This window comes from Liolophura sinensis, chromosome 10, assembly GCF_032854445.1.
Source record: "Liolophura sinensis isolate JHLJ2023 chromosome 10, CUHK_Ljap_v2, whole genome shotgun sequence".
Lineage (NCBI taxonomy): Eukaryota > Metazoa > Mollusca > Polyplacophora > Chitonida > Chitonidae > Liolophura > Liolophura sinensis.
This window is the reverse complement of record NC_088304.1, coordinates 15,548,376-15,681,963: the sequence shown is the minus strand read 5'-3', so window position 1 is coordinate 15,681,963 and position 133,588 is coordinate 15,548,376. Positions and strand designations below refer to the sequence as shown.

Sequence of the window (133,588 nt, the reverse complement as noted above, 5' to 3'; positions counted from 1 at the left end):
TTTTGACTGGTGTTTTACGTCATAGTCGAGATTTTTATTTTTTTTTTTTCGTTACACAGGGCTGAACCAGATACCACTAAGCAAAGAAATACGACATTAACAGGTAACTACCGCTTACTGGTGTTTACGATTGCAGGAGAGGATGTAATAGCGTTTGGCCGAGCAAGGCTTCAAGACAATCCAAGGATATCACTGTTCCAAAATACGCGCTTATCAGTCTTATTTTACTGGTTTTGAACGCCTTACCCTAGACTGTTTTTCACCCAATACGGTGATAATGTTTGCATCAGGAGAAATACAGATGCATAATCTTCTCTGTTGGTTATACAGTAATATTTGATTGATGTCTTAAATAATCAAGAATATTTCACTTATGCCACGACGGGCAGAATGATGGTGGGAGGAAACCAGCCAGAGCCCGGGGAGAAACCCACAACCATCCGCAGATCGCTGGAAGATAATTTTTTGCTTGTGCGCTCTTTCTTCCAATATTGTTACATTTGGTGGTCTGTGTAGCACATACTCATTAAAGGGAGCTAATGTGGCAGTATCATTTACTCTAGGTTTCATCTGAACGCCCATTACTTCACTATATGCAGGCATCAGAGATGGGAAGAGTGTATTTTGTTTAAAAAATGCAAAACTTTCGAATTCTTCGTCTACCTGTCTGAAAGGAATATATAGACATAGAAATGTAGCAAAACGTATTTTTAAAAATCGTTACATTAAATACTAGAAGCCCTATGCATACTAAAATACTAACATCAGCGGTTGATTTGTTTCATGTATTGTAAACCTACACTGGATAATATGTATAGGCCTATATAAGATCGATTCTAACATAACATGTAATTCCGGGATAAGGAAGGAAAACGCTCCGTTGTGCTTAATTTGAGGGGAGGAAGAGATTTTAATTATCTGTATGATGAACGAACGAAGACGTTTACAATTACAAGAGCAATCAGAATCCTTGCAAATGTTGTAGACATTTCACTACCATTTTCGTACTGGTTGAATGAAACTAAAGTATTGCAAGCTGCCCACTAACCTCTTCCAAAAGATAAACTATAACCTGTGTTTAAAAAAGTAGTTAGAATATAGGTATTGAAGTTATGTTAAACCCACCCAAGACGTGTGGCTGGCGTTAACTGTGCCTAAGTGTGTAGTTTACGGGGAGGTGCAACTGCCAGAGTCGTCCATTACGCATCGCTTCTTCGTGACTCACCGGTCCGCAAAAAAACTCCAGGGCCAATTACGCTGTTAGGGGTACATTGAAGATTGGCTTGCCTCCATGGCTTACTTCTGGCAATATGACATGGTCATGATAGGCAGAGCAAACGTCGACATGACAGGTGGCGTCTTGGTGGTAAACGGTTTCGTGAAGACAGATGGTGCTCCCTACGCTGACAAACAGTTCTCGTTATGTCACGAGGCTGAAGACACGCTCTGACATAATATAACTCCCTGGGACTTATGTGCAATTCTAAGAGAAAAAAATTATTTCATTATATGATATTTTTTTCATATAGGCAGTGAAACATTTTTTTACAATCATATTTAGAAATCTTCTCTTTTTTCTGTGGAAAGTCATGGACGTTTGTGACATGAAAAAGCATCATAGAACTCTTTGCTTTTGAACTATAGTTTATTAAGCTGGCATGTAAAACCAAATGACATCATTTCCTTTGAAACTTTATTGTTTTCATCATCCAATTAGGAATTTTTCATATTACAGTTGCAAAGTTTATAATCCTTGTAGTTTACTTTATTTCGTGTTTTTCTAAAACGGCTGAATACATTACAGGCTTTTTGCAGACAATGTTCTAGACTCGAAGGCCAACGCTTATGTAAAAAAAAATTTGTGGCCATAAACACTATAAAGCAGCCAGTAATTCAGTAACTACTCCAGCCATAAAACTATGCCCTTAGTGCTGTAATCTCTTAGTTGAAGACGAAGGATATGAAACCAGGAGGTACATGTACGAGTGGGGGGAAAGCGTAGGTGTGGAGGTCGAAGTGGAGTTGAATCTAAACATGCAGGAAACAGACATTAAGAGTTAAGTCAAGCGAAACACTGTATTTCACCACCATTCCCGCCAGTTGTTTATACGTATCCGTCAATCAGGCTTGCATGAGACGCCATAATCGTAACCAAACACATACTTGCACACACCTTTAACCCAGGCTGCTCTGCGCCACTGTGATTGGCCAGGACTTGATCGTGCAATGGGACAACTCGGCATGCGCCTTTATAGTTAAATATACTGACGATGGTTAATGAAGATCTGACGCGATGACCTATTTTTAAATAGCATACATCTAACGTGGATCACAATGGCACACTCATCAACTTCCAAATAAAGTCGGCCAGTTTTCGTAAATGGGCGTGTTTTGGGGGTGAAATGCACCATACACGAGCTCGTACCCTCTGGTTTCTTGTAGACAGCTAACTCTCCATTCACACACCCAGTCTGGTTTGGTTTACCAGAGACATTGTAGGTAATTCAATTATAGCGACATGGGAAAACTCCGATATGACGTATGATTAAGGGCGTGGAGACTAAGCCGTATAATTTTTTCACCATAGTTTCTCTTACACTTTTGTCCTCAGTAACAAACATATGGGTTTTTTTTTTCAAGCACATATAGTCTGTAATTGGGAGTTATCCTGACCAGCCCCAGTTTTTGCTTTGTATAATTTGGATAATGCTAAAAACACACAGCAGTAACTGTATACTGTTCTTTCTTATGATTCAAATTGATTTAACCGTTATCAGGCTCCTTTTTCCTTCTGCGTTTTTAGGCAGGTCGTTGTAAGCTTAAGAAGCATCTACGTTCACCGTCAGCTTTTATATTTATTTATAACCAAAATGTCACGAAAGTTTATTGTATGTCATTTTTATATAACTAACTTATAATTTTGTTTTTGTTGTTGTGTTAAACCACACTCCAAACTCCGCGCTTAAAACCTCACTGGGACAAAAAGTTAGATTAATAAGCTATATTTCTTTTCTTTTTCATGAGTAAATTCATTGGGCAACTCTCGGGCCTATAGTTTATTTTCCGAAATTTAAAACGATTTACAAGCAGTTTTCAACTGTGAGCATATATATAGGGTAAGCTGACTTACTGATGTAACCAATGAGTGACGTAGATTTTTAACAATTTAAAAAATCACACACAGGCGAACATCAAGTCTTTTTTATGGACAACACAGTGAGCTTGGATTAACAGGAACACGAAAACACAAGCAATACATGAATCGGTCTGCTTACTATACATCTGTGATATCACTACAGTCGCTCAAGCTGAACACGTTCTGAGCTGAATATTTTGTTTGCATAAATGTGTTCATGCCAAATTCGATTCAGTGAACTTAATTGAGCATATATCCAGTTTGATTTTTGGCGGGACGTCGTACATTGAGAGAAAAGTTTGTGTCCGCTGACTCAAACGTCTGAGTTATACAGTTGAGGCAAGTCACATGACTAGATCAGCGGAGACATAAAAGACTCCTGTGAGTTTTCCGATTAACTGAGTCAACAGTATAACCAGATGAGTTTCATGACTCTGATCTCATCTGACCTAATGACTCAGTTTTCTGAGTTGAATTAGCCAATATATGTATAACTCAGACGTTTTTAGTCAGGTAAACCAAACTTTTCTCTCAGTGTAAAATATTAATGCCAACCGTGTTGAATGAATGTAGGAAAATGAATCGTATACCAGCAACCCATCCCTCTTTTTATTCGTATAAATTTTTAAAGAAGAAAAGAAAAAACGTCAACAACTTTCGTGACAAGTATTTCGCGATCGATCTCTACTCATTTGTTTGGTTTTTTTGTAGCCTTTACATACTCTACACATTATATATAAGAAATATGTTTGTCAGTATACATTTATCTCTCTTGCTCTTGTTCTTAGAATTGTGCAAAGGGGAATTTTATGCAATAACGTTAACATTTAGACATCTTCTCATTAATCCCTACCGTTTCTACATTCTATGAATCATTATTTAGGCATTTTTATGCAATTTACATCTTTCCTGTGCAGAATTACAATTATCGAAATTATTTTCAAGCCATTAAGGGGACTTAATTTGTAAAACTTGGATATACCTAAACTAAATAAACAAATTCATTGAACTTAACTGTGTACATCAATCAAACTATAAGAAAGAACTAAACAAATCTGCATATTCATAACTCCCCATCAGTATATAAAACCAATATTTACGTATTTAACTTGTTTGTAATCTGTGCATTGTTTTGGAATATTTCATATATCCGATATTTTGGGTGGTATGGCATAAACTCTGGTTTTCTTAATGTTTTAACATTCTCCTTAAAGCAATAAGACCGATCGTTCAAATTATATAAAGCCTGTGGCTCTGTGTAGCAAAACTCACATGTAGTGGTGCAGTCGTGTGGTTGGCTTCTTTCCTTGCACGTTCACATCTATTCCAACACTACTTGGTATAAAATACAGTATGGAGAGTAAAACAAGAGTAGCGACGGCCGTGTTGGCAAATGGTCACACGAAACCGGTGAAATACGACCTCTTGCCAATTTATCTCCTTGAGGGTTTTTTTTTTATAGCCGATCTTGTAAAGGATTAATCAGTTGCAAATTACTCACCACTCCAACCAGGCAAAGGGACAAGGTTTCGGGGAGGATTCTCGGTTTATGGTTTATGTGTGACATTTTACAGCAGTGCTCGATTAGAGGAGACCAGTCCCAGTACCAGTATATCTGATTCGCTGCCTCACGAAATATCCAACCCAGACACTAGACTTCAAGTCTTTTCCAGTCACCGTATATTCTGAAAACAGTACTAATATTATTAGGGTCAATTTTCACTCTGTGCATTTTCTTCAAAGTAGCATAGTTCCACTGACAACTTTAACACAATGCACAAGTAAAGTAACTAGAAAAAGAAAACTTCAATATGATTCAGTGTTTCGGATTTTTCTTTAACCGGAGTTATGTGATGTAGACGATGGCAAAATGAAAGCGGAAATATAGAGTCATAATAACGGTTTCAGTTTTCGGCGTCCTATTATTTCTGTATTGAATTTCCTTAAGCTCTTGTCACGTATATCCTTTTGTTTGTCTTATTCATTTCCTTGTCGTTTAATGTCACACTTAATGATGTTTTACTAATACGATAGGGGTAAAACATTTTTAATCAAGGCACGAAAATTACCTGTCCAGTGAAAACTTTTATCACGGCCTGTAAGTCGGGTTCATCTAATACGAGCTTGCGGTTTCCTGCATGATGGATTAACGGCTCACCTCGATCTGGAAACGAAGCTACACATAACGAACTTCACACAGGTATGTAAGCAGGTGGAAACTCATTCATTTTCCTTCGCAGTTTAAAAAGTCCGATAAAAAAAAACGAGATTTCATTAGTACAATCGCTAACAGCAATTTCGAAATAAAAATGCCGTACAAAAACATACGACGGTTTTAGAATTCTGTTTTCCTGTGTGAATGTTCCGGCTGGTTTATACCGGAAAAAAAGAATGTAGTTTATTCTCTGTTAAATGTCTCATTGCCGACATGTCACGAGGATGTGGATATAGACGTGGGCAAAAACATTCACATACCAGCCGTCAGCCATAACGTATATGTACGCTCCAAAACAATCGTAAGATCCAAGAAAGTGCACAAAGTAAAAAAAAAAAAACACAATATATGACGCATCCATGTTAAATAGAAGCAGCCAATGTAGCTTTCAATGCTGATGGAAACGTGCGAGAAATGTTCTAGACGAACGAATGAAACCAAGTATATTATCCAAGTCCTGTATCATGGTGGTGTGTCAGTAGTCGTTATTCCGAATATATATCTGAGGTCCGCTTTTTCTTGTATTTCGCTTAGCAGGATTAAGCCAAATTATGAGTCAAACATAAGTCTGTACATCCCATCAAAATTCACTTACAATAAAACTGTACTCGGAAAATTTTTCAAACTTTAAATAAAGCCATTTGTTGGAAAACTTTGTCGACATCTTTTATAAGCGTCATGTTAAAGGTGAACTCCACTCCGATTTTAGGTGTTCAGGAATCTCCAGATCACTAACGTCTAATGTGCAACAGTTAACAGCACTGTATTTTTAACCCAATTCTGCAGAAGCCAGCATTTCAGTGTGTTGTTATAAGCCCTTTCTGATGTATGGTGACAAGAGCCGGATTTTACCGGTATTGTGTGTGACCATTTACCAACTGTGAAACTGTTGTCAGCACTGTGGTTTACTCCATGCGCTGCAGTCTTTTATATCTGTGACAAAAAACACCGAACATTGCCAGGTACCCAACAAAAGAGGGATGGGGGCGTATAAAGCTCCCCGTTGTGATACTGCTGCTTTAAGTCAGTGGCTGATGAACACTAATGGTTTATTCCGGACTATCCTTGACTTTCTTGGCTTTAAAAGACAATTAAACACAAATTTTTTTTAAAAGGCACAGGCCACTTAAAATAAAATCTGCATCGTTTATATGGCTATTTCTAGCTGATTCGAGATATTGTCATAGGATTTTTAAAATTTTTACCGTGATTTAAATGGGAATAATAGCTAAGGTTATATATATACTTGTTGAAGAAGCTAAAGCAAATGACTTCAACGATTCTTTTTAGGCTTCAAAACACCCTGTGATTGGTAAATGTCTACTTTCAGTTATATTCATGTTGGATTATTATGTACATTTGCATGTTGAAATATACAAGCTAGTCTGCTTCTCCCTGTTTAATATTGTTCAAATATTCCATTTTAAAAAAAACAACACTTTTTTGCATTTTATTTATTAAAATAAAAATCTGAAAGAAAATCACAAAAAAACATATTTAGAATCTGCATAATATTGTCTTCGAGATGATGCGTTCTTTATTGAAAGGTGGCGTTTGCCTATTGATCACAGATAACAGAGTGTGCATGTGTGTTTAGATTCTCCCGATATGTTGACCACAATAAACACAAACACTGAGTGCTTGTGTACCCCTGGGACCAATTCCCGTTAGCGTAGCGCTAACAGGTTCTCACTGCTGAAGTCCTTCTCCCTCCTGTCACGTGAAGAGTGAATGTTTTACCAGCAGTGCTGTTACATCAGGACGAGGAATGAGTGATGGATAAAGTTATGTTAAAAAACAGTCAACAGTTAAACTGCAATTCTCTTCAACGGTTAACATAACATTCACGGCAAATACAACTGCGTCTGTATCATGCCAGAAAATATGCTAGAAAGCTTTTTTTTTTGTATTTTGTTAATATCCTGTGGAATTTTGGAAGCTGTTCTGATCGGACCATTAGTCGCGTGGGTGGGTCGTAATTAGGCGTGGGTCAGGAAGTCAGTTTACCTCACGTAAGGAAGATGTTAGGCTGTGTGAGTTTAAGTACAGAACCAGTCTTCAGTATGCGTGTTCTTGATTGCATAAATTACGAGTTGGTTTAAACATGGTTCGAGTATAAGGCAACGAACAAATAAACTCCGTTAGATAGAAATATAACAGAATGAAGAATAGATTTATATATGAATTCAAAGATCATTGCTAGTTATCACATTGGTAAAATGGCCTCCAATGGTTTTTTTTTTAACTAAGTCTGCTACCACATTATTCTCGGACATTCTAGAAGAGCATATTTACACTAACAAGTAAGTTTTACCTAATTCACTTGTGGTGTATCTCCGAAAAAGGAAACACAATTCAATCATTTTTCTCTTGATGACGACAAAATTAAATGCCAAAATATGGAGCCCAGGTAAAGTCTTCGTTTTTCGGAAGTACACTAATTCTGAACTGTTCTGAACTAAATAGGTGAATAGTAATATAAGTCAAAGGGATATAGGTTCGATTATCCTTACTTGGACAGCAATATACCAAAGCGTTCTGTATATGAGGTTTAATATTTTGTTTGCCGTCAATGTTATGTTAACCGTTGAAGAAAATCGCAGTTTAAAAGGTTGGCTGTTTTTTAACATAACTTTATCCATCATTCATTTCTTAGCATTTGTTAGATCTGTGTGCTTGTTTTGTGTGATTTCACTCAAAATAACAAGTTAATACGGTCAAAATCGGTGTGCCAATGGCGTGCCATCAAACACCTTTAACTCTTTTTCTTAAGTTCTAAAATAAGTACAGTTCTCTTGTTAGTAAATATGGACGGAGTGTACAGAATCTTGGACATTCTCCTCCATAACTGCGTATAATTTCGCTTAACCCGGGGCGATCAGATCCATATATTTATCATATGAACATGAACGCTCGATATACATTATGAAAACTTGCAGCTGAAATACATATCTTGATTATAACTACAACTTCGGATTCGGTTTGCAATCTGATTGAATTTTACTTCCCTAGAGCATTCTTTTTGCCTTTACATCGGTGTAATGAAAACTGTTGACTTCATGCTTCGGTTTGTATGAATTTATCCAAATGCCTTACCTTATATAGTTTCTTAATCTCTGGAGATTTTTTTTTATTGCGGCCTGGTGATTATTCACCCAGAATGTCCATTATGGTTGACTGTTGGTACACTAATGTCTATTACGACGCCAACATTCAAACCCAAACCATCCACGAATTTTTTTGAATTTTACACTGTACTGTATTTTTGTATTTGAGGTGGAGTGCATCTGTTTAGTATTCCTCGTCATAATGGTATTTATTCTAACTGTACAAACCCACTGCTCTCTCTAAGTATATGTATGTATTCGGTATGTCCTTGTCAACGAATTGAAGTAAAACGTAATAAGCAAAAAACGTAGATGAATTATGGCATTCCAGTTTTAGAAAAAGTCTAACAGAAGATGAGGTGGGCGGTTTGCGCAAAGACAAGGCTGGCCCTGCCAAAGAAAATATTATATCGAGACTTCACGCATGAAAAAAGCAGTTAGCAGGTTTCAAAAACCTGGTTAAAACAAAGCCGATGCTCTGGGTGTGTAATAGACATTTTCAGTACAGATTCTTGACAACTGTGTCCATCTTGCTTAATGTGGAAACCAAGTGCTGAAATGCTTCTCGAACACTGAAAGAAATGAACCGATAATGTGCAAGACAAAATTTACTTTAAAAGCATAAAGAAGGGGTACATCAACATTGTCATCATCAGCCGGTTTTTCCATGACGTAGCCGATTTCTGTCGGGCCTATGTACCGCCCACGCAGACCAAGGCGACATTCCTTAAAACAGGTTCTCCTCCTTGAAACAATCGAACCATTTTATACAAAAAAAATCCCCTGATATTCCAATACAGCCACTGACACTATTTTCCACAGATGTCTACTTTTGACTCAGAGGGGGGATAAACATTGAGTACAACTGACGCTTGTACAGCTGTTGTTTTTGCCAGGAAGTTCGTGTTTGTCGAGCATTTGGCGAAGTGTGGTAAATTTACAACAGAAGACTTACATTCCGTATCAACTCAACCGTATCAAGTACACCACCAATCATGAAACTAAATAAAATTTAAATAAACGTATATTAAGACTGAAAGAAAATCACGTTTTAAATATATTGAATTGCGGCATCTTTGCAATTATTGACCTGGAACGTCCATATTGGTTGACGACTGGTATACGAATGTTTGCCTCGATGCATAGATTTGATGAAAGGTAATCTAACTCTTTTGCAAAGTAAAATACGATAAATAAATTCTGCTGTTTCTTTTCTGCCTGTCTTTCGTGTCGATTTGATAAGCATGTGATAACATATGGGATGACTTAAAATTAAGAAAAATGTATGGAAAATTAATCGTCTTTGGGTACTGCCGTATAAGTTCATGCATGCCAGTATTCTATTTTTACAGGCCTTCTTCAACTACAGTAGTTATCACACCTTTTAATTCGACATGATTTTGAAACTGTTTAACCCGGCCACGATAACCTAAACTACAACGTCCGACAACGTGCTTATTAATTCTCCATATATAAGCCAATCGCTTTCTTTCTCCAGTATTTACCATTTTTGGTGATTTGATATTAACCTGTGTTGTGGCTGGATGGTGATATTTATAGATAAGTGTTCAGACGTGTTTGAGCTGTTCACGATAGTCACAACTGCAACTTCTGACAATAGCATTAATGGTCAATGCCGCAGAATTTATCATTTTTGTTATTTAACGTAAGTGTTAATGTCGTTTTTAAGCAATTACAATGAAACTGCAAATATAAAGATAATATTGTTAGAAAGACACGTAAAATATATGACCCAAGGGGCAAGAACTTCTGAGCAGATTATCCTGTTTACCTTAATATGAACAATATCGAGGGTATTTATTTATTTATTCATTGATTTGATTGGTGTTTTACGCCGAGCTGAAAACAATTTCACTTATATGGCGGCGGCCAGCATTATGGCGGGGGTAAACCGGGCAAATCCCGAGGAAAACCCATGACCATCCGCATATTGCGAGCAAAACTTCCGACGTCCGGCCAGAGAGGAAGCCAACATGAGGTATTACATAACAGATATAGGTTTCTGTACTCACACTGGGGTGTAATGAGAAATGGGATGTTACAAAGTGTAACCTTTTGATATGTTAAGTAAATCCTGATATTCCGCGTTCATATATATGAAAAAAGATTTTGATTTTAAGCTTGTTCATTCATAGCTGTGTTCATAAATCTCATGTGATGCTGATTTATATACTATCTGCTGTTATCTGTCGTTTGTGTGGTAACTTCCTTGCTTGGCATTCTGCATGAAGGGGATAGTACAACGACTGAAGTGAAGCAGCACTAGATAAAAGAGTGGTGGAAGTCCGTCCGGCAACAAGGAAGCACATTACACGCACTCCCTCGACCCCTTCGTAAATTGTTAAGTACAACGTTAAACCTCAAGCACTTACTCACTCACTCGTTTGCGTGTTAATCTTAATAAAGAAAAATCACACATCAGGTCAGGTTTTTGCATTATGGGTAACAGTGCTCGAAGGTCATGTAATAAATTGTGACCTTGTCATAAATCTTATAGTGTATAAAAAGCCACAGCACAGCAACTATAACCAGACGAGAGTGTTATAGCTCGGAAATGGTCACACGTAACTTAAAAATTCGAAAACAACAATTTTTAATAAAAAAAATTACCCAACTCATTTTAAGGTGTGACATTTTCAAGTTAAGATTCTACTGTAACTGTTCGTGTACATGCGCACACGTATGTCATGGTTTGATTGGACAGGTATAGTTGAAGTTTTCAGTTGTACAGTTTACAGTATGTAAATACGTGTATCGTAACCATAATAACACAGAAGCCTGCGCGTCCCTAACCCTAGATGGGTGCTAACCGATAGAGTTATGGGAATGTTCGTGTATATGGGTGGTAGCTTGGGATTCAATATCGTTTTTACAATTTCATAGAGGATACCATCAGATATCTCCGTTACGAATATTCAAAACACAGTCGCCACAGGATTTAAAATATGCGACTTAAAAAATTCTTGTCATTCATGAAGAAGAAGTTTATGGTGTCTATTGACCCAGATGTGTTGGAATGTCCCAAAGCAAAACCTTGCAAAATTGTCGTCATGGCCCGCCTTAGTTGAGATTTGAAACCTAACCAGTGACGTCATTAACCACAAAACACCCGCACGAAGTTAAAAGAAAAAAAGAAAAATCCATACATTGAAGGACTAAACGAAGATGTCTGGAAGATATTTTTTAGAAGAAAAAAAAAACAGTATTTCTTTCTTCTCCGACAAGAAGTTCTCTATATTCGCCTGGTTACTCATAATTTATCTGCTTGAATGTTATTTAAATATGGTCGGTTGTGGCTTTAAAGCAAAGTAAGCTGAGTCGTATTTTTCTCTTAAAGTAATTTGATAAAGTCATGATGTGCTCAATTAGAAACACGTGAAAGACAGAACGCATAATCTAAACGTCTGAGGAATGTATGACAGGGTTAACAGAGAGCAGGAACGTAAAGCACGCATTCAAGCGGCTTTAGCGTCATGTTATCTAGAAGGAGTGTTGATGTAATTCTTTCGACGGACTGTGATAAACACAGGCGAGGATAAAACACTATCAAATCCATGTTTTCCTAAGCCGTTCTTTGTTCTAGCATGGCAACTGCCTTAATCATTTATTAACAACCCTAGGTTATCGGCTTGGGCGGACAATACTTAAATATTTACTCTCGTTTTCCTGTCTTTGATTTCCGGCTTCAAATATTCGTTATAGTGAAAGAAACCTTAGCAAAGAGACAAGACTTATCAGATGGATAGCTGAAAACTATGTGTAAAGATATTCATTGAGTTTTTAGGCTTTTTTTTAAAAAAAAGAGCTAAATGCACTCAAATGCGTGAACTTTTTGGTGTTTTGGTACAATCTCGGAAGTTTATCTTACCCGAAACAGAGCTGATGATGTTGGAATAGGTTTCATTGCCCACGATTTAGATATTCGCTGGTAGGTGTATAGAAGGGGGGAAAATTATTTAATACTTGGATACCTTGCCATTGCCAATCCACAAAGCACACCTAAGAATTGTAACAATTTATGAAATATTAAAAAACTAAACATTCTTACAGACAGTTTTTAATGTTATTTCTCCTGATGCTTGATTCGTTTTCGATTGACGTAAGATGTTCTGGGGGAGGGGTGGAAACAATGGGGGGCGGGATAATTTTGTAACTGTAACAGCTTAGACGAGTGTTCAGATTGTAAGGGGAGTTTTATGGGTATCGCCTTAGTGTAATACTTTCCATCACCGCGAGCGAAAGGTCCAAAATAAACAGTGCATCAAAAGTAAGATCCACCCAAAACTGTATTTGGCATTTACCAAGACATTTGCCCAATCGTTGTGAAATTTTGCACACTGTATTTCAGTAATCAAGTCAACACACTGTTGCAAAGATTACCCTGAAGATACAGATGTGTTCCAATTAGCATGCGCAAATGCGTTATCTGTCGGATTTTGAACATTTTACAACAGATTCAAGACGGCAATGGATTTCTTTTTATGGACAACAATGCTCGTCCACATCGTGCCTGAGTGATAAATGTCTTCTTCGAGCATTGAGAACAGGCAATGGACCGCCAATTTCTATGATCTCAATCCCATTGAACATTTGTGAGGACAGTTGAAACAAGCGGTGTATCGCCATGCTACCATGGTGTCCGATCTTGATGACGTTAGACATCTGCTTCAGGAAGAGTGGTTAGTCATCCCTTAAATGCGGACCACACGCCTCACTGACAAGATGTGAGCTCGATGTCTCAGTGTGATATAAAGCGTGATGATTACAACAGATTTTAACATTATCTGGTCGTACAGGTAGTCAAAATTATCTTCAACCTGTTTGTAAAATTTTCGAAATCCGACAGATAATGCGCTTGCGCATGTTTATTAAAACATATCTGTAGCTATAGGGTAATCCTTGCTACAGTGTGTTCACTTGATTACTGAGACGCTGTGTGCAAAATTTCACAACGATTGGACAAATATCTTGGTAATTGTCAAACATTGTGGTTTTTTTTTTGGGGGGGGGGGGGACTTGCTTTTGGGGTGAACTGCACTGTTTATGTTTGGAATTAATGCGAAACTTTTGCAATTCGCCTAATCTGTTGCTCATCATTATTTTGTGTAATTAAAAAAAGTAATGACAATTATTTTGCGTTTTCAAAAAGTATTCTTCTTGTATCGAAAGAAATGTATGTGTTGTAAAGTGCTTAATTTACCTCAGTTAGGGTTTTATTCCGACCGTCCATGTACATGCTTAAATCGCACCAGAGTACACATACCCCGGCACCATGGCTTAAGCAGAATTATCTTTAAAAAATATGCAGCGATGTTACCTACAACTTATTACACGCCACTGGTCAAAAATAACTTGAACTACTATGTTGCCATCATAATTAACACACAATGACAATGTAGTGAGACCAGGCCTCGGGGATGCTTAGTCAACCAGCAGAATCCTGGTTTATACAGGAATACAGTATCAAATGCAACAGCATAGAGAGTAAAATCAGAGCAGCGAAGATAGTGTGATAGTCGGCAACTGGTCGCACATGTCTAGCAAGTGCTTGCCCTAGTACAATCACAGTGAGTCACAGGAAAGCAAGTCGGTTTGTACTGAATATTTAGCCGGTTATCTAGCGCAAATCATATTTACACATCGGTTTTGTTATCCCCTTCCACAGTGATGTATGGGTAAAGATCTGTTTCCTAACGCATAAGGTCGTACACCTGCATTGTACGGGTAGAATGTAAGCTGCCTTATCTGAGGGTTGCGGGGCGCAACTCTTGTGTGCACACAGATCATATGGAGATAACATACGTATTTACCCCATAAATAAGTTTTATACTTTCCTTACTAAATAAACATAATTGCTCAAGTGATACGCGAAATGATAAGCCCAAATCGTTTAAGCCGTTAGCGGAAGTTGTGCTAAAAACAGGAATGTGAGTCAGGGTTATGACGGAATTCCACCTAAACAGCAGGTCCTGTTTTTCGACTTGTCATCAAGGAGGCTTAGACTTCAGTATGGTCATTGTAAACCAGACCGATCAGTTTACAGATGTTTGCGCGTACGTGCTGGCCAAAGAAAAGGAAACAATTCAGCAATATTTGCATTGTACATTTTGCTGTGTAAGTACATGTGTCTGTTGATGTGTCTGGCTTTAACACCGTACGCATGAATATTTTGTGAATGACCTCAGTTCGGTTTATGGGTCCCTTCCAACCCTCTACCTCTTTAGCCAAGGCGGATCTGTAACAATCGGACTGAACTGCTGTTTTCACGTGAGAAGTTTGGATGTGACTAGGCATTTATAAATGACTGAGTATTCAATAAACGGAGAACAGGAAATACTCATGACTACATGATTATATCTTCAGATATGGTATTATGTGTATGTAATATATTTTTGTAGCGGCTTTTTTTAGTGTATTTCCAACGCCATGTCTCTGCCTGAATCATACACCTGCACATCTCATTTTCCTGATGGAATCTGAGCCTTGGATGATTAAGTGGGGGTGCCCTCCCCTGTGCATATACAATTACTAAACAGCATCTAGGCTATGTAGCGGCTACGCCATGGAATGTACCCAGAAGGAAAAACGATGTAGCACCAGCGGGTCTTGTTATTTTACATTATGCATTTATCAGACTTTATGTATTCATTCCTCACGTCCACGAAGAACTGAAAGGGTAGTAGAACTGAGATCTTTACCTACATTTTTTCGTAACTTCCGTGTTAACCGTGTCAGATTTAGCATCAACTCGTAAGTTGCGTGTTAATATAGTTTGTACTTCTATCAGAATATTTTCGCTCTACTGTCTCATAAAACTTCGCTGACAACAATTTGCAACTGGTACATGTAAACTATACAAAAGTCAGCACATATTGACTGTTTTATGTACACTTGTTCAATTCCCCTTGTTTCGAGTCTAGGGAAGCTTAAGCGCCGACGTCATCGTGCCCAATGGCTAATTCCTTGTGCGACCTACCAGGTACTTCATTGGCCAGTTGTAGCGAAAAAATACAACTAGTATGAGATACAGGTGTTGAGGATTCTGAATTTGAGGGCGGTTTAGCAGTTATTGCTTCTATACCGTTGGGGTAATGACATTGCCATCTACTTCTCTTTCATATAATAATAATAATAATATGCAAAGTCTTGTTATATAGGCCTACATCTTTTGTCTACGGGAATTAGTGTTGGTAATGTTTGCTTCTTTCCGTGATTATCTAATTTTAACGCCTTTCTGAAAGGATTTCGAATGGTGTAACAATTCGAAATTTCAGCGTTGATTACTTGCCGGCGTAAGCGCATAGTTCAAATTTTTACGTTGGTTTGTTCTTGTCCGGCGTTCTCGTGCAGCCGTAAATGAATGCTCCATGTTGTACCTTGCATTTAGGCGACACTATTTCAGATGGAGCCATTCTAATATAAGATACCGGCCCCAATACCACAGCTGGTAGAGCGTCCGCTTCGGGGGCGGTAGATCCAAGGCCAATCCTGGGTCGGGTCACACCTAAGACCTTAATAGAGGAAGTTGTAATTTCATCACTTGGCGTTCGGCATTCAGGGCAACGACTGCTTGACCCGTATCAATATAATGGCTCGGCCGGGGCGGTTTACTTGCCTTCGGTAATTCGTCTCAGTGAAGCAGCACCAGATAAAAGAGCGGTGAAAATGTCCTGTAATAAGGAGGCACATTACGTAAACTCGAAGGCCTCCTTCGTCACATGACTGAACAATTGTGTAGCACGACGTTAAACCTCAAGCACTCACTCACTCACTCATTGTATTTATTTATTTGATTGGTGTTTTACGCCGTACTGAAGAATATTTCATTTATACGACGGCGGCCATCATTATGGTGGGAGGAAACCTGGCAGAGCCCAGGGGAAACCCATGACCATCCGCAGGTTGCCAACAGACCTTCCCACCTACGGCCGGAGAGGAACTCATTCATTGTAATATAAGACTACAGCATGGAGGGTAAAACCTGAACACCTCTCATACATCAATTTGTCGATTAGGTTGGGTGGCTGTTTGCTGTTGTTCAGAGTTGTACGCTGGATGGTAATTGACCGGCGTTTTCATTTAACACAGGGTCAAGGTTATTGCTGTTATTGAAATCTCTCTCGTGGAAAGGCCTGCAGCATCCTGCGAATGATCGTGCATACCTCCGACCTCTGTCCGGTATCCTTCCACCATAAAGCTGCCCAATGTCGTTTAAGTGAAATATTTTTGAGTGCGGTTTAAAACACCAATTAAATATATAAATATATCACGTTATCCGAGACTGAGCTAAAGGGTTATTTTTCCATGATTATACTGGCTTGGGTGGGGATGGGGTGGGGGTGGGGGAACGGGCATGTGTGGGTGCAGTGTTGGGACACTAACGTGCTTTGTCAACTAATAAGTGTGGCTAGACCTGGGCGATAACGCCGCACACGGCTATGTGACATTGTACCATCCGCTCATACAGCAACTACAATCAATACTGACATGTTCCAGGTCATTCAGTACAGTTTACCAAGGCTTTTGCTGGACTGCTTATCTCCTGGGTATCCATTTCAACCTCAAGCGATGTTATCTTCAGGATTATAGTTCACAAACGGGTATTTTTCACTTTCCTTGTAACGTCTATGACAGCTATACATTAAAAGAGCGTATAAACTTTTTTGCTCTTAAGTTTTATGTAATTTTTACATGAATCCAAACAGCGTGATGGTGGCATTTTGGCTGTTTACAGAAAAACTCCGTTAAAAGGGGATATAAATAAATAAAGACTACGCAACCATAACAAGGTGTCTTATAACTTCAAGTAAATAAAGTGAATTTGAGACAGGACAAAGTAGACCGTCAAAGGGCAACTCAGATAACTTATTTTTTTTCAATTGATTTCAATTTATCCCGAGTTGATAGCAACATATCATGACAATGCACTAATCAATGCCATTCCATGTGTTCATGAACTACTGTTCATGGGCCATGAGGCATGAAATACACGTATACATGCTCCTGTATGTCTACAACACAATGCGCCCTTGATAGTTTCTTACTTTTGTCCTGGCTTGCTAACTCAGTGAGAATGAAATCGCTAAGTACTAATTAAATCAAATATTCTTGATTTTTGCTATATGGCCATATGACTCAACTTGTACACTTAGAGATAGTACTAAATTCGCCAATGCCCAGTGTATAGCATTATATGACTCAACTTGTGCACTTAGAGATAGTATTAAATTCGCCAAGGGGGCCTCCGTGGCTCAGTCGGTTAGCGCACTAGCGCAGCGCAGTGACCCAGAAGTCTCTAACCAATGCGGTCGCTGTGAGTTCAAGACCAGCCTATGCTGGCTTCCTCTCCGGCCATACGTGGGAAGGTCTGTCAGCAACTTGCGGATGGTCGTGGGTTCCCCCCGGGCTCTGCCATATTGCTGGCCGCCGTCGTATTAGTGAAATATTCTTGAGCATGGCGTAAAACACCACTCAAAAAAAAAATCGCCAATGCCCAATGTACGGTATTATATGACAGTAAAGTAGCGACATTTCATGGACATAAAACCAATACATGAGCTTTCCGAGGCCTAATATAAACATTAACTTGACAGGGCCTATGGAGATTGAAGTCATTTTCCGTGAGGGGTTTCAACTTGCTTTGTTTTTTCTACATGTCTGGGTGGGGGCTTTAATTTTTTTTTAGTATGTGTAAGCTGCCGACGTGTCCACATATTAAAAAATAAGCCAACAATTACACTTTTTGAACGAAGCAAAGTTTCTACGGTTTTGACTTGTTCTTAAGAGCAAGAATACTGAGATATTCACGAAAGGGCCATGACTCTGTACTCTTCGGTACAGCCTTTTAAATGGAAAAGATTACGTGAATTGAACTTACAGTTATCATAGCACAACGCTGAAAAAAACTGAACTGTATCTAAAATACCGTAGTTTTTTCAAAATTTTGTGTAACGGAATCAGTTTGGAAATGTTATAATACACAATGTTTATGCACTATACTGACAGTTCTGTGTACCGATGAAAACGATGTCAACTGTACAATATATCACTGTAAGAGTAGCTTTGTGTATTTATCAGTGCACCTTGTTTAATGTACTTCACAAAAGTTTTGTGGAAATGGGCCATTCAGCGCCGGAGTTTCCTCCCCTTGTCATGCTGACCGGCATCGTATAAATGAAATATTCTTGAGTACGGCGTAGATCACCAAACACAGAAATAAATCAAACAAATCAACAAATCATTGGACAGGAATTTTACAGTCCTCCCGCCCAACCCCAGCTCTCACAAATCATGGACGTAAAACAGCAAACATACATGCATACATACATACATACACAGTTCATGGAGCCAATAAGTGGTCAGAGATGTTCGTCCGGCCGTTTGCTCGGTCTACGTTCGCAGAATACCTACTTGTTTCCCACGAGTGTGGTTTGCTTATTTGTAAATCACATGACAAAAAGTTCATCAGTAACATGCCCACGGCCGCTCATACACCGAGCTCCGGTTTATTCCACGCATAAAACCGACCGCAGTTATGTAAGTGAAAAACATTTTAAACAAGAAATGGGTAATATATGTAAATAAACAAATAAACAAACAGAAGAGGTTTGCAAATAGCCAAATATAAAATACAGAAAGTTTTTGTAACGTCATCGCTCACCGATATTATACGTGTACTCATAAAGTTCACTAAGAAGTCAAACGTATCAAAAGTGTTTAGTTGTAGTCAAGACAGTTTATAGATAAATACGTGATGGTATTATTATACGTGTACTCATAAACTTCACTAAGAAGTCAAACGTATCAAAAGTGTTCAGTTGTAGTCAAGACATTTTTTAGATAAATATGTGATGGTATTATTTATACGTGTACTCATAAAGTTCACTAAGAAGTTAAACGTATCAAAAGTGTTTAGTTGTAGTCAAGACAGTTTTTAGATAAATACGTGATGGTATTATTATACGTGTACTCATAAACTTCACTAAGAAGTCAAACATATCAAAAGTGTTTAGTTGTAGTCAAGACAGTTTTTAGATAAATACGTGATGGTATTATTTATACGTGTACTCATAAAGTTCACTAAGAAGCTAAACGTATCAAAAGTGTTTAGTTGTAGTCAAGACAGTTTTTAGATAAATACGTGATGGTATTATTTATACGTGTACTCATAAAGTTCACTAAGAAGTCAAACGTATCAAAATTGTTTAGTTGTAGTCAAGACAGTTTTTAGATAAATACGTGATAGTATTATTATACGTGTACTCATAAAGGTCACTAAGAAGTTAAACGTATCAAAAGTGTTTAGTTGTAGTCAAGACAGTTTTTAGATAAATACGTGATGGTATTATTTATACGTGTACTCATAAAGTTCACTAAGAAGTCAAACGTATCAAAATTGTTTAGTTGTAGTCAAGACAGTTTTTAGATAAATACGTGATAGTATTATTATACGTGTACTCATAAAGTTCACTAAGAAGTTAAACGTATCAAAAGTGTTTAGTTGTAGTCAAGACAGGTTTTAGATAAATACGTGATGGTATTCTAGATGCCTTGAAAAGCATCATGCTGCTCGTCTTCATACTCAAGCTTTAGCGAGCTGTTTGAAACACTTCACCTGGGGTCTTGATGCGTATATATAATATAAACTCAGAGTTCCTTGAGATTTTTATACTTTGAGGAATGTTGTCAGCGAGTCTGATTCAAGACCATTTCTAACACCCAAATTTGCCAGTATGCCTATAAAAGATGTATACATACATACATATAAAAGAGAGTAAAACCAGAATAGTGACGACAATGTGATGGTAAATAGTCACACAAATACAATCTCTTGTCATTTCCCATCAGTTAGGGTTTTATTCTACCTGTTCATGAAAATACCTAAATAATACACACCCCCTTGCACCGTGGCTTAAGCAGTATGTGGTAAAAATAAATTGAATTTGATGTTAGCTGCAGTTTTCTAAATGTCACCCGTCCAGAATTACTCACAAATACCCTCGCGCCTTTCGTTAAGGTTTTGCCTATAATCTCAGAGATTTCCATATTTTTACACCCAGCGGCAATAAGTTCCAACTAATCAGAAATCAATAAAAGTCTTCCAATTACGTTAAGTATTTTTACTTGTTCCATTCTTTCTTCATTTGTGAGGAGTGTATTGTTTAATAGGTAAATACCAGGAAAATAGTCGTATGAATAATAATTCGAGGGGTAGTCTACATGTAGGGTGCACTGCTTCTTTTACACACAGTATTTGGTAGAAAATGTGAACGGTTGAATTGTCTTCTTTCTTGTGAACAACACTGGTTAAAAGATCTACCAATTTCAAGGGAGACCACTCTAAGGAGATATATGCATTTGCCTGCTCCTTTTCCCAATCACTTGCCGTGTGACTAAATTGACTTTGCCAGTAGCCTTCCTGACACTGAATACTTTTGAATCCCGCTCTCTCTCGTTCCACTGTCGCTCTACAATAGAATGTTTGTCAGTTGACTAGCACAAATTGGTGGTTTCCTCTTAGTCGTACCAAGTTTCCTCTGCCCATAAACCAGATGAATGAATGAATGAATGATTATGGCTTTATGCCACATCTGCAATATTTCAGCCACATGGTAGGGAGTATCAAATTGATATACACAACAGAATCAATATCAATGAAATATTTTTTGTGCAGCATCAATCCCGAATCCAGAAAAATAACATCATAATTACCTTGATAACATGAAAGCAATAAAGAATGGACCATAATGGTCTATTGGTTTCATTTTGTTTATCTAACCGTTTATCTTGTTTAAACAACGGACCCGTTTGTTTAAAGTGTATTTCACGCCGCCTTTACGACAAAAGGGATAATTTCAAATTTGATACTGTAAATTATCCTTATTTAGATAGCAATGTACCAAGGGGTCCTGCATATGGCGTATACATATCTCGCCTTGTAGCATTTGTCAGATCTTGCGTTAATTGTGATGACTTTAATCTGCGACACAAGTTGTTAGTTCAAAATCTAGTTTGTCAAGGATGCTCCATCAAACGCCTTCCTTCTATCTTTCTCAAATTTTACAATGAGTATAACACTCTCGTTGGCAGGTATGGACAGAGCGTTCATAATCTCTAGCGATCTGCATTGTAACCAACCACATAGACGGCGCTGTTATCCCTATGTACATATCTATCACGTACATGGTATTTAACAACATAGATGGCGCTGGTTGCCCAGTGTAACCGTCTATCTTGTATGTCACATGTAACATCATAGATGGCGCCTCTTGTTGCATGAGATCTTTACATATTAACGGGAAGGACGTAATCGTCCGTTACTTTTGAATCACAATCTGATCGGTTAGGGCCTGTAACGCTCGTCATTTTCAAACTGTATCTAATACCGCTTAACCTGGGGCTAGGGGCCGTAAAGGTAGCCATGCTCATTACATCAGCATGATGCCTTTATGAACAGTTGCAATTAAAGCGCGACTGAGATACCTGTTTAATTGCTATTTGACATGGAACTCATTCACGGACTACGAATTTGAACTTTGATATGGAATTCATGCCTGGAATATTCATTGTCTGCCCGGCATCATTGAAAACTGATGACCGCTTCTCTCTTGTGTGTTACCGGATTTATTTCTTATTTGTATAATTTCTTACATACCTTTGTCTTTGGGATTTAGTGTTAAACGTTGTTTTGGAAAAGGATCTTGCGATTATCGACTTGGAACGGCCTTTATGGACTACGAATGGTATATGAATATCGGACTTGGCGCTTATATTTAAATTTAAAAGCCAGGCTTAAATCTTCATTCCAGTCTCATCCTAATACAAAGTGAATGGCATTTTATAGTCTCAACTAAAGTTAATATATGACTTAAATCCTAATACACTTTTGAACAACTGGGCCAGGGCATTTCTAAAAGTGACCGCGGCATGAACATTTTACATGACCACGACACACCAATGAGCCAAGCCTTTCTCCGCAATGGCGACAAGGTACCACGCTGAATTGATTGTTATTCTCTTGTTATTTGCATACTAAACATCATTGCAAAGGTAGGAATGGACATACATTACGCTCGAATGGCTTTCGTTAGAAAAGGGTCCCCATTAAATATTAAATTGCTCTAGTTTATTTCAGACTTTTGGATCATATGCTTTTCGCTTCCTTTTCTTTTCTTTTTTTTGTTTGATAGACTCTGAAGGCAGACAGTAATAAGCGATATTCGACATCCGCAGAAATCTCGAGAGAGCCACGAGATTTGCGAGTAGGAATAAGGGACAGCAGTAAGGTATGTCACATGACACAAGATTTCTCTGTTTGACACGCGTGTGCTCTTCAGTAATGAATTGATTTAGGAGGATAAATCATTCATACCGTATACATGTGTGTCTACAAAATGCCCGGCGAATTTATCCGTTGGAATACGCTGGTAGACATGCGGCAAAGTAAACAATTATCAAACGGCTAGTGCAAATCCAGTGGCTCTCGCGAGATTCCCGCTGAAGTCAAATAGCCCGTATTGTTACAGCAATGTATTATCGATTTAGCCAGTCAGTAGTTTACATTGTGAAACAATATATGGTGAAATTCTCATGTTCTGACCATTTGTTTTCCCATTTGTGCCTGCAGTACGGATGGAGCGACATCATCTTTCTGGTTTTTCTAGCATGATATATCCCATGGCCTCGTGAGACCTCCAGAGTTACCAAGCATATCAGAACAAAGTTCTTGCGACCGTGAAGGCCTGTTTTCAGCCCTCTTCTAACATGATTCAGGTTATAATATTTGTATACTTTGCCTTTAAAATGTTTATGGAAGCTACGGATTGTGTTCGTCAGATTCTTACCATCACCTCCATACAGGGAATGTTTCTTCACCGTGTGGTAATCTCCAGGAACGTTCAAACAAGATACGGCTCTATTACACATATTACACATAAAAATACAGCACGAAGAGTAAAAACACAGCAGTCGCGACTGTGTGATAGTTAACGCATGCGTTGACACCTGGTCTTGTCATTTTACCTGAGTTAGGGTTTTATTCTAATTATTGATGAAATTACTTAGAAAGTAGCAACTTATACCTCCCTCAACACATATGCGTGAGCACTATGCAGTTGGGAGCGTAACAGTCAAAATACCATATCCGTAAACTGAAACCAACTGGTGGGGTTTAAGGAGCTATATACTTATAGCTCACATGTAGTATTATACCATTACGAACACTGCGGTACAAGTACAAGCTACAGAAGTATCCACACAGCACAAGAATATACCACTGAACAGTGTGTCTTTGGAGTTACACAGTGCTGTGTTCAGTGATTTGTCAATATCGTCCGGGTTTTTTTTTTTGCAACAGGACAAAGGTTTAATACCCATGTGAGAAGAACTCTTTGTTCAGTATTTTATAGTTATGTGTGGCTATCCAGATGAACAGTCTATTTAGTTGGGATCAAACCAACGCGATTTTGTATTCCTGTATTATTTAAAACACTTTCCATTAATAACTAGCACATTGGTAAATTCGGATTTTAAACAACGGAATACTGTTGCAGATCGACAGCATTTTGTGGGAGTCAAACCAACACGATATAAACACATGTAGTTTATACAACAACTTCCAAAAATAACTAGCCCCTGGGTTAATTCTAATCATACAGAGGCACTTTAAAACCAGTCTCTTTTCGACTGGTTTTAATAAGTGACAAACATGGTTCACGATATGTGTGCTAAGCACTCATCGACTGACAGCTTTCACGGATTAATTTCAAGAATAAGGTAGACGTTTTGGGTAACCCTCGATTATTTGATAGAAAAAATGTCTCTGGTAACAATATCCCGAGGGATCGGGATTCGTGAGGGCCGTGACTGCTTCAGTCACTTTAGCCAGAGACAACCTCCTTAATCCACCAGCCTTGTGGGGTGATGCCTGTAACACAATAGTCGCCCCATCCGTATGGGAGAACGGATATGGACCTACATGACGACGGACAAGGTCAAATCAATGCGGGTGTGAATATCTACAGAAAATCATGTCCCTTAAATTTAGAAAACGTCAATTTATCAACTGAAAGTATTTCCTGGGTTTATCTGTTCCCTGAGTACATGACAGTTCAATGATGGTCAGGCTAATCGATCTGTAGGGTTTTTTTCACCAAGGCGGTCGAGTCCGTAGATGCTCACTGTTACAGAGTCAGGTCAGTGTGTTACGGATACTGTAACAAGGTTGCCTTAGCCAGAGGGTTATTGTGCCACTTCACAGAAACTGATGATAAGGCACATTCCGCTTTTTTTTCTTTTACATAACACTTGACAGAGCTAATTACCGGTTGACGGCGCTATTTGATGTCTTAAGCCTCTTGGTTGAGGATATTTACCGGAATCGAAAAGAAAGGTCGTGATGTTACATGTACAACACGCTTTTATTGAGAACTTCGTCTTTGAATATTTATAACATGTCTGAGTCGCTGATCGTACTCTGTCCTTAGGAACAGGAAGTAACGAATTAAGAAATACTACAGCTTACACATTTTACCAAAATGCTAATAATTTCCTCTTATTCATACACTTGAGCATTATTTATCCGGACAGTTACTATACTCTATAACCTTTATAGAAAGACTTGTACAACGAGTTATATCATGCTTCCCTCAGTCCCAGCACAATCTTAGTGTTACCTTACCTGTATAGTGACACCTGTTCAACGAGTATTTGTCCTCTCCGCTAGGCTGAACGTAAAGGAAGGATATGCGATGATTATCTTTTTGTTAAATCTATGAAGATATTAAGATTTTTTGATACTGGGAGGAAAGAGGATTTTTTGTCAGAGGAACTGACTGGATATTATCGGCTGGATGATTATGCTTGTTTTGTACATTTGTGCTTTGTACATTTTCACGCTATCTTGGGACCGAACATGCATTCCTAATTTTTAGCGAGTTAAAACTTTAAATTGCATGGCATGTCTAGAATTATAGAATATCTATATACTGTCCCTCCCATACTAATTTTTTTCAGAAAATGTGTCTTGCCATTATCGACAAGGAACGCTCCTTGATGCTTTACCAGTGACATACAATTGCCGAACTTGTCGCTTAGATTTAACTCTGGGTGTCGTGTTTGTAGGACGAGGTGTTTACTTTGTCATGGTAAAGCCGCAACGAAAAGGTGGACTACAAGAGAACATTGTTGACTAAAATAAATACGTGGGTGTCAATGGCCAGAGCAGCATATTTTAAATGCGTTATCTTAATCCATTGAAACCAGAAGTATGCCCTTCAAAGAAGTGGCTTGGGGCAATGGAAATCTCCTTCTCATGGAATTAGGCTGTAATGGGTTTTCTCTTTAAATTTCGCTTAAAGCGACGTATTTAAAAGTAAGCCGCTTTTCAAAAGTCAAAAGTTCCTCTGTTCCTGGAAATCTTGGAACTCCCCACGTGTATAATGACTTAATGACGAAAGATTATCAATGGTGGTTCTTCTTCGATATGTGGCAAGATGAAATAAAACATCGAAACTTTATATGACTTGAGAACAAGACAAATTATAACGTAGATTCAACTTAACTGCATTTTATTTAATAAGTAATTTATTTAAATAATTGTGGTAGTCAATTTATTTATTTATTTGATTGCATGTTAACGTCATATGCATGAAAGGCTCTAACCTGATCCTCCATCGGAATAAAGTGTTCATTTGAATATTTGTATCTCAGATGATATAATTCTGAGAAAAGATTACAGTCTTCCACCGTGCGCCAATTTCATCACATCTCAGAAAAAGTTATTAGCTATTCTTGGAGTAATTTAATGTACCGTATTTCTCAAATAAATTATACCATTTATCAATCATAAAAACTGCTATATTTTTATGGCGCACGTTTTTCATGTCAGTTGTCCAATTACCTGTAGATACTTGACTGATGTACTTGTATTGATGGCGGCCTTGTGTGTCACCATTATAACGTCAAGATTTTTACACCAAAGATACATGAAACTCTGTATGCCATCTTTTGATGAACTCCTCTGAAAAAGAAAGGCAATGGTTTATCATTATTATCTTTTTTTTTTCTTTGGCAATCCTCTTTCAGTTACGGAATTTCAGTTATGGAACAGACGTTGTTATGAAGTATTGTCGTCAATACTAAAAATGTCACGACAGAGCGTGCACTAACATCGACGATTTCAGTCCAATTAATTGCTGAAACTGCTGGGGATTTAATTACGGCTATTGTTTTAACGCATGACTTCGCGCACGATGCTAAATAATAAAATTGAAATCAAAGAATTTTTTAATCTAACTGAACTATGGTTTGAGATATGCTTTCAAAATATGCGTGGTCGTAGGTTCCCCCGGATTATGCTCGATTTCCTCACACCATAATGCTGGCCGCTCTCGTATAAGTGAAATATTCTTAAGTACGGCGTAAAACACTAATTAATACATCAATAAATCAATCAAAATATGCGGGATATATCACATTTTGTCGGTTAAATGTAAGGAATAATCACCAATGGATTCCTTATCTGTACCAGATGTGACCCTATGCTATGACGTAGACCCAAGCAGATCATTTCTGAGTTCTGAAACATTCAACTGAGGTAATTTTAGCTAGAATTCCGTCGAAGTTAAACAATACATTAAATCATTTGTGGTAAAAAAAAAGTCAGTAGTGAGCCTTAATTTGTTCTGTGGTTGCCTTGACGTCACAAAAAGGACAGAATAATACTGAGGGTCACTTTTTGAAATGATCTCGTTCATGGTTGAATCTCTTTCAGTTTAGGATGCACACACTATAAATGGAGTCCAGCAAGTGCTTTGAATGACAATACTTTCTGGAGCGTCCTTTTATTAAACTGCATAGGTCGGATTGCAAGCCGTTTTCCAAAGCGTGGCACAGACAATTTAGGTGAAGTCATTGCCAACCATGGAGTCCTACCTTCATACCTAGTGCCAAAACGCTATTCACAATGTTTCTACGTGTATTTACATGAACGCAAATTTATGTCAATAGGTGCTGTAGTATAATTTTAGCACCGTTTCAAAGGAAAGAGCGTCCGTTTCTATTCTGACTGACTCACATTTAGACTACCAGGCATAATCATGCAATTCTTTACAAGTTAGTGGCTGAATTGATACTACGACAAGACCGTCATGAGAATAAAATGATAAAATTTCTAATATTATCAGTAAATCTGAATTTCTAAAGTTAGACCAATAACTCGATATTCATCGATGAAGGAAGTTGAAAACCAAAACCCACGGAGTGATGTTCGCAGTGAGTAAGACTTATAATATGTTGTGGGGCCTCCGTGGCTCAGTTGGTTAGCGCGCTAGCACAGCGTAATGACCCAGGACTCTCTCGACAATGCGGTCGCTGTGAGTTCAAGTCCAACTCATGCTGGCTTTCTCTCCGGTTGTAAGTGAGAAGGTCTGTCATCAACCTGTGGATGGTCTTGAGTTTCTCCCCGGCTTCCTCCAACCATGATGCTTTCCGCCGTTGTATATGTGAAATATTCTTGAGTACAGCGTAAAACACCAATCAAATAAGTAAATTTAATATGTTGTACCGTACTGAAAGTTAACTATAAAATCTTGGAAATGTCCACCTCTGTTATGGACCTCTGTTGCACGTGGTGTGAGTACAATAATTTTATAACCTTCCAAAACCTCAATGAAATAAACTATGGTGGGGTCGGATTGTGTAAGCAACGTGGGTTTTAACACTGAAGAGCTGATCAGAAATCATAATCTGTTCTGTTTGCGGAGTGAACACCTATGGACGAATGAACTTGCTCTGTTGGCTTAATTATTGTTACACCTGTGTTATAAACACCCCACCGGGTAACAGATGTCAATTAGAAAGCATTCCAGAACAGCATTGTCATTATAAGTATTATATTATTAGACTCAATAAATAAAGGTGTAGATGTAAGTCTGGGTTCAACGCCGGTGGGCAGTACACCTATATACGACGGTGGGCAGATTAATGGACAGGGGAAACCTATGCACCCGAAGTTAAGAAAGCCCGTTCAGCGAATTCGAACCTGTGGCCTCTCTTCGCAGGAGTTAATTGGTTCGATTGAGTGCGGCGAGTAAATATGGTTTACACGACAGAAATACAAAAGTTATGTTACCATGACAACCGACGCTTGCTGTTCATGTGTCTGCTAACAGCAGAGTGCTTGAGTCCTTCACAACCTGTGAGCAGAAGGAACATTTGCTGAAACAAACGGTACGAAAACGAACACGTAATCTGGGTGATTGTGTTCTCTTAATTGTTTCAAAAGATCAAAACCATTGTTTTAAGTTCTAAGGAAATGTTGTTAAAGCCAAGTTTTGATATTCACAAAGAAAATGTAAATACTGCAGCATGTTAGCGTAAGTTTGATTGTCCGGTTTGATTCCCCGATTGTCTCTTACAGTCTCTTCGTACATTTTAAGCGTTTACAAAATCCAATATGGTGATTATGGTTCCTTTGAAAGTCTTATATAACGCATTTATGAATTTATGTGCCTAGTATAATAAACTCTGGTTTTCTGCACCTGGTCAAATCAAGTTTTTCAATTAAGCTTTTCAGAGGTTCTTGGATTTCCATCTGCAGCTGCTTAGAATTTTTCCACGAAGAACCTCCTGGGCAGGTCCGTCAGGAACATTCAAGATTCCTTTGATTTTAAAATTTCGCTTAGCCTCAAGGAACGAATTTGAAGTGTAGACATCGCCTATTAACCCAACACGCAACACGCCAAGGCATCGGCTAGTTCTAAACCACTACAGAATCATTCAAAAGGAAACGAACCATGAAAAGTGCAACATTTAACTGACGTAAATACAGGCCTTTCCCCAAATTTGGCTTTTACAACAGCTTTTATAATGTTTGTACTGTCCAAAGCGTTTCAGTTTTAATGAATCACTGATAATTGGTATTCAGTGTCTACACTCAGTAAGTTTCATCTGCCCGGAATGACCGGCTTTTTGCTGAGTACAGCCCAAGACAGAATGATCAATCAGGATTAATCTCAGCCGTGACCTATAGAGCTGTTGGAAAGCCTATGCATATGTTTATGATCTCGGGTGACTGAGACACACTGCTGCAGTCCCCTGACAGTTAGTCGATATCACACTGATTAATTACACTAACTACACCACTGGTGAACGTCAAAAACATATGCTTCAGGAGAGACTTCTGAAAGATTTGGGTCAGACAGCACGGGGTAAAGGCACAAGATGACGTCATTGGAAGTGTATGTGTTGCTATCCGAGCTGATAGACACACGAACGCTCTTGCCTTGCACACGTTAGTCTTTTGTAAATGACAGCTGGCTTTAAGGCGATCGAGCGGTATTACGTAGACTGAGATGATGGTTACCTGACATGAATGAAGGGATTAAGACGAGTCATGGACACCAGCAGACCACATCAGGGTTTATCCGGAGTTTACCCAGCGGATTTTGAATCCAGCAAGCTTATGCCTGGAGATGCCATAGTTCTCGGCAACTCGTTTTAGAAGTCACCGCAGGGCAAGTGCCCGTAGATGCGTACCGAACAAGTACAATCACAGTCAAACCCCTGACTATACTCGCAGATCTGTGCAGTTCCGAAAGATTATGAACCTGATGTTATTCATTTCGATGAACAAGTGAATATGTTATGACTCTCTTTTAGTTTATTATTGTCAGGGTTAAATGATACAAGGTCTGGCTAAGGATGATCGGGGGTTTCCCTCGGGCTCTGCGGAGTTTCCTCCCACCATAATGCTCGCCGCCGTCGCTTAATGAAATATTTTTGAGCATCGCGTAAAACAGCAATCAAATAAATAAATAAATGATACAAAAAAAAGTTGAACGAAACTGGCCCAGTTTCCCCTGGGAGAATGTTCGCTACATGGGAAAAGTTAAACATAGCTGGATTTGGGGATTAGAACCAATTACATTATCAGACTTCAGTTTATACAAACGCCAACTCGCCTCTATTCTGATGAGGTGCTTTTCATGTCAGGAGAATATAGCGAGTTTTTGTTTAAATACATTCACGGATAGCTAAAACAGTTTTGTAAAAGGCAACGTCACATTAACGCCACTTTGTTAAGTAGCGCACAACATTATCTCGCCATTCAAACCTATCTTCAGTAAACCACTTCTTTTGCTGGGGCAAAGGATCAAACCCTAGTTTTTCTATAGATGTTTTTCAAATTTCTAAAATGGCATTGACGTTGGGATGTAATTTAGTTACCCTTGTTACGAGCTATGTGGACACCTTTGGAATAGGCCAGGAGAAAAGACAAGAGACAACCCTTTCAAAATGTGTGCTTTCCATCAATTAATGACAACTTTTGTCTCGGTAAACCAGTTTGCGCCGATCATCTGACCCACATTCCGCTGGGAATGACGTCAGCGACGGCGTATAAAGAGCGCAAGTGAAACTGCGCAATCAGACATGTCTGCAATAAATCACGTGAACTCCATCACCGTCACTTAACTGATGCAGATATCGCTCGGGAAAATCACTTTTTATTTCATTTTGCTTCATTACAAACATGCTCCTCAGACACGTATTTACGTAGTTATAGGTTAGTCGAGATGCATTATCTGCCTCAAAGTTACGTCTTGCCTATGTTTAATCATCCTGAACACCTTTGGGCAGATCGTGTTCCCGCGTGAACGAAGCATAATTGTGGTCTTCCGAAGTTAAGGCAGTGTTGCAGACACCACTGTAATCGCCGAGATTTTATGCCGTCTCAGTAAACGGAAGTTTCGGCTTCAACCCAGGGTCCATTCAAACCTGAAAATTATATCTCAGATGTTGCTAGTTTCTGTCATTGTGTCATACACTGGCTGACTGGGAGAGAATGTTATTATTTAGGAGCATTTAGGTGTCTGTGCATATACTGTGTTTTCTTGTGGCCTGTCACCACTGAAGTACCATGCCTAAAACACTATGCATAACGCCCCACCCAGCCACATTATACTGACACCGCACCAATCAGACCTGTTTCCTTGATGTAACCTACCAGTGTTGAACGCCAGGCGAGGCAGCTGCAGGTACCATTTTTAAAATCTTTGGTATGACCTCACCCGGTAGTGAAATGGCTAGGAATTTTTTTTTCACACTTCTAAAGTTATATCTCCCACACTACTAAAGGTAGAAAAACCAAACCTAACAATACTGAACGCCTGAGAAAACTTTGGCTGTTTTGCAGTTTTTGATTAGTCTCATGGTGATAATATCTGTCACTTTAAACTTGCGGCGGGTCACGCCTATACACTCAGCAAATGAAAAATGTGAAATATTCAACAATAGAGCAGCACTTTACGGAAAACCCCGTCGAGGCAGCGTTGCTTCTTTCTTATAATACAAAATAAACTAGTGAGTCATATCGAGTATTTCTTGTATTTCTAGTTACGCTGATCATTACCTTGAAATGCTGATTATTTATGCATTTGATCATTAAACCTTCCACGTGAAAACCTTGGAAAGCCTATTGTGCAGATCAATTAAACTGGAAACTCGGAATATTTTTATACTATCATTCTTTTCAGAAGTGTGTGAGATTTTTTGGACGTAACTGCAACGCTGAACAAGTGATAGTTGGATCGAAGCAGGTTACCTAACTATAGTCTCTTTCCTTTAGCCACTCGCCTATATTCAGCTATCTGTAAAATCAATCATACTTGATATTCAACTTGCCCTTTGTTAGTGACACGTAAACACCACAAGCTCTGCCCATTGATATACTGAGCGTCCCAATTATTACAAAGAAAATGCAGTTCGAGTAACTTTTCTAATTCATAATGTTAAATCTCCATGAGCTTTCTTTTGTCAACAATGGATCATTCCCTCCGGTGACGTCATAATTATTCAAAATCAGGCGACATGATGGACAATGGACTTGGAGAGCAACTTCTTTTACAATGGCCGCAACAACAAGCGGTTACAACAAACCCCACACACTGACACAGCATACCCCACTGTGAATAGACTACATTGTTTTTATAACAGAATTTCCAAACATCCAACTCTAAAATCATACTGCCGTGAGGTCATAAACTACACGAGATAAAATAAAATTCATTTATGTAGGTTATATTACACTAAAACGTGTAAATAATTTCAAATATGGGAGTGTCAGAAACGAGATTTACAGTAAAGTCGATAACCGTTAAGGTATCGAGTGTCGCCCTCTGTCAGAACATGTTGAAGTCCGCTGAAAATCCAGCATGTCACTGTTTTTTTTAAGAATTATGACATCACGCGAGGCAATGATTTCTTGCCGTCGAAAATGAGCTGGTGGAATTTAACATTATGAATTAGAAAAAAAGTTGTGTTTTCATGTATCACCGACTAAAGGCAATTTTGGTAGCGAGTGTGCCTGATTTTACAGTCAGTTGAATATAGGCAACTGACTATCAGAAATAAATTATAGTCAAAACCCTATCATATGCAGTAGAAGTCTGAATCCAACCCCACTGCATTACAGTTCGCCTGTTGCGATGTGATTGATGGGTTAAACTTCGCATCGCCATGAGTCAGGAAAGATAGGATTGAGGAATCGAAGAAGACCTTCTAGAGAAACTCTTCACAGAGTAATGCATCAGGAATACGTGGACATTGCCGTGTGTCATGGTCATATTCGTCAAATTGGCTAATAGTCAATTGTAGAACTTTCCTTGATAAATAACCAGTTAAGTGCAATGATGTCGGCCAAAAGGTTTTATTGGAAATGGAGAGAGGAGGAAGCGAAAGCAAACTCTCGCTGGGCGAGTGGCAGACACGTGGTTCTGATAAGGAAGACTTACGCTATATTTAGCACACATGTGATTTCCAAAGTTCTACACCAACATCATCCCACCAACAACTTATAATTTGCACAGTATGTTTTTTTTTTTGTTTTTACCTCTCGGTAAAGCAACGCTTAGGGCTGTGTTATAAACTAGTCATACCTATGGCACTTATCCAATTACCAACAGGGTTTGCATTTCCGCAACATTTTGGCATTTCATCGGTGATGTTGAAAGATATTAAAATGATAAATAGGGTCGTTTTGATAAGAAAGAATCGACAGTTCCCTAGGATTCATTGTTATAAACACGTTATTTCAGTGAAATGTCTACCCATAACATTTTAAGTCTGTCGTTGTATTTTGCCCTTCATTAGAGACCTGCAGTCAGAAGTTACAAGTTATAACTTCAAATTACAATCCTAGTTTAAAGTTACAAATTACAAGTAACTCCCAACCAAAGGTCTTTATTATTCCTTTGTAGGTGATAAAAGTGTAAATATGTTTATGCCAAATGTATAGAATACAGATTATTGCAAAAGATATGTAAATCCGTACATTTCGATGTGGATTAACAAAGTTTCTGTATAAACGACTCCAGCATAGCGATAAAATCCAGTACAGCGAGGATAGTGTGTTAGCTGGAGTTTTCAGGTAGCTCGTGCAGACTATTGCGCACTAGTGTTTTGGCACGTCACCACTCTCATCGGTCTCTTGGCAGACCCACGATAGCGATAGGTGTTATACCAATGTTTACACAGTTTGACATGTTATGTCAACGGCCCTTAATTTCTTTTTCTGTACAACACAAATGTCTTTATCTCTGACACTAATGCTAAAACCAGATCCCGTTACTGATCAGCCCGCAGATACAAGATAATTTACTAGGGAATAAGTCAGCATAAACTGGCTTCCTCCCTGGTCGTACATGAGAAGCAACGTAACCGCAGCAACCTGCGGATGGTCGTTGTTACCCAGGGGCTCTGCCCGGTTTCCTACCACCATAATACTGACCGCCGTCGTAATATTCTAGAATACGGCGTAAAGCACCGATCAAATAAATAAATTAAAAAAACTTGGGAATAAATTAATACATTAGTCGACAGAAGAAACCGTTGTTGCAGGGATAAACCACCAATCTTTGGCAAGTAACAAACTCGCCCATATGTCAGGCACATATTATAGTTCGAGCTCAAAAAGTGCATGCCATTTTCGTAGGCTGCAAGCGCAGGATCTTCAGCTGACTTCATGCAACGCGAACTAATGGCCTAGAGAGCTGTCGAACCTTGAGAACAAGACTCCGCAAAAAAGCAGTTAGGGAAATCTGGATAATTCCTTGTTCGTGGCTAAGATTTGAATGACACTTCATGTGTATATGGATTCATGAACAAGCGTCCCAGCCTTATGAGCATGATGTCAAACAAGCGCAGTTGTACCCATACTCCACGGGAATGAACAAAGTATACGGTTACAATAATATACACGTACAGAGAAGGGGAACATATAGGACCACGTGGTCTACAATGTCTCGATTCTGCCCAGCACCTATAAGGTCGAGTGTTCGAATCCAGATCCGGGTGCTCTGACTTTAAGTTTAGCTGGCTAAAAGCAGTGCTTTTCCACATCTACATAACCATAAAACCATCCCGTGTGGAAGGATTTATTTATTTATTTGTTTATTTCATTGGTGTTTTACGCCATACTCACCTGCTAGAATATTTCACTTACAGAATGGCGACCAGCATTACGGTTGGAGAAAGTCGGGGAACCCACGACTATCCGCATGCTGGTTGATGCCAGACTTTCACTCATACTAAGAAAGAAGACGCCAGGATGAGCAGCACTTTAACTCTGGTTAGAAGTGCTGTGCTAGCATGCTAAATTCCAGATCACGGAGCAACCCCACCCCTTCTCACCCCTCCCCCTTCCACCCTTCCTGACTTCAATGGACCATTCAAATGGAGTCAAGAAATAGAACCACAACTACAAGTCAGATTGTGAGAAACTTTGATAAATCTTTATTTTAGAGGAGAATACTCGCAAAATGAAATCGTCATACACATATACAGTAAATGTAAAGCTTGCTTTCATGAGAACCATTGCTAAATGTGAATTATGTGTCTTACCATTAAGTATTTATATACAAAATACGAGTTTGATCTGGATGGGCGATCCTACTTGTTTGGAACTCTTTCGAGCTGCACATTCGGAAACGTTGTATTGGCCAAACAATTCCAAAGAGTTCCAAACGACGAATTAGCCCCGTTTCCTGAATAGAACATGTTTATGCGAGGATAGCAAGTGATAATTATTCAGACTTTTAAACACGTCGTGACACCAAACAACAAAATGAGGATTAAATAACAGCTCTTTCACAAATGACTAAAATCATTACAATAAAACAAACAGAACAACGCCTCAACTTTATCACATATTATCACAATGTTGCTTGTGGTTGTTAGCATTTTAACATTTGTACCCTTAAATAAAAGGCAATTTTTACAAAGATAAGTCAAATTTGATTATATAGATCTGGAGAATTAATTAGCAACCTTGCCCAAATTACAATGACTATAGATTGCAGCTGATAGTGACGGTATCGTACCTACACCATAATTCAATGACCTTCCGAATACTGAGTGTAACAGCCATGGGTACACATAGAACGCCTGACAGAGTAAATATACAGCATATATGTGTGCAATTTTGTAAATTATAAACCTGAATCTGAAAACTTTACTCCTCAGATTTTTCTTACCTTTGTCACCAAGTACAGACCCTGAGTGGGTAGCTTTGTATCGGCAATGTTCTAATCTGAGTTCCGAATGAGATAATTTCCGTACGCCTTCCGTGCGACCCTTACCAGAAATCAATTCTTTGTACATTACGAATAAAACTGTGATGAATAAAATCTTTGGTGGACTCGTGATTCCATTTGATTAAACCTGAAACAGCTTTTGGACCTAAGTTGCGTTAGGGAGCACATCTTAATAGGCGCGGTATATATAAATGGAGGCTTACACTGACGTCGGTCTATGTTATACTCGCTCAATACTGGCCGCCGTCGTATAAGTGAAATATTCTTGAGTACGGCGTAAAACACCAATAAAAAAAAATCAATTGGAATTGCCAGTAATTGATATTTTTTAGCTCCGTTAACAGTAGCATGCAGGACAGAATCGTTTAGCTCTTTCAGGTCACGACTTTTTCCGTGGATCTAGTTCCTCAAAGAGTAGAAATAAGACGATAACATGTAGCGGCAGTGATGTTTTTGTGAATAGTGTAAGGACGAGTTAGCCAAGTGAGTTACTAAGAAATCATTCGAGCACAGCACTGACAAGTAATCGATCGAGTGGACGGGTCAGTGTTGTGATTATCACCCACAAAACGATAGCAGATCGTTACTAAGGAATAAACGTACAGGCGCATAGAAGTTCTTTTCATAAACACTTAAAAGGTACCGTAAAGAAGGCATGATTTGGGCAAGATTTAGCCAAGTTAAACTGACCCAAGAAAGTAATACTACTAGACCATTTATCGAAGAAACCATCCTTCTTTTTGTTCCTGCACAATCTCCTGTTCTTCGTACATGAACAAGTGCGAAAAGTCCATTACAGAGTTTGTAAACCCGAATACCATAATTTATAACCGTGCCGTGTTTATACATATTAAACAATGCAAATCACTGATAGTGCTTCATACACAGTAATAGAAATACCGACATGTGTAAAATAAATCATGGGTTCTTGTTTTACTTGAACGTAAGCTTTCTTTCCTTCCTCCCTTTTCTCTTTCCCAATAAACTGATCCGAGCAAAAAGTACTTTACATTAAATAAGCTGTCTTTGCCATTACCTTTCGCCATGTATGGTGAAAAACTCTAACACGGCGGACAAGTACTCAAGAGCGAGTTTGTTCGCCCATGGCTTTGGTGGCGTCCCTTCCAGGAAACCGCAATGGCCTCCTTTCTCAGTGGCCACGAGGAAAAAGTTCGGGTAATATTTAAATAATTCAAATGGAATATTCCCTTTTACACAGACAGGGTCGTCTAGGCTGTTGATACACAACACAGGGACGGCAATATCGTCCACGTCCCGCATGGGATTATTTTTCTCCCAGTATTCCTGAAGGGAGTTACAGCCGTACAGTTTACAGTACACCAGCCTATCGAACTCGCACAACGTTTTGCTCTGCATTGCCGCAGGGACGTCCACGACTTTAGACAGGGCACTAGAATGTGTGCTGAGGAGCCGTTTTAGGCTGAACAAGAGACAAAAGTCGTAAAAGGCAAAGACGTGTTTGGTAAACAGTTCCCAGGCGTCGTAGCCTGGAGATATGCACACGGCGGCGCTGAGGTAAGATGAGGAGCCGAACTCGCCCAAGTAAGACACTAGAAGGCCCGAACCGGCGCTGATCCCCGCAGCCGTCAGTTTGGCTTTAGGATAGCGCCCGCGAATGTACTTCACAACTTGTCGGAGGTCCGAAGGGTCTCCGAAACTCTGCAGCATGGCCGTAGTCAAGACACTGCCACCGTGGCCCCGTTTGTTGAACACTACAACGCGGTAGCCCTTCTTAGCGCCGTCGTAACACAGACCAGCTACACTTACGGCATCTCCAGTCATCCCGGGCAGGACTATGAGCACAGGATTCGTCTTCTTTGGGTTACTTTTATGGTTTTCCGGTATTACCCAATCAAGGGCGACAACTCCCCTGTCCTTCATTTGAAGATACTCCCGGTCGAACTCCACGCGTGGTCCAGGTAAAAATGCTGCCATGAAAGTTTGAACGTGGGCATTCTGTGCCCATAAGGGCGGGCGGAAGGGTCGGGTTAAACCACGACATCGTTTCAGAAGGTGTTTTGTCAAAGCAGATTCCTTGTAGAAAAGTTTGGGCAAGTAATCCCTTGGCTTCAGCATTGATTTTAAATACACAAACGCCGTTAGAACCATGGTGCCGACGACGGTGATAACAAACGGTAGAGGTATCGACAACATTGTCCACCAGAATATCATTGTGACGACCGAGAGTCAGACTGTTCGGGAAATTCAGGCTAGTAATGTACCCAGTGAAGTGGCAGCCTGGACATATATACTCACAGCGGGTAACTCGGCGGAGGCATAATCACTCATGACGTCAGCTGAGTGGATAACGTCAGGCGGATTAACACACTGTGGTCTTTTGTGTTCCGATTACAGGCTACTACAACACAGATTCTCCAGAGCGTGCAGTTGTCTTCCGTGCAAAAAAGTCACAAATATGATTTCACTCTATTTGCTGCAAAACGGTGCAAATGTCTCCCGTACACTTCACTCAGCACATCTTCCCACAACTCCAGTCTTCCACAATGCCACTTTATGTTTATCCTCAGGGTAATCTTGATTTCATATCGCTTGCCGGACGCGGACAGATGCCACCGCTTCACGGCACAACTGTCTTGGAATATGCACCGAGTATTGGATCGGGAAAGAATTTTAACTGTTATCTTTTTTTTGGAACAGGCCTAAGTTCGTCTCGCCAGTGACTCGCTCCAGGGAGAGAAACAGTGCAGTGTATTGCTGCAATAAGGGTTAAAGGTCTTTCTATCTCACTGGGGCATTCTGTTGTAGCAGGTGTTTGACTGCGAATTCCTTCACACCAAGGCCGTCTTAGATACCGGTCATCTGAACCCGGGCAGAAGGGGTCAATGGCGAAACCTCTTCTTTGCTCCCTCTTTTCTCACGTCCACTGAAAGAGGGACGGTTTATCGGGGAATTCCTCACGCGTCAAGAACCGAATAGCTCTTGATTAACTCCGCAGCCGGATGACTTCCTGTTTGCCGAATTCAAGTCATGTTGCCTGCGATTTGCGGAAACCTGTAAAGAAACCGAAATAATTATATTACAAGACTGGTTAATAGCCTAATAGAGAGGCGAATAACGTAAACACAAGGCAGCCGTCTACTTCGCAACTGTTTTCCGCCATACCACGAAAGCATAACATGACGAAAGCATATGCAACATTTCTTCGGTTGTTTCCACATCATTTTGTGCCACGGTTATCTAGTATTTGTCAATAAATGTGAAGAGTGCATTATCCGCGAGAAAAGCCAGGTTTGCTAGTACTAGCTTCCCTGCAAAATATATGCCAGTTAAAGAAATTATTCTATCTGACGATGTTCTGGAATATCTGCTAATGGATAAATCCATCTTAGACTTTTATTTTTGAAACAGAAGGTTTTAAGGCTTGCTAATATTTTCTAAATTATTGAAAGAAACAAGCCCTCGCTCATATGCAGTTAAACAACCCTCCTAGCAATGCTACACCTTATAAATTTAAGTTCACATTGTATTGTACCTTTTGGATATTGTTTAGCTCCACCACATGCAGACTGTGTGACTATAACTGCTCGCCCAATGTGTGTAAATTCATTATCATATCTGAAAGCACGATAAACGTCCCAAAGGAAAGAGCTACTTTGGGACAGTGCAACTGAACTGGTTCTGCTTGCAAACATTATCGTGTTGTTCATCTATGTAGTTAATGTGCTCTCTAACTGAACACGGGCTTTACAAAATCCAACATACAGCTTCACAGTGCAGGGCTAACAGTCTGGATAGCATGACGAGTGACATCAACTGGCTACCTATTTTCCGCTAAAGGAAATTTCGAATGGAAGCCTTTCCCGTTTGCTGAGACACTTGCCAGGTTTTGATGTTTACGACAAAATGTGTTTGTTGACAAACCATTAGCGGTGAAGATGAGATGCTTTACAGACGGTTTATTCAGGACAATGGTTATTCCCACACAACATAAGTCAATCACTGTCACCGACAGTCGTAAACAGGTTTAGTGTTTATGAGCTGCATTGCATGGAAATGAGTCCAATTCTGTTGTAATGAGTCGTATATGTTTCTACTCCAATCAGCCGTACTTATTCCAGTGTAATGAGTCATCTGTTGTTATAATCACGTCGACAAACAGGACTGTAATGAATCGCTCACTCATCCGAACACAGGATAGCTTATGACATTTTCTGTATTTTACTGCTAATTTTATTTCATTGCTTTGCTAAAAACTCGACCGGAAAACCATACAAGGAAATATGGCGCATCATCGTCTCTATATCTCCAAATCCTCCGCTGTCGTTTTCAAAGTCCCACTGATGAAGTGAAGACGCTGTCCGGGGATTACTTGTCCGTGCCTACGATGTTATCGGTAGTCAAAGACAGATGCTCAATTCAAAGCAATCCGTCCATACACTAACCTCTATTTATTTCAATCAATCTATCAATTTATTTTTTATGTTTGCTTTTCATAGTTTGTTTTTACATCGTCTTTCACATTAAGTTTTACACGAAGAAAGCTGGTGATGAACGTTAGATACCCCCGGGCCTCCTTACTTATGGTTGAGCTCCACTTATTTGGGGTCACTGGCCAACAACGACATTGGGATAAGTCTGAATGGTCACGTACTGTGAAATACCGCCAACGACTATGACATGTTACTGAGCGAAAAATAAAGCGAACGAGTAAAGCCAGAACTTGATTCCAAGTGGACCAGTGGCAAACAAGTGAACCAGTTCGTGATTCCCATGCACATAATGAAATGACTATGTGGTTACAAACACACCCTAAGATCCTAATGGTTTAGGATTTATCATTAAGAGCAAAAAGGGCAAAGCAAGGCGCGAGCTTAGTTTGGCCTACGTGAGAAAATGTGCAAGCGACCAAAGTGAAAACACTTCAACTTTGCAGTGGCTTAGATCAAAACGTATGCTTAGGACAAAATATGTCAACAGAAACGAAAATATATCTATACTGTAAGGTATGGACCTGTACTTTCATTATTTAACAACTATAATCCTTGAGTAGGGCCCTTCAAATATTCATATGTTTTAAGCAACCCTGTTCTAAAAATTGAATTATTTAAAAGATTGAAGTTTTACGTCTTACTCAAGACTATTAGTATTACGGCGAATTTTTCGATAAAATACGATATTGCGTAATATAGTGTTGCCTTAATCCAGGTACACTCAAGAAAACCAAGTCACATGATCTAAATAAGGGATACACCTTGACGTCAGAGGACTGCAATTTGAACTCTGTATTCACGGATAATGACTTTCACGGGAATCCGCGCGAATATTAACTGGCTTATTAGAGACGCAGTTAATCTACAGAACTTATCCTTAGCTTTTTCAAGTTTCTTTTTTTCTACCGCTGGGGGCAAATTCTCCTCAAACTAAGCCTGTCCGCGTCTCTTCGTACACAATGAGACACCGAAGCATCAGAACACCTCAGGAATCCGCTCGTGAAATAACCCCACTAAGCTATTATAGCCTCCAGAAAAAAGTACGCCAATTGTAATTACAGGCTAGTAAAACTCCAGTCAAAGAGACGGTAGCAGCATCCGGGGGATATTTTTGGGGAAAAAATGCATTAGCACACATCGGTGACATCGGGATATTCTGAATCAATGCATGGTCAATACAGAGAGGGACAGGTTTTAAACGAGGTATACGGCTCAAGACTACCTGTCTGTATAATGTTCGGAAGGGATAACGAAAGTACAACCACAGTGGTTTAAATTTCTTTTCCTCAATAGCATTGGAAACAAATTGGTTTACGCACAAGCGTGAAACTGCGATCATTGATCCATGCAAGGAATAGATCGGGGGGTTTCATCATATTCATACCATATAATCTGTAGCTGACTCTGGTAAAAGTGCCACCTATCTACCATAACGGAATATGCACAAAAGTTAGCGAAACTCATCGTCGATTGATTTATTTCTTTAGTTATTTGATTGATGTTTTACGCCGTACTCTTCAATATTTCAACTCATTGTAGAAGAACCACATATAAATCAGTGTCAGCCACAGCTCATAGCGGAATAACCTAAAGATAGTGTCAAGCGCCACACAAAACAGTATAGACACAAGGTCGGTGTCCCGAGACATACAAAGCGGAATAATCACCAGGTCGGTGTCACCAACCACACATAGCGGAATGACCACAAGGTCGGTGTCACCAACCACACCTAGCGGAATAACCACAAGGTCGGTGTCCCCAACCACACATAGCAGAATGACCACAAGGTCGGTGTCACCAGCCATACACAGCGAAATAACCACAAGGTAGGTGTCATCAACCATACACAGCGGAATAACCACATGGTAGGTGTCACCAACCATCCATAGGAGAATAACCAGAAGGTCGGTGTCACCAACCACACACAGCGGAATAGCCACAAGGTAGATGTCCCAAAATACCAATAGCGGAATAAACACAAGGTAGGTGTCATCAACCACACACAGGGGAATAACCACAAGGTAGGTGTCAGGAACAATACATAGTGGAATTGCCACAAAGTAGGTGTCAAATATCACATATAGAGCAATAACCACCATCTACAGCGGAACAGCCACAAAGTAGGTGTCATGAACAATACATGGCGGAATAGCCACAAAGTAAATATCACCAACCACCCATAGCTGAATAGCCACAAGGCAAGAATCAAAAAATACCCAGAGCCGAATAACCACAATGCAGATTTCATCCACCATCTTCAGGTGAATAGCCATATACGCTAGAGTTTTACAAACCATTCATAGAGGAATTATATGCTATCCAACATCCGCATAAGCATGACAATAGAGTGTTAGACATGCATGCTTCACCAATCGTGGAGTAAGCACGAAGGTAAATGTCAACCAATCATGTGATACTACGGTACACAGATGGTTTATATCACAATTACAAATCAAATAAGTTGGTGCGAAGCCCGATTTCCCAAAGGCTCAACACAAAGAGTTGCCAATTTCATTAGTACAATAGATAAGTCGTACAATGCGTCAGACCGGGTTTTAAAATGCTGATTATTCTTTAATACCAAAAGAACAGTAAAAACCCGTCAAAGGGCTAGGACGTACTTTAGCTGGTTCACACGGCCGCTCGTCTACTGAAGGTAAAAGGTTAATGACATCTTAGATCTTATCAGCAGGACTTTGGTCTAATTAACATTGCCACGGTTTATGGGCTACATATCTAGACTATCAGGCGGGACAGGCGACGAAAGAACAGATTATGGTTAATAAAGTGTACAATGAATTAATTGCGAAAATACTATGTCCGAAAATATTGTAAGACAGTGCTGTGGGAAAGGGTTAAGTACCCATAAGGCTGTAACAGTGCATTCGGAGTGGCATACTCGGAATACTGTTAGACAGTACTGTGGGAAGGGTTTACACACACATTACGGGTGGCATACAGGCTCCATGGGAGGGAGTTACATATCCAAAAGACACGAAAGATTGTAACACAGCACAATTTGTGCAATAAATGGATGAAATACAGGATTGTGTAAAGAGCAGTTACGGTGTCCGTGATGGTGTCACTGTAACATGCCATAAATGTGGCACCTGCCTATAAGGCTACAACACAGGCCTGTGTATGGCAGCGGTGCATGGGATGGGATACCTAAATAGCTACAACACAGGCCTCTGTGTGGCAGCGGTCCATGGGAGGGGATACCTAAACAGCTACAACACAGGTCTCTATGTGGCAGCGGTGCATGGGAGGGGATACCTAAATAGCTACAACACAGGCCTCAATGTGGCAGCGGTGCATGGGAGGGGATACCTAAATAGCTACAACACAGGCCTCTGTGTGGCAGCGGTGCATGGGAGGGGATACCTAAAGAGCTACAACACAGGCCTTTATGTGGCAGCGGGGCATGGGAGGGGATACCTAAATAGTTACAACACAGGCCTGTGCATGGCAGCGGTGCATGGAGGGGGGCGGGATACCTAAATAGCTACAACACAGGCCTGTGTGTGGCAGTGGTGCATGGGAGGGGATACCTAAATACCTACAACACAGGCCTGTGTATCGCAGCGGTGCATGGGAGGGGATACCTAAATAGCTACAACACAGGCCTGTGTGTGGCAGAGGTGCATGGGAGGGGATACCTAAATAGCTACAACACAGGCCTGTGTGTGGCAGCGGCGCATGGTAGGGGATACCTAAACAGCTACAAAACAGGCCTGTGTATGGCAGCGGTGCATGGAAGGGGATACCTAAACAGCTACAACACAAGGTTATGAAAAACTTGAAAATTGCAACTATACACATGACTGTTTGTTTTTCTTTACCCAAATCTTGGCACTAGAGTAAAAGTTCCTACTGATTCAGAATGTAGGAGGAAGTGTTAGAATAACAGAGAAATTGGCAAGAGGCCGGATTTGACCGGTTGCCAGTCTTATATTGCATAGCTAAATGGCTATATCACAGGACTATATAGGAGGGTATAACTCAAGCACAAAGGACTGTAAAGCAGTACCGTAATGGAACTACCAAACGCTCTAATGAGGCTACATGGAGTCACATTATGTGAGTATCCTCTTATTCCGTGAGCCAGATTACTCGTTGATTTCCTATCAACACTGGGGCTTCACTTTTTCCGGCAGAGATAACCAGAGCTTCCATACTGTTATTCAATAGTGGTTCACCACGAGAGAACTCCCCGAATCGACACAACGGCAATATCCATTTCCAAAAAAGCCATTAACTTTCGCTATACACTGTACAACAAAAGTACACATATTAAACAGTCGAAAACAGTAAGGAATCATGCTTTACCAATGATATCGGAAATGCACTTGCTATAGACACTGAATCTAAATTTCATTTTTATCTCGCAGTTTATAATCATGATTGTACTATGTGTGGTCAGGAGGCGTCAGTCCGAAGACAAAGAGTAAAAAATAAACTTTTGTCATCCATTGAATTTTCTCGGCTTGAAGCTGATATAGCTAAAAATACTCACTTGTTTCAAGTATGAGTCTTCAGGCTGCTCGAGTGCCCTCACCATACAGATATTTACTACTTCAATACAAGCTTCACGCTGACACCGGTTTGGATAAAACGCTCTTGTCAGTTGGCAGGCCTGTGCTCATTTTCTTTACCAATGAAATCCGAAGATTTCTGACGTCAACGCGATAAGATCATCTTCACCAAGTTATCAATATAATTAAGTAGAAACGCATAGCGATGGTCTGATAGTCATTTGGTATATGCGTTAGTTGTCCTACAGGTTAACAGCCGGCAGCCCGAAGCCAGGAATGACTCCTATTCAATAAGACAGAAGTCACTACAACGACACGATGGTCATAGCCAGAATGTCTAATATTACGCTTCAAATGTTAACCCGATGGTTAAGAGAATACTGTGTTTTCGGCCTTACACGGATCCAAGTATAAATCTGTGCTTCTTGTCTACCTCTGTGTATATATACGCAATCTGCAGCCGATCAGTAGGGCGAGGTTTTCATTGGCGACTGCGGCCCACTTTTGAACCAGTGACAAGACCGAGTCACTAATTACTACCGCTACTATCAATGTGATGAGTGAAGAGTTGTTTAAAATGAGGAGCCGTGGATTGAGGGCTGACCCGACCTGACCGGCAAGGTCAAATCCGTACGGTAGTCACCTCGGTTTATTTCCGTGCTGACCACAAGCCGACAATAGACCGCAAATTGAGGACAGTCAGTCGATGAAAAGTTAGTAACACGGTTGGTTGCACATCACTGAATTGCCGGAGAAAGTACAGTACGAGCCTTATGCTAAACACAGTTGCACTAAGACTTTATCCGGGTTTTTAATCGTCTTGTTATAAATACCCATATCTCCGCCATCGCATATTTTTGTTTTGGCTTACATGTACATCTTACTAGTATCTTTTATATCTCTTCAAGTCATCGCCTACCGTATTTATAGCCATCAATCAATTTCACTTTCGGCTACCAGCGGTTAATGTTTATGTTTTATGAGATAACACGTATATGTGTGTGCCAAACAGACTTCCACTGATTATTTAAAAATGCAGCTAAATATCTTCGCGGATAAACAAATCAGTTCATGAACATGTTTAATTTTCCTGTTAACCCCATTAGATCTGACGGTCACCAGACGTTGTGCGGTCACACCCAGGCTTTCCACTTTCCTGTCTACTGAATAATGCTGTACATAATTTATTAAACTCACCCTCATCTCTATGTAGTAATTAAAAAAGCTCTTCACGGTCCAACTGTTTGGTCTTTACAATCTGCAATTAATCAACATGAGTAACGTTTATGTCCTGGAAAGTAAAGTTTTAAAAGATTACATTACAAGGAAGCGCGGTGTTGAGAGGGAATGAATATGTTATTTTATGCATTTATTTATTTATTTGATTGATGTTTTACGTCGTACTAAAGAATAATTCACTTATAGGACAGAGGTCAGCATTATAGTGAGAAAAAACCGGGCAGAGTCCGCGGGATAGATTAGCTTTTAATTCTTATGCAAGAATAGACATCGTACAGGTTTATTAGTAAAAAGAATTAGACAGAACCTGAAGGCGTCCACCACACTTCTTCTGATGCCTCTCAAAGTCACTGACGAAAACCATTCAGTTGAACAAACTATACTCGAACAAGCATGGACCACAGTAATGGTCAACGTATATAACTGAAACTCCTTTTTTACCACAAGGCCATCGAACCCGGTAACATTGGACGTGACTTAATATCAAATATACAACAACGTATAATGTTTTATTTCAACTCATTTTTATTCAAACGAGGATTATCATGTTTATGGATGGCAGAAATGGGGTTTCTCGGAGCAAACCAGTGTCAGTGTGTACAGGTATTTATGACAAATTTCCTGACATAATGTTGCAGCCGGGCAAGCGACTGCTGGATTCGAACCCACAACCTCTACAAAGCCCTACCCTTATGAGCATATATATGACCAAACATTTACCGTGCGCCCTGATAATGGAAAGTGCATAGAGTGAGAGATAGTTTGATCAATAATGCAACTCGACATAAACATTCATATTGTATATCCCCAAAAATAAGAACGAATAGCCTACTTCCGGAAAAGATATGATCCAACAACAGACATGAACCACTTCGTGTCACTGGAGTAATATTTTGAGTGTACACAATGGAAAGCACCAACGGGTCCTTGAATACTTAAATCTATTCGTAGAAACAGACACTCGTACACCAATCGTCAACCAAACACTCAAAAAAATGGATCTGTTAATTTTAATAGAACATCTCTTGACAGAGTTATGCTATTCTGCTATTGCAGCAGATTGTTGATCTTACATATAACTCCCATATTCTCTTAATTTAACATAAAGATTCTATTAGACAAACAGAATATTATGCTGAGTACTAATATGACAGAGTGGCTCAGTTGGTTAGCGCGCTAGCGCAGCTTGTTTGACCCAGGAGCCTCTCACCAATGCGGTCGTCACCGTTTGAGTTTACAACTTGCAACATCCGGTCGTGGGTTTCCATGGGTAATTATATTAAAAGTTTGCGCACAAAACGTCATCACAACAGAAGAAATGATGACAAGACTGCACAACCAGGGCCCGAATTATTTATTTGATTGATTTGATTGGTGTTTTACGCCGGACTCAAGAACATTTCACTTATACGCCAGCCAGCAGTATGGTGGGAGGAACCCGGGCTGAGACTGCGGGAAACCCACGACCATCCGCAGGCTGCGGAGAGAAGGCCAGCATGGATTGGACTTGAACTCACAGCGACCGCACTGGTGAGACGCTCCGGGGTCATTGCGTGCTAACCACCTCGGCCACTTGGTTTACTTCATACCGGAAAGATTTCACATTTTTAGCAGCGCGCTAAATGTTCCGTCTGGACACTCGATAGATATTTAAAGGCTATGATTAGGCTTCAATGAATTTTCCTGAATTGAGCGGAAAAAGGCCTGCTCGAACATCACACGGAGTTAATGACCCTTCTACCAGCGTGTATAAGTGTGAATGTAGCTAGAAATGCTGGGAATAATTATGCTGTAAACTTGTTCAGTTGTTCTGTTAATGAGGGTTAGTTGATCTGAGGGATGTTGACACACATTCCCCTCCCACGAGGCTTATGGTATCAATAACGGTTAAGAAGAACCGCGGTCCTGACAAATTAGACGTGAAGACTGATTTTTGTACGGAGGTGGACGTGCAGTGTTTAAATAAATACGTTCAGTTTGTACGGAAGTAACGCCAAAGTCACACGGGCGAGAATCCGTCTATTCGGCTATGAAAAAGACGTCTTCACGTTCAAGCTGGTCAATTCCCAGGCATTTCTCCTTAAATTCCGATGAAAACAGTGAAAGTATGTCTGTTCAGCTGAGCCTTTACGTGTCTGCTCATATGGTTCGTACGTGTAGTTACTTTATAATACGTGACCGATTCGCTCCAGGCACAGAAGACGGTGTAGACGCAAAGTTATACATACATGTATTAACAATGTCCCAAAATATAGAGGAATGTTGAGCTTAACGGATAGACAAAGAATGTCCTTGAAAATCAGTGATGTTAGATGCTTGAAAATCAGTGACGTTAGATGCTAAACACATAGACGTGTTCCGGAAGAGAACTCGTGTCGACACACTGGTTTGTTCTAGGGTATTATGTAAAGAATAACTAGGGTATTATGTAAACAATAACTACATTGTGTCCTTATATACAGAATGTGACTGTAAACACGTAATAACTTTTACGTTTGAAAAGGTATTGTCTACCGACAATGTTACAACATTCTGGAAAGGGCTATTTCTAAAGGATACGATAACATTCGGACCAATATAATGTACCCAAAATAATATATTATATCCTAAAAAGTAGTTTGTACCCAAAATCCTACTACATTCTGTACCAGTCCTAAGTACCTGCAACTATTAACAAATGCAGTTAGTTCAGTTAAAACAGTTCAAAGTGCGTTTAAATAAACAGACACCCTTTGTCAAAATTTATTTCTTTACTTGATTTTCACTTAACCCTGCGCTTACTAGTGTGTCCTGTTTTCTGTAATATATCGGATTGTACGGCACCAGAGAAACCGCCTAATGTTGAGTTGCAGCTGAAGCAAGGAGAGCTGGATTCGAACACGATTCAAGGAAGAGGCAATGTTTCAGCATTCTAAGTGAGGGCGCGATAAGTATCACAATCCAGTTGACTCATGTAAGTGCTTTAATACAATTCACAATTTGGTGTTGGGTACGTCTGTGAAGTAGTGCGTACGGCAGAAAAAAAGTACTGTATATCTTGAGGCTAATCCTGATTTATCGGAGAAATTCAGTTTGAAATTGCTTCAGATATATAAACCTATATAACTGAATGGGAATCACCATATGTTCTCCAAGCTAGCGGATTCTTGTGACGTCACAGTGACGTATGGTGGTGCAGGTGGAATTATCGCCATTTCCTTTGATGGTTCACGCGAAGCTCCCAGCACTTCCTTAATTTGTCTCACGCTTCACTGCACAGGCAGTACAGTTTATCTCATGGTAAACTCTTATTCCAAGAAAAATGTATCTCGGGCAATATTAAGATCTATAAGTCGGAAATGTGAATATAGATGAAAGGCTTGTATCATCGACTGTGTATTCTAGTGATGATAAAAAAGCTGATCGTATTTAAAAGAAACTATATATATATATATATATATATATATATATATATATATATATATATATATATATATATATATTGCTTATCTTTTAACTGTCATGGAAATTAACTTTTGGGAATTTGACCTTGTATATTCTTTTACCTGATGGCGGCCTAAACTGTGACTGGGTGCTTGGCTAACCTCATGTCCTTTATACCTGTCTAAAACACATAGCTGGAGAGATTTCACTCTCATGAGTTTTTTACATAAGTTTCGAGATGGGGTCGTTTCCCAGCTCTGGCCCTTCCCAGTTTCCTTCTCCCGTACACCTGATCGCCTTGATATAAGTGACACATTTGTAGCAAAGTACCTTAAAATCCGTACATAAAATCTCACATATGCTTGCTAGTAGTGTCGCACTTGACTGGACTATTTTGTGTTCGTATAATATATACCTTAATGCAATGAACACCCGCGAGCTCCTTCTTCAAATTACCTACGCAGACCTTTTTAAGTATAATATTATTGAGGTGCCTATTTGCCATTATTGTAATAATACATGCAAAGATACTTTTCACTATTTTTTATCTGCTCTCAGTTTGCCACCGACAGGAAGCACATGTTACATACTCTCACCCTCACCCGGTGTAAATTATTCTGTTTTTATTGCAGAAAACACCTTGTTAACTTTTATGTTGTTAAATGATGCTTTGAGGCTGTCGTAGGCTGTGAGAAATTCTCATTAAATAAATAATTAATTTACATTAATCTGGGACAGTAGTAATCATAAAGGCCTCAGCGTACCTAATCACCAAGAAAAAATTGGAAATATTTAATCTAATTTATCATGCTGCTATGTAGTTTATAAATCACCTGGAACGACGTAAGAGCTAGAGCGCCAGATTTGACAGTCCTTATCCCGTACCCAGGACAATGACTTTATGGTATGCGGGAATATCTCCTGCACACAGACGTGAACATGTCGCATGCATGGTTCACTCGACGTGACGCAAGTCTGGGTCCAGCTTAATGAAACACGGTTTAATATACCACGCATCATTCAATTTAATTTTCTCCAAAAGGCATATATGTTAAACGGGAGGCTAGTTGCCGAGTGACAGCTGCCTGAATGGCTGCAAATCGATTTGAACTCAATGGATGCATTGCTCGCTTATGAAAGGTGCACGGCGATAAGCAGCACCAGAAACAGGTTATAGACGTCTGTTCGAAAACAATAAAAAAAAACTCTCGGATAATCGAACAAATGTCACGACTAGTTAATATCGTAATAATCTCTTGTTCGGGGCCGTTCGGGGTTTACAGTACAAAGTTTTACATGTGGGTTATAAGTGTCCACTCTATCTACAGGCACACCCATTACCACACATTATACTATCACTAAGGAAAGTAATTGGTTTAAAACTCTTCATTGAAAAAGTACTCGAACTGTCTGAACAACACACACCTGCCACATTGCCAAATGTTCATTCGCTAATATAATATGCCTTAGTATTATCTGTCTTAGTTTGATTACAGGCTTACATACGCAGTTCATTGTGCTTAATCCAAACCTATTTTCTCCAGTGGGTGAATTGGGTAAATCATACAGCCGTCATAAAACGTGCCAAGCAGCTTTAAGATGTGTAATATCCCTTCCTTGAACAGGAGTGGGGCAGGGATTGATAAACTTACCCAGTTCCGTTATGTTGTAGCATCCCACTATTGCAAAGTCTCGCACTGACAAGGTACTGTTAGAAAATTAACGCCTGCGGCTTGACCCGTTTTACAGGGTAGAGACGCGCTGATGATTAGCCACGGATCTACTGGGCTATCAAAGTCCAATAACCTGACGGAGACGTCCTGAGAGGGAGTCCTGGTGCCTTACTCTGATCGGCCGAGACTGTGGCTGTCCAGCCACGTTCTGTGTCACAGGCGGGAACAGGCGTTAATGAGAGGGGAACGCGAGAACTAAGGGGAGATAGGACAAGCAGCTAAACGTACCCAGCCGGCTCAGGCTCATCTGAAAAAACTGCATCTCCGCTTAACTCGTTCGTCTTCGTCACATCAACGAGAATACTTCTGTAAGCAAATCTGCGTCTTTCCGACCCAGTTGCGAGGAGCAACACGACAAACTTAGCTTTGTGGGGTGATATCCGTCCTCTCAGTCACACCTGACACTTTCAACTCGATCAATTAACACATTATGTCTAGAGACACATTGCTCTGGATTCGAATAGCGCAGCCATAGCACCACACACTCATCCTATAACCCAGTTTTGTGGAGAATTGTTTCCGGTCAGACAGAAACCTCATCCAAAAGACATGACAGATACCAAAAGACGATTCCACGATTAACCAGAATATGTGTCACTGACGGACCAAAAAAAAAAATAAAAGATGGGAGTCTATATAATGATAACACTAAGATATTCTCGACAGTATGCGGAACTGCAATGAAATGCCAAAATGGCATGCGGATCTTTGATATAGCCAGCACTTATGACAGTATAACAAACCACGAAGTCCATCAGTCAGCTACAATCGATAGCTATTAACAAAGTGAAGCGAAAGAAAAATGGTATCCACTTAGCTGTATCATTGCTACAATGACAGACTCCTCTACTGAAAAAAGCCAAAAGGGGGAAACATCAATCTTTACGTTAAAAAAACCTTCGTTTGCTTCAGAACATACAGCCAACAAAATGAACAACACTGAACAAGCAGTAGCTACACGATGTGTCAAAATCACAATTAAGGCCGTCAAGTGAGAAAAAAGTACCCGGTGTCAAATTACTAATTATGTTGTATATTACTAGGATGAGCATCATGCGCAATCATTCAGCCATCACACTGGATTCTTCGTGTTACACACACCTGACAACTCAACTTGTGTCACCAAATCATTGATGGATTAGTTATGAAACGCAGCCCGTTTATGGGTTAACCTCTATAACGAGAATCAATTGTCAGCAGTACAGTTCCCCCATACGTACTCATAAAACACGGGTTATATTTTATGCCTAACGAAACAGACACTAATTCCAGAAGTCAGGCTTTTCGAATTCCATGAGGCTTACGCTGATGAAAACTTCACTTTCTAATACATCATGCTGGCCACAAACTCCAAGCTGCCCTCAAATGATTGCATGCACATAAATTGATCCACAATTCTATTAAGGTTTTGTGTGATGAAAATATCCCTCCACAAATCCATCTAGCTAAGTATCATATTTTAAACAAGATACGGAACTGTTACTTCCTTTATTTGAGCACGCTGTCTGAAAATTGAAAACATGCTTGTACACACAACCTTTCTATGGAAAGGTGAGGTGTTATTGTATGCTCATCAACGTTTCTGTTAGAAGGTGACTCTCTGTGGACAATCAACGTTTCTGTTAGAAGGTGACACTCTGCGGACAATCGGCGTTTCTGTTAGAAGGTGACTCTCTGCGGACATTCAACGTTTCTGTTAGAAGGTGACTCTGCGGGCAATCAACGCTTCCGTTAATAGGTGACTCTGTGGACAATCATCGTTTCTGTTAAAAGGTGACTGTTGACAATCAACGTTTCTGTTAGAAGGTGACTCTCTGCCGACAATCAACGTTTCTGTTAAAAGGTGACTCTCTGTGAACAATCAACGTTTCTGTTAGAAAGTGACTCTCTGTGGACAATCAACGATTCTGTTAGAAGGTGACCCTCTGCGGACAATCAACGTTTCTGTTAAAAGGTGACTGCGGACAATCAACGTTTCTGTTAGAAGGTGACTCTCTGTGGACAATCAACGTTTCTGTTAGAAGGTGACTGCGGACAATCAACGTTTCTGTTAGAAGGTGACTGCGAACAATCAGCGTTTCTGTTAGAAGGTGACTCTCTGCGGACAATCAACGTTTCTGTTAAAAGGAGACTCTGACAAAATGGTTAGGAACTGTGGTACATTAGCAAATATTTCGACAAACAGTGAAGCGGTTTGGAGCCAGATATAGCGTTGCTATCGTAATTTAAAACGCGATCCGAGCAAAGCTCTACGACTCGTGTGAATTCTTGCATTATAGCACCACAGCTCCCTAAAACAATCATGTAATTTAACAGAGGTCGAGAGTTTTCAATGAGAGTTCATACTATATGTCTTAATATATACAACATGCTGCTTAAAACTAGTACACAAAACGCCTTTCTACAATAAAATGTGGTAATATTACAAATTGGAATACAGGTTATATAAGGCTTACTGCATAGAGTGTAAAATGAGGACAGCGATGACAACATATGGTCACACGTAACTCGTGAAATACAGTCCCTTGTCACTTAGGGTTCCATTCTAACTGTCAAGTAATCCATGCTATCCGTTAGGGTTCCGTTAGGATTCCATTCTAACTGTTAATGTACATGCTTAAATAGTGGCAAATTACCCTTACACCATGGCTTAACCAGAATTATTTTTTTGAAAATGCCGTGATGTTGCTTGCAAATTAATCGACGTCACTGATATAGAATTATTCAAAATGGTGTGTTATCATCACATGTGGTACAAGGAAACCACCCAGGTGTTATTTTAATGATTCAGTACACATTCTTTTTTGAGGCCATTTTGGGGTGAGTGGATAGTGTTGTCGAGGCCTTTCCTGGTGACGTCATTACCAGAGGTTGCACACAGAAACAGACAAGGAAACGTGCACTAAAATATTCCGATTGATGTGTAAGGTGATATGGTACAAATGCAGAACTTTTGACAAACGACTAAGTAGATATTGTTCACATACAGAACTTTTGATAAATGATTAAGTAGATGTGGTTCACATACAGAACTTTTGACAAACGATTAAGTAGATATGGTACACATACAGAACTTTTGATAAACGATTAAGTAGATATTGTTCACATACAGAACTTTTGATAAATGATTAAGTAGATATGGTACACATACAGAACTTTTGATAAACGATTAAGTAGATGTGGTTCACATACAGAACTTTTGATAAACGATTAAGTAGATATGGTACACATACAGAACTTTTGATAAACGACTAAGTAGATATGGTACACATACAGAAATTTTGATAAACGACTAAGTAGATGTGGTACACATACAGCCTCTCAGAGTGCCAGCCAGTAAATGTGGCACGCTTAGAGACCTTTAGATTAAACGACATGGAAGTGTGGTAAAATTTTAGCCAAAATGTGTAGGAAGACGATGTGATACACGCACACCCATATTAACTAACTGGCCAGGAAATACGCTACGTTTATAGGATGCATGTTTATATCCAAGACAGGTTAAAGTACTTGCTAGTTGCAAACTGTTAGGTCCTTGAACAATGAGGTCGTTGCTCCGAAAGTGGCTTATGTCAGGTACATGGTGAAAGGTGGTATTTTATTTCGGGCCCTCCGGTTTCACCCAACCGTAAACGTGACCACCTTTACATAAGTGCAAATATCTCGAGCTCGGCATTTCACATCATGCATTTCAATACATGCGAGATATATGATATTTCTTTATTACGCGTCATATTCCTCACTCATGATCAAGATATTGCTAACGAGAACATAAATATGACCTTATAGCAGTCACTTGAATTCTTGGGGCTGTCTTGGAGTAACAGGCTTGAGCAGTACTACAAAATTCACGAGGCGTTGAAGAAGGGTTATAAAAATAAAACAGACTAAATTAAAAATGCAAAGCACAGGATAGAACACTCGCTACACTACACCATTCATCGCTGATCACGGTTAATACGCTCTGTTTTTTCTGCACAGGTACAACAACGTGCAGGTATGTACCACCGTACTGACAGAGAATGAACGATTCGGGCTTAACCCGGCACCTGGACTATTACAGTCCTATTCTGACCATGCACGCAGTGTCAAACATTAAACTGGTCATTATATCAGTTATTGGCAAAATGATGCACACGTCACAACACTTGACCATTACGCTGACCGGTTGCACAAAGGTTAATAGTACAAGCTGTAACTCTTTACCTGAGCCTTTTATATGCACTAATATAGAAGTAGGCCTACAATAGCCGGTTCAAATAGAACGGTGGTTGGTACATAGTCAGCAGCTAGAAATATACATATGTCGAACACGGTCCACTTTATGGGAATGACACTGCCCTTACTTGCGTGATTCTCCTTACTGTTTGATAGAATGTTCAAATCACGTTTTGTTTATGACATTCCTTATCTCTGACAACATCATTTTAATGTCGTTAAGTATATACCTATTTCTTCAGTCGAATATTACAAGACATGTTTTAAAACAACTTTTGAACGTTTAAAAAAAGAGATTTAAATTCCGACTTTGATGGCAATTTTTATATCACATTATCTCTGTTAAGACCACTAATACAATAGGTCGAGGGTTCAGACCGAGCTGTTGCTATCGTCCTCCGATTCGTGCCGTGGTCTTACGAGTCAAACACTCTGGTATATACACTACGAAATAGAATTAAGTCTAAGAAATTTACAAAATAAATTTTAAAACTTATAAACCTACGCAAGTTAGATGTCTATTTGATGAGCAGTAAGAATTAATTGGATACAGCAGGGTTGTGCATGCAGGTAGCGTCAAATATTGCGCAGTGGAATATTCTCCGTATGCTAATAATAAACAAGCCATTGTAAACACATTAGAAACACTTGCCGAATTAATGACATTAATGGCATTATAGGTTATGTGAAACAAAACACTCGCTCCCAAAAAAAAACAACAACACAAGTTTGCACTTATACAGTGAAGTTACGTTAACCTTGTTTCCAACAAACAGGTTTGTGCAACCACAAAGATCAACAATAACAAACAGGGGCTTCAGAAAAGAATGACAATCCACTCAGTATTTCCATATTCAATACATCAAGACCAATTACAAAAAGTTGCAGAGAAGAAAATAAATGGAAGAATTTACGGGCAAACTCACGTTTAAAACCAGCAGGGAGCACTTGAGACAGACACTTACGCCTTCTTCTGAAACTACAGATGGAGAATGGAATGATTTCTTAATGACACGATATCCTAGACTCAAAAACGCGTTCCCTACTCGATATGAGATAACCAGGTTAGTGTGGCGTGTGCTATCCGTATTGGACTGTGATCAGAGGACAACACAGGAGAATTACAACCAGGCACGATCAGTAAACAAGAACCGTGTATAACTGTTTGTTAATGTAGACAAATATTAGCCGTCACCGATAAAAACATTGATCAGCAACGTCTTGTGTCCGAGTTATCGTCACGCATAAAACACCCATCCAATTCAGTATTGTTAAAGAAGTGGGATTGTCGATCAATTGAAAGCCGGATCGCTCGCTGCATACGGTCAGAGAAAGCTAGAGACCTTATATAGCAGTTTACAAAGTTAAAGTTGTATATGTATTGGTCGTTTAAAAGCCTTCGTTACCATGAACAGCAAATGTTGTATCCCAACAGTAATACAAAGATTATCACAGAACGCCTAAACAAAGGTATTTAGATAATGACGATGAAAGCAAGTATGCTAAAACAAGACAGTTCGTGAGAAATTAAAACCTTTTTTGTTCTTTGTAAAAAATGAAGCAGTGTCACAACAGATGCACGATCGAGGTTTTGTAATCTAAGAACACCTAGCACGTGACGCATTGTGACAATGAAAGGACACTATCCGTCGGCATCTTGATGGATAAGTGGACAACGTCTCCTCATCAGGCAAACAAAAGCACATCTGGATCGATGGCGAAGACAAAAACAAACCGATGGTAAAAACGTGCAACTAAAGCTAAATATCGTGACAACTATAGACCCAAAGTGACCTAAATTATCCACTGTCTCTTATTACAGGAATAACCGCAGAAAATACAGTCTTGTGGCTTTGTTCACAGACAGAAATACTGCTTGTTGGCCCTTTTTTTCCATTTTATTTCATATCATTTACTGTGATTATCAGCAAAGTGTGGGCGCCATTCTTAACAAGCATGTTAGTTTATATACACAGAATATGTTCAAATTGTGACTGTGACAGAGGAAATTTCTTCAACACATACACCCTTTCACTATGGTGGGCTATGAATCGATATATGGAGTACACGCTCTAATCTGACGGCACTTAAAAAGTACTGCAATTTTATTTAGACAAGTATGTTAAATGCGTGTTTTTGAATTTGGTGCAACGAAACACGGGTCCCACAGAGTCTAATATTTGATGCAATGAAATATGGTGGCTCACATGAAATTCCGTAGATTAGAATGTCGCCACCAGAAATGTTTTTGTCTGATGGCTTGGAATTTAAATCTAGCACTCGCACACCAATCGTCGGTCATAATGGACGTTATAGGACAATTTCCAAAACGACACTGAACATAAACCGCGAAAGAAATAAGAGAGTACGTACATTAAGAAATTAGGACAAGGCAATCAATAGTTTTCAATGTTCCCAAAAAGACGCAAAAATGTTTCATTTTTGCTTGTAAAATTTTAATCTGCATCCAAATGGTGCTGGTGCTATAAATATAAATACCATTTGAGTGTTAACAGCAACTGTTCACATATTAAGCCTAGCGATTTTATTCAACACGGTCACATTCCACGATATTCAGGTCATGTAAATATAAGGCTCATTTCCGACATTCGTATACCATTCGGAGTCCGTAAAGGGCGTTCCAAGTCGGTAATCGCAAGATCCATTTCCAAAACAACGTTTAACACTAGCTCCCAAAGACAAAGGTATGTAAGAAATTATACAAATAGGAAATAAAGCCGGTAACACACAAGAGAGAAGCGATCATCAGTTTTCAATGATGCCGGGCAGACAGTGGATATTCCAGGCCTGGTGTCCATATCAAAGTTCAAATTCGTAGTCCATGAATGAGTTCCCGGTCAAATAACAATTAAACAAGGTATCTCAGTCGCGCTTTGATTGCAACTGTTCATAAAGGCATCATGCTGATGTAATGAGCATGGCTGCCTTTACGGCCCCTAGCCCCAGGTTAAGCGGTATTAGATACAGTTCGAAAATAACGAGCGTTACAGACCTTAACCGAACAGATTGTGATTCAAAAGTAACGCCTTTCCCGCAATATGTCAAGATCTCACACTACAAGAGGCGCCATCTATGATGTTACACATGCATGCTGGTCTGTATAAAAGCTGTCTAAAAGATAGACCGTTATACACTTTGGCGTGCATCATTCATTAGAATGGAAACCCCAATAAACAAACTACCACCAACTACCACCTATCACCACGGTTACACTCGGCAACCAGTGCCATCTATGTTGTTAAATACCATGTACGCCATAGATATGTATATAAGGATAACAGCGCCGTCTATGTGGTTGATCATAATGCAGATCGCCAGAGATTCTGAACTCTCTGATCATACCTGTCAACAAGAGTGTTATACTCATTGTAAAATTTGAGAAACTTAGAATGAAGGCGTTTGATGGAGCATCCTTGACAAACTAGTTTTTGAACTAACAACTTGTGTCGCAGATTAAAGTCGTCACAATTTACGCAAGAAATGACAAATGCTACAAGGCGAGATATGTAAACGCCATATGCCCATTGGTATATTGCTATCCAAATAGGGATAATTTACAGTATCAAAATTGAAATTATCCCTTTCGTTGTAAAGGCGGCGTGAAAGGAGACCTTGTTCGTCTTTGTACAGATATAGATCCAAATAAGATGTACCATCAGGGCTACCTGTTGTCACCTTTAAATCCAATGAAGGCGGATAGATTTCCTTCACCGCTTCAGCAATATGGGGGTTATTTAACTCCAGCAGATTATCAATATACCGCTTGGTAAATGAAAACGATCGAGCTTTAAAGATATCACTTTTAGGTAATTTATGCATATAGTCATATTCATGTGAAAACATGTATAGGTCTGCCAAAAGGTACTCACTGGAATACCTATGCACTGTTGGTAAACGGTATCCCCAAATTTCACATAGATGTTATTAATGAGAAATCCAAGTAATTCAATAAATAATGTCACATTCCATGAGTGGTAACCTTTATGAATAGCAGAAGTAAAGAAAGCCTTATTGCTTCTGACGTTAATTTAAGAGTGACCTGTTTTAGTAAATACCGAGACAATTAACAACGATATTCTTTCAATAAGGTCTTTGTGAGGAATTATAGTATAGAGAGCAAAGAAATCCCATTTGGATACGTCTTTGTACATTACATGCATATGAGCATCAAGTTCTTCTGTAAGACGTTTGGAGTTGTTAAGAATGCACATGCAGCCGACACCTTAATTTTTTGGTTATGGCACAACAATACTTATTCCAAAATGACTTTACTTCTCGAAACGCTCTCGTAAGTAGGGTTGACAAGAGTTTGGTGATACAACTTCTTGAACCTGCAGACGGCTTCATATAGCAGGGTGGTGTTGACATAGTCATAGTGCTGCCTCAATGAAACGCCACGCTGCAGACAACTGGCTTGATTTCCATACAGTCACAGTGTACCGAGAACTGCTGTACCTTTCTCTTATGCCAATTATCAAGTCACTATTCATCAAGATTGTCTTTCTTTACTGCAGGCGAAGCACCTCACAGTTAACTTAAGACAAATCTAACACAACTGTGTAAAGTAATCTCTAAACTAATGAGACTGATCCATCATGTATATTTAAAAGGTCATATAAATGTTCTTCATAACTGTATAAAGAGGAAGGCAAACCATTAAACATCCTGAGAGATATACATAGGAAATCTGACCATTCATGTAAGTGCCATTTTACTTAAAATATAGCGAGTATATGACGTGGATATACTTGTCATATCAGCAAAAAATATTAAAGATTAAAGCAAAGTCAGCCTGGAGCGAATTAAAACCTCGTCACACTGAATACCTTGACCTGATTACTACACAGCCTGAAGATTCATCCATATTTATTGATCGTTTAACATATGTACAGGGAATTTCGCACCATACATATAATTACTTACATACAAATAATTACTTATGAATAAACAAAACTACGCAGTGCTTAAACAATCCATGGTTAAGCGGAATTTACCTAATGCCCCCGACTTTGTTCCGAATCAGTTCAATCACTCCTGCTCTCCACTAAAATGGCCTTTAGTAGGTGACAAGTAACACTACAAGCTCTGTACATCGATATGTTGGTTGTTCGTATTACTGCAAATCAGACACATCAAAGTATCACGTGTCACTGACTAAACACTATTTTGGAGCTGAGCACAGGCAACGGTTTAAAAGAAACTGACTATAACATTACTCTATTGGTTTTATACACATGTAAAAGCTGTTTAAGCTGTGGTGAAAAGGGCCGTCTAAGTTACTACTATCTAAGAATTTACGTCAGTATGTAGAATAATTTTAATTGAGGTAAACTGACAAGAGCCCAGACTTCACCTGTTAGAAGGCCGGATCATATGCTAACTGTCACACTCTCATCGCTGCCGTCGTTTTAGTCTCTATGCTCAGTGTTATATATTATTTTATTCCGATGTGTAAATGTACCATATTTTGTTTTAAACGTGTACTACATGTGTACTAGTCGCATGCATCACGTTGCATATAAATATCGTTGTTTATTTATCTACTGGAGTTCCTTGAAAATTTATGACAGCTGTCAAATTACATGACTTTTTCAGGAAGTCAGGATATTATATCCCAGGAAATCAAGTCTGCTTAAATTTTTAATATTAAATTAACCGGAATGGAGCAGATTCCTGTTCATGGGTGAACAGGAGTGTTTTGTTGAACGTTTAGAGAAAGAGTTATGTTATTTCTCAATTTAAATATTATATCACACACTAACACTGCCCCCTTCGGGGGCCTACTGGTTAGAGCGTCCACCTCAAAGTCGAGAGACCAGCGATCAACCTCGGGTCATACCAAAGACTTTAAAATGGCACTTGCTGCCTGTTTGGAGGCATGGACTCGCCCTGTCACAAGAGCACACAGTACATAAACCCGCACTTTATGACTCCTCGTCGCTATATAACTGACAAAGTACGACGTTAACCCCATGCATATATACATTACATTAATATAAATCGGATACCACAATTCCCTCGATTGCAACAAAAGCTTAATAGTGTTAGCCGGGCTTGAATACTGTGGTGTTGAATACTAACACAAGCGGTGAGTGTATATAACTACATCGTTTATGTCGCATCCTAAGAGATACCGTACAAATACGATATTTTGTTGTTTTAATGGATTTAGTCCTTATATCGCTTCAGGTTTTACAAGGAAGGCTATAGTGGACTTAACAACAAAGACATACCTTAAGGGGGGACAAACCAATGACCGTGGTATAAAAAAAAATTGAGCCATTTCCACAAGTTTGGGGTGAATGGCAATTTACAAGACATCTACTTAGTGAAAAAAGATTGTGTTCATTTATTACTGCCGAAATCGGCTAACGTCTCACGTACATGGGCAGGCGGTTTATGGGTGGTAGAAATCGAAGTGACGGGAGGAAACACAACCCTTCGACCTGTAACAGGCAGACCTCCTGCAATTCATCCATGGATTCGAAGCTGCTACCTCGTTTACCAGGTGTCGATTCACCGCGGCCAGGAGCAGCGTTTGACAGTTACGCGGACTGGTCAGCGAAGGTTATAACTCTTCACCTGAGCCTTTCATATGCAGTGCAATAAACCGGTTCAAATGGAAGGGTGATTGGCATATGGTGAGCCGCTAGAAATATAAAAAGGTCGAACACGTTCTAATTTACAGAGGCACTTCTTGTCTTTTGAAATTCAATAATTTGAAAACATCATTTTAATGTCGCGAATTACATACTTATTTATTTTATTTATATATAAGATTCCAAGGCTTGTTCCAAAGCAACTTTTGAAGATTTACAAAACCGACTTCCGACTTTAACGACAATTTATGGCATCTATTTCTACAGACTACCTGGTTTTCGTTGATTCAGCGAAATTTGTATTCTGACTGAGACTTCCTAGCCTAATAAGTTCATACTGCCTCATTTCAGACTACTAATGCCTGGAAAATCAGGTCGAGGGTTCAAAAATCCAGTTCTTGCTGGCTGCTTTGTCGTCTTGCAATTGCCTCAGTCGTCATCTTACGAGTGAAGTATTATTAAGTCGGAAAATTTACAGCGGAGAGAGAAAAACCAGAGTAGCAATGACAGTATATAGTAAACACTCTGGCATATAGTCTAAGAAAATAACCCACTGAATCAAACAGCTCTCTCAGGTTGATATTAAAAACTTGCAACATATTTACTAGATTTGCTCTAAGAATTAATTAGATACAGTAAAATTGTGCATGCAGGTGGTTTCAAACACTGTGCTGTGGAATGTTCTCTGAACACAATAGATATAGGACAATAAACAAGTCGAAATATGCACTCTAGAAACACTCACCGAATGAATGATATTATTGACACTGTAGCTAATGTAAAACAAAACACTCGCAACCAAAAAAAATCAGAAGTTTGCAAAGATGAGGTATTTACACAGTAAAGCTAAGAGCAAATTGAACTCGACAAGGGTAAAACTTGCTTCCCACGAACAGGTTCTTCGTGGAAACTAAGGACACCAACAGACTGGGGCCTCAGGATAAATCGTAATACACTGAGTGTTACCATATACAATATGTAAAGATCAATTGGAAAAGTGGCGAAAATAAACAAAAGTATTTATGGACAGAACTCACAGTTAAAAGCAGCAAGAGGCACTTGAAGCACACACATACGCTTTCTTCTGAAGACTATGCATTGAGAATGAAATGATATCCGCATGACACAGTATCCCAGTGTCAAGACCGCGTTCTCTACTCGATATGAGATAACCAGGTTAGTGTGGCGTGTGCTATCTGTATTGGACTGTGATCAGAGAGGACAACACAGAAGAATCACAACCGGGTCAAAACCGTGCATAACTGTTTGTCAAAAGTAGACTAATATTAACCCTAGCCGATAAGCACATTGATCAACCATATTTTGTGTCCGAGATATCGTCAGGCATAAAACATTCATCCAATTCAGTATTGTTAAAGAATCAGGATTGTCAATTAATCAATAGCAGGATCGCCCGCTGCGTGCGGTCAGAGAAAACTAAGACATCTAATATAGCAGTTTACACAGTTAAACAGCATCTGTTGTATCCCAATAGTAAAAAAAAAGCCAAAAAAAAAATGATTACATAACGCCTAAACAAAGGAATTTAGATAATGACGATGAAATCAAGTACGATAATAGTCTATGCTTACACGGAAATTAAAAGCTGTTTTTGTTGTTTTAAAAGTGAAGCAGTGTCACAACGGGTGCACGATCGAGGTTTTGTAATCTGAGAACACTTTCCACGTGACGCATTGTAACAATGAAAGGACACTGTCCGTCGGCATCTTGATGAGTAAAGAACAATGTTAAGTCACCAGGCAATCAAATGCGCGACTAGATCGATGGCGAAGACAAAAACAAACTGATCGTAAAAACGTGCAACTAAAGCTAAATATCGTGACAACCATGCGCCCAAAGGAGACCTAAATTATTCATTGTCTCTAATAATCCTTACAGGAATAACAGTCGAGAAAACAGTCGTGTGGCTTTGTTCGAAAACAGAAATATTGCTTGTTCGCTTGGTTATAACATCTGGCCTTTTTTTTTCGCTTTCTTTCATATCATATACCAACATGATCAGCAAAGTGTAGGCGCCATTTCTAACAAGCTTGTTATTTCATATACCCACTACACGAGAAATGTTCAAATGGTGACAATGACAGAGGAAATTTCTTCAACACATACACCTTTTCACCCAACAATTTATGAGTGGAAAAACTAACAAAGTATTGCACTCAAAAAGTTTTGCAATCATAAAGAATTGCAATTTTATTTAGACAACTATGTTAAATCCGTGTTTATGAATTTGGGAACACTTTGACAGAAAGGTATAGAACGGGTCCCACGAAGTCAGACATCTAGTCAATGACACACGGGTCTCACACGAGTCAAACATTTGGTGCAATGAAACAGGGAACCTCGCTGGAAATTCCTTAGACAAGAATGTGATCATTACAAATGTTTTTGTCTGAAGGTTTTGGATTTAAATCTAGCATTCGTACACCAATCATACAACAGTCGTCAATCATAATGGATGCTCCAGGACAATTCCAAAACGACATTCAACACAAAGCGCGAACGCAAGAAGAGAGTGCTTATATGAAGTAAGGCACTATAGGAGTCATGAAAAGTGAGAGTCAATTGATTTCAATGTCCCCGGAAAGAAGCCAAAATGTTTTTTCCTGCAACTTTAATCCGCATCCAAATTGTGCCCCAAAAGTTGTTAAACAAAAATATATATGTCAGTTGCGCGTTGATGGAAAATTGTTCACATATCAAGCGTAGCGATTTTATTCAACACGGTGCATATCCATCCCCTAGCCTTGAAGGTTACATTCCACGATATTCAGGTCATATAAGGACGACGTGTTCATGTGACACGGCGGTGTTAACATATTCATAGCGCTGCCTCAATGAATTACTATGCTCCAGACTCCTGGCATAATTTCCATGAAGTCACAGTGTACCTAGTGCTGCTTTACTTTCCTATTCACTCAGTCATCAAGCGACTAATTACCAAGATTGTGTCTCTTAGAGTCTTGGACTGATTCCCGGCAGTTGAAGCAACTCTCAATTACCTTTGGACAAATCGAAATAGGGATCGAATACAGTGATCCCTAAACTAATAAAACTCATCCACCATATGTACTTAAACGGCACAGGTTTTCTTCGTTCTTATAAAGAAGAAGGCGAACCATCGAAATTCCCCAAAGATGTATATAATAAATCTAATCACTAATATAATCTCATATGAAAGTGTGCTATTACTCAAAATATATGACGTGGATATAGTGGTCATGTCAATAACAAATATTAACTGTTATAGAAATGTCAGCCTGCAGCGAATTTAAAATCTCGACACATAAAGTATAATACCTTGACCTGCTTTCAATGTGCTAATATGATTACTACATATCCTTCAAATTCATTTATATATATATATATATATATATATATATATATATATATATATATATATATATATATATATATATATATATATATATATATATATATATATATATGAATTTGCAGGATATGTATCGGTCGTTTTACAAATGTTTTACGTATGTACAGGGAATTGCACAATTTCACATAATACTGGCTATTGTTTATGTCGTATAAGTTAAATAATCTTGAGTATGACGTAAATCAAATAAATAAATAAATAAATAAATAATAAACAGAACTACGCAGTGTTAAAACAGCCCGTAGCTCTGTTTATTATTTATTTATTTAAGCAGAATTTACCTAACGCTCCCAACTGACTGCAAACAGATTGGGCCTTGCACAGATGTTACCTAGCATGCATCAAATACGCATACTTGATATATATCAGATATGAAAATCTACACCCGGCAAGGCCAGCAGAGATCTATGTGTGAATATTTCTGGATATTGTGTAGTAGTTATGTTAATATTCCTCATTAATGTTCATAAATATCCATGAAATGTCCAACATGGCGTGTCAGTAAACGTCTCTATACCATGTGCTCTGTGGTAACTGGTAACTTGGTAATTGGCCGTCAGTGACACGTAACACCACAAGCTCTGCACATCGATATATTGGACGTCTATATAACTGCTAGGAAAAGGCAGAGTACTTTTTCAAAAACAAGATCAGTTCACGAGCTGTTTTTAGTTTGTAGACTTCATTTCCTCCGATGTCCTTAAAATTAAAAAAACAGATGGCATGCTTGTTATAGATAATGTATATCTACATGTTTTAAATATAATATGGACATCAAATATATCACTGTGATACGTGTCAATTACTAAAGATAATTTTGGAGCTAAGAATATTTGTATATTCACATTCATATATTTGAAAGAAACGGGCTATAACATCACTGCACTGGTTTTACATAATACTGCTCTAGTTGTGGAGCAAAAATTTCCACAATGTAAGAGTTGATGTCAAGAGATGGAATAATTGCTAATTCAAGTAAACTGACAAGAGATCCTAATCACTTTGTGGCGGATTAAACTATCGAAATTCTTCCGTAAATATGATTTTTGTTAAATTCCTTTCGTTGCAACTAAAGCTCAACAGCTTCACCGCCACTTGATAATAAGCCAATTACAACAACGCTAAGATCATTGCTTTTAACAGAATATGTATCACGATTATTGATTGTCAGTTGCATATATGCACAAGCCTGTTTTACAGTGAAGCAATAGCTATTATAATAGAATACTTCGACGGAAGAAATAATGCATGCTTTATCCCTTACTATTAAGTGGCACACTTATATGTCCAGGAGAGAGGATCTGTCTCCAACGTGACTGCTCATCAATACTCAATTAAAAATGTAGAGTTGTGGCACAAACTGGACTGATCCATAAACCTAGTAGAAAAGGAACCAATTACTGGAAAAAATTACTGGCCGTCTTGACAGTGAAAACACAATTGTCTGTACTGAAGAGACATTCTGGCAAACAAATAAACTCGTCGATGGCAATCGATATTCTGAATCACCAACACCCCACACGATACAGTTTTCCACGTATATTTTTCCGTCACCTACTGGGGAATACCGTTTTGTGGAGATGCATTTATTTGTCACGAAAATATCACGACGGTCAGGTTTGTGGGAGGAGAAAACCGTAGTGACTGGAGCCAGGTAATTAGCAAAGAGGGGCCAGGTAATTAGCAAAGAGGAGCCAGGTATTTAGCAAAGAGGAGTCAGTATTTAGCAAAGACGAGTCAGGTAATTAGCAAAGAGGAGTCAGGTAATTAACAAAGAGGAGTCAGATAATTAGCAAAGAGTTAAAGTTTCAGTCGACCTAATGTAGAGCTGGATTCGATTAAGCTACCTCATTTGCCATACGCAGGTTGCTACAAGACCTTCCAACGTATGACCCAAGAGGACAGAATAACAGAAGGTTTCTCTTGGCTGAACACAAAAGCTTGTGTATTTAATAGATAGTCGTGGCCGGAATAAGGCAGTAGGTAACCAAGCAGTTGCTGGTTGTGACTGTCGCTTTCATCGGAGACAAATGACGCGTGAGACAAACGCCCAGTACACGCAAAAGATCGACCACGAAGACATCATCTCTTTTGTCACTCTCATCCACTACAATTAGAAAGCTAATGTGTAAGGTTTTGTACGTACAAATGCGTTTGCGCATCTCGCGATGGTAACGTACCACAGTAGCACACATTAAAGGTACACAGCGTGCACAGCATCGTACCAGTTTAAAATTAGATCGTGTAGCCGGGTTTTAAAACTGGCGCCTGTTATGTACACAATACCGTGTAGAGAGTATTGGACTTGACATCCAGTATTCGCCAGATCTTGTCTTCATGAGCAAATTCTAATTTACACATGACAAAACCAGAAATCAAAACTAATGCTAAATGTTTCACATCACGATGCGGACAACTACGCGTATCTGTCTAAATTTTCTGAAAACTGACCAGAAACCAAACTTTCACATCACGTGTACAGGATAACACAATCGAAAATCATCATTAGATCTTAAAACAGTCATGAGATTCAGAATTTCTCTATCGCTGGAAAAAAAAACTATTTCACATAGCTGGAACATACATATTTATTTAAGCTGAATACTGGAATCGTGAAAAATATCTTAAACTGTATAGATTTTACGATAACCACGATAGTCAGTAGGAACTTACTGTGTTACTTATGTATTTAATAGGAGACTTAGGCCTTACCTGCTATTTTTTTATCGGTGTAATGGTAATCAGGTTCGCAGGTGAAAAACTCAACCCTGTTGGCTATTTCACCTAAAGATCTAGACTCGACTCCCGATAAACTATCTAGATCTGACCATATCTAATAAAAGACTTACAGGATACAGAGTAAAACCAGGTCAGGGACGATAGTGTGATATTTGGCAAGTAGTCCCACGTAACCGGTGAAATACGGCCGCTTGTAGAAACATGCAATGATGTTAACTGCAATTTGTTAGATGTGATTGATCTAGATTTTCTAAAAAAAATGTTGTGTAAACAACATACTTAATATACAATAAAATCAACAGACCTACGTAGTACACCCTACGTTACTCCAGTCGAAGTATTCCTTCCGTATTTTCGGAGCTAAGCCCAATTTTGCCCTCATTTCTCTACCTTAACAACGAGTCTATTTGATACCAAATTCTGAACTCTAAAACTACGGAGAGGAAGGGCATTGGATGGGTGAGGAACAGGTGTTACTATAGATCTTCACAACAAGCCTGTTGGCCTAAGAGGAACGGCTACTTCTAGCGTGAGTGAGATTGCCTTGTGCATGTTACTGACAAGGCCTCATGGCGAACGGCAGTGTGCAGCGAAGCCAGTGGGACTGGCTTAACTGACGGGCCGGATTTGCTCTGCAGTAGGGATCCAATAATAAAACATATGATCACAGAAAAGGAGTCCAAACGAAATAGAACAAATGCTGACACGTTATCAGTTGAAGTACGTAGACATGACAGCTTAACCCTATTAACTGCTATACCTATTTTCTAACCGCTCCTGACAAAGCTAACGTTATAAAATACGTCACGCTTTTATACACACTGGTTACATGACAACTAAGGCCACAAAGCGTTAACGTAAGCCAAGTGAAATACAGTTTTTATGGTTTTACTCTACACGCTGTAGTCTTTCATATCGAATTCTTGCATTCTGCCGATAGACAAAGCATATTCGAAGACTTGCCCCTTTGCAATGGCTTCGTATTATTGTTATTCTGCCTTCAATGTAAGGAAAACACAGCAAATTGAGTAATTCTAGACCAGTGCTATTAACATCACTGCAATGTTTGACCTAGTTTTCCTTTGAGTCCTTCAGTTAGTGGATGTTTCAGTAAGCATACAAATTGATAAGAAGACCTTTTTACCGGTTACGGGTGACAATTTCCCAACTATCCACTGTAGTCTCGTACTGTAAGCATAGGTTAAAGTATAGAACGAGTGAGTGAGTGAGTGCTTGGGGTTTAACGTCGTACTCAACAATTTTTCAGTCATATGACGACGAAGGAATCATTAGGGTGCATGCATGTGTAATGTGCCTCCTTGTTGCAGGACGGATTTCCACCGCTCTTTTATTTAGTGCTGCATCACTGAGACGACTTACCGAAGGCAAGTAAGCCGCCCCGCCCGAGCCATTATACTGATACGGGTCAACCAGTCGTTGCACTATCCCCTTCATGCTGAACGCCAAGCGAGGAAGTTACAACTTCCTCTTTTAAAGTCTTAGGTGTGACTCGACCAAGGATTGATCCTGGATCTACCGGTCCCGAAGCGGACGCTCTACCAACTGTGCTATCCGGGCCGGTCGAAGTATAGAACGAAGACTGAAGGACCCTGCCGACGGCACGCGCGGAAATGGACAACATCAACTCCAGTTTTTCAAATGGTTTGAAAAACATCACCACCCGTCATATGGCTAACAAGTAAAAACAAGAAAATATAATATAATTAAAGTCGCACAGTCGAGTAAAACCAGAGCAGCGACGACAGTCATCAAAACCATTTTCATTGATAAATGTGTCCGAGAACACACACTCTAAACAATACCTCAAAGATAGGGTTTTTTTTTCTTGTACATACATTCGTAATACGTTTATGTTGTTTTGGGGAATTTTTTGATTCCTGGGTTAGGATGACTAGGATGGTGTCAAGGGATGTTCCCGTTACTACCGTTAGTATTATGCCTTGGTGTAATTGCTACACCGTATAGGTTATTATTACAGTCAGCATTCTGCTCGACTTCCACCTTGGCTAGCTACCGGACACCTCATTACTTCATCACACAAGAAGATCCCGAATCCGTAGTTTTCAACTTTCTCGCTTTCCACATGAAAACGGAAACCCGTACAGTCAAGTAGACAAATTTTCCGTCATTCTGTCTGTCGTACAAACCAGGAGCATCAGTGTACACAGTCTTCAGTTGAAAGCTTGGATTCACTAAAAGGCTATCTGTCGCCTTAACTGTCGTCCATGGCGCCCTGTTTACAGTTAATTGTGATAGATCGATACATAATGTTGTCAAACTATTTGCGGAAAATTAGTTATTCTAGGGAGAATGAAATTAGTGCAGTACTCACGCCCCCACCGGAAAAACCTAGGGTCTTTTCTAAAAGAAACTTGCCAGGTTCAGTCGTTTCTGTCGTTTGAGGGGTTAGAATTTATTTTTCGTTCATTTCATATATAATACAAAAAAATAATCTTCTGTGAATAAGAAAAAACACGAAACTACAAGCTCTTGCCAGTTGACCCACGTGTGTTAAGTCCCAAGGTAAAATAATGTGTTTAATGGAAGAGTGAAAGACTGAGTGGTCTGGGGCTTGAAATTTAACGCAGTTTAAAGTATAATTTTTGTCCTATCGTTTCCTGCTACCAGGCTTGGTGCTCATGCTAAAATAGTTACAGCGCTACCTCAATGGATCAACACACTAAAGACTCCTGACACAAAGCCTCTCCAGTAGATATGCTGGCAATGGGGGAGTGGCAGATTGAACTGCCGTAGCATCCATCAAAAACTGCACGCAAACAAAACAATCATTAGAAATTTCGCAAAACAGTATCACAGTACAATACGTATTAAATTACTGCCATTGTCACGTAAAAAGCCAATGGGATGTCATCTAGATGGCATACACCCCCGACCGGAATATACACTATTTATAGCATGTCAAGAGCAAAACCTTAGTGGTTAGCTTCAGAGCTGGGGAAGTAACCCTCTTTCCCAGAGCCCCGGTGTGCCTGGAGAGCCTCCACACACACCTTGTCCATTTCAGACTGGCTAAGCAAAACGGAATTGGGATTGACGGAGATAGACAGCCGCAATCCACGTTGGTGGACACTGTGTTTTCTGGGAGCGGTTTACTGCGGTTTGGTAAATATACGCGAGAGTGCTAAAGAAGTGACATCTATTGACACCACTAAATGATGGAAATTGCATTCCAAGTAGGATGGTCAAAGTGTCCAAGGCTGCTCTTAATTAGATTGGGACAAGGTGTTCCGTCGTGTACATCGAACCCTCACAATCCTTTAATGAGCTCCAGAAACTTGTAAGAATTTACTTTCTTTACGTTTCTTTAATTCTACATGAAAGTGCGTTTCGAAAATAAAACGGACATTGCACACCGTGCAAATATGTCCGAAAGAGTGCTAACGAGGCGTTTTATAAACCGTAACCACTGATTACTCAGTGTATATGCCGATTAGATGCGCGTAATTTTATCAAGAACACAAAAACACCTAATAGTACCAATCATGAGTACAAACCTGTGATCATGAAGATTTTGTAGTGTAAGACAGGACATACACCTGGGTATATCCAAACTGGGTAAAATATCAAATTTATAGATTATATTACGGCAGCATTGCTTTGTTTGATCAAGCGTTTACTTGCCCTGTGGATATTTTCAAGAATATTTTCTAGTATCTCTTTACAGTCGGCCTACTTGACACTCTTGTTACACACATTACAACCGTAAGTTGAAACGTCACCGCACTGCATATGATATGTATACAGATGTATGAAATAGGCGATCAATACGCTTATGCAACCTGGTCCTTTGATACAGTAGAGATTTACGGTAATAGCTACCCGATACTACAACCGTTTGGCTATACACTGTCGATAGTAATATGTCCCTGCCAAATCAACCAACTGAAGCCCGGTTTATAAGGTTTCTCATTCCTTTTCCAGCCGTCTATTAAAAGCACGGCTAGCTGCGAATAATATTCTGCCTCTGGCAGCTAGTGGTCAGGCCACACTTAAAGCATGTGGAACACAGCTTTCAGCTACAGCTACGCTGCTACTGAGTGACAGCCATGGTCATTCTTGTGATGCGCCGTGTCTGAGAAGGTGGAGCTCGAACCGTTCCAAGACCGAAGCCCTGGAGATCCGTATACTTCAAACGTCTTGTTTAACAATGCATTTCCTGTAATCACTCCCTGTCGGTCATATGCTACATAGACAGTAAAAAGGAGAGGCGCTGTATAGCTTATATACTTGCCACAATGCGTTATCTTGACGGGTCAAAGCTTTGCAGACATCTCCTCACCGCTAAATGTTAACCAAAAAGCCAATCAGTGTTTCGAGATCAAAGCGAGTGTGTTACCGTTGGTTGTAAGAAAGCACCAGACAACAGAGTCACCATACCTTGTGATAATGGTCAATCATGACACACTAAAAACATAGGACAAGTGTAATGGGTATTAAGACGAAGACATCGTATAACAGCATTTGGTGCAATAAACCTGAGGCGAGAAACTAGATTAGAATGGATCGGATCTTAATAAACTGCAGCATGCATCAGCAGAAGCCAACCTAGTGATGCTGGAGTACGGGTAAGACAACGGTTGGTACGCATAGGATAGAGACGGGGCTGGAATGGACTTGGGGTGGGGGTTAGTATGTTGTTGGGATGAGAATGGGGTTAGGATGGGGTATAGACGGGGTTGGAATGGGCTAGAAATAGGATTGAGAGAGGGTAGAGACAGGGTTGATATGACGTTGAGATGGGGTTGTTATGGGTTAGGATGGGGTTGGGATGATGTTGATATGACGTTGAGATGGGGTTGTTATGGGTTAGGATGGGGTTGGGGATGATGTTGATATGGGGGTTGGGATGGGGTTGATATGGGTTTGGGATCTGGTAGAGACAGGGTTGATATGAGGTTGAGATGGGGTATTATGGGATTGGGATAGGGTTGATATGGAGTTGGGATGATGTTGATATGGGGTTGGGATGATGTTGATATGGGGTTGGGATGATGTTGACATGGGGGTTGACACTTCGGACTTCAGGTTAACAAGGAGATGCTCCGACTCATGGCATGTTCATTAAAAGCTTGGACAATATGTTATTCTCACAGATAAAGGAGGTTTTCAATCAATGACGAAGATAGGCTATTCATTTCAAAGCTGAACCAAATGCTTCGTCCATACTTGTTGTCACAGTTGTAACTTTTAACTCTAGAGAGTACACCATGTTAAAACAAAAGTACCTTTCACTGCTGACAGAAATTACGCCATTTGATATACCATTCTTGCGTCCGATCGCTTGCCCATCGAAAAATATGACTGCTTCTGTCCTTTGTAATTCTTCCTCATTCCCACTCAAAGCACACTTTGTATTTCGACACCTCATAAAATGATGTGAAACTTTTTCTGGCATAGCAGCGTCTATCATTTTTCAGTGGCACGTAGAAGATTGTGGTAGGAGATAAAAACAACTTTGTGGGCAGAAACTACATTTAATTCAAAGGGCGGCTTTTCGATGATATCCTCGCATGCTTGTTAACGCTACACCTAACAACACCGAAACCTCGCCTGTGCACTGAAACGCAACAACGCCTGTGCAGTGAAAGGAATGTGTCATCCAAAAATTGAATTTATATAGCACATCAACAGACTAATTTTATACTTTAGGTATTTTTAGCCTATATAAGTTTAAAAAATATAAGGATTATATAAAGTCATTAAATGCACAAATAAATACATAAAATAAACAGGTGAAGCGATCTTTGATAAGTTATAGAGCTACATTTAATGCAAACTGCGCATTACTGGACATTTTCATACTATGGCAGTTAGCAAAATAAACGTTTCTTCACTCAGGTGATATATAAAGAACATCAGAGAGAGATTGTCTGCTTTAAGGAAAATGTAAAATTAAAACCCATACACAGAGACAGAAGTGATTTAATAGGTCCCGGAACGTCATATTAACGAATACCCTAGAGGTAACGACTTTCTGTGAATTAATCTGACCAGAAATTGTCAGGCAATCTGATCAGATAATAACGGTTTGTGGGCATGCAATGAGCTTTCGTTCAAGCAGTCTGGCGACGTTTTGCGGTGTCGATTAAAAAACGTCTTGCTGAATAATGAATTAGGCTATAAATGTTTCTTTTTTAATATGTTCTTATAATGATAATAGGCTCTCCGTGGCCGAGGTGGTTAGCATGCCAGCGTGGCGTGATGAGCACCACTGCCGCCGTTGTGAATTCAAGTCCAGGTCACGCTGGCTTCATCGCAGGCCGTATGTGGAAAGGTCTACCAAACAACCTGCAGATGGTTGTGGGTTTCACCCGGATTCTGCCCAGTTTCCTCCCACCATAATGCTATCCGCTGTTGTATAAGGAATGGACCTTCATCAAAACAAATCATCATCATCATCGTCGTCATCGTCGTCGGCGTCGTCATCATCATCGTCGTCGTCGTCGTCATCATCATCAGGCATCGTATAAGTGAAATATTCTTTTAGTACGGCGTAAAACACCAATCAAATAAATATATAAATATAATGATGACATTTAGGTTTCTGTTGAACACAATATAGATTGAAAGGCCCACGCTGACCAATTGGTTTAAATTGTTAAACTAAAGAGTCTGCAGAGCCAAGAGTCTTCAAAGCTGAGTTCGAAACTGACATCAATTGGTGTTACAACAACCCAGAAGGCTTGCGATATACCAGTTCGTCGAAATGTGGCAAACATTGCCATTCACACACACTAATCCACCTATAAACCAGAGAATGTTTAAATTAGTATAAAAAGACAATAACTTACCGCACGATTGAGCCAAGAAGCGTGTGACTTGTCTAGCAGACCGTTTGCAATTCCAGATGTTGCTTTAGTTATCAGCTCACAGAACTTGACTGTAAACGACACAGAACATCATTAGTTTAATAACTGGGCATGAGTCCCCATGGCTTGTCGTGTCGCAACAACGACTTTAATCTCATCCTAGCTTGGTATCAAGGCTTGGCAACCTGAACGAAAACATGGATGTCTCCCACGTTTAACACTACCAATTACCTATAAATAGAAGACGCTTTTTTCTGCAAGTATCACCGATTTTAAACCCACGTGTGTTTTGTTCTGAATGGGATGAGGGAAATTCCCATCCCTTACCTGACATTGGGTAATGTCATTCCGTTATACCACTGACACACACAGGCTATTTTAGCGGCCTTTGTTTTACTGATCATTTACAAGTTCATTTGTTCAATTGTGCCGGTTTGCATCCAAGGCTAACACCGATAATTCGACATGTGAGGGAGAAGTTATATAAAGCGACAACGCGATAAACAACAGCTTTAGGCGAATGTACCGGGAAATTAGTGCTTAAGTCAAAGGTATTAAATTATTTATCGCAAGAGAATAGAGGACAACCTGACATCAAAGTTACGCGAGATGAATGTTCAGTACGATATGGACAGCATGGAGACTGTGTTGTTTTTTCACGTTAATGTTGGTGGCATGTGACAACACGGCAGTTCCGAGTAAGTCTATACCAAGGACGTGTAATAAATTGTTATTAACATAGCTGCGTTTTTGCTTCTACTTCTGCTTAAGCCATGGTGCAGGGAGTTGGAGCCGGGGGATGGAGGGGGGTGGTGGTGGTGGTGTAAATTGATACTATTTAAGAATTTACATGTTCAGTTAAAATGAAGCCATCAGATGAAGTAAACTGAAAAGAGGTCGGATTTCACCGGTTCCGTGTGACATTTGACAACTAACATACTGTCGTCGGTGCTCTGGTTTTAATCGTTAAGCTACGCCCTGAGTGAGTGAGTGCTTGTGGTTTAGCGTCGTACTTAACAATTTTTCAGTCATACGACCACGAACTACGACCTGAAGTCGGGATGAAAACACAGTCTGGCTACGTCCTGAAGTCGGGATCCAGACTGTGTTTTCATCAAATGCTCTTCATCGATTAGGTAATAAGAAGGAATGTATAACCCATTATTTTATGCACCTCACTTCACCTGGCAGTGGTTAAACTACCATGGGTTTATTGCCCGCTGGGCAATAAATGATATATTGTGCTACTCACGCATCTGGGTCGCATTTCTTTCTGTCGTGAAAAAGCCTTTCAAGCTAGGACACAAAAATACGTGCACAGTTTGTGAAGAAGAATTAGTGGGTTAGACTGGACTGGAGATTAAGAATAGCACACGAAAAGTAACGAGAGTTAGTATCAGACTTACTGTTATTCCAATACTTGAACTGTCCTTTTAAATTATAAATCTCATGATAGCACCTATTTAAACATTTAAACTTTTCAGTAATTTCTAAACAATGGGGTGACAACCTCGTGTGTTCAGTTCTTGTTTAGGGTCTTTTGGCGAAGGGCACTAGGTGGTTTCCTATACGGGCACTGTGATTTTCACCGTGCATATACATTAAAGCTACTGGGAAATTTTCTGAGTGTGGTATTTCACTGGGACTTTAAATCTGGTTTTTAATTGGGATTTCTCTAATTTTATTCATGAAACTGGTCCTTCAGAACTTTACTTTTCGTACTGTGTAGCTGACTGACGTGCATGACCTGCATGGCGATTTGGATACTTAGTTTACTATTTATGCCTTGTTCTCTTTCCACGACAGTGATCAGTATAATGGGTGCAGAAGACTCACCAAACCCTGTAGCAAACCAATGGCTTTTAATAAATATCTGTAAAAGAAAATCTTTTAAAAACGAGCACGCGACCTCATATTAACTGCCTGTCCTCTACAGTTAGAGCAATGCTTCTCGCTAAAGCCGTCTAGAACTCGTATCTCTAGACAAGAGCTCAATCCTTAGTTCCAAAAATCTTGCACCAACCTGACATGACATCATAACATTGTAAGAGAAAACGCATTCAACTCCCGTGTTTCTCTAGAAGGAAAATGTCAATACTCTCTAACCCACATGCGTTAGAAACTACGCCTATATTCAAACGAAATAGAGCTAAGCTGGCTTGGATCAGTTCGAATCTGGCTTTCGCTGCTTTGCCAGAGGTTTCAAGTCAGGAGATTTACCATGTACCTACATGTAGCAAACAGAGGTAGTTTACTTTAGGCACTCTTGTTTCCTTCACATATAAATCTACTTCTCAAGTAAGCAACAGTCATTAAAATATGGCGAATCCCCAGGGGCTCAATCAACAGACCGACTGCATAATGATCTGCATTATCTTTAGATTTCTTTAATAAGATAGCGGAAGGTCTGGCATTATACTGCCCCCCCCTACTCAGTATATATATGTGACATATATGAGATGAAAATGAGGCATGTCTACATATCTAAGAACGCTCAGCACACGCGTTTTACCTGTATATACCATACGGCAATATTCATGAAGTGATAACACGAGACTGGACATACTGTACATCAGCAATTAGAGAGCAGTATAAAACTGTAACACGCATCACTATCCCCAATCCCTATTCTATGTTAAAAGGGCAATTACCCTACAAACCATAGATATGGCGCAACACGGATATCACATCCACATGCTCGCATGGTCTCTGCCAAAATTTCATGAAAATGGCGAAACGTAACTCTAGGAGGAGATGCGATGGCAAGGACTAATACTAACTACAAGTTTCGATTCTATGTTTCTAGGATCGATTAGGGATGTCACTCTGGAAATAATTGTGGAAGAGCCCAAATATCACCTGCACATCATCACATGATCTCTGGTCCGTCAACAAAGTTTCATGAAGTAATAACTCTAGGAGGATCTCGACTGACAAACGAAGTCTCGATTCTATGTTTAAGGGGCAATAACTGAATTGATGTGTCACAACCTAAACAGCACACGCTATCACATGATCTCTGTATGCCCACAAAGTTTCGTGAGTCAAATGATAGCTCTATGACGGGTTGCACTGACACCCACTCGCTACAAGTCCCTAATCCAAAATAATTCAGAAATAATTAATCCAGCGGTACCCAAATACCACATTCGCATTTTCATATGGACACAAAGTTTCATGAAAATCCAAGTATAACTGTCTAGGAGGCGAGTTTACCGGGCAATGAATACAGACAGAGGAATGGACGGACAACGACTCAATCTGATCGCTATATCTCCCGTATGACATGTATATGCCTTGGGCAGAGATAAAAAAAATCGTGCGGCCTTTAAAAACAAATAGATGAATCAAATAAAATACGTTCTACTTAAAGCTATAAATCAAATTTTGCCCAAAACATGCCCTGTGAATTCTTTTATCGGCTATAAAAGCTTCAATAGATGTTAAATAAGGAAACAAAAACTGGTCTCTTGAAACAGTTTAAGAGAAATATATGCATATAAATATTTATAACTGTACTTCTTATTCACTTTGGATATTTTTTCTCAAGGTAAATGCATAGTGCAGCACTGAAAGGACTGTGGACGGATAAAAAACACCTACAAACGCAAGTGCTGGCTGCAAAACACTGGTAGTTTGTAGGACAAATAGAGAAATCTGAACAAGCAGAGAAGTGTTTAAAGAATGATTTTAACTAAAGAGGATGCCAGTGATCGATATTTTATTGACAAGTAATGCTGAAGTGGAGATTATTGTTAAACAATAATGATCAGAAAGCATATTAAAGTGTGATTTGATTTAACGGTGATATAAAACCAGTGGTTGTTTACCAGATAGATCTCAGGAAGCAATTTCTGAAAAACGTGCGAAGAATGCATTTCTGCACTGGGTTTGTAGATTAATGTTCAGACACCGAATTCCGGTGAGAAAAATAGGTCAAGAAATTTCAGTTTTATAGCAAACTGACAGAAATCACAGAGACTGTAGGATTTCTGCTACTATCTATGATAGCTACATCGTTGTCGCCGTGTTGTCAGGGCAAGGCTAGTTTGAACTGCGACAGCTGGTGCGCCTCAAGTGTTTCACACACAGCTGTGTGGCAATCCCCTCTCTCTCCACTAGTCATCATTAAAGAGACAACAACCGGTCTGAGAGAGCTACAGCATACATGCGTGGAAAGTTCCACAGGTCCTGAACTGATCACTCTGAGCTAAGCGAGCCTACTGGTTAGATTTGAGAGCGTGTTGAAGTACCTGTATATTAAATATTATGGCATTTTAACAAGAATTTAACTCTTATATCCAAATGTGATATACAATATGCTGAACTATAAGTAGGATTATCACCATAATTATTCTCAATAAATGTTGTTTTTGCTGTGATATTTTGACGTAAGCTGTTTTGAAGAATGCCTCTTAGTCACCTAAGAGGTTCACCACCTAGCTGACTGTCAGCAGGTTCGTGATTTTAGCCGTTTTCAAATAAGTAAACAACTGAGCCATCGTTTGGCTGATCTTAAAGTTGTAACACGAACAATAATGGTACACCAGTCGAAGCCGACTGGAACGTCCGGGCAATCAACGCTTTCTCATTGGTTCGCGCACAGTATTACGTCCACAAGATACAACATGGGAGCCTCTATTAGAGTCTGGTATTGGAGGCGCCGTCGGTTTTATCCAGGGAACATTAGTAAAGACATGGAGGAAGGGCGACTAGAGTCTTACACCTCCAAACCTACACTGCTCTCATTTCCTTAGTATTGATCTTCATTGATTTGTCTTTGCTGACTGCTACTACAAGGAATGAGTAAATCAAAGGGTGAGGAAATCAAGGGACTTCGGCGCATGCCTATTATGGCTGAAGCGGACTTACAATCGCTAAATGAACGGTCGTTATGATGTCCACGATCAGATGACACACTAGATTAAAGTGACATTTCCGTCGATATCTTCACTGAGATATGCCATATATATATAAGACTACAGAATGGTTAAGGCCTCATTCCGCGTCTCCCGGCGAAAGATTTCTTGACGTTCCTGCACATCGTCCGATTAATGGATCAGTTCCTATTTATGCCTGAATTGTGTCATTGTATACATTTAGAGCGTAAATCAAACCATCCTGGTATTCATTCCTAGTTACCGGAACAAATTCAGTTTGGTGGGTTTATTGACTTGTTGATAGGTTAAATAAATCTAATACACATATATTCTTTCAAACAGTTTTCGCATGGGGAACATCTGTTGCCGTGGAATAATAACTTTAAAATAATAATAAAAAAGTTATACACTTTTCACTCATTCAACACGTTATCCCCAAGTGACCTCCACTGGCCAAGTGTAGGCAATGACTTCACTTTAGTGGATCTCACAGCCACTTATTTTCTAGCCATAACAATCTCTAATAGGGAATATTGTATGCTTCTTCTCGAACTGGTGGCCTTTTGAGACTCGACTTGACTGAGGCGATGTTAAAAAATTTGCAGGAATCCTGGAGATATACAACAGTAAATTAGCAAGAGAAAAAGGCAACCCTATATACCGTTGGCCTGCTTCGTCCCACACAGCCAGCCTGGTGGGAAATGTTAGGCTTAGGGTTACGGGAGGGGCTTGGTGCCAGGTCAGTCGATCCTGGTACTCAGCATACAGGGTTCTCCCTGTCATAACCTTAACACATTCCTATTTATTCCAGGTGGTTGAAGTGACGTTATTCTGCCGCTTAGAACTGGTGGTTACAGATATAATTGGAACTGACCGAGCCCAGGTCGCGTCGACCTAGAGCAGCTACCAATTGCTGTTCGCGCCGGTTCGGTTATGATTACGCAACACGTTTCCGAAACGGCTTATTTAAAACGCTTTATACTGGCTGCTCTTTGTTCTAAGACATTATACTTGCATATACATTATGGTGAATCTTCGCCAATTTATTCATGATCTGCACCACGTTTATGCCCGGATGGCGTTTGCGCGCCGCGTTCTGCCAGTGTTACTTAATAATCATCCGTAGTTTTGTACCGAAACAAAATCGTATCCTCAAAACAACAACAACCCCGGGTTACCGACAACTGATATTCTAGAGTGGTACACGATCTGTATAGCGATTTCGCTCATTCGCCTAGAACATACCTTGCGTCTTTCCAACATCATTGTAAACTGTTGATTGCTTCTCTTTGCATGATTCCGTTCTATTTTCCAACTTTGTATACATTCTTAGTCCTTTCGTGGTTGATATTATACATCGTTTTGAAAATTGGCTTTGCGATTATTGACCTGGAACGTCCTTATTGATTGACGGCTCGTATACGAATGTCGGTTTCGAAGCAAATATTCTGCAAGTGAAGCGCTATTCCCATCATCGTTTGCCAGTTTTGGGTAAATATTTCAAAGTTTGATGAAGCTATCACCTGAAGACAATCGACGTTTAACAGGTTATTTAAACTAATAGCCAACTTCACGTAAAAGTTTAACGCGAAATGGTAGGAAAACGCTTTAGGCCTAGACACATTAATGTAACTATAAAGACACAAAAACAGAAAACATTTTGATGCCTGTCTCTCTAATATAGCAGAACACAACAAAATGTACTTACAGCGTTAAATCGATGAAATGGAAAGCACGGTCTATCTAATCTTTTAGATCTAACCGCAAAAAACGTTAAAAGCTCTCAGAATCTGATTTGTCAAAGGTCACTGGATAGCAAGTAATGCAATCGGCATCCCTCTTCACCTAGGGGTCTTAACGAAGAACTCCGCTGCCCAGACCTCGTGACCGCAATCACTAAGCTTTATTCGGCGCACTCTTTTCGAGTTCGCTTTGAGGAAGGTTTCTGGGAATCAGTCAGCATCTAGTGAAGGTCACTACACTCTAGAAAGACAATCCACAAAAGGAAAAAACGACTTGCAAACACAGAAATTTAAACCGTTTAGGAATTTAACAAATTCTGAATGATTTCATTTTTCCCTGGTTCACTGACACTCTTCACACTGGTTTGAGAGCGGTATAAAAAAATTACGTATGACCAATTGCCAATTATTAAACTATCGTTGCTGGTATGGTTTTACTTGCTCTGTTGTTATTTTGTATATAGCATTAAATGATTACTCATCTAGACATAATCGCAGAATTGATTTTAGCTTTCATGAAATAATGCGTGTCTTAAATCTAGCCAGGAACTCTCGCTGGCTCAGACAGCTTAAATGCAGGCTCGTTAAAGCTTTCGATTCACTGAATATAGTCTGGAGCCCATTTCACAAAGCAGGTCTGCAGCAACTTGCGGATGGTCGCCTGTTTCTTCAGGGTTCTGCTCGGTTTCTTCCCACCATAGTGCTGGTCGCCCTCGCGTGAGTGAAATATTATCCAGTACGACGTAAATATTCGATCAAATAAATAAATATTAAATCAGTCAAAATGTAAAGTACGATTTCAGAGCTTATGTCTGGACACTAGAAATCATTTTTTAATCACTTCATCAACGTGATCTTATTACAAACTTGTATTATAAATTTTAACTTCCATTACCAAAAACTAAGCCATGTGACGGGCCTTCAAATCTTGACTTAAGCCAGTAATAGCTCTGGAGAATCGACCCTTGAACTTTATCATTTGGTCACAAATACTGCATGTGATAGAAACCTATCTGTTTCAGCGACAGTGCAATGAGCGACGTATCTGCCTGAGAAAGTCGGGAGAAAAGGCTGGGCATGTAATGTTCACATTTGCTGTTTTTTCTTTTGTAATGAAAATAAGACATGTAATTGACTGACAGGCCAAAAAATAACTCTGCTTTTTGTTACTGGCAGATGGCGACCTAGATTCGACCTTCTGTCAGTTTTTTTTTCTTCTTTTTCATAAGATTATGTAATAGATAACATTGCATTTTCCCAAAACACGACGTTTGAGGTTGTCACGACCTCTAAGTGGATGCACACGCTCACACGTCCTCTCAAATGTTTGGTGCATACAGTTGTTAGATATCTATCAATACAAATATACGACCAAAGACAACGACTACATTGAACAGTGAATATTACAGCCCTAGCAGAGCTGGTATAGTGTTACACTGCATGTAGCGTCATGTCTGATGTCTTTGGTTCTGTTCTTAAGTTAAACAATATGTGAGTATCAAGTTAAACGGTTCCTGTTAAGAAATCCTTAACTTGATATCCCATCTGGTGACCGTTCGAGACATATTACGGCAAACCTTCTCTCTCGGAGTAATGCTAGAAATAATATCCCATCTGGCTATCCTGCGGGATATAGTTCAATAAACCTGCCCTCGTGGAATAACACTAGATACCCAGGTGAACGCCCTTTTAAAGAATAGATTTAAAAAGGATATCGAATCAAGTGATATTTCTCAAGAAAAACATGCCTATGGATTGTCCCAACTGGTTGTTCACTTTACTACATGTTAAAATTGAACATTTACAACAATGTTCTATTACAACACTTACAAATCCAACAACGACTTCAAGACTTACGATCATAACAAATCGTGAAAGGGTACAAACATCACGAATAGTACAAGCCAATAGCTATTGCAACCACAGCACTGTATATTTTCAATCTGGTGTAAGTTTAGAATAAAATGAATACCACAAAATGATTAAAACCAAACGAACCTGATGCAGTACAAATACTGGCCTCACAGTTTAAATATTTAACCGGTGCCTACGAAAAATACCGTTTATAATTAAATGAAGGTGAAGAAACGTGGTACATTACGTATATTATGGTTGGCCTGGGGATTCAGGTGAAATGAAATGAAACTACGTGTAAGCTCATACAGAAAAGTCTTACCTGTCAGCCTGAGCCCAGAGAGGAAGCCATCTGAAGTATCTCTCTATCTCAACAACTTCTTCTGTCAGTGCCTGCAATTATAAGGAACAGCGTGAATGTCCTTCCCTTTTTATCTTTACAGCGGAGATGGGTGTTAATAAATAGTATACATTAGAGCAAATGTTTATAACGCGACACACCTGTACGATAGTGAGTTTCAAGCAATCTAACAGTTAAGCGACACACAGCGAGCCGTGGGATTCACGTATTACCCGGCATACCTCCGCCAGCCAAGTTCATTTGGGAATGACACGGCAGCAGAGGTGTTCTCGTCTTCTCTCCGGGAGGCAGCCGTTTGCTGCCAGCAACCCCTCCGTCTGACAATTTACCTACTACGTCCGCCAACACAACGGCTGGTTAGTACCAGAACATACTAACTAATTTGATATCCGGTGACCAGCGAGCTGGCTGTGAATACCACAACAACCTACACTCTGAATGGTATTGACCAGACATGTGGTCAACGTCACTTCAGTTTTGAATCAAGTCCTGTCATCTTTCATATATGTACGTGGAGAGGTCAGTGAACGCTTTTATCATTGTATCACCACCTTTCACATGATCGATACAAAGGGAGTTCATGGCACATCAGCCTCGCGCATGCTTATTTATGGTCCGCTGTTTGCACTGTTGCTATTTGTCAGATGGTATTAAAAAGAAAGAATATGAGAAAGAAGGATTTCAACTAAAACTCATTAAAATGAGGAAATACAGCTAATGCGCTTATTTACAGCAACAAATTTCCTTAAACCTATTAAAGACATGAAGTAAACATCCATTTGCGAAAAGAGGTTGTGAGTCATTTTTTTTAAATGCCTGAAGACTGTAATACACGCTTGAGCATTTACACAGTGAAGAAAAAGCTGACCTGGTGTGATCCGTCATTTTAGACTTCACACAGCTGATGTGAGGTATTGGCGTTCTACATGATTTGCATACACTGCGATAATAAATTAAAAAGAGTTTTTCTTTTTCATATTGTCCCTGTGTATACAGTGCAGTGATGAATTTGGTGTGGAATGATCGGTGTCTTGACACAGTCCTCCAGGTGTAATGGTGATGAAAGTTGGATATGGGTTATCAAGCAGCGCGTTACGGTGAAATTGTCACGAACTTGGGCCGCACTTACGGTGATGAACTTGAGTAGTAGTTACGATGATGAAATTGGGCAGTAGATAAGACGATGAAACTGGGCAGTAGTTACGGTGATGACCTTGAGTAGTAGTTATGGTGATAAAGTTGTGTATGAGTTACAGCAATGTAATTAGGTACGGTGATGAATATCATGGGAATTAAGTTTTAGTGAAGTTATCTCGCAAGTGGACATACGCTTATAGTGATACGTGTTTCTTTTCCCACGGGAACCCTGCCTTGGTATAGTACTACAGGTGCATGCCTTTCAAACCTCAATCGAGTTGACCTCACCGGCCGTACGTGGGAAGGTCTGCCAGCAACCGGCGGATGGTCGTGGGTTTCTCCCGGGCTCTGCCCGGTTTCCACCCACCATAATCCTGGCCGCCGTCTTATAAGTGAAATATTTTTGAGTACGGCGTAAAACATCAATCAAATAAATAAATCAATCAATCAATCGAGTTGACACACGAGGTGCGGATTCAAAGCCGACCTTGGACAGGGAATCAGTTCATTCTCGCGCTTTCACAGCTTGTGGGGTCTTGTAATTCTTGACCATAATCCTAAACAACACATGCGTCAGTCTCTGTGTTCCATTTAAATCACTGCCACCACTGATAAATTTACGGAGATCTTGAACAACGTCAAGGTTAATGGTGTCACGGTGATGAGGTGGAACATCATGTCAGAAAACACAAAACCGGTCTCAGCCTTTGTTTCTAATAATACTTTATACATTCTCGTTATCTTATGTAAAGTATGCACAACATGATTCTAAACAACACCCGAAACAATTTTATTGCCGAATGCTGAACAAATAGTTCCGCGCGAGGAGACGTGCGTCGCACAGGCTCAAAAGGTCAAAACTCTCCAGTGATGGCAATGGTGTAAAGCGATCGTAGAGAGCGGCACGTATGCTGTGCGGAGTATGATTCTAGACCAATAACGTCTAATAAATTGCATCAATGCAACTTATTACCTAATTCTCCTTAAACCATGGTGATAGAGGATGTGTAATTTGTGACTATTTAAGCATTTACGTGACCGTTTGAAATAAAACTCTGAGGTAAACTGACAAGAGGTCTTATTTCTCCCGTTACATGTCAGCATTTGTCAATTTATGGCTGTTGTTACTGCCCTGGTTTTACTCCCTATGTTGCAAGTCTTTTCTTATATTGTTTAGAATAAGCGGTTGTCTACATTCCTGTGGCGGTGTACGTAGTCTAAAGTTCTTTGAAAGCCACTTACATTTCACCAACATGGTGTGCATATTTACACGTCATATGTAGGAAATTCGTCAGTAATTTACCAAAGATCGGTGGTCTTTGCCACGCATAAAATTGACCGGCACTGAATAGGTGAAAAATTATTGGGTGATGCATTTAGGGCCAATCAAATAAGTGAATACACTGATAAATGTATTACATGGTATCTACACCTTGGTGGTAAATATAAGACCCGGGAGATCTGTGTTTCGATCACACGGTTTCTAACAGCACCGTTTCAAATACATGACTGAAGTAATTTGTGTTTATTTTGCATGATTTACACAGTGCACGATGTGAAATCAGGTTTGAAGTGATCTTCACGCCGGTTACAAAACAAACATTATTTAACTGCGCCTGTATATACTTTCTCACTCCACAACTTATTCTAACCAGATTTTTCACTGAGAACTGTATATGCACACAACAAAAGCCTCGTTCTAACCATTGTACAGACGGCAAATACTTCTTTGAAGAGGCGTTTATTCATATTTTATTGACTGTACCGCTGCATTAAGAAAAAATGCCCCAACGGTTCCAAGGGCAAAGGCTGAGAGTTGTCCCTGGACATTATGTCTAAGTACGGTCTTTTTTGCCTGCTCGGCTATAAACAATCTAACTTATCTCTCTCTTGGGGAATATAGTCTGGTAAACAACAATACCTCCGCTTGCCCATCCCTGCACATGATTACCTCCCTTGTCCGGGTCATTATCACGTATAATTGATGCCATAACGACCCTCAAACCATCAACATGAGCACATTGCAAGCTGCAATGCGTAAATATGTGATACATGCATTGGTTATCCCAGCATCATGTCTTTGTCTACAGTAGCTGTGCCTTTACCCTGGTCATTCTAGACCTTGGGATGAGGATGGAAAAATGACAAAGATTTAACAGGGATTTCGGATTTTCCCTATACAGAGCACTTGGGGAAGAGAGTTGAGCTACAGTATAGAGAGATGCGAGTCATAGCCATCACTAGCAGGGTAAATGTACAGTTCATGATGTGTTACAATTAAAACGAAACTAAAATACATCTGGTTTGTTTTTGACCTAGATAATATAATTAGACTCTTCCATATGCACAGGGGGCCTCCGTGGCTGAGCTGGTTAGCGTGCTAGCACAGCGTAATGACCCAGGAGTCTCTCACCAATGCGGTCGCTGTGAGTTCAAGTCCAGCTCATGTTGGCTTCCTCTCCGGTCGTAAGTGGGAAGGTCAGCCAGAAACCTGCGGATGGTCGGGGGTTTCCTCCCACCATAATGCTGGCCGCCATCGTATAAGTGAAATATTCTTGAGTGCGGCGTAAAACACTAATCAAATAAATAAATAAATTCAATATGCACAGCATTTTGCTGTCAGTGAAATTTGTCGGAAATTTACGTTCTGGGCGTTTATGTTATCAGTAATATTTTACATTTATTTATTTGATTGTTGTTTAACGCCATACTTATGATGTTTCCATTCATACGACGGCGGTCAGTTTAGAGGAGGAACCCGAAGACCTTTCGCAAGTCATTTACAAGCGTTCCCATATACAGATATGTTCATCTTCTTGGTGGGAGACAAATGATTTTCAACGAAGATTAGTTTGTACAAACGGCTACACACGCGTCATCGAGCACGTTTGGTCACCAAGGCCACATCATTGGTGAGAGCTGGAGAATCTACAAATTCCCTGTCCAAGGTTTGAACCTGCACTTCGTGTGCCCTGAAACTAAATTATTTCTTCCGTCTCCGTGACAGTATTATCTTAACTTAAAACGCTTGGTATTTCAGACCGCCAAAAAAGCGCTGTCTCCACCTTTCTGATGACCAAACAGCTGTTCACCTTAAGGCAACAGGTGGTCTAATGGTAGAGTGCCCGCGCCAAAGTCGGGAACATGGAATCGAGCCCAGGTCTGGCCATATCAAAGACTTCTAAACCGGGCATTTGTTGCTACCTCACGTGACGTTCCGCATTGAGAGGTTACAGCAAAACAAGACTTCGGCAAAATGGACTCGGCTCGTTACATCTAATGATTCCTCTTCGTCATATGGCAGGAAAATTGTAAAATAGGACGTAAAACCCCAAACATACATAAACGTATAATCTTAAGGCGACACAAAATTCACCGACATTATTTTGCTCTTATTCAAATAAATTTGGTAATGAATGACACAAAATAAATTGTGTCCGAATGGACGGCTTTCAGTCAAGCGGACACCGGCTGCTGATGACAAATTAGTGGTTGATTCGACAAGATCACAACCGGGTATGCGTAATTGGCAGGTGTGCGATTGGTATTATTCTATATTATTGCATAACGAGCAAGAGTAATCGTAGGCATTATGTAATTCAGGGGTAACAGAAAGGGCAAATATGAAGCGCAGGGGGGCAGAAATAAATACAAACTGTTCAAATCTGAAAACAACAAAAGGCAAAGCATTTTGGTTGACGGGCTTGAATGTTTCAACGCATAGATCCAAAAGAGTTACACATACGAATAAATGTATGCGGAAGAGAATCCCATGATAAACAGCAGGTTCGTAGATACATGTACATTAGAATTTGACGTCATGAATATGTTGTTCCAACAGTTCATGTTTTCGTTAATTCAATAACTCAAGCGAAACAATCCATCATAGGGTTACGCAAAATACTTAGTGTTACTTGATATAATAAAGGTCGCAGGAGATTTGCAAAAAAGTACAACATAAAACTCGATGTAATGCCTGTTTGATTAGATTTACCACTGTACTGAGTCGTTGAAAAATGTAAACCTGTTTTCTTATATATCATTCGTCTTCCTGCTGAAGGTTACTCTACGTTTGATGGACTTTCCGTAGTCATTATTGGAGACAAAAATCAATAATAACAATATCTTAATATTTTTCTTTAAGTTATTAATCAGGGGCTGGCTGTTCAAAAGTGTATTAAAAAATAACCAGGCTTAAATCTTAATACCAGTATCAGATTAATACAAAACTAATGTCATTTTAGTCCAGACTAAAGTTAATACTGGGCTTAACGGGTAATACGCTCTTGAATAACTGGGCCAAGATCTTAAAAGATCTGTTCATTTGATTTATTTGATAATTGTGTAACACAATATTCAAGAACTTGTCATACATACTTGATTATGATATATTGTGTACAGATACAATTGCAATGAACCTAGAAGTACATCTGCTTTGATTTAGAGCGGGATAGCATTTTACAGCTACACATTTTGTGGATATCATTGAAATCTAACGGCAAATTTACTTTTTGCATATTCGGTAATATTTTACATTTATTAATTTATTGGATTAACTCATGGAGAAACCCAGGGGGCCTGATTTTAAGCCACTGATTTTGTCACGTTACTGGCGGACATTCCACGCGTACCTGTGACGTATATATTTCTTGAGGGTTAATGGTCTTCAAATGGTCTGCGCCAACAGGCAAAGGAGAATCCTTCGCCGCTCATTGTCAGCCAAAGCAACCCAAACAGTCAGACCACGGGTATCCACAAAAACTTGGTCCAAAGCCGGACTTTTTTGTGGAGCACACCAAGCCCTTTCAATAATTATGAGGCCCTTTGTATATGATGCTGGTAAGTAGCTAAAATCTAAGATACGTCACCCTCTCAGCTCTTTCTGTTGAAAGTTCTCAATCAGTATTTGAATCACGATCCGCTCTATTCATTTCTGGACACACTCATTCTTGATCAAAGAATGCAACACGGACCCGTTGCTTATTGGTAGAGTTCAAACGCCAAAACCATGACACGTCCATTCATGCCATCCATACTGAGACAGTACAAGCTTATGTCTGCTGTACAAAGTCTGTCACATCCAGACTAGCGTGCATAGAATGCATCTTAAGTGTTGCACGTGGGCATCACGGAATGTGGACAGAGATGTTGCTTTTGTTAAGACGAAATCACCCTGAGCTCAATTACGCAGAAAATCCAGGATTACAAAGAAGGCTACACCACCATGAGGTATTTGAGAATAAAGTGGACCGGGAGTTGAAAAACACCGTACTGGCAACACTAAATGGCGCTCCACAGATGACGTGGGCATACCATTGTTCCCGCGTCTTAGAAGTCAACGGAACTATTCATCGCTTTCAAGATGGGAATGGATCAGACGTAGGCCGCTATGCACAATCCTTAGACTGCAATCCAAGACATCCCGAAAGAGTGCCACACACCAGACGATCCACAACGTATAAGTAGTAGCCATAGCGGATTTAAAACACACGTCTTTAAATATCTCAGCGAAGCATAACCTTTTCAGGCACATAATGACTGTCATCCAACTTAATAATCTCAATGCAAAACAATTAACAGTAAGTTTCTGGAATTTAAACAAAAATGCTCATTTCAGCGCATGTCTTATTTAACGTGGCATAACTTTCAACACAAAGCATATACGATTCCACTTGATACTGTTTTATTTATATTCCATTATTATTCCGTTATTATTTTCTACACAGAATATTTGAGTAAGCTGATAACCGACAAGAAGACACACTTACATTTCGCCTGATATTTCATCACAACTCAGATCTAATGGCAATGTTATCTAAGAATTGGCCTGTATAAGACACGTGAATGCAAAATTTAGAGCAATACATCATGCATTTAAACATTCACCTTAACTAGGATTCTAACATGTAAAATCGGCATAATAGTCATGGATATGACAATTTACGGTAATTAACACACATACAGGACATGAACAATGGAGCATCCGCCTCGTGATATAGTACTTTACATGTGTACAAAACCTGAACTTATTGCAAGGAGACGTTTTAACGAATCACCTCCAGCATTTATCTTGTCATTGTTTTCACTGTTATTGGACGCCAACTTCAATGCGCTAGTCATGACATTATATCTGTAGGAGTACTTAGTACAGGCGAGCTCCAAAATCAAATACATCTAGGACCTACACCTTTTCTACATCTTTTTACGATGACAGCTGCCTTTGGTCTTCTAAAAACATTTTCCTCAAGGTGAAAAGAATAGGAAATCAGCCCTTCATGCAAACTTTGCTGGCGATGTTCTAACTGAATATTTAAAAGATATTTTGAACAGTATTGTGTAAGAATTATGTTTTCAAAATTTTAACTGGTATTTGACTATTTCAGCCGGTTTAGAAAGCAAATGTTTCCTGCATGTTCTTTATTTTTAATATTATCTCTCTGTTGTCGAAAGACAACAGTTTCCCCATTCTAACCTATTCTCGCCAAGATATAGCTGAACTACTGTCAGTGTGACGTAAAACGCTTACAGTTAGAGACCTTTAGTTACAAGTTAGAACTTCAACTTGTAACTAGTTACTTCAAATTAGAATTAGTTCACCTGTTCTAGATTGAAGTTACAAATTGAACTCTTAACCAAAGGTCTGTATTCATTCACTCATTCACTCTCAGCAAACTTACAAATACTTCAGACTGGGCTGCGTTTTGAGGTACCCGCTCATATTCAGTGGAATTATTCGCCGTCTCTGACCATTTGCTTCACTCATAAATAATGGTAACAACTGTCCTGAATGTATTATCCGGTATAACTGCTAACAGAATGAGTGAGGTTATACAGGGAATACATTGACTGCTCCTGACATCTTATACCGCGGAATCTGCTTCGTACCATTGCGGGTCTTGTCCTTTTGGGAATAATTCCTATCACACCAGAGCCCAAGGGTTCTTCGTTTGGAGTTAATATGACTGTGGACTAGGAAGATATTGAACGTATATGTAGGTGGTGTCATATGCCCGAGACTGGCTGATTCCTTTTGATCAGAAAATCAATGACGGTTGTAAACTGCCCGCAGAGCTTGACAATTACAGTCTAGAACTACCAAGGCTTAGTCGACAAGCAAATCCCAACGGACATTTATGGTAGACGGATGTCACCTTTCCAAGAAAATGTTTGACCCCTATATAACTTGTATGTATTCTAAACAGTCAATGTACAGCACAAAATATCACTTTTGTTTACATTTTTGATGAACCAAACACCGACTTTCATACACAATGAGTCGGTGCCTGCTACTCATTGTTTAATAAAATATAGTTTCAGCTGACCATGTCAGCTTGAGATCATTTAATGACGTTTTACATATTCCATTTCCTTTGTATTTTAAAATATACCGTAGCAGTTGACAGTCTCTGTTAATTGCTCTACACGAGTGTGTCCCCTCGCATTTTCCGACATATGTTCTGGTGTGTTTGTTTTGGCCTGGTTTCTATGCTATGGCCGTGTTTCTACATTCCAGAGTGAGTGTTTTGGCCATATTTCTATGTTCTGGTGTGTGTGTTTTGAATGTGTCTCTATGCTACGCTGTATATGTTTTCACCTACCTTCTGCGTGTGCTTTCAACAAATTTACATCAACATCTCTGGCTTGCAGTCCAGAGTGAACTTAAGCAGCTAGGCAATATCATTAAATAGAACACTAATAAAGCCGTTTTTATCTCACTGTTGTCTTAGATCAGGAAATTTATTTTTAAAAAATCGTTCTGAGAGGAAATGGCTTAAGAAGAATGCGGGTCAGGAAGCTCCAAGGGCGTCCGCTGTGAAAGGACGATAGAAAAGGTGGTTATCTTTCATATCTAATGAGAGATACGTTGCATTTCAGATCAGATCGACACGTTATCTAATTCTAAGCATCCAACTACACGCATTAAAACCATATAACGACATCCTTTTAGCCTAACTGTGCATTCAACGAATCGGAAACGACCTCTCCGAAAAGAAGTCGGTGAAGTAGAAAATTGTGTTACAAAAAACAAATAAGGATGTTATAAAAAAGAGATTCCTGTGAATCATTCGGGCATTAGCCATTGCAAATTACATTTCCCTTTTTAAGCCACATAAATGATCATGGTGAATATAAAAGCAGGCTGGACTCTATTGCTTCTTCCAAATGAACAGTAGACTAGATCCGCACTGGTATCATGTCAATGTCAATATGATGTCCCCCGGTGTGTTGATCAGCGCATGCTCCGTCGGTCTAAGCCTACAAGTACTGTGACCGGGAAGGGTGGGGGGGGGGGGGGGGAGGGGGCATGGCTCGTGCCGTTGTCAATAAATAGTCAGTTGGTTAGCGCGCAAGCGCAGCATAATGGCCCAGGAGCCTCCCACCAATGCAGTCGCTGTGAGTTCAAGTCCAGCTCATGCTGCCTAACTCTCCGGCCGTGCGTAGGATGGTTTGCCCGCAACTTGCGAATGGTTGTGGGTTACGACGGGCTCTGCCCGATTTCCTCCCACCGCAATGCCGGCCGCCGTCGTATAAGTGAAAATGGCAAAAAATTGTTGGCTAAAATAGTAGCAACTTGGCTTAATTAAGGTAAAACATATAGTGATGGCAAATGTATTAGATCTCTACAAAATAATACTCACAGAACTGCGTTGCCATCACATTTAATAAGCACTAGCATGGGAACAATGTAAAACACCCCGGCTTTGGAAATCCTTACTTGAACTCACAGCGACCGCTTTGGTGAGAGGTTCCTGGGACATTATGCTGCGCTAGCGCGCTAACCAACTGAGCCCCGCAGTCCCCACACATCATTAGACGTTACAGGTCTACCAATATATACTCAAAATGCAGTACTGTCATCACATTTAATAAACAAGGGCATGGAAATAATAGAAAGGAGAACAGGACTGGGGGTCTTAGTCTACCAGTATTATTTTTTAATTTTTTTTATTTGATTGGTGTTTTACGCCATACTCAAGAGTATTTCACTTATACGACGGCGGCCAGCATTATGGTGGGAGGAAACCGGGCAGAGCCTGGGGGAAACCCACGACCATCCCCAAGTTGCTGACAGATTTTCCCACGTACGGCCGGAGCTACTAGTATTAAGCAGGAATACAAAATATAAGACCACAGCATAATGAGCAAAACCTGAACAGCGGGGACAGAGTGATAGGTGGCACACAGTCACAATAAACCTGGCGAAATTCGGTCTCTTTTCAATTCACCTTAGAGTTTTATTCTAACTGTTCATGTCAATGCTTGGATACATGTAGGAGCTGCTAAAGGCGCAATCTCTTCGAGAACGCGTTGCAATACAAATCAAATAAACCAATTCCATTAATTACGCAGTATTAGAAGATGGAGTAGGCTGTACCTACATGGCCGAGCCCACACTATCATTGTGTAGCTCAAGTAAAAAGTGGGCGTTCACCACCAGGGCCTTGGCACATAAAGCAATTAAACTCTTAGTTCATTTTAATTACCATGGCGACACATGCTAAACATATATGTTGCCATGGTAATTACAGGATCAAGGCCACACTGATACTGTGGTCTATAAACAATACAATTCACCTCATGTAAAATTCCACGTTTAAAGCACTGTAAATCCTTAGTGCAATATGCATTCTTATGGTGTCTGCAGAACAAGAATTTCCACATCTTGGGTGACGTCAGACAACACGCGTTTACCATCAGCCAGCCATGTACTCTTTATTCTGTCCACCTCATAGCGCCTGGTTTAAGTGTGTTTGACCAAGTCTGCACCACAAGAAAAATGTTTTTTATTCTTTTTTAAGAAACACGGAAGGGCTATTCCGTACGCTAATGTCGTTTGCTTATGCATACACGATCGATATGTTTCGGCCGAAAAGAGATTTGTTATAGAATGTAGCTAAACCCGATAAATTATTTAACCTACAGGGAGTCACAAGCTTTTTGCTCGAATGTGTGGTCATTTTATTGCTAAGGTTTTCATATAAATGGTAGATTCAGCCTTTAGAATGGTGCTTACAGTTCCGTGCACACCTCGTCCATATATCATGTTTCAGGGAATTTTTGGATCGTTTCTTTGGGAGATTTAACCTTGAGATCATTGACCTGGAACGTCTATTTTGGACTACGGCTGGTACACGAATGTCTGTTTTGATGCCTAGATTCAGGCTGTCTTACCTAACAGGTGACGCTAATTTCTTTCATCCTGACTTAACTCGTTACTCGTTTACGATATTAATATAAAAAATAATCATTCAAAGTGTGAGATACAAAATGTCATTTTTTCCAGTCACTTTTTAACTCGATCAACACCATCTGTGTGAACTGGAAGCGAAACAATGAATTTAAATCTCTTTTTAAAATCTTTAAAGATAGTTTCAAATGTAATTGCAGCGCAAAACATTGTACTAATTTTATAGCCCTTTATGTTTATTTTTTTCAATTTGTAAAACATAATGGCGTAAAAAATAAAAACAAACGTAAATTTAATCTTGATCTTATTTACCTTCTCTGTAAACCTTTCCTGATGAGTGCCTATTAGTTAACGAAGAACTGGAGAGGTTTCAAGACAATTTTGCTGCATTGTACTGAAAATTTTGGTCTAAACAATGCCTAAAGAAATAGTTTTAGGAATAATTTTGCAGGGCTTGTAAATGTCAATAACATGCGGTAAAGGAGTCGAAGGTTCTTTATACGTGGAATGTTTTATTTAGAAACATCTCTAACAACTTTTAAAACAGATCCAGACAATACACTATTATTTGTTTAAGCTACATGTAACACAAGGTTTCTACACAATGGGGCTGAGATAATGGCTGGCTTGGGTGAGTGTGAACTGTATGAAAATTATCCTTATGAACTTGTCGTTACAGTTATTGCGTTACGCGCAACGGTTCTAACCTTTTGAACCGTTTGGGAGCCATGCACGGTCACGGATTTGCCTGGGGATGCCTAATTTGTCTGATTGCCTAATTAGCAATCCTGCACTAAACATGGCTTCGTGCCGCACGGAATTGTGCAACACGTGTAGGTTTATAAAATCTGTCATACAATCACGACTTGTAAGGTTGTGAACGATTGTTCATGAATCGTGACGATAACACGGCATTTTGAGTATGTCTATCCCCGCGACGTCTAATATATTAAAAATAAAACACAGCACTCAGCACATAGTGCTAGAGAGTTTGTAAGTTGCTACTGTTAAAGCATTTAACACAATTAAAAGAATACCCTGAGGTAAACTGCCAAAAAGCCAGTTTTCATAAGCTATATGTAACTACTTGCCAACTATTACACTCTGGTCGCTGCTCTCGTTTTACTCTCTACACTGTTGTAGTTTACATTATATTCATGTCTACGCGGAGATGTGTTTTTACAGTTGCCTCATTCACGTTAAACATAGTAAAAAACATCTTCAGATCAGCAGTGATTTATTTTACAACAGGTTACAATGAAACATCCTAAAATGATAGCAATGTTTAACTCGGAAGGAAGCAGTTTTACTGTACATGTATGTGAGTTTACCCGGAATCAGTCTACTGTGTACTATTCGTGCCATACATACAGTGGTTAAAGGAAATAAAATGAAAATACATCTGACAAAACAATGATTTAAGAAGGGAGAAAACTCTAAACACTTATCCTGGCACCGTCATCCTTTTCATCTCAATTTATTAAATATATATTAATATTTGATTGTGGGGGCCTCCATAACTCAGTTGGTTAGCGCTAGCACAGCGTAGTGACCCAGGAGTCTCCCACCAATGCGGTCGCTGTGAATTTAAGTCCAACTCATGCTGGCTTCCTCTCCGGCCGGTAAGTGGGAAGGTCTGTCAGCAACCTGCGGATGGTCGTGGGTTTCCCCCGGGCTATGCCCGGTTTCCACCAACCATAATGCTGGCCGCCGTCGTAAAAGTGAAATACTCTTGAGTACGGTGCAAAACACCAATCAAATAAATAAATAAATAAGGTTGTAGTCACCTTAAAATGTAGTTAAGCGGTGACAAAGAACGGCAACCGCATAAAGCCAAGATTTTCCCCAAAATCAATGCATCATACTAAAATAGCTGTCAAACTTCCTCTCTTAATGGAAACGAGACTCGGCTGTTTTGTTTTCGTCTGCGTTTATGTGTTAGTTTGTCTGTCTGTTGTCGATCAGCAACTTCACGAACACGAACGTTACGCACGGATTTTGATGTCATTTTGTGCACAGTTTGGCTTTGGGCCAAGGGCAATATCTGTTGAATTTAGGTAGTGTTTCGGATCGCATTACAACCACGTGTATATCCATCATCCCATGTTTCATTTGCACGTATGCCCAAATCATTTATTACATTATTGTTTCAACTCACAAGACTGGATATATAGCTTCAATATCACAGCCAAAAAGTAGACCCAAACATCAGTTATTAGTGTATTCGATAAATCGCGGCGATATGGATTCCATAAAAATTAGTTTTCTTTTGTCTCACGCTAAATACATATTTCATTGAAAATAATACAGAAATGCCAAAATGAAACATGATGTACTGTGTTTGACATGGTAACGTAATGACAAAGCCGAAAGAATCGCCAAGGATATAGCCCTCAAAGGACACTCACTGTTCACCAATCCAGATCTGCGTCTGACAGAACCGAAATTAAAGTTTCGACGTATTAACTGGAAGGAATTGTATATTACAAAACATATCTCACATTCTGGCCATCTCCCACTGGTTTATGATCCAGAGACTAGATCATTTCTCGTTTCTCATATATCTCCTTCGTTTCGATATTGGCTGCACCACTGCCAGACAATGACCCCAATAAACTCGGGATGGTCATTTTAAGCAGAGAAACCTGGAATGTGACAATTATCCAAATGCACCAAACCTTCTCAAAAGCCAAATAAACCAATGGAATTCAATATGTAGCCACGCGTTTATTTTATTTATTCATTTGGGTAAATGCCTACAATATTAAAGGCATGGGCTCGTAATATAAAACTGCTAGTAAAACTGCCAAGAGCGTTTTTCATATCGTAGAGCGCTCTTGCTATTACAGAGGAAACTGAACTCAACATTGTGAAAATTGCTCCGACATTTTCAGTAACTCTACACCAGTGACTGATGCATGCAAAACTACATTTAACCATCGCATTTTTTTTTGTTTATACTTTTTTCCCCTAATTCTCCTTAAACCATGGCGCTAACTGACGTCTAAGCTATTACTTTCTAAGCCTTTACATGAACAGTAGTAATAAAACCCTGAGTGAGTTAATCTGGCAAGAAGATAAATAACATTGGTTACACGTGAGCATTTGCCAGCTATCACACTGTCGTCCCTGCTCTGGTTTTATTCTCCATGCTGTAGTCTTATATATGTTGGGTTCTCCAAAACATTCTGTCCTCCGATGATGAGATGACATTTTCCAAACCAAGGTTACCGCTAAGAGACGTATTCCGTGAAACATTATTAGGACAGTCATGATGAACTAAAATCTTAACACTCGTTTCATACGTCTGTGGAAATCTGATTCTTATCTTAATCAGAATAATTTAATTTAATAATTTAATTAAACACGTGTTTACAAACCTCAAATCTTAGTCACTCACGAATCTTTACAATTTAATTTCCTTGCTTAATAGACCTGCAGATATCAATTGTCAGTCTTGATTCTGATTACTGTGCAGTAAATGTTCGCTTACGTTGGCATCTCTGGCAAAATAATCAAATCAGACCAGGTCTTTTTTTGTACCGACGGTTATAAGATAACCGGCTTGGGTAACACTTGACAGCTAGACAAGCTAAATGGACGGAACAAAGTCTTGCAAGACGGACAGAAAACAAAAACGCCTGATAAAACTAAATTGCAATGTTTATACTCGCCAGTAATTACGTATAATGGTAACTATATCATTAATACATGATATCCTTGTGTCATGATTTTAACTCTGCTTGGCAGTACCCCTTCTTATAATGATCATGGAACCAGACAAAGTTTGTCCTTGCTTAATGTTTAATGGGTTGCCATGCTGGTATGTTTAGAAGAGGTACACATGTGTAGCACTTAAACTGATTATTCCCCAAGCTGTGTTCCATATATGCGATACAATGAAAGACTTTGAGACTAAACACTGAGATTAAAACGTGAGTGGCGGCAGTCAAATCTCCTGCTTCATGTATTAATAATTGTCACGGTTTTTTATATACTAGCCGCACTGGTAATTCAACGTACAGTCTGTCCACCGCTGAACTTGCTTCATTTCTGGTGAAGCTAAATTTCAAACTGTGTCTTCTATTTGTACATAGGTCTGATAGCAAACCGCGGATGATCGTGGGTTTGCCCGGTTTCCACCCACCATAATGCTGGCCGCCGTTGCAAAAGTGAAATATTCTTGAGTGGGGCGTAAAACACCAATCAATTAATAAATAAACAAATATTTGTACATACATGTAATCAGACATTAGACAAACACACACATCCTCACAATTATAGCCGTAATCGGTCGATGTGTCCTCGTCAGATGGAGTAAAGTGTTGAATATAGTGGTTTAGTTAGCGTGTTAGGCTTATATTTAAGTATATGCGTGTTGAGAAATGAAAATGCTGTACTATTTCTGTTGACCCCATCTGGAGACTGTTGTCGTCGGGTACATACAGATCAGGGCATTCATTGAATTTATTTCCAGTTTAGTGAATGTTAGAGATAACTTCCTGTTTTTCATTTCTTACGAACGAAAAGCGCTGTAGACCTCATTAAACGCAGAGCAGTTACAAGCAGGAAGTTGGTTCACTCTGTGTTTATTAAGAATTCAACTGAATACATTTTTAATACGAAATTCGTTCTGTATTGTTAATCACGCTCATTTAAAATGCAATTAAAATGGCTTTCGCCCACGGACTCCTTACTCAACTTCCGCGAAAAAGTTTCAGTGATGTGTAGTTGTTGCATTTGTTTCAGTACAAAACAGACAAAAATTTATCAACTAGAAGCAAAAACTTGTCAAATCATTATCTTAACAAATTTTTTCCAGCAGCTTGTAACGCCTTACAAAACGTGCACCGTTGTAGTAATGACAAAAACCATAAATCCTAATCAGTCCTCGTCTTCATATGACTGAAAATGGCTAAGCACGGCGTTAAACCTCATGCATGCATACATACATACAAAAACCACAATTCGATAATCTCCACAATCACAGCAAGGCTACACGAGGTCATGCTTAACAAACATAATACGACAAACCACTATTTTATCATAATGAGTACTTTCATTTACTCGCCTCAGTTTTACTCCTGACAGACAGTATATGTATATCTGCGTCATTTGGTCGTCGTGTCTCAAACTCAGCTGGACAAACATTTACAGATATATTATGAGTGGGCATCATTGATTGGTCATCAGGACAACGGAATAAATGTTTAATTGCCAGAAGTGTCTTTCAAACATTATACCGCAGATTCTTGAAAGAGAATCGCCACGGCATGGCTGCACCTCCCGAAGTGGCGTTAATCCATAATCATAGCTCCTTGGAACAGCTACTTTTAATACGCATGACTGATAAATATTCCATTTGCACTTCTACAGATGGAAATCTACCAGATGACCGAGCAGCCCTTCACCAATGTGGGAATTCAAGGCCCATGTTCACACATCCAACATGGTGATCCACACTGTCACAGTATTTAACAAACGCAATTCATGATAATGTATTTACGACTCATGAACAGCCTTCAGATTTCGCTTTCCACATGGGTATGGTATGATAATATTCAGCAGAACGGGACTATAATCTTATTCATGACCTCCGGTACATATGGGTTGTTGAAAGCCACCAAATAAACAAATGAATCATTCAAGGATGCCACTTTTAGCTTTCAATCTACATTCATCTTTATTCATATGAAAGCAAGAGAGTAGAGAGAGGCAAAATTAGGGGCACTGCGCGGAAAGACGATGGCGATGAAATGGGAACGAAACAGAACTGAAGCGGAACAGGGTTGAAATACATAAAGAAAATTGTGTCTCGCTCTTATGCCCCTGGCCACAACAATTGCACTTCAAATATCACCCAGAAAAGAAAAGCGAGGTGATGTACACAGTAGACTAAGAAGGTTGACCAGCATGACCAAGCATGCCTGTGAGTGGAAGTGTTGATAAGTGTGTTCACACAGGTGTTAATGTCGTCATTGTTAAACGGACAATGGTGACGTCATTGTTACACCGGTGTTGTTGACGTCATTGTAACACTATCTTAGCGTTCGCTATTGCTGGCAGGAACAGCACAAGAGCTCAATCTGTTAACTACCGTGGAGATACGTATAACATGAAGCTACGCTGGCCAAAACACCTCGGCTGGGCATCTGTCTTCACAACAATGTCCTCCAATCACAAATGACAGTATGCATTATTCCTCAACTTTGCAGATACTGTGTTTACAAGAGCCAAATATAAACTTATAACCTAGAGAAATATCAATGGTCATTTGCATTATTTTAAATCTGATTACGTATTGGAGGCCACCATCAGTCAATTCTTGGAGTATGGAGTTTCATTATTAATTTTTGGATCAATAGTTTTCGACATAAACGGACGACAAGGCAATAATATACTCATAAAAGAAAGTAGGTCAAACCTGTACATGTAGCCAAGCTGACCGTAGTAAGGAGTAGTTCTTAGTACAATGAGGTTATCCGTTGTGCGAGGTCACAATCAGTAAATGCACACCAATACCTTCTGGGGCATACACTGCGTATAGAGAATTCCTGAATAGTTTCACTGGACTTGGTTTATTAGGTTTGAACATATAGCCTCACATTACCGTTGAAAGCAGATCAATGACATACTGTTCTATGTTATCATAGGCCCATCAGTAACTGTAATTTTTTAATTTGGCTTCAAAATTTTGGAAATGTAATGCTATCCAGCACAATAGGAATTCGGACCACAAAAAAAAATACCGAGGTATTCGTAATCTATTTCAAATTTCAAATTAGACATTCGTTATCCATCAGTTAACAAAATTCACATTTGCATTGTAAACGAAAAGCAAGCATTGCACAAAATGTCTTAAAATTTCCATCCTTTGACTATTTTTTTTTTGTCTTTTTTTTATTACGAAAAAAAACAGTATTTACAAGATAAGTTAAGGCTTATGACTGTGAAAATTTATCTACAGTCAGCTGGCCTCCTTTAAGATTCCGAGTTGAAGACGGACACTGAACTCGCTCTTTAAACAGCGTTCACAGGGTGAAATTTGTCGTACCTACTTGGGTAAATTAACAAAATCAAAACGTGTGAACAGTCCTTTTAATTTAAGTCGTTAGTCACAATTCGTCTCAACTAGAAATTGTGCTATTTCCAATGGAACTGCCGTATTCTAGAAGTCGATACTGATCGCTGGGTCGTGTGAACACGACTTTAGCTAGCTGCAATATTCTACCCGTCTATTATGACATCCAGACCTGAACACTTGTCTCCGAAATACGGCACTTAACACTTTGTATTCCAAACCCACTTTACAGTGACGTGAACTGTCTAAATATATATAGCCTTTACAAGCATGGAGGTAAAAAGCTTTTTATTGAGCAATATCTGCGGCGTTAAATCAATTCCACAGCTATGTGCCTCACGTAAGTACTTTCGATAAACACCAGCTCCGCACACATGCGCACGGCGTCATTGTGATTTTTCATTACCCTCATTAAAGGAACACCAAGGTTTGTCTTTAGTATAGATCCGTTACATGCGCAGAGGTGACAATGATATTCCAGCACTAGAGTTCCGCTCATAAACTAGCTTTGTGGGCCATTGTAGAGACATTCTCCGTCACTGATCTATAAAGAACACGATCGACTGGACGCGCAATTTACGCCAGAAAAATTACGTACTAATTGCGGTAATCAGAAAATTATATTTACCATCATGCGCAATAAAGTAGGCAGTTTTTTATGTTTTATCTCCTTTTACCACGCCATAGAAAAAAAACGAGAATGCTCAAAGTACATGCACATTTTGAAGGCATACACGCGTAAACTTACAAAGGCTTTATAGTACACAAATATAAAAAAAAGATCGCATCGATACACATACAACTGCACTGCACCAATTTTATCTTACGCTGCACCTGTAAAATGCTTGAAAATCGCGTAGAAGAATTTTAACATTATTGTTTACACAATCGACTAAATCTTAGTCGTTGGGTACAGTGGTGAGTTTTTTCTTATTGGATACGTGACTGACAAAAAGTAAGACTGGATGTGCAAAACAAAATACACTTTGCAACACATATTTTCCGGGTGCATGCTTTGGGGCATAGAGGAATATTATTTCATAACCGTGTCGTTGTTACAGAAGAACATAAATGCGTATTAGTGACATGACATTAACTAATTTCAAATCATAAAGATTATCTTCTGCTAAAGCAATATTGTTGGAACTTTGAACTATTTCAAAACTTTGACGAGGAAGTGTGCTTAAATTGGTGTGAATCGAATCCCTGACGTATTTGATGATGACGTCAGCGAGCCATGAAATTCGCAACATATGATTCAAGCTGTATCGACCCGGGCTCTTGCGCACCTGGTCACCATACATAATGTAGGTATCCAGAAACTGTGTCGGTGGGCATTTTGGGTGCCAAGTGTCGTGGACATTACTGAAAGGCTTGATTAAGTTACACAGAGCAGCTACGAGTGCGTCAGAGCCGCTAGTATAGCAACGGTGGGCCTGGATTGAAATACGAGAGAAACGCTGATGCTCAAATTTCCTTTGGCAGCAATTACTTGATGATTAAAGATTCTCCCGGTGACCTAAATCTCGACACTTGCCGTTCCAATCGCAAATGGTCTAACACGAAATCAGCTCTCTATGTATAACAAGTGAAACATTTTCTTTTTCACACTATATTAATCGTCGTAAAATGTACTTTGTGAAGAAAAAACAGTTCCTGCTTTTTGTGGAGACCATTAAGTAATCTCCAAATTAGCACGCGTCTTTGAATGGAAAGTTTCTTGCTATTGTTAGTAAAAACAGCTTCATGTTAGCAAAGTTGCATATTGCAACATGTCACCTGACACGTAAATTACGCCTGTCATAACCTTCTTGGTATTAAGGTATAATGAACGGATACGTCAACATGGTAACTGCGCTTGGCATTGTGTTGCGACTGCTTAGTAAAAACAACCGGGTGGTATCATTTACGATTAGAAGACGTACACTTTCTATTCACTTTCTCCGTAGAATCAGCTTTTTTTCTCCTGGCTACGATGAAAAGTTGTAATCCTTAATAATTAACATTATTGGTCATTTTAAAAATAAACATATTTATAAGGGCAAGGTGCCAAGATGTCCAAATGTCCGTTTTAATGACGGTCTTTCTACATTCTTCTCTTTCAGGTTTTCCACTAGACATAGCCGTTAGAGGAGCCCCAAGGTCTGTCCAGACATCTCCACTTTGCATGTGAAGGGTGCTCATGTATCTTTCCCGGCTAGGTGTTCATGGGATAATGGCATGCGGGTGGTTAACTCCATGTGCCCTGTAACATGCCAAGCTCCAATTGGCTATCATTGATTCGATGCAACAATCCTCAAAAACAACCAAGAACCTTTTCCAGGGCTTCATCGTGTAGGCTATATATTTGGACGTTTCATCAAGCTGAGAAACTATTCAAATTCAACTTAGTTCAGTGGATAAAGAGGAATCTAATCCGATGCGCCAAACAATTTATCCAATATCTTCAGAGAGTTCCATCTAAGTCAATTATCAAACCACGGCTTGTATTTTATTACCAGATGTACCCACAAAATGTACACATATATAATTCCTATTGTGTCTGCAATTACTCATTATTTGAGAATAACTTATCACAACCGAGCTTTATTGGCTGTTGAAGCATTTCTACAGCCACCTGTGCTCCTTTTCAACGACTCCATCTATGTAAACACGTCTGTATGTTATTTTTCCTAGCTTTCGTTCCCGCGATTAAGCATCAGACTTCCGCGTACAAGCCAGCTTTGTAGGTTATTGAACAGACGTTTTCCTCTATATTTCTTAAGAACACGATCGCCTGGACGCGTAATTTCTCCGAAGAAAATTGCTTACCAATTGCCGTAAGACTATGTTTACACGACATTATGTGCGTCAAACTGCGCGGTTTATTTTTTCTGTACATGTGATTATGTTTCCTATTCTCTCACGCGTACCTGAAAAAAACTCATTTCAACGACGTACACCTGTAAAATTTCACGAACGCTTTAGTACACCCCCCCACCCCCCACCCCCACACACACATACACCTTTGCCCAATGCCAAGGCAACTCCTGCCGAAAATATGTATCTAACACTGCTTCTTTTATGTGCTTGAAAAAAAATTCATTAGTATCATTTCAACTCATTTGTAAACCCGATCGTCTCAGGCATGTATAGTGGATAGAAGGATGAATGAGCTGGTAATGGATAACGAGCTAGACACAAAGATAAGAACGGATGTGATCAAGAGGTAAATTACATTTACTGCAAATATTTCCAGGGTACAGAGGAACATTATTTCATAGATAGCTAACTAAAAAGACTTTTGTTTGAATCACTTTAATCCGTTTTGTGGCATGACATAGATGGATTTCCGCTGATAAAGAGTATCTTCTGCTTAAACTGTCATTGGTTTCAACTTGCGTATGGCTTCTTCTTCAGATTACTGAGAATTTGAGCTATTTTTGAACCCTAACAACGACGTGTGTTTAAATTAGTTTGAACGAAACCCTGGCGTGCGCGACCATGACGTCAGAGAATCAAACTGTACGGATAGGTTTATTCAAGCTCTATCGACCCGCGCTAGCTGACTGGGTCACCATACATAACGTACGTATATAGAAACTGTGTCAATGGGCCTTCTGGGTGCCCAGTGCCCGGGACATTACTCAAAGGGTTGATTAGGTTATATAGAGCAGCGTCGAGTGCGCCAGAGCCGCTGGTATAGCAACGATGGGCCTAGACCGAAATACGAGGCAGCCGCTAATGATTGAATCCCGTGCCGCAGCAACTGCTCGATGATTCAAGATTGTCCCAATGACCGGGACCCGCTCAATGGGACTAGGTCTTTCCCAACAGGCAACACGCGGATAATCTCCTTATTATCGTCTTTCTGCTAAAAAGTTTTCTTCCGTTTGTTAATAAAAACTGATTCATCTTTTAGTTCCATATTGTAACATTTAGCTGTTGTAAATTGATTGTAAATAAAATTTTCCAATTTTGGTGACCAATTGTAGAACCTCAAAATTATGTTCATATATCAGTCAATATTTTGCATCGAACTACGAGGTTCACTTTTCCTTTGGTATCTTTTCAGCAATGTCACACGGGAGTCATCCAGACAGCAACATGTCTCCAATTTCATACATTTAAATGGCGTGGCTGTGTAAAAATACGAACAAAACTCCCCAAAACACGCCTCGATGCAAACACTACTTCATTGCACAGTTTGTATCTTAGACATCATCTTTATGTGTAAAACGCTTGAGAAAATTCAGCGGGATGATTTCCCCTCCATTTTACACCTGATTGATTTAACCCAAGGCGTTCGATACAAAGACGAATGCTTTCATATTGGATAACGTGGGCTTCGCTAAAAGTACGCATTTGAAAAAATGCCACACCGAATTTAAATTTGCCGCACACATTTTCAGGGTCCTTTATTCTGGGGCACAGAGGAGCTCACATAAATCTCATATACATGCTTTTTACTAAAAGTAGCATGAAATAAATCCAATGACATAGAGTATCTTCTGCCTAAGCAGTCACTGGTTTCAACCTACCTGACACCTCGCCTTGAGACAATCACAACTTTAACTGAGCTATTTTACAGCTTTAAGGGTGAAGTGTGTAATTTAGTTTGATTCGAATTCTTGGCGTACGTGACCCTGACGTCAGCGAGCCATAAAGTATGCATAGCTTTATTCAGGCTCCGTCGACCTGGACTGGCTGACTGGGACTTAGCAGAGGTATCCAGAAACTGTGTCAATGGGCGTTCTGGGTGCAACGTGTTCAGGACATTACTCAACGGGTTGATTAGGTTATGCACAGCAGCATCGAGTGCGTCACAGCCGCTAGTATAGGAGAGCTCAGAGTGACACGCGATGGAAGAGCTGATGTTAAAAATTTCGTACAGCTGTAATAACTGGATGGATTAAGATTTCCCCGCGGATTCTACACTTGCAGTATTGCATGCCTTCTAAAATCAATTCAGCTTTTTATGCAGAAAACAAAAAGCGGCATATTATCCCTCTTTAACGTCATAATAAACGTAAAGAGAAAAGTAAGTCTAGGTTTTCTTCACTGTGACTTTGAAGGTACCAAGGTATCTCGTTATTATCGAGACGTTGAGAAAAGAGTTTTCTTACCCTTGTTAATGAAACGTAACTGTTTGTAAAATCGCCTGAGGTCTAAAAAAACGTCAGCCACGAGTACAGTCCCCACTGGCAACATTTACGATAAGGAACGGTACATCAGCGTTGAACCATTGACCGCCGACTGAACACACATATTACCATATTCTTATAATCACACTTTCTCCTGGTTACGATGACAAGTTTAAAATTCTAAATATTTTGACATTAGCGGTCACTTTAGACATTAATATATTTGTAAGAACGAGGTGCCAAGATGTCCAAACTTTCACTTTAAACGACAACCATCTGCACGGTGTCAAACACAGAGATGGCGGTCACATTTCAGGCTTTCTCTAGACATAGGCGTAAGAGGAGCCCCTGGGTTAACTTCAAGTACTCTATAACGTGACAAGCTCCAACCTGGCAATCGTCGAGTACATGTAAGAATCCACAAAAACAAGCCAACAGCTTTTCCAGGCCATTTTGCAGAGAAACTATTCAACAAAGCTCACTGACCTAAAGATAATGTGACCCATCATGCTAGAGTATCTACCCAATGTCTTATCACTCCAGGAATCAGTACCACGTCCATACGTAACAGACAAGGCCTGCCATGCCTGCACGTACTTGTAGTTAGATGGTTACTTAGTGATAGGATACGCAGATGTATGCTCTCAATAATGCTTATATTGGGTGACGCGTCAGCAAAGAACCATCAGTTAGGTGCAGAAGACCGATGTCGGTCTATAGGCTTCAATCGATTCAGTGAGGTAACAAATGTATTCACAACACAACAAACGAAGATAACCTTCTCAGCAAACACATTTGACGTCGTGTGCAGGATTCGAGAATATATCTGTACCCCACGTTATCGTTGTTGCCCAGTGAAAAGCCGAATATTATCTGCTGCGGGATAATGTATCCATGTCAATCAACGTGAAATCGGTCTCACCTGATTGCACATAAAGTGACATTAATTAATATAAGAATTGACAAGATACATTACCCCCGGCAGCTTAAACATTTACGCTGCTTAAAGGAAAAGAGATGGTATCTAATTAACTCATGGATTTTAATGAAATACTCCACCATAAGCACTGCCCCAAAACAGACAAACATTCGTATACCAATCGTCAACCAAATTGCACGCTCCAGGTCGATAATCACAAGGCCAATTCACACAATAAAGTTTAACACAAACCACCAAAGAACTAAGAAAGTACAGAGAGTACATTATAATCTCTTTCTTTAACCAGTCACCTACATATTCAGCTATCAGTAAAATCAATTATCCCTCCTACCCACATTTTATTTATTTAGTGACACGTTACAAAACAATCTCTACACATGGATATGTTTGAAGTCCATATTAGTGAACAGACACTAATGTTAGAACACTTTTTCCACTTCATAATGTTACACTGAATAAACTCAGTTTCGACCAAGAACTCAGTGATTCGGGTGACGTCATAATTATTAAAGATATGTTTAGACAGAGGGAGACACCAGCCATTGCCATATTTTACATTATTCTTATGCTTTAGATCAATATAACCTTCATAAATGCATTTCATTTCATCTCTTGTAGTATATTGGATCTCACGGCAGTATAGTTTTGGAATGAAATAAAGGAAATTCTAAAATCAATAATGCAGTCTGTTCGCTGAGACGGTAATTACTGCGTGGTGTTTGTTCTAACCGCTTGTTTCTTCGAACCGTGGGTTCATGTGGATATTGTAAAACTAGTTACTCTGCCACTTGTTTTTAATAAATATGACGTCACCTGTGCAATGAGGTCTTGGTGTTAAAACCAGGCATACGGGGTATAACATTATGAACTAGGAAAGGTATTCTAACTACATTTTGCTGATAGCTGAACATAGGCGACTTACTAAAAGAAATTGAGTGCAGGACGGCAGCACGCAAAGAGAAGCAGGCAACAGTTTTCAAAGATGTTGGAAAGACGCAAGAAAACATATTATCAAGTCACACTGTGTAAATGGACATATTACTTTACCACACAGTATTAATTCTAACACACTTTCTCCAAAAAAAGATGTCTTCCCCTTACATTTTTGCCACTTTTCGTTCGTTCTGGATTTAACCCAGTCCAAACAAACGTTTACACAAAAAATTTTCAACATACACGAAAAGATGATGTTGGATTCAATTTTCACTCTTTGCTTCATTGCCTTATATCCATGAGAAAAACAAAATCATTGTCAAAAAGAAAACAGCTGATAATGGCATATTATAAGCGTGAGTAGGCCGTTGTTACTCGAGCTGCCCTGGCGAATACAACAAAAAAATGACTCACGCCCGGTCACAAGCTGCGACGCATGCGCATTTCAAAAATACACCTTGTGCTCAAGAAGGAAAATATTACCGTCACTAACACCACGAACAACAACAACAACAAATTTAATCGTCACGTCCGTCTTTCGCATATCACTCGTAAGAGACGAGATAAAAAAAAGTCAGTTCCCTAAGGAGCTATTAGAAAAAAAGTTACATAAATACCTATTTCCCATAAAATTGTTCGTTCTGGACAATATTTAGAATAGTTTAACACCACGTCGCCAAAAAGGAAGGCAAAATGTAGTAATGCCACACAACATATTACATGCAGCTGAAATCCATCTAAAACGGCCTCTTTTACCTACATAGAGAATCATTTAAATGTTTTACAATTATCACTGGTTGAAATTTACATTTATATTGGCCATTAAAGACTAGTATACAAAAATGTTCCCTAAAATTTTCAATCTTTCACATTTTTTGTTAAAATTCCGTCTTACCATAATATATGGTAATTGGGGTCTATTGGATGTCGAAGCATTTCAACAGCAACCTGTGTGGCCCTTCCTAGGTAAACGTGATCCCTGGACTCACTTTGCTGAGATGCAATAGCCGTTCAAGCAATTGGACCACACAGATGTGAATACTCTACGATATACAAGCACTTAACTCTTCACCCTCCAGCCACACTCTGAGTGATGTAAACTGTCTAATTATATCCTGCGTTGACAAGTAAGGAGACAAAAAGTTTTAATGGAGCAATATGTGAAGTGTTGTCAAATCAGTCAAAGAGATTAGTGTCGAATTATCAATAGACATCAGCCTAATACTTATCTCTCACAACACTTTCCTTAAACACTGACTCCGCCTGCGTAAACACGTGTGTATTGTGCTTCTGAAATAAGATTAGAACGTGAGAACGATGGCATCCCAGTACCAAACTTCCGCACACAAACAAGGTTTGTACATCACTGTACACACATTTTCCATCACCAATCTGAGAACACGATCGACTGGGCGCCCAATTTACTCAAGAGAAATTGTTTACCAATCGCAGCAAGCTCAAAATAACACTGAGATATCATTATAGTCCTGAAACTACGCAGTTCATATTTCATTAGGTATACTACTTCCTCATATGTAAAAAAGAGACACTTTAATGACGTACACCTGTAGAATTACCAATGCTTTAGTACACCACACCACGATGTCACTGCACTTCATTCAACAATATATATCTAACATAGCTTCTTCATGACCGGCCCGGATAGCACAGTTGGTAGAGCGTCCGCTTCGGTAGATCCAGGATCAATCCTTGGTCGAGTCACACCTAAGACTTTAAAAGAGGAAGTTGTAATTTCCTCGCTTGGCGTTCAGCATGAAGGGGATAGTGCAACGACTGGTTGACCCGTATCAGTATAATGGCTCGGGCGGGGCGGCTTACTTGCCTTCGGTAAGTCGTCTCAGTGATGCAGCACTAAATAAAAGAGCGGTGGAAATCCGTCCTGCAACAAGGAGGCACATTACACGTGCATGCACCCTAATGATTCCTTCGTCGTCATATGACTGAAAAATTGTTGAGTACGACGTTAAACCCCAAGCACTCACTCACTCACTCATGACCGGCCCCGATAGCACAGTTGGTAGAGCGTCGGGAGCGGTAGATCCAGGGTCAATCCTGGGTCGAGTCACACCTAAGACCTAAGGGGATAGTGCAACCCGTACCAGTATAATTATTTGTGTTCGGTAAGTCGCCTCAGTGACGCAGCACTAGATAAAGGAGTGGTGGAAATCTATCCTGCAACTAGGAGGCACTTTACATGCACTCTAAGGATTCCGTCGTCGTCATATGACTATGTCATTCGTGTTTTACGCCGTACTCAAAAATATTTCACTTATACGACGGCGTAGGTAACGGATTTTAGAAGAAGGTAACAGCGGATGTGATCAAATGTCAACCCTAATTTATATTTGCTGCACACATTTTCTGTGAACAGAAGACCAGTGTGTCATAGATTGCTCATCATCGGCTTCAGCAATCGTCGGTTTCAAACTGTCTGGGGCTTCGCCTTAGAACTATTGGGATCTTGAGCTATTTTGTGCGCACCCGGCGAAGTGGGTTTAATTAAGTTTGAAGCAAATCCCTGGCGTCCGAGACCATGACGTCATAAAATCAAAAGAGTACGCAAAGTTTCATTCAAGCTCTATCGACCTGCGCTGGCTGACTGGGTCACCATACATAACGTAGGTATCTAGAAACTGTGTCAATGGGCCCTCTGGGTGCCTAGCGCCCTGGACATTACTCACATGGTTGATTAGTTTATATACAGAAGTGTCGAGTACGTCAGAGTATTGGAACCGTGAGCTCAGATTGAAAAACGAGGTAAGCGCTAATGATTCAGTTCTGTGCCGGAGTCATCTCTCAGTGATTTAAGACTCTGTCAGAGATCTAAATCTCTAAACTAACACAACTGTTCGCATCGATTCTTAAATCAGCTAAACGTGACAAATTGTTTCTCTTAATGGTCTACAAATGCACTGCGTGAAAACAGCTTGTTTTTTTCCACACAGGCACAAAGATAAGCTTTTTAATATCTTTTATGAGCCAAAAAAAATTTCCTTCCATTAGTTAACAAGAACAGGTTGATCTTATAAAAGTCGAATGTAATATCTAACTGTTGTCCGCTGAGTGCAAAATTTCACCGACGAGTAAAATTTGTTAAGAACCGATGTGGTCGAAAACTAGATTATATTTGCTAGGCGCATATAGGGAGAATAGAGGAACATTGTTATATAAACGATTAACGATTGTTTTTGCTAGAATCGCTTCGATCCGTTTTAGTGGCACGACAAAGATAGGAATTCCCGAGATAAAGAATATCTTTGGCTCAAGCAGTCATCGGTTTTAACCTTACTGGGACTTCGTCTTGAGACTATCGGGAATTTGAGCCATTTATGAGCGCTCACGTCAAAGTTTGTTTCGATTAGTTTTGAAACGAATCCATGGCATGCGCATCCATGACGTCAGAAAATAAAAAAGTATGGATGGTTTTATTCAGGCTGTATCGACCTGAGCTGACTGACTGGGTCACCATATATACATAACGTAGGTATCTAGAAATTGTGTCAGTGGGCTTTCTGGGTGACCAGGACATTACTCAAAGGGTTGATTAGGTTATATAGAGCAGCGTCGAGTGCGTCAGAGCCGCTGGTATAAGAACGACGAGCCCAGCCTGAAAGACAAGAGAATCGCTAATGATTGAATCCCGTGTCGCAGTATTTACTTAATGATTCAAGATAAACTGTTGTCAAACTGTCTCTTGTGGAAAAATTAGAAAAGGGTGGATCGATCTTAAACCGAAGACCACCAATTGAAAATGTACAATACACCTTTTAATGCATTTGTGTAATCACATTTTTTTTCTGTTACGATGACACTCTTGCAATTCTAAATATTTTAAAATTAGTGGTCATTTTAAAGATAAACATATTGATGACAGCAATATGCCAAGATGACCAAACGTTTATTTTAACGACTTTCTCTCTGCGCGGTGTCAAACGATCGGCTGCCGGAGAAAAATTTTCTCTAGACATAGCCATAAGAGGAGCCCCAAGGTTTGTCTGGATGTTAAGGGTACTACTGTACAGTCCCGGCTTCGTGTCCATGGGATAATGGCGTACAGGTGGTTAACTTCAAGTGCTCTATAGCGCACCGGTTCCAAATGGCAATCGTTGAGTAGCCGTAACAATCCATAAGAACAACCTAAAAGCTTTTCCAGGCGTCTTTGTCTGTAGGCCACATACTTCATTCTCCTTACAGCGGATGCGTCGCTTTCTACATTCTCTTGACCGCCCCGGATAGCACAGTTGGTAGAGCGTCCGCTTCGGGACCGGTAGATCCAGGATCAATCCTTGATCGAGTCACACCTAAGACTTTAAAGGAGGAAGTTGTAACTTCCTCGTTTGGCGTTCAGCATGAAGGGGATAGTGCAACGACTGGTTGACCCGTATCAGTATAATGGGCGGGGCGGCTTACTTGCCTTCGGTAAGTCGTCTCAGTGAAGCAGCACTAAATAAAAGAGCGGTGGAAATCCGTCCTGCATCAAGGAGGCACATTACACGTACATGCACCCTAATGATTCCTTCGTCGTCATATGACTGAAAAATTGTTGAGTACGACGTTAAACCCCAAGCACTCACTCACTCTACATTCTCTTTACATCGCTGCCACCACTAGCAAATGTTGTACAGAAATCTTGAACAACGTCGAGGTCACTGGGCTCAAGGTGACGAGGTAGGAAGAGATGCCAGGAAACACAAATACTCTTTCTCAACCTTTATTTAATTATACTTCATACACCAGCATTATCTTGTGGAAAACATGTTTGTAACCATCACCTGAAACAGTTTTATTAATAAATGCTGATTAAATAGTTCCGTTAGAGGATACCACTGTTGAGGCTAAGTCTGCATCACTCAGGCTTCACAGGTCAAGATTGTCTATTGAAGGCAGTGATGTAGAGCGAGCAAAGAGAGTGGCACATGTGCTGTAAGGAGGAGGCAAAGACTTGCAGGTTATTTTGTCAGTAGACTTTGAATTCAATTAATTTAGTTGCTGAAGAAGAATCTGACCCAACGTTCCAGAGAATCTACCAGTATCTAGAGAAGGTCAATCTAATTAGGTCAATAATCAAAAACACATCTTTTGTCTCTGTCAATGGTACAGCAAACATTATGTCCATACAGACAGTGTCTACCCTGTACTCCTACGCATAATTCCATCTCAAGCCGGTGATATCGGTTTCACCTTTGAGTATGTAAGGCGGGACTATCATATATCTACAGTCAAGAAGCATTAGTCTCACAGCGTAAATATTTACATAAACCGAAAATGAAAATCCAACTAAGTAACTTATGAATACCTCATATAGTATCACACAGTGCAGCATAAATGATCATATTATCTACCAACACAGTGGTAATTCACATACTGTCATTGTTGACCTAGATCACCAAAATGCGCACAGTCACATACTGTCATTGTTGACCTAGATCGCCATATTGCGTACAGTCACATACTGTCATTGTTGACCTAGATCACCATAGTGCCTACAGTCATGTACTGTCATTGTTGACCTAGATCACCATAGTGCCTACAGTCACATACTGTCATTGTTGACCAAGATCACCATAGTGTGTACAGTCACTGTAAGCCTATATTAGACGTCATAATTCATTACGGTAAATACACTGTGTCTGAAACAGAAAACCAGAACGCATTCACCTGCGCGAATACTTTCAGCACAATGTGCATGTCATCAGTCTTACGGACGAATAAGTTGCTATTATGTAAGCATTTACATGAGCAGTGAGAATAAAACCCATACATAGGTTAAATTAGAAGCCAAACTCATGAGAGAAAAAACTCAAATTGTGACTGGCAGATTGTTTTGCAGCAAAGAATGATTGTACATCTTTTAAACTTCCTAGAGCAAAACATTCTAACTGTAGCTGAGTATGAAGTTTTTGTCTTAAATCTTAAGGCGTTTGATAAATACGGACCCAGGTTTCACCGGTTACGTAAGACCTTTTACCAACTATCACACTGTCGTCGCGGCTCTGCTTTTACTCGCTATAGTGTAGCCGTATGTCACCGGTTACATGAGACCTTTTGCCAACTATCACACTGTCGTCGCTGCTCTGCTTTTACTCTCTATGCTGTAACTTTATTTCACCCATTACGTGAGACCTTTTGCCAACTATCACACTGTCGTCGCTGCTCTGCTTTTACTGTCTATGCTGTAGCTGTGTTTCACCGATTACATGAGACCTTTTGCCAACTATCACACTGTCATCGCTGCTCTGGTTTTACTCCCTATGCTGTAGCCGTATTTCACCGATTACATGAGGCCTTTTGCCAACAATCACACTGTCGTCGCTGCTCTGGTTTTACTGTCTATGCTGTAGCTGTGTTTCATGGATTACTTGAGACCTTTTACCAACCTTGACACTGTCATCGCTGCTCTGCTTTTACTCCCTATGTTGTAGCCGTATTTCACCGATTGCATGACGCCTTTTGCGAACTATCACACTGTCGTCGCTGCTCTGGTTTTACTGTCTATGCTGTAGCTGTGTTTCACCGACTACATGAGACCTTTTGCCATCACACTGTCGTCGCCTCTCTGGTTTTACTCTCCATGCTGTAGCTGTATTTCACCGGTTACTTAAAACCTTTTGCCAACTATCACACTGTCGTCGCCTCTCTGGTTTTACTCTCCATGCTGTAGCTGTATTTCACCGGTTACTTAAAACCTTTTGCTAACTATCACACTGTCATCGCTCCTTTGATTTTACTCCCTATGCTGTAGCTGTATTTCACCGATTACGTAAAACCTTTTGCCAACTATCACGTTGTCGTCGCTGCTCTGGTTTTACTCCCTATGTTGTAGATGTATTTCACCTATTACGTGAGACCTTTTGCCAACTATCACACTGTTGTCGCTGCTCTGGTTTTACTCTCGATGCTGTAGCTGTATTTCAACGGTTACGTAAAACCTTTTGTCAACTATGACACCGTCGTCGCTGCTCTGGTTCTACTCTCCATGCTGTAGCTTTATTTCACCCATTACGTGAGATCTTTGGCCAACTATCTCACTGTCGTCGCTGCTCTGGTTTTACTCTCTATGCTGTAGCTGTATTTCACCGGTTACGTGAGACCTTTTGCCAACTATCACACTGTCGTCGCTGCTATGATTTTACTCCTTATGTTGTAGCCGTATTTCACCGATTACGAGAGACCTCTTGCCAACTATCACACTGTCATCGCTGCTCTGGTTTTACTGTTCATGGTGTAGCTGTATTTCACCGATTACGTAAAACCTTTTGTCAACTATGACACTGTCGTCGCTGCTCTGGTTTTACTCTCCATGCTGTAGCTGTATTTCACCGATTACATGAGACCTTTTGCCTACAATCACACTGTCGTCGCTGCTCTGGTTTTACTCTGCATGATGTAGCTGTATTTCACAGGTTACGTAAAACAATTTGCCAAGTAAGACACTGTCGTCGCTGCTCTGGTTTTACTCTCTATGCTGTAGCCGTATTTCACCGATTACGTGAGGCCTTTAGCCAACTATCACACTGTCGTCGCTGCTCTGATTTTACTGTCTATGCCGTAGCTGTATTTCACCGATTACGTAAAACCTTTTGCCAACTATGACACTGTCGTCGCTGCTCTGGTTTTACTCCCTATGCTGTAGCCGTATTCCACCGATTACATGAGGCCTTTTGCCAACTATCACACTGTCGTCGCTGCTCTGGTTTTACTCTCCATGCTGTAGCTGTATTTCACCGGTTACTTAAAACGTTTTGCCAACTATCACACTGTGATCGCTGCTCTGACTTTACTGTCTATGCTGTAGCTGTATTTCACCGATTATGTGAGACCTTTTGCCAACTATCACACTGTCGTCGCTGCTCTGGTTTTACTCCCTATGTTGTAGCCGTATTTCACCGATTACGTGAGACATTTTGTCAACTATCACACTGTCGTCGCTGCTCTGGTTTTACTCTCCATGCTGTAGCTGTATTTCACCGATTACGTAAAACCTTTTGCCAACTATCACACTGTCGTCGCTGCTCTGCTTTAACTCTGCATAATGTAGCTGTATTTCACTGGTTACGCGAGACGTTTTGCCAACTATCACACTGTCGTCGCTGCTCTGCTTTTACTGTCTATGCTGTAGCTGTATTTCACCGATTACATGAGACCTTTTGTCAACTATCACACTGTCGTCGCTGCTCTGGTTTTACTCTCTATGCTGTAGCTGTATTTCACCGATTACGTGAGACCTTTTGCCAACTATCACACTGTCGTCGCTGCTCTGGTTTTACTGTCTATACTGTAGCTGTATTTCACCGATTACATGAGACCTTTTGTCAACTATCACACTGTCGTCGCTGCTCTGGTTTTACTCCCTATGCTGTAGCCGTATTTCACCGATTACGTGAGACCTTTTGCCAACTATCACACTGTCGTCGCTGCTCTGGTTTTACTGTCTATGCTGTAGCTGTATTTCACCGATTACATGAGACTTTTAGCCAACTATCACACTGTCGTCGCTGCTCTGGTTTTACTGTCTATGCTGTAGCTGTATTTCACCGGTTACGTGAGACCTTTAGCCAACTATCACACTGTCGTCGCTACTCTGGTTTTACTGTCTATGCTGTAGCTGTATTTCACCGATTACATGAGACCTTTTGTCAACTATCACACTGTCGTCGCTGCTCTGGTTTTACTCTCTATGCTGTAGCTGTATTTCACCGGTTACGTGAGACCTTTTGCCAACTATCACACTGTCGTCGCTGCTCTGGTTTTACTGTCTATGCTGTAGCTGTATTTCACCGATTACGTGAGACCTTTTGCCAACTATCACACTGTCGTCGCTGCTCTGGTTTGACTCTCTATGCTGTAGCCGTATTTCACCGGTTACGTGAGACCTTTAGCCAACCATCACACTGTCGTCGCTGCTCTGGTTTGACTCTCTATGCTGTAGCCGTATTTCACCGGTTACGTGAGACCTTTAGCCAACTATCACACTGTCGTCGCTGCTCTGGTTTTACTCTCTATGCTGTAGCCGTATTTCACCGGTTACGTGAGACCTTTAGCCAACTATCACACTGTTGTCGCTACTCTGGTTTCTTCATGCTTCAGTATTCTACATTATTTTATACAGCCAAGATTATATTGCGTAGGAAATATATCTTAACAAACATTTTTTTCACATCTTAACATTGTTTGCCATATTGTCATGTGCACTAAAAGAAAATAAAACAAGGCCACTAAGACAGAGAAGACAATCACACGCTGGCCTGGTACAGCTTTTTCGTTGTTGTTTTTTTTTTATTGGTGTTTTACGCCGTACTTAAGAATATTTCACTTATACGACGGCGGCCAGCATTATGGTTGATGGAAACCGGGCAGAGCCCGGGGGAAACCCACGACCATCCGCAGGTTGCAGCCAAACCTTCGCCTGGTACAGCTGACAAGCGCTTTAATCATATGATTCAGTAGGTCTTCCGTCATACTGGTAGGATAAACGTTCAATTAAAAGCTCTCCAACCAAGTCGGCTTTGGAGAGCTCAGCATCGGAGTTGTAGCACTACTAAATTAAATGCTACATTAAAGAAGGAATTGTACACAATTAGGATTGTTTTCTCGTTCATTCACACACTATCTGCCGGGTTCCTAATATCACACGCAGGACAAAACCGGTCCGAATACGAGAGGAGGAAGTTGTCTGTCTCAAACATGACCAGAATCCGTAAGTGATGAAATCGCAATTTCAATTTGTCACTGAATAACGAGATTCGGCAGCGCCTTGGTGATTGTGAACCGATGCGCCAAATCAAAAGTGTGACCTGCTGAGATCTAACGATAACGATGTATTCATAAGACTCAGGTCAAGAGCCTCTCTGAAGTTTCACAAAGCCTTGTACTCGTCAATAAACGTTTCACCAGTTCGCAGTGTTTGAAACTTTATGCGTTGCTTAACCCACCCTAAACTGTATTAGGAATTTTATGACCTGCCTCCGGAAACCATTCTGGAGAAATACTGCTGACGCTAATCTATTCAAAACAAGGGCGGTGACGTAATGTAATACGTTTTTACGCCCTTAAATATATATTTATTTACATACCTACATTTGTGTAGGTAAAATATCCACGATCATGTACTTAAAATACCGTGTAGCACAGTGGCGGGTTAATTATCTATATACTGCCATGGTCATACCGAATAGTACTCACGGGTGCAAGCCAACTGGCCAATATAGCCCGTGTCAAACCTCAATTCTATGTTTCTTCTAGTTTTATATCCACTCCAAGCCTTGGCCTTTTTATATATGGATTACCTTAAGTTAACAAATCTTTACATGAAGACGCCAAAGTCTCTCACGTGCTGAGCTATATGCGTCACTAGAACCTTTGTAGCCAGCGCGGTGCAATGACCCAGAAACCTCTCACCAAAGCGGTCGCTATGAGTGCAAGTCCAGCTCATGCTGGCTTCCTCTCTGGTATGAAGTGAGAAGATCTTCCAGCAATCTGGGGATGCTCGTACGTTTCCCCCGGACTGTGACCAGTTTCCTCTCACCATAATGCTGGCCGTCACCATATGTGAAATATTCTAGAGTACGGCTTAAAACACCAATCAAATAAGTAAATCAATAGACAGGAAAGTTTTCTGTACCGTAACTTAAAAGTACACATTCAAGGACCGGTTGTAACAGGTGAATGAGGTTTACATACCTCATTGGTTAACAGGAGGAGACCAGTTTTTGATTCTCTGTTGTATCAGTACACAATTCTTTTAAAAAAGCTTAAAATAAGGCAGGCCAGGTTCTGTGTTGTATCCGTAACTAACCCCTGGGCACCATTCATAACAGGTGGCGTAAGTTCCCTATTATATCAATGCACCACTTTAGATCAGTGTGTAAGATACGGCCTTAGTTTCGAATTATATCAACACACCACTTAGAACAGGTATGTATGTAGTGGTCCTGGTTTCCAGTTATGCAGGAGCACACCACTTGGGACCGGTTTGTATGTAGCACCTTAAGTTTCCAATTATATCAACACACCACTTAGGACAGGTATGTATGTAGTGGTCCTAGTTTTCAGTTATGCAGGATCACACCACTTGGGACCGGTTTGTATATAGCACCTTAAGTTTCCAATTACATGTCCACACCACATGGGACCGGTTTGTATGTAGCGGCTTAAGTTTCCAATTATATGACCACACCACTTGGGACCGGTTTGTATGTAGCACCTTAAGTTTCCAATTATATGTCCACACCACTTGGGACTGATTTGTATGTAGCGGCTTAAGTTTCCAGTTATATGACCACACCACTTGGGACTGGTTTGTATGTAGCACCTTAAGTTTCCAATTATATGACCACCCCACTTGGGACTGATTTGTATGTAGCAGCTTAAGTTTCCAGTTAAATGACCACACCACTTGGGACCGGTTTGTATGTAGCACCTTAAGTTTCCAATTATATGTCCACATCACATGGGACTGGTTTGTATGTAGCACCTTAAATTTCCAATTATATGACCACACCACTTGGGACCGGTTTGTATGTAGCACCTTAAGTTTCCAATCATATGACCAAACCACTTGGGACTGGTTTGTATGTAGCGGCTTAAGTCTCCAATTTCATGACCACACCACTTGGGACCGGTTTGTATGTAGCACCTTAAGTTTCCAATTTATATATCCACACCACTTGGGACCGATTTGTATGTAGCGGCTTAACTTTCCAGTTATATGTCCACACCACTTGGGACCGATTTGTATGTAGCGGCTTAAGTTTCCAGTTACATGTCCACACCACTTGGGACCGGTTTGTATGTAGCGGCTTAAGTTTCCAATTATACGCCCACCCCACTTCAGGCCGGTTGTATGTAGCAGCCCTAGTTTCCAGTTATATGACCACATCACTTGGGACCGTGACACAAATTTTCCGTTAACCTCCAGACCCCATGCTTATAAAGAATGCGACAAAAACACCGGCACGCATATATTCACATATGCTAATTCTGCACTTCTAACATGCGCAACTCAGGAAGACAAGTCAACCGGTGAAAGCTCCTTTCTCACAACTAACCTCCCAGGACCCGTGTTTGTGCACAGCGGGATATACACCACAGGGACACACTCCAGTTGGCTTAACACACACGATCCTACTCTGGAGAAGTCAACACGGCGCACCTTCTTCTCCGGGCAAAATCACTGAGGTCATGTGGCATGGACCAGGAACAACATTAGATGGGGTTGTGATGTGAGAACTATTTTTTTGCAGATCTGGTTAATTAATTGGCAGATTCTGTGAATGACATGCTGTCAATCAGTTACTTCACACGATTTTACGCTATGCTTAACAATATGTCAATTGTTAGATACATAATAATGTTAACTGTATTCTAACACGCAGCCTCATTGGTCAAGGCCTGTCAGCCGCAACTTCAAAGGTCAAAGCCTTAAACGACTGAGCCAGCAACATTTATTTCCCTTGCATGAGACACAAACTTCACATCTAGGGTCTTGTGTAAAACGCATGCCCTATTAAAGCTTCTTGATAGCTCTGTTTCTTCGGCTACAATTTCTGGTACAGTTGGGGCATCAGCTGGTTTTTACAAGACCTAATCCATTTACCAATAAGAGATCTATATTTATGGTTTTTTGAGTATCTTTAATAGTGTCTATAAAAGACATTCGTCCATAAATACTAACTAGGAAAACAAGATGTGCAGTATTTGGAATATGTCGTTTAAAGCGTTCAAACATTCAGTATATCTCGCAAGTCTGACTAATTTCTTCTTGGATAAGTAATAAATGCCTGCTTTGGGCCCCTAGAAGAACATGTCCATTGATGGTGATGAGACAAATGTGGAATTCAAAAACCACAAAAGGTTGATCTTACAATCATGTCCATTGATTGTGAAGAGACAAAAGGGGAATTGAAAAACCACAAAAGGGTGGTCGCTCAATCAGTGTATCGCATGCTTGTAAAATCACCGCACATGCGCGTTCTTTCAACGTAAATTGAATATTCTACTTCACAAATTATATTCGACGCAACTTTACACTTTCCTGAAGAAAAGGATTGGAGTTAGTCTTCTTCAATTCGTGCCATCGTTTATCTACCCATATAGAGAAATCAAGATTTATGGCGTGCTGAAAACATTTTTACAGCGTCTAAAACGTTGAATTGGTATGGTTTTTTGACTGGATAATGAGACACTTTTGTGTGAAATACAAACAGGTCAAAATCCAGACAAAAATGCATTGAATTTTTATGTGACGCCTCAGTGTTTGTGTTCAACCTGAGTGTTTTATGAGCCCACGTACACCAAAAGTGTGACCTACTTCGCCAAAGAGTAAGGATTGCACGGCTTGGCATAATTTCGGCTAGGCACATACATTCATTGCCGGTGTCTCCCGTGGGTTCAAATGCTGTATACATACATATTTATTTATTTATTTGACTGGCCTGCCTGATATCTCTGGTAAATGTCGGTGCGCAGCTTACTCCGAGCATTCTGGTTTCCTACGGTCACCAACCTCCCTGCCCTCATATACGTGAGAAATTCTACAGCATGGCGAAAAACACCCATTAGTTAATCAATATTGGCGAACTGAGATCAGATGAATTTGTAATCTAATCTGTAGTTCTCGACAATTACAACTGTAAGGCCGATTTGCAAAATGATCGGAAACAAAAATGCTCCTTCTTCATATCGTCAGATCTTTATGCGCATGAGCATTTTCACGATGTCCTATGCTCAACAACAGCTCTGGCAAACTACAAAGCAAAGTCAGATCTTTATGCGCATATTTACGGTGTCCTATGTCCAGCAATAGCGCTCGCAAACTACAAAGTAAAGTCAGATCTTTATGCGCATATTTACGGTGTCCTATGTCCAGCAATAGCGCTCGCAAACTACAAAGCAAAGTCAGATCTTTATGCGCATATTTACGGTGTCCTATGCGCAGCAATAGCGCTCGCAAACTACAAAGTAAAGTCAGATCTTTATGCGCATATTTACGGTGTCCTATGCGCAGCAATAGCGCTCACAAACTACAAAGCTGGTAGCTGAAAACCCCATCAGCACAGCGTAAAAAGAAGGAATAAAAAGAAGTCAATCGACCAATGATAAGGTTTTAGATCAAACACGTTACTGTGTCCTAAATCTTCTTAGGCAGAATTTATGCAATCACGTTTCTCAACACTGATAACTGTCACAGAGAAGCTCATCGGTTATCAATCAATCAACCCATAAAATTCAGATCGCCTTACAAGAAAAGCCGATGTCAGCATGTTCCGAATAATCACACTGTTTGAAAGTCACCCTGTCAACTTCACTAAGAAAATCAGCCTAAATAATGCTACAAAATAAATGCTCAGTCATTCGGTTTCCTGTTTACGTGAGTTTCACCGCTCGACTAAGCACAGCCTGCACAAGAAAGTCGTTCATCCGCTTTAATGTGTATTGTGATACCTTGAAAATTGATAGCGAAAACGTGAAATCAGAACATTCCGCGACCTTTGGACTTCCATGCGTTAAAGACCCACGTTCGAATATTTCACTTACGCTATGTACACTTACATATCCACAACTACCCCAAAACCATCCCACAAAAATATTGACGTAAATGACCATGCCCTTTAAATTTACGCTGAATGACTCTCAATATATTTTACCAATTAGGGGAGCTACATCAGCAGTTGTAACAAGACTGGCTTGATTGATTCAAGAATTATCTGAGGGACGCTTCTGGCAAAAGTTGGCGAGAAGGCCAGGTGAACTAAGAACAGCAATAATATCAAGAACCTAGAAGTTAGCTCAATGAGCGCATCATACTGGTGGGGGAAGAGACCATTCACTCCATCACAAATCTCAGGCAAGACCTGCATCTAATCCGTCCATTGAACGTCTTAGAAAATGGTGAAAGTACAGGGGACTGTCCGAAACGATACCCCTTGCAGAACACGATTGCTTTTATACAGACGCGCTTATAGGCCTGTGCAGAGTTAGCCTCATCGCTGGGGCCTCGCGCGAATCTATTTAATCAGCTTTCATTGATGAAACTGTTTCAGGATTGTTTACAATCATGTTGTACACACTTTAAATATAGAGGATGCATGTGTATAAATCATTATTAGATATAAAGGCTGAGACAGGAGTTTTTGTGTTTCTTGACATCACTTCCGTGACTGCGCTGGCCTCCGCGTTGTTTAAGTTTTCTGTACAAATTTTGCTAGTCGTGGCAGTGACGTAAAACAAAGGTAGACAGCGGCACATGTGCTGTAACGAGTTAGTCCGAGGCTTGCGAAAAAAACTGTGTCAAGTGGGCCTGACCACAAAACAAAACCCTTGTGTTTACAACCAAATGGTTGTAACCCTCGGTAGTCAGACACAATTAAACACATGTGCCTTTTATATGCATTTGTCAGACACCATTAAACACATGTGCCTTTTATATGTATTTGTGTGACAGACGAAACCTTTCACTAACTCCAAACTACTCACTGGCTTGTTGCTGGACACGACAGGTTGACAGGGTATGTGGTCACATCGTTAAATGGGTATATACCCGTGTCTGAAATATTAAGTTTTAACTCAGGAGCCAATGACACTCACTTTGGCTAACTGATAATCAGTGAGACTCTTCAAACTTTTCTAGGAGGCAATACAGAATATTTTAGTCTCCCCTATATTCCCCTTATACGATGATTGTCATGTTTGTAAATAGTGAAAATTGGGTATTGTATTCTTATCATGTAACCGTTGTATGTATAGGACAAGCTGACAACAACGGCAATCTGTCCAGGATATGGTACAGTGCGCATGAGTGAATGCCTATCATATGCGTTAGAATCAAAACGCATGTGTTAGAGGAGATACAACACATGTTTTAGTGTCACCTCAGGCGGTATGGGGTCGGTGGTATCTACTGGTAACAGTAAAGTAACATATGTTGAACATACTTGGGGAATTCAACACTGAACACAACTATTTTAAAATTTGATAAAAGTAGTCAGGATCTGTAACACTGTCCACTTTTAATGACTTGTAAGGCTAAAACATCTCTCATGGGTTACAGGGTAAGATTTACATGATGATCTGGAACATTGTCCAGGTTTAACGATTTGTCGAGCTTAGACATCTCTCATTGGTTATAGGTTAACATTTACATGATGATTTGTAACAGTATTAATGATTTGTATGGCTAAGACACCTCTCATGGATTACAAATTAAGATTTATATAATGACCTGTACCATATTCCTGTATTAATGCTTTGTAAGCCTAAGACGCCTCTCATGGAACACACATTATGATTTACATGATGATCTGTAACATTGTCCAGTTTTAATGATTTGTAAGGCTGAGGTATCTCTCGTAGGCTAAAGGTTAACATTTACATAATGATCTGTAACATTGTCCAGTTTTAATGATTTGTAAGGCTGAGGTATCTCTCATAGGTTACAGGTTAACACTTACATAATGATCTGTTACATTGTCCAGTTTAAATGATTTGTAAGGCTGAGGTATCTCTCATAGGTTACAGGTTAACATTTACATAATGATCTGTAACATTGTCCAGTTTTAATGATTTGTAAAGCTAAGATATGTCTCATAGGTCACAGGTTAAAATTTACATAATGATCTGTAATATTGTCCAGTTTTAATGATTTGTAAACCTAGATATCTCTCATGGGTTACCGGTTGAGATGTCCTGTATTAATGATTTGTAAGATATCTCTCATAGGTTACAGGTTAAATGTCCTGAATCAATGATTTGTAAGACATCTCTCATGGGTTACATTGTCTGTAACATTGTCCAGTTTTAATGATTTGTAAACCTAGATATCTCTCATGGGTTACCGGTTGAGATGTCCTGTATTCATGATTTGTATGATATCTCTCATAGGTTACAGGTTAAGATGTCCTGAATCAATGAATTGTAAGACATCTCTCATGGGTTACAGATTGACATGTGTATTATGTGACAACGTTTCGGTCTAGTCGCTCTAGAAGACGAATATCAAGGAAGTGAAGTACACTCAAATTTCACAAAATCATTCCCAACTTACTTAGTGTATATGTATCTGGCTGCATAGTGATCTACCCAAGCAATATACCTAAAATAAAAGTTTATCAGGTTTACAAATTGCACAGCATTAAGGACCTGTAGTACAATCGCTGAATGTACTTTATATCTATACACGTAGGCCTAGCGGCATGTAAGTGTGTTTCCTGTTGCTTGACACTATCAGAATGCGATGGTATTTATGTATCCACGGGGCCTACACATATAGATCCTGCCATAAATCTTCTTCGTCACAATAAAACACTGGCTAAGACCAATGGTGAATGTCATACGCTGCCCTACTTCACAACAAAGTGTATCCAAACAAGTGGAAAGTTTTCACTTGAAGCAGAGTATGCTGGAATCATAGCTCGGTTTATATCGCAATAGAAAAAGCGCAGGGATTCGCTGCCGATTATTTTGGTGACGCGCATATAGTTCCAAAGCAAAAACTATCGACATATATAAAAAGCTCCAAAAAAATCCTTACAGATACACAACACAACATACGGAAATGGATAGCAAAACATGGCTTTACTTACCGGGTCGTCGGATCGAGTGAAAAACAGCAGGAGCTGGGCTACTGCTGGCTTATTATTTACTGTTCTACCGCACAGACTGCGATACCAACATATACATGTACCACGTGATGTTATGTCCTAGATTTACCGTCATTTGTAACGGCAATTAAGCTCTCGCGTGTGAGATCAGACCACGTGGCCGGATTACACGAACATGGGTGAACCACGACGGCGTAACGTGGAGTCACCGTTGGAGAATAGCTGTGATAAAGTAATCGGATGGTTCCCGGTCGGAACGCCGATAGCACAGCTGTCCCCGAGGAATTCGAGTTGGGGGCATCCCCTCTTTGTCCTCGTGCAACCTGCCTCAGCCGATCTTCACTACCATGACGTTAACTGGCTGTGAGAGAAGCCAACGACAACAACAACACATTCGGCTAACACGTGGAGAGAAAACTGCACTGGCATTGCCAGATGTTTTGGGTTAATAGATGTTTTGCAGCGCTCACGGGCATCGCAGGGTAAATGAGGTCAGGTCAGCTTGTGTTCAAACACTGGACAGCCGGGTTGTTTGTGTCCATGCAGGAAAAGTACAGCTGCTCTCGCACTGTTTCTTGACGCAAGACCTGGGCCCGGTGAAGTGAGACGCGTAACATCGTAACTCACATCGAGCGGCCCTTTCTGTGAGGACACGCCCACATACTTTTTACATATGCCTATACGTATGTCACCGGGGAGTAAATCCTATTCTACAGAAGCCTTGTCTAAACATCAAACTTTTCCTGCTTTTTCTGCAGACTTTGCTCATTTACTTGAAAGTTGACACTACATTTCAAGTATTCCACCAGATCTCTGGCAACACTGTCATTAAATATTTAGCGACTTTAGCCTATGTAATAAAAAGTAATCCCACTACATTTCTTTATACAATTTCCCAGATTATATATTTTGAAAATGACTTGCTTTTTTTAAAATTATACGTGTTTGTAGCTAGTTTTGTGTTTTTCTTTGATGTTGGATGATATTATTTGATCCAAACCAAATACTCTTTCCTCGTATATATATATATATATATATATATATATATATATATATATATATATATATATATATGTATGTTGCTGTTGCCGCTAAACTGCTAAAAACCCATAATCATAATGTTATCATTCTTTTCTTCCCCATTTTCCCCCGTGACTACCATCAATGGGCTTACACTCTGATACAACATATGCCTTGCCGGGATAAACAGTACACTAATAGCTATATATATTCAGATTACCTTTATCGCTGTGGTATTTCGTCCTCGGTACCAAGGGTGGGCAATGCTTCAACACTAATGACATTCATTAATGACAATGTATTAACTTTATTGAGTCTGGTAATTTACCGCGTTTTTTTTTTCATATAAGCCACCAGTGGCTCGTAAATTAACCCATTCAGGGCCTGCCGTCATGCATATTGATGAGGCGAAATTCACATTGTGTACACAGGCTGCTACGGATGACCTGAACTTCTGGGAGAACAACGGCTAATTATTCCGCGTGGGGAATGGCCATATACAGCGACACCAATTGCCCTATGAATTTCGTCAGGGAAGTTAGCTCCCAGCTCCCAGTTCCCGGTTCGACATTCAGATGTGAACGTAACTCCCAGTTCCTGGTTCCTGGTTCGATATTCAAAGCTGAACAAGTGGGAGCTAACTTGAAATATTTATTGTAATATTCTGCTCTTAATTTTGCACATAGAGGTACCAAATGAAGTACATGTACGCTTTAAGACATGCCGCACCTGATGGTACCACTAGTTCCAAGTTACGACGCTAGGAGGCGCATATGCATATGGACATTGAACCGGGAGCTGGGTAGTATTGGACGTACATTTACCAAACGTGGTCATGTACACTTTAAGACATGGTACCATCAGGTGCAATATTAACATCAAAATATTACAATAAATATTTGAAGTTAGCTCTTAGTTGCCAGTTCGATATTCAGCTTTGAATATAGAACCAGGAACTGGGAACTGGGAACTAACTTCACTGACTTCTATTAATTTCTCACGTTACCGTGTGAATGGCATGCACTTTTACAATTCTAAACAGGGCTTACTACTGATGGGACATAAAGTGTAATGTATCAGTCAGAACACCGTATATTAGGCCAATCAAATATTTGCGATATTTGAGTTCAAATCCCACTCTTTCCCTTTGTTGTCCGAAAAAACGTTTGTGCCAAGTGTCAGTACACGTACATTGTCAGCAGTACATAACTTGTTCAGAACATACTTTCATTATTGCACAGTCACATATATATACTCATGTGTTCATAGTCATCATTTATATGTGTAGATATGCCTCATTACCTTTTACCTACATTGGTGTTTATCACTATTTAAAACCGGATTTAAAAGCAATGAATTTATATTAACGTCGTTTTATATCTAAATTAATAATAATGTAAAAAAATTAATATAATATTTCGTATTTGTTTTATTTGTATCACTAAGTAAGTTTTCTATAATTCCGTTCATTTCTGATTGTATTTACTAAGCTCTGTAAATCTGGCCTGTTTATATTACTTTTATGTACTTTATACTGTACTTTGTACCGTTATATTAAACATGTTTCAACTTTAATAACCAAACCATTCAAACACATAGAAAACGATCATAGAGATTATTGTATACAAATACATTTACTACCCTAAAAAATGAGTCTTTACCTATGTAAAATATCACCAAATGCTGATTTTCTTGATTTCCGTGCATGTACCATGTTGATGAACACTCGTGATCAAGACGTTTTGGCTCTCACTAAAGCCTACATTTAGTCATTACACGTTACATTGTAAACATCGTAAACTATCATCGTTTGACATATGTTTTCCAAAGCTCAGCGAATATACCATGTTAATTGTGTTACAGTTATCCATCGTAGTTTATAATGATGTTATGTATTAAATGCCCTTTCCAAAAGCCAAGCTTTGCATGTGGTACGATTTATGTATTGCCATCAATGCATAAATCGGTGTGAAGCTGTTATATTTACGGGGCTATTTGTGACCTGACACCAAATCATAAAACCATCGTAACGACTTAAACCTAAATTGCTCACGTGTACAATTTCTTCCTGCATTCTATCCGTGAATAATAAGTCCCCTTTCACACACTCACGAAGTCCCATTCTCCCATCCTTTCTACCCTGATCATCACGATAAGTAAATCAATATTTGCAGCTGTTCATTTTCAAATGCAATCACTGGTGATATTATTATATAAGATAGCTGAGCACTTCCCCTCAAAGTCGATAGTTCATCAAAGATTTGAGGTCATTGCACCAGTGATCGATCCTGGATGACGTCACCCGGTGAAACTGCTGACGTGATGGGGACATCTGCGCGCAAGGACATCATTATCTCCGCCTGTCAGAGAAATAACTCGAACTGTATTATCCCACTTCTGACGCGCATTGTGTTACTTGTGAAAATGTCATGTTTTAAACTTACTTAATTCATTGTCCTGCGCCATACTAAATCAATTTCGAGTTAGGATACAGGGAGTAAATATTCAAGTTAATATTTGGATTGCGTCACTGACTTTCACCACGAACATGAAAAATCTCATACCTCAAAGATGTAACTAACTAGATACGCAACTTTCATACATTTTTTGGAACCCCTGGGCTGACTGGTTAGCATGCTAGCGCAGCACAATGACCAAGAAGCTTCTTAGCAACGCGGTCGCTGTGAGTTCAAGTCTAACTCATGTGGCTTCCTCTCTGGTTGTACATGGGAAGGTTGGCCTCCAACTGCAGGATGGTCGTAGGTTTCTTCCGGGCTCTGCCACCGTTGAAATACTCTTGAGTACGGAGTAAAGCCTCAATCAAATAAATATACGAGACATTTTTCAAAATCATGTTGGGTAAACAGGTGAGCAATTGGCTGTTTAAACATACATGTATACAAATAGTCATTATGCAGCGCTCATAGCACAGCCCTGCTGTATAGGCCGCACTCCTAATCAATTCTGATGTCACATGAGCATGTCGGCACATGGCCTACACGAACAAACATCTACAAAGGCTAGTTCGATTTAAAGGAGAAGAAAATTTAAATATCAAACAAATTCCAATGAAAAGAGTATGCACTTTCTCGCAGGTGCATACCATAAAAAAATTTCTAACATGTACCTCAAGTTGATAAATTAAAAATAAAGTCAGCGCCAACTTCCGCTGTGGGCGACTCCATTTTGCCTAGGAACTGGTCTTGAAGTCATCTGTGTTAGGAGGAGAATTGCCGTCGCAAACCACCGAAGTTCTCACATTTCCGGTAGAACTCTTCTTCCCAGAAGGTAGCTCTGCGGGTGTGACGTCATTCAAAGGCTTGACTGTTCCAGTTCTGTGTAACCTGTGTACTGTGTTCGTGTTCGCTAACCTGGCGAAGTACCTGTCTAGGACAATTTGTGACTTGTGTGGATTGTGTGTTTATCCCATGGTCTTTACGTTGGATTTCCTGGAATACATTCCTTGGGATGCAAAGGTGAACTGGAAACTTGTAAAGACCGGTAATACTGATGTGTATGTTGTTGTTGAACTGTCTGTAAAACTGTACGTCTCATTTTGTATATAAAGCATTGTTTACATTGAAATATTGAGTCACTGAGTCTGTTTTCTGTTGCTGTTTTCACTACCGTAACACCACCTAGAACCGCTATCAACGGCCACAACGAGCACAATACTGGTTCCACTCTGTATCCACCTAGAACCGCTTTCAAACGGCTACGACGAGCACAATACTGGTTCTACTCTGTATCAACCTAGAGCCGCTATCATACGGCCACGACGAGCACAATACTGGTTCTACTCTGTGTCCACCTAGAACCGCTATCATAGGGCCACGACGAGCACAATAATGGTTCTACTCTGTATCCACCTAGATTTACAATACTGGTGTCACTTTAATGTTTCATACAGTCAATCCTAGTACAATAATAAAGTCACTGTATCGCTATAGAACAGCTATCATACAGCCAGTGTCATTCTGTATGATAGACGATTACATTTCTGGTGATACTCTGTCGCCCTAGAACTGCTATCATGCAACTAACATTACTGGTGTCATTCCGTATCGCTCTAAAACAGGTGCATGAGTCTTTCAACCATCGCGTTCACTTAACGCGATGTTAAGTAAAAATCCGTTGTTGCGTGAACGATATAATGATGAAGGCAATGCCAAACCAGGATGCAGACAAACAAAACAAAATGGGTTGCATTATGCCTGAATATGTCCTTATGGACTCGAGTTCAGCTATGTATTCGACGATTTGGTTCTGTATATTTAACACTTTGTCCGTCTCTGTATACTTTAAGTGTGACGTTAAACCCCAAGCATCCACTCACGCACTCCCTTATACTCAAAAAATCAATCTGTGTATTTTCACAGAAAGTCCGTTGACTGGGTGATGCAAGAATGTATTCTAACACAATATTCAGCCATATTCAACACAATATCCTGTTAGTCTAATAGAATCTTGATTTCACAGAATATGTAAGTTATATTTAACAGAACAGTCTGCTGCAATAACAGAATATATTCTAGCATCACTCAGACACATTTTTTGTTAAATTTAAAAGGTTAATTTTTGAGTGTAACTTCATTCTTATTACAATAATTAATATCGTACTACGCGTACGTTGTTAGGAACCCCTGTCAGCTGCTGGCATAGAAAAGTCCAGCCTGTGACGGCCAGCCTATGTAAAGATTGTTATGGCTGCTTTCTCACAGGCTGGGCCAGGTATGCACCAAAGATTATTGGCTCCGTAGTGTATGCGACTGAGTTACAGCACTAAGCGTGAACGCCATCGCTTATGGTAAATTAAGAGGGATACGAGGCCCGTTGCTCAGAGGTCGGTGGCGACCAGCTGTGCCTGCCTCGGGTCACGACCTCGTGAGATGCCGGACGAAGCGGTAATTGTGTCTCTCGTTGACGAGTTATTGTTCACTTCAACAAGCTCTAAGCGGATACATATATTAGTAATCCACTCAATGGTGAACCTGTTTCATCTGTCCGGTTGTGATAAAAATTATTTATCATACATAAAACAACACTGCAGGCGTTATCATCACTCAATACAAGCTTCGAAAGGTGCATTTCACCGCTATCTACATACTCTAGTCTACACCTACCCCCATTATACCTATTCACAGTGGCCATGAGCGTTAACGATACATATAACGCAGAAAACACTTTGATCCTTTTCTATCAGCTGGATTTTATTTAATGATTTATTTAATTGGGGTATAACGCCAAACTCGTCTTGCATGCGATGGTGGTTAGGTTTATTCGTGTGTGAAACTAGACAGGGTTATATACTGAAATGAAAAAAAACGCTACTTAGGCAGTATTTCAGCCTTATGGTGGCAATGGTATAAACAACGCCACTTAGACAGTATTTCAGCTTT

The 133,588-nt window shown here is 39.8% G+C and overlaps 1 protein-coding gene across 4 annotated transcripts; it reads right to left on the bottom strand.

The window, feature by feature from the left end:
• Positions 1-35,254: 35,254 nt before the first annotated feature.
• On the bottom strand, positions 35,255-127,953 carry LOC135476316 (protein ABHD15-like). Of its 4 annotated transcripts, XM_064756306.1 has the most exons (3): positions 127,152-127,953; positions 84,110-84,180; positions 35,255-39,102 (listed from the first exon to the last, which is right to left on the bottom strand). In XM_064756306.1, exon 3 carries the CDS (start codon positions 38,260-38,262, stop codon positions 37,102-37,104), a length of 1,161 nt encoding a protein of 386 aa, XP_064612376.1. In that variant the 5' UTR covers positions 38,263-39,102; positions 84,110-84,180; positions 127,152-127,953; the 3' UTR covers positions 35,255-37,101. The 4 variants fall into 4 exon arrangements, with proteins under 4 accessions (XP_064612376.1, XP_064612379.1, XP_064612377.1 ...); XM_064756309.1 differs by lacking the exons at positions 84,110-84,180; positions 127,152-127,953 and adding an exon at positions 56,616-56,872; XM_064756307.1 differs by lacking the exons at positions 84,110-84,180; positions 127,152-127,953 and adding an exon at positions 46,274-46,323.
• Between the last annotated feature and the right edge of the window lie 5,635 nt (positions 127,954-133,588).

Excerpts from the sequence above, each read along its gene's own strand:
- LOC135476316 (XM_064756306.1), bottom strand. The coding sequence starts at position 38,262 with ATGATATTCTGGTGGACAATGTTGTCGATACCTCTACCGTTTGTTATC.